Source organism: Panicum virgatum, chromosome 2K (genome assembly GCF_016808335.1).
Source record: "Panicum virgatum strain AP13 chromosome 2K, P.virgatum_v5, whole genome shotgun sequence".
NCBI classification, from domain to species: Eukaryota; Viridiplantae; Streptophyta; class Magnoliopsida; order Poales; family Poaceae; genus Panicum; species Panicum virgatum.
In genome coordinates this window covers 40591670-40723827 of record NC_053137.1, presented here as the reverse complement: position 1 = coordinate 40723827, position 132158 = coordinate 40591670, and the positions used below count along the sequence as shown (strand labels likewise).

The 132158-nt window shown below is 46.3% G+C and overlaps 5 protein-coding genes and 1 long non-coding RNA gene across 15 annotated transcripts in view; 2 read left to right on the top strand and 4 right to left on the bottom strand.

Moving 5' to 3' along the window:
* Positions 1–37647: 37647 nt before the first annotated feature.
* On the top strand, positions 37648–48101 carry LOC120676547 (delta(8)-fatty-acid desaturase 2-like). Of its 2 annotated transcripts, none has more exons than XM_039957880.1 (2): positions 37648–38681; positions 46323–48101. In XM_039957880.1, exons 1-2 carry the CDS (start codon positions 38608–38610, stop codon positions 47641–47643), a joined length of 1395 nt encoding a protein of 464 aa, XP_039813814.1. In that variant the 5' UTR covers positions 37648–38607; the 3' UTR covers positions 47644–48101. The 2 variants fall into 2 exon arrangements, with proteins under 2 accessions (XP_039813814.1, XP_039813822.1); XM_039957888.1 differs by having other exon boundaries at positions 37648–38691; positions 46333–48101.
* Positions 48102–55004: 6903 nt separating this feature from the next.
* Positions 55005–57208, bottom strand: LOC120676539 (L-type lectin-domain containing receptor kinase IX.1-like). The gene is made up of 2 exons (XM_039957870.1): positions 55820–57208; positions 55005–55699 (listed from the first exon to the last, which is right to left on the bottom strand). Exons 1-2 carry the CDS (start codon positions 57184–57186, stop codon positions 55033–55035), a joined length of 2034 nt encoding a protein of 677 aa, XP_039813804.1. The 5' UTR covers positions 57187–57208; the 3' UTR covers positions 55005–55032.
* Positions 57209–88499: 31291 nt separating this feature from the next.
* On the bottom strand, positions 88500–91500 carry LOC120676518. 3 transcript variants are annotated; one of them, XR_005675855.1, is made up of 6 exons: positions 91084–91500; positions 90974–90992; positions 90509–90818; positions 90128–90428; positions 89962–90041; positions 88500–88948 (listed from the first exon to the last, which is right to left on the bottom strand). XR_005675855.1 is itself a non-coding variant. In XM_039957845.1 (5 exons), exons 2-4 carry the CDS (start codon positions 90989–90991, stop codon positions 89982–89984), a joined length of 765 nt encoding a protein of 254 aa, XP_039813779.1. In that variant the 5' UTR covers position 90992; positions 91084–91498; the 3' UTR covers positions 88500–88948; positions 89962–89981. The 3 variants fall into 3 exon arrangements, 1 of the variants encoding a protein (XP_039813779.1); XR_005675854.1 differs by having other exon boundaries at positions 90509–90992; XM_039957845.1 differs by having other exon boundaries at positions 90128–90429; positions 90589–90992; positions 91084–91498.
* Positions 91501–94460: 2960 nt separating this feature from the next.
* On the bottom strand, positions 94461–112647 carry LOC120676484 (putative protease Do-like 14). 7 transcript variants are annotated; one of them, XR_005675853.1, is made up of 14 exons: positions 112273–112647; positions 110768–110906; positions 110530–110595; positions 110279–110410; positions 110058–110185; positions 109686–109970; positions 109361–109491; positions 101031–101148; positions 98460–98552; positions 96427–96750; positions 95892–95957; positions 95716–95798; positions 95532–95641; positions 94461–94789 (listed from the first exon to the last, which is right to left on the bottom strand). XR_005675853.1 is itself a non-coding variant. In XM_039957801.1 (13 exons), the coding sequence occupies exons 1-13, from the start codon at positions 112423–112425 to the stop codon at positions 94749–94751; spliced, it is 1545 nt and encodes a 514-aa protein (XP_039813735.1). In that variant the 5' UTR covers positions 112426–112647; the 3' UTR covers positions 94461–94748. The 7 variants fall into 7 exon arrangements, 6 of the variants coding, with proteins under 6 accessions (XP_039813735.1, XP_039813728.1, XP_039813764.1 ...); XM_039957801.1 differs by lacking the exon at positions 96427–96750; XM_039957794.1 differs by lacking the exons at positions 94461–94789; positions 96427–96750 and adding an exon at positions 94841–95312.
* On the top strand, positions 112425–113723 carry LOC120676532. Its single transcript, XR_005675856.1, has 2 exons — positions 112425–112508; positions 112639–113723. It is a non-coding gene; the product is annotated as an uncharacterized LOC120676532 (long non-coding RNA).
* Positions 113724–129850: 16127 nt separating this feature from the next.
* The window catches only part of LOC120695298, a 2876-nt gene continuing 568 nt past the window's right edge, over positions 129851–132158 (bottom strand). Inside the window, exons 2-5 of the mRNA XM_039978584.1 lie at positions 131923–132115; positions 131501–131859; positions 131099–131429; positions 129851–130654 (exon numbers count right to left, since the gene is read on the bottom strand). Coding sequence (XP_039834518.1) covers positions 129851–130654; positions 131099–131429; positions 131501–131859; positions 131923–132115 — 1687 coding nt within the window. The remainder of the gene's footprint in view (positions 130655–131098; positions 131430–131500; positions 131860–131922; positions 132116–132158) is intronic.

Genomic DNA, 132158 nt, shown 5'->3' with positions numbered 1-132158 from the left:
ATGGAAGTTAAAACCTAGACTCATAAAAATCACAAAACGGCTGCAACAAAAGATTGTATAATAATACTCAAACTACCGTACTGTTTGAACACAACATACTATATACCTGTGGATTTTAAAGTAGAAAACTATCAATATGAATGAAAACTATCAATATACTGTATACCGTTACACACAATGGTAGTGTGATTCAAAGCGGAAAACTATCAATATGGATGAAAAGCATACTATATACTTATGGATTCTAAATTTATTCATAAATTCTAGTATTTATGCCTCCCTATTTTAGACCATGCAAATACCACGGGTTGGTGGACAACATACTAAACTTGCAAACAACAATAATAGAGCATGTGATGCTGTTAATAATCAAACTAGCTAACTAATACCAAAACTCACTTAGATCTAAATATACTATATAACAAGGCTGGTCATAATCCCAGTCTTCATGATACTCGTGGTCTCTTGAACCAATTCTGCACTTGGGTTAGTAAAGTCAGGTCATCCACTACTAGAAAAACAGCCGTAGGCACCGGTTGAAAGGAGGCATAGGTACCGGTTTTCGAACCGGTACCCCGAAACCGCAACCAATGGCCTCCCTCTTCGTCACCAGGTAAATCAACCGGTGCCTAAAGTATTCTTTGGCACCGGTTGAAAATAACAACCGGTACCAAAGACGGTCACCCCGTTCCATCGCATCCTCTCCTGTCCCCTCGTATCCTCTTCCGTTCTCTTCCCACCATCCACCAATCATTCAAGAATCAACCACAAAATATTGGATCGACATATACAAAATCCATATATAGATTTATCATTCAAAGAATCGATCACAGGATAATACAATCAATACCCATCTCTATTTCATAAAAATAAGAAAAAAATCACCAACGGCTGGGTGGAGCCGCTCGCCGCCGCGGAGACCCTCGCCGGCCGGGAGTTGCTCGCCTGCAAATTTCCGGTGTGGATGCCGCTGCGCAGACGGAGGAGGCTGGCAAGGGAGGGAGCGGGGGAAGGGGCAGGGCAGCCGCCGGGATCCGACCCGCCGGCGGCCCCTGCTCGCCTTGCCGCCCAACGTCGCCGTGCCGAGGGAGCTGAAGGCCGCAGCCGAGCAGGACCCCCGCCGGGCAGGGCCACCGTCGAGCTTGAGGTCTGCAATGGAGGAGGGCGAGCACCCGGCCGGAGGGAGGAGGGAGGGGCTGCCGCCGTGGAGGGAGGAGGGATGGGCCGTCGCTGCCACGAAGCTCGAGGCCGCCGCGTGCCATGGACTCTGCCGCGGAGCTCGAGGCCGCCCGTGCGAGCTCCGCTGGCTGGCGTTGGAGGCCCTTGTCGTCGCGCGCGCCCACCGCCGCCGCCGCAGGCCCTGCGTAGATCCGGCGGCAGCCGTTGTGGCCCCGCGCGGAGGAGGCCGGCCGGAGATCGGCCGCCGCGACGGAGCTCGAGCCGGGCCGCCGCGCCCCGCGAGGGAGAAGCCGGACCGCCCGTCGCTCGAGTAGGGGAGGACCTCGGGCCGGAGAGCCGAGGCAACGGCGCACGCCCGCACGCGCGGCACTCGCCCGCCCACACGCGGCGGCGCGGTGCACAGGGAGAGCCGTGGCGGCGGCGCACGCCCGCACGCGGCGGCGCGGAGCACGGGGAGAGCCGAGGCGGCGGCGCGGTGCTCGCCCGCCCGCACGCGGCGGCGCGGCGCACGCGCGGCGCTAGCCCGGGGTGAGGGGGAGACGGAGAGAGAGAGGGGTAGAGTAGATGAGAGCTAGAGAAATGAGAGGGGTAGAGAGACGAGAGAGAGGACGCGGCCAGCACTTACAAATATCCAGACACGAGAGGCATTGGTACCAGGTGGTTTCTTCCACTGGTGCTATTGTCTGATTCATAGGCACTGGTTCATGCCACCACCCGGTGCCATTGATGCATGGCCAATTTGGTACCGGCTGATGGATTTAATCGGTGTCTTTGTCAGTGCATTGGCACCGGTTTGTGCCGTGGCGCGCCTTGCCAGCGCTCGGCGCAGGCCAAGAGTACCGGCTATTGATGCAGCCGGTGCGGATGTCTCATATTAGTACCGGTTCAAGCAACAAGTGGTTCTTTTGACCTAGATCTTTGGTCTGTTTTCTAGTAGTGATCCTTCATTATTTCTACGTACTCGGTTACGCCCACCTCCTTGAAGTTTCCCTCAACTGCAAGGAACTCAAGGCACCTGGACCTGAGCTTATGGCACTTGCCACACGTCCGCTCTTGGGCGAACACCAGGTTCGACAACACCGTGGACACCGAGACGGTGGCACACAGCACCTCCTCGCACATCTCCTCGAGGGTGTCCAGGCCGTACCTGTCGGCAGCTACGTATAGATGCTGGACCTCCATCTTCAGGGCAGCTTCGTCCATGTCGGCAGCAGCGGCGGGCAGCAACCCATGGGCCATGGTACTTGTACTCGAGCATGGACTTGAAGGTGGGCGCCCTCATGTCATGGATGGCGATCGAGCTTGCCTTGCTCTCGGCCATCTGGCCGTAGAGCTCCGCCTTGAAGACCGGCGAGCGAGCGGCGAGCACGAGGCGGTGCGCCCGGAAAGTTTGCCCGGAAAATAACCGGATATTGTGTTTATCGGCAAGGTTTTCCAGCAGCTATAAAGGATATAGCTAGATATATCGGCCAGCTAAATGATTTAGCGGTTTTCAGTAAACACTAAACTCACGCCATGAATCAGTGATGTATACATAATTACATATGCTAATAAACAAGGGATTAGGATCATGAATATGGTATACCTTCATACAGAGTTTCCAAGCAAACACAATGTTCAGTAGTGCAATAGCATAGATGAGACGAAACTAAAAGTTCTAGTGTTCAAATAAGTTCAGCACAGAAGTAGTTGCAACTTGCAATGCATTCAGCATTCAGCCAATGCCTCACAGGCACAAACATGTAGGGAAACGGGTAGGCTACGCTAGCATCACTACCGCATAAACCCAAGATACTTGCGAGTAGAAGATCATAGATCGTTACCACTAGACGCGCAGCGCAGCGGAAGAAGTCGCGCGTCGATGTAGAGGAAGTAGTCGATCACGTCCCACGAACTGAGCTCCTCGTACTTGATCCCAGCAGCCGATCAGCGCAGCAGTCGCAGCAGCGCCTCCACGGAGTCCACACGTACGGGGATGAAACGCCGGGCGTCGGTGTGCTAGCACCGCACGCACGGCAAGGGCGGCGGCCGAGAGAGAGGGAGGGGCGGCGGCTAGGGAGGTGGCGCGGCTCAGGTCATCGCCCCCCTAGCCCCTCCCTCATATATATAGGGCGTAGTAATGGGCTTCTATCTCATAGGCCCATTAGTAACCCTAATCCCTTTTAGATCAATATCCACTTGGGCCTTTAAACCGTATTATGATGATGGGCTCTTGGGCATATCACCAACAATACATTGAGACGCAAAATAAAATGGCAAACCATGAAGGCATAAACTGGTAATGTGTCTACTTCTACTCATCATCTCCAGGAGCCGAATCAGAAGATTCAATCTGCATGGAATCATCAGAATCTGAAGATGAAGCAGAGACTGTAGGCTCTAAATTTCCAGATATAATAGAATGAAGGCTCCTGAGTTTCTTTTTTTCTTGCCTGCTACTTGATTTGGCTGGGATTGAGACATGGCTTTCAAGCTTCAAGTGCTAGACTGCTAGGTCGTCGAGGTCGCCGTCAAGCAGGTGGAGGGAGCCGTGGAGTACTTGCCGGTTGCTGCAGCAGCAGCTGGCCTAATGGAGGAAGAGGCGGAGAGTACAAGATCCACTGCCGCACTGCTTGCCACTGGTCTACTCGAGGGAGAGGAGCAGAGGACGCCAAGAACAGGGCGTCGGCGCGGTCGCCGCCGCTGCCATTTCTCTCGGAGACTTGGAGTAGAAGAGGGGATAGGGTTTCTAGAAGAGACTGCGGTTCCTGGTTTATATATGTGTCGTTGTAATCTGCCTGTTGGGCCTCCCAATTTCGGCCCAGGAGGAGAAACAAAGCTGAGTTTAGCGCTATTGGCAGTCATTTGGCCAATTTATCGGGCTAATAGCGGATATTAGTGGTTCTTTTCGTTTAGCGCTAAATGGGGAATATCTTATCCCTAGCACTTCCCAGCAGATATATCCAAATATATCGGTGGATATAGCCGGTTATTTTAAACCTTGGGAAGGAGACATCGGCGAGGCCCGGGACCATGGAGATGATGTCGCGGTCTAGTCTGGCCGGAGTGGGCAGCGGCAGCGGCAGCGGCAGCGGCGGCCAGCCTCGCGAAACGGCCACTGTGAAGACCACGGTGAAGTGGCCGTCGACGACACAGTTCGCCTCGACGTCGACCCTCTTGGCGAGCAGCGAGATGCCTCCCTCGCACTCGCCGGTGGCAGGGACGGGCTCCCGTTTGTGCACCACTTGAGGAACGGGCAGGCCGGTCTTGGACGGGATGTCGATGTGCCCGGTCACGACCTTGAACCTCTGGTTGTGCGTGCGGGTGATCACGACGGAGATCCTGATAATCGAGATCGTCGTCGAGGCCCTCGAGTCCCAGTGCGGCCAGTACTTGGTGGTGATCCTGAAACCAGCAGCGGCAGGGACGGGGACGTCGGTCTCGACGCACTGGTCGCCGCGGAGATGCCTGGTGGCCCAGTTGTTCACTCTGAGATTGAAGGACTTGGCCTCCCGGGCATGGAAGACGACATTGGTGGATGCCTTCTGTTCGGCCATGGTGGTGCTTTGTTCGGCGAGAGCTGGCACGAATATATCGGCGGCTTCACGAGATGCCTTTTAATCGGTTTGGTGCCGCGTGTGTATGGAAATTCAGCTGCATTGAGAAAAGGACAAGATCTCTCTTTCTTTGTAGATCCTCTCTTTCTGATTATTTATATAGAAGCAAATCGTTGGAGCCAGGGACACTGGCCCTGTTTGGTTCTCCTAGCTCACACAAGTCGAGAAAGGAATCTTGCATGCATAGAGTGCTAAATGAAATCTATTTGCAAAATTTTTTTAGGGATGGATATAACTTTTCGCGACGAATCTAATGACGGTAATTAATCGATTATTAGCTACAATGATGCTACAGTAATCATCCTATAATCGCGCAGTCAAAGGCTTCATTAGATTCTTCAGGGTTACTAGCGCAGGGGTTCTGAGGTTGGTTTGTAAACTGACTTTATTTAACACTGTAATTAGCGGTCAAAATTTTCTAGCACTCACTAGCGTAGAGAACCAAACAGGGCCACTGGCTGCCATGACTGTTTTTGTCAAAGAGCAGCAGCTTATTCTATCATGCTACAGTTGTAGTCAACAATGTGACTTTTATTTCAATCTCTAGTTATTTCTAGAGAGCAGATCGTTTCCTTATCCATCATTGATTTTGATCCATTAAGATTCCTATTGGATGTGGAATCAGAGGCAGACATAATTAATTAGATTGGAATTGGAGTTCTCCGTCCCCTACTAGGAATCGAGGTCTCATTCCTTTCTTTTTCCTATTTTCTATTTGTATAGATGCACATGCGACACGCGCGTAATTTAGTTTGGATACCCCAGCTAGGACTTCTGGTTCTTCACGAGAGCATTTTTTTTTGTAAGGACATGTTAACATTTGAGGTGGTTATGAGCACATGTACAATAAGTTCCTAATTCGTACATTTCTTAGCGTGCAATGTGGGTAATGAGTACAAAAAGTATGAAACAATCTTTGTGCAGTAATATCTCACAATAATTGAAAGAGTGTGATACTTATGCACAAGAAATAGATCAACAGAGGTATCACCATAAGAACAGCATGAATGGAAGCAGGAACTGATCAATTTACCTATGCTTGATTAATCAACAAAATATTGTACCTAGAAGAGTAATTTTATAGTTTACCTCGGTGTGACTTTGGGCCTCTAATTGCTGGCCCATTGTGAGAAAATTGCGGCAGCCGCGTCCACCGCCCAAGGCCCAAACCGCCGAGTCATCGCCGCGCACCGCCCAAGGCCGACGACATGCCGCCGCCGAGCATGCAGCACTGCTGGTGGCTAGTTGAGATCGATGGGACCATAAGATTCTTGGACTTCGTGGTGGGGTTGCACGTAATCTGGTGGCGTCTCAATTCATCGGGAGCAGGCAACGCCGGCCTTAGCAGGAGGAAGACGAACGAGAGAGAGAGACTCGATCGGGAGACAGAAAGGCAACATGCGTATTTGTGTACGATACGTGGGTATAGAAAGGTGTGGTGAGAAAAAGAAATATTTTTTTAGCAAAAACGCTCTTCATCGCGATTTATATTGGTCTACTTATCGTCCCACCTTCCTCAACCCCGACAGATGAATCCAGCGTGAGGGGTAAGACGGATCCGATATTGATGAGAAATATTTTCAATTGCGTTCGATCTTTATAGTATAGATAGATAAATAGTATGAAGCGAGCTGAAGAGATGCATAGCGAGAGCATCTCCAAAAAACTCTGTAAAGGGAGTTGGATAGCTAAAAATAGCCAAATCGGGGTAAAAACTAAATCCAAAATAGCATCTCTATTTTTCAATCCTCGCTGTCTCGCTAGCCATCCACAGTGCCCCGCTAGCGATTTTTGCTGAGCCCGTCGCCTCGCCATCTCCTCCTCCCACGTGGTCTGTGCTTTCTCCCTGCCGGCACTGCCGTCCCCGCCGCTCCCTCTCCTGCCGTCGCGGCCCGTCCCAGCCGACTCCTCTCCCACTCTTCCTTTTTCCCTTTTCTACCTCTAGCTTGGGCTGAACTAAGCTCCAAGCAGACCATTGCCGCCGGCGCTCCGGCAGCCACACCTCGATTACTCAAGCGAGCACCTTCCCTAAACTCCGGCCGCGCTCCTTCCCAACCGAATTGACTAGAATCCATCCCGCTCTGATTGGCCACCATTACAGCCAGGGACGGAGCTAGGCACAAGGTTCTAGGTACGGCCGCACCCACAAAAATTTTATAATACTTTATCACTTCTAAATTTTAACCATATTTGCTTCACTATCATGCATATACTATGAAGTGTCGCACCCCCACTATTTTTCTCTAGCTCCGCCCCTGATTACATGATTACAGTCTGCCCGAAGCTCTCAGCCGCCAGTCGACCCCTCTCCTTCGGAATCAGATCGTCTGACGTCGCCCGCTACTCCGCAGTCACCCAGATCCGAGCCGCATGCTGCCGATCCACCCATGATCCTCGGCAAATGAATTAGGCAGGCCGCACACCGAGTAGTAGGGATGAAAACGGATTGGATACAAACTGATATCCCTGATATCGTATTTGTTTTTATATTTGTGTTCGAATACGGAGTCGGATACGTATACTGTTAGTTTTTGTCGGATAAGATTGTAATGAATATCGACATTATAAAAATGTAACTTTTAAACATTCGGATACGGATCGGTTACGAATATTGGATACTCGGAATCGGATACGGACGAATAAAAACCTTTCCAATCCGAATCGCATTCGAATACGGTCAGAAAATATGTATACTATTTACATTCTTACCGAGCAGCTCATCTCAGCCTCCGAACAAGAGCCAGCAGCGTGGGCGGCAGACTCTGTTTTTTTTTACTGCGAAAGCTGCATCGTTTCGCGGCACCGCGCGGGTTTTTGGCGCGAAGACGAGCTGTGGGAGGCGGCGATCATCTTGGCCTATGCCCATGCGGCAACAGAGCCTGGCGATTCACGTGCCCGGATATGACTTTGCTGTTGCTGGCTGCCGCCGCGCCCGGAGTGCCGGAGGTGCTACCCCTGAAACTGCTCCAAGCAGGAGAAGGTAGGAACTTAATTACTGCAAATGATAATTTTCAGCACTCCGTACACAGGTGGGCTAATCTGAACATGCCTTGAGTAAAATCTGCATATTTGAGATGGAAGAAAATAGGTCTGTAAGGCCATAGCTGTTAACTTTTCACTATGAGATCAGATATCTATATCTATATAACTTATATAGATACACCACACTAAGAGTCATTAACTTTATTTTTCTCAACATACAAACTATCCACATCATATAGCAATCGACTACATCAGAACACTACTACGAAAAGCATCATGAAATTTGTAGGAATAGACGCTAGGTCCGTTGCTACTTCTCGCAGCTAAAAATCATATTCGCAGGGTGACCACCCCTAAAAATCAATTTCTAAAGACAGGTTATCCCCTCACCCGTCCCTACAAATCTATTTTCAGGGGTGAATGATGTCCTTTCCCGCCTCTATAATTTGTAGAGGAGTGTAAGGAGATCACCCGCCCCTACAAAACTGAATTAAAAAAATATAGCGCTCCACCGGCTGCTACTCGCCAACCGTCGCGCCGCGCTGCGCTGGCCACAGGAAGCCACGCCTGGTTTGTCGCCGTGCCCGCGTCTCGCCCCAGCGGTTGCGGCGCTGGAGCCTCGCCCTGCACGCCGCAGGTGGCCGGAGCTGGTTGGCAGCCGCACCCACAACCCGCTCCGCTGGCCGCAGCCACCGCGCCTCGCCCCGCCGGCCGCCGGAAGCCACGCCCGGCCTGCCGTCGCGCCCGCGTCTCGCCCCAACGGTCGCCGCGCTCGCGCCGCCCTGCTGGTCGCTGCGCTCGAGCCTCGCCCCGCCGACCGCAGGCGCAACCGCCACACCACCTACCAGTCGCCACGCACGATGAGCTATTTGCCGTAACAGTAGCTCCGGCCGATGAGCCGCACCCAACTGGCGTGATCCCGGCCGCCTGCCACATCGAGCTCCTCGATTGGGACACGCAGGCCACCGGAGTAAGGTAACTGGCCGCCTCTGCCGATGCTAGTGCCATGGCAGCGTTAGGTGTGTGTGTCTGTGCAAGCGAATTGCAAGTTGCTAGTGTCAAATTTTCCGCGCAGCAATCTCTTGTTGCTCCCCGGCCGCCACCGCTAGTACCGTAACTGATTGGAGTTATGTATGCGATGGGATCGCCAGGCGGACGCGCTGGAGGTGTCCCGCGCTCCGCCGCACGTCGCCGCGGAGGCCGCTCCCCGCCGGCCTAGCGCCCCGGCGGAGGACGCACCCGCCGCATGAAGCGCCCCGTCGGAGACCGCACGCTGCCCAAAGAGGCCGCGCCCCGCCAGTAGTCGCGTGCTGCCGCGGAGGCCGCGCCCCGCCCGTGCGTGGAGGCCTCCCTTGCGCTACTGCGGCCGCCTTGTGCCGCTGCCCCTCACGGCTGCTGTGGAGGAGAGGGGGAGAGCATAGGAGAGATGAGATGAGGCATCAAAAATGCGGTAAGGGTGGGTCAGTTAATCCTGCTACAGCCAATGACTTCGCAGCCTTGCAAGCACACGGATCGCCACATTTTTTAAGGGAAAGTGGGGCATCACCTGCCCCTTTAAATAAATTTGTAGGGGTGGGGGTGAGGCCCCCACCCGTCCCTACAAATAATTTTTAAATTTATTTTAAAAAATTATTTAATTCATTAAAAATAACAAAACACTTTAAAAAATATAAAATTTTTATTAGAAGCTTATTGCAATATATATAATTTAAGAAAAATATAAAAATTCTAATTTGAGTGTCTATATTAGTTCAAAGTGTGGAAACCACAATGAATAGCTCCCACACTAACTTATCTCGTACAAGTTAAGGCTGACTTTATGTTTTCAAACATTTAATTATTAGGTACAATGAAATACATTTGTTATAATTTTTTCCTAGTTTTGTAGATCAGAATAGACTTATTTTACAAATTTCACAATTTTTCAAAGTTGTTTGCTATTTATTATGAATTAAATGATTTTTTAGAATAAATTGGTAAAATATTTGTAGGGCGGGTAACACTATCACCCACCTCTACAAATGCATTGCCATCGCCCACCCCTAAAATATTCTTCTATTTTATCTAAAAATTTATTTAATTATTTATATATAGCAATCAAATTAAAAAATATGAAACTTCTACACTATGATTATTGTGAACTATAGAAATATTAAAAAATGTCAAATATATTTCAGTGTATATAAAGATTAAGATTGTGGAAACTTCAATGTATGACTTAAGTTATATGAGATACTATATAGTTGTAGCTATTAGAGAATTTATAATAATTTTTTGGACAATTAGATGACCTTCAATGAAAAAGTCATCAACTGCAAAGTTTTAGATCTCGTCATTCTCTATAAGTTTGATATAATGTTTGACTTTATCACAGATCATATAAAGTTATGAATTTTTTTTGCGTGAAACCATTTGTAGGGTTGGGTGAGACCCCCACCCGGCCCTAAAAATATTTTTCCAAATTGCGCAGATAATTCCTTTATTTCAAAAAAAAATATTAAAACACATCAAAAAATTATGAAATTTTGAACGTCCGGATACTCCGGGTCTTAGTTTGGATACTCCGAGCTAAATGTTCAGATGTCCGATCATTTTCCCAGATACTCCGGATCCTTGACCGGATACTCCGGGATAGATTCCTTTAATTTAAAAGAAATAGTAAAACACAACGAAAAATTGTGAAACTTTTGGCATAGATATATTGTGATATGTGTAATATAAAAAAATAAAAATCACATTTCAGTGTAAATAATAATGAATAGAATTGTTGAAACTAGAACGAGTCTTGGGGAGCTCCTATCCCGAGCAAACAATGGAGAGTCGGGAAGAGGAAAAAGCCCAGATTTTTATATACATTTTCAGGGGCGGATGGTGGATGAGCCGGCCCCTACAAATGCTATTTTTAGGAGCGGCTTATTCAGGGGCGGCTGGGGTGTAAGCCGCTCCTAAAAATAGCATTTGTAGGGTCTGTGTGTGTGGGTGGAGGGGGGGTTTGAGCCACCCCTGAACACTCGCCCTTAAAAATTGCACCCATTTTCAGGGGCGGCTGAGGGGGTGAGCCGCTTCTACAAATGGTATTTTTAGGGGCAACTTAGTTGCTGCAGTACCTGCGGTCTATTTATAGGAACATGTAACTTTTTGTTCCGCCTCTAAAAAAATTCGAGGCGTTGCTACAAATTATTTTTGTAGTAGTGGACACCATGCCACTCTCTACTAAGAGCATCTATTATTTCTTACATCGATTTTCTATGACTAATAACATCCATGCATGCAACTTATTAGTCTTTGCAAGTACCACGCTACAAAATTTCCACACGGAGAATCCATCATTTAAGAGTCATTCTCAACAAAATGAACATGTTTTCATATATAATATCATTAGCAAAAAAATGTTACCATACAATCAACTTAATATTTCTATTTTCGAATTTCAACTGGAAATTCTGTTTAAATCCCCCAGCAATGCTAGTAGAAGCGCCCAAAAAAGCGCGCAAGAATAAGCACTTGTCGAGTTTGAGTCGCCTCCGCGGGCCCAGTTCGAGTTTGAGTCACAGCCGCCGGCCTCTCCTCCCCTTTTCAGATCCCTCCCAATACACCGAAAAATTCCAATGCGACGGAGAGCAATAGATCCATCCATGGCGTTCAGCAAACACCTGGTGAAATTGAACGAAGCGAGCTTGCATCCGCCTTCCCTCGTCTCCCCCGAGGCCGACGATGCTGCACTACTATAGAAAACCCTATCCCAAAAGCCTCATCACCGCCGGTTCTATTCTAACCGGCGGTGATGTGCTATCACCGCCGGCTCAAAATGGAGCCGGCAGTGATAGCCGTCATCACCGCCAGGTCTTATTACGACCTGGCAGTGATAGATATAACAGGCATCACCGCCGGTTCGTAACACGACCTGGCGGTGATAGACGTTACGAACTGGCGGTGATGCGAACACCACCCCATATTATCCTCTCCCTCTCATTTTATTTTTTTCCCAATCTTATCCTCTCACTCACCTCCTTCTCTAGTCCACCTCCCCACCGCTAACTCCTAGACCGCCTTTGGTCGCTGCCGCCGCCGCCTCCGCCCCCAGGCCGCCTCCAGTGGCCACCGCCGCCGCCGGCGACGATGCAGGCAGCGGCGGCCTCCTGTTCGCCCCTCCCACACCCCCCACCTCTCTCTTCCCCCAGCCTCCCACCTCCTCCAGGCGGGAAATCTTGTCGCCCCTTCACTGCCGCCGGCCACCGGGGCTGGATCCGGCCTTCTCCTTGCCGGATCCGAGGTATGCTTAGCCGGATATCAGGCGTCGCCACTGTCACTTGCCCCGGGGCGTGTGCTCCTGGTGGTCCCGGTGGCCGCAGGTCCGTGGCCGCCGCCGCCGCCACTCACCCCGGGCGCTGTGTCTCCGGTGGCCGGGGACCTTGGGCCACCGCTCCCCTCGGGGCGCCGTGCCTCCGATGGCTCGGATGGTCGAGGTGCTTTGGCCGCCACTGCTTGTCATGTGAACTAATCTGAGATGCCGCTTGTCTCATTCATGTCAGTTTCATGTTATTGTTTGACTTTCCTTGTGCCCTCTTTCAGTGTTCTCAGCTTGCAAACCAGAATTGTCAAGAGGATCTGTTCATCACAACCAAGGTTATCTAAATTGCAAAGCCCTACTCTTTGTACTAGGAAACCACCACTTTCCTAATTGTGCATGATGACAACTAATGCTTCTTTTTTCATTCTACTGAAACATCTCTGTTTGTTATGACTGTAGCTATGGAATTCAGATCACGGTCATGTGATTGAAGCCTGTAAGAACAGCTTGAAGAAGCTGTAGTTAGGTTATCTTGATCCCTATCTTGTTCACTTCCCAGTAGCTACTAGACATACTGGTAAATTCTAACTCTTAATTTTGCATAGTATTTAGGAAGATTTAATATGTATGTGTCTCACTGAATAGAGCATTTTGATTTCCTTTAGGAGTTGGTACAACTTCTAGTGCTCTTGGTGATGATAGTGTGCTTGACATTGATACCAGTGTCTCATTGGAAACAACATGCCATGCGATGGAAGAACTTGTTTCTATAGGACTGGTCCGCAGCATTGGAATCAGGTAAATTGAAATGACATTTTTTCTTGTTGCAGTTGTAGTTTTGTCTACATAGAAAGTATGCTTGATCATGTGCCTTTTATATGCAGCATCTCTAACAAGGTATGGTTATTCCAAATCTTTCCAAATTTGCTGTTGCATTGCATATGTAATAGACAGGCACTTAGATAGATAGAAGTAGCATTATAGATATCGTAAAAAAAATGTATGCAAGACTTCAATGTAATTCTTTCTAGACTTGAGTGTGTGGCACTCCTGGGACATGATAATGGTGGTAAAAGACTAGTGTTTACTGAATTTCAGTTTGTAATATGCATTCTCTGTCCTAAGTTGAATGGTCTTTTGGTTCAGAACTAGATATGGGCAGCAGGATGAATTGCTAGTTCTATCATTACTAGTTCTTTTCAATTTTGACAACTTCAACATGGCTGTCGTCTGATGTATGAGCTCATATGGTTGAATTCTGCTGCTATAATTATATATTATATATGTTGTACAAATGATGCAATATTATTATATGAAAATATTTTTTTGATGGGAAAAAGGTCTTCACCACCAGTTCCAGATACGAACGCTGCGGTGATGGGTGCACATCACCTACGATTGGCGCACGCATGAACCCCCTCCATCACCGTCGGTTTAAATCCAACGGTACCCAAAACCGTTGGTGATGTACTTTTACAACCGGCGGTGATAGAGGTGGCTGTAGTAGTGGTGAGATCCCTTGCGTTCTCCTCGACCACAAAGCCTACGTCTCCGACCGCTGCAACGACACAACTGCCGTTTCATATTCCAGGTGCGGCAAGCAGATTCAGGTCAGCTTCTTCACCGCCCGCCCGCCGCGCGTCTCCTATCTGTGCGTCTTTTCCCGCAAAGGTGATGAGGAGGAGGAGATGATCACCATCGAGCCCCAGGTCATCGCCACGGACGGCAACCTCGTCCTTGTTCGCATCATCGTCTGCCCTGAAGAGAGCTTGTTCGACGGAGCTGACCTCTACATCTACCGACCCGCCGGCGATGGGGGGCCGTTGCTCAGGCGTCTCGAGCGCCCCCCTGGTGACTATTTCTTCAATTCCTACCAGGTTGGCATCCTGAGCTGCCCCACCGACCGCCTCGATGGAAGCAGCAACCTCTCCTTCCTACGTCGTCCCCACCGTGCCCCTGAAGATGAACAGTACATGGTCGTTGCTCTCAGTGATGACGAGTCCCGATTAGTAGTAGGAGGAGGGCGGTTCGTCCTCTACCTCTACAACTCCAAGCTCAGAACTTGGACTACCTCCGCCGTCGCAGTAGAGGATCAACATTTCAATAAATATCAACAAGAAGGCTACTTTGTTCATGACAACTGCAAGGTTATCTCCGTGGGAGGAGAACATGGCACCATTAGGCTTTGTTGACCTCTGGCGAGGCATTCTCCTTTGTGATGTGTTTAACGTCCAAGCCAAGCCTGTGCTTCGCTACGTCCCTGTTCCGCAGCCACTTCAGACGGGTGAACCACTCATGTATGACGCACGCCTTTGTCGGGACATTGCTGTCATCAAAGGTAACTTCAAGTACGTTCAGCAGAAACTTCACTGGGAGTCTTGCCCAGCCTCGATAGATCGAGGCATTAGAAATGGTTGGATGTCCGCCATATGGACCAGACCAGTGGATGCTTGCTCTCTGCTGGATGATACTTGGCGAACTGACTGCGACATGGAGCCCTTCAGGATGGATGTCAAAAGCAACCCAGATTTTCAGCTCCTCCAGAAGTTTCAGGACGATGAAGGCAAACCCTTCAAGAGGCTTGTCGTATGCGGTATGTCAACACACACTCAGCTTGCACAGCGACGATCATACTGTATGCTTCATGGTCAAGATTAACAATTATGATCACAAGGCTTGGGTGATTGTTGTAGACATGAAGAACAACAATCTACAAGGAGTGGTTGAGTTCGCCGCACAAAGATACACTGCCGTGGGTTTCGCCTACCTGCACAGTAGGATATCCAAATATCTCAGGAGGACTCCAGGTAATTTGATCTTACGTCTCATCCAATTCTATTTTTTTTATTCCATAGACAAAACTGTTGATTGGCCTACCCTACAAATTAAAGTGATCATCCATGACTCTAAATATATATATGATAATATTGATAATCAGCATTATGGGTGGTTACCAACATTTTAGTTGCAACTTGCAAGTGGGAAACCATCATAAATAGGAGGGAGGCTTACCTGATCACTATTTGAAGCACATGACGATCAATATTTTGTTTTTGAAGAGGTGGGTAGTTGCTCCCAGACTCATTATTTGAGGTTGCTATAGAGCATGATAATATTATTGCTATAATGCTAGCTAGGTGCGGCTGGCTTTGCCACACACACTAAGCAAGCTGGACTAGCAATTGACATACCCTGGAAAGCTGATAAAAATATTGCTTGTAAATTAAACGTGTAGGACTTTGAGCTGTTGTTCGACCAATTTTTTTTAGAACATGTTCTGTATTGTATGATTTGTTGCGCAAATGTTTTACACATGCACATTAGTTATCATTTAACCAATGAATCCATTCTGTAGTTGTGTCAAGCATCAGAACACACCGTGCTATGGAACGCCATCTTTGAACATGATGTGATCATGTGATTTACATTATCATATTTTTCAAAATACTGGACTTAATTTAAAAGACTTGGAGCTTAAACTGAGAAGACAGTGTTCATGCAAATAAGCAATTCAACCTTCAAATCTTGACATGAATTCTGCTGTCTTAAACTTATGTCAAGTACCCACTACTGATAATACTGTAGAAGAGGAGAATCATGCATCTTAATTTCTGTAATCTAAATTTCATTTGGTGAACACGCTAAAGCTTCATGCTTTCATTTGAAATTTAGATAAGGTAGATCTATTGCAACAGATATAATCATGCTTGCTGTCCCACAATGTTTAATAAAATGTTAAGTCTAGATTATTACTGCTTTATAGCGTCCAAGCAACTAAATACAGATCTTGTATACTCGCTGCCCTGATTAACATATGTCAGTGAGCTTGCTAACAAGTCAATAAAGATTATTGGCAGAAAGAAATAGAGTAAGAGAGGTTCAACTGGCAACACAATTTGAGTAGTATTGGCATCAGTTATTTATGTTTAGAGCAGCAATCTTCTAAAATATTACACTACTACAGAAACGCTGATTTGTCCTGGTTGGGAAATCTCTGTTGTCCCGGTTTCCCAACCGGGAATGCCAGGCCGGGACAAAAGGGGGTGCCATTTTGTCCCGGGTCTGGCAACCGGGACAAAAGTGCCTGGCGCACCCTTTTGTCCCGGTTGGTGTTACCAACCGTGACAAAAGGTCCATTTTTTGTTCCTCTTTTCTCAATTGTTTTTCTATTTCAATTATACTTTTACATTTCAATTAAACTTATGTATTGGAATTCAGTGTGTAAGATCTCCACTAATATATACATATATATAGTTACTTATATAATATTTGTCCTAGATAGTTTCCTTATATAAACATATATATATACACATATATATTATTGGAGGGCTTAAATATATAATACATACATACTCATAAATAGAAATATAATACATACACACATATATATTTACATAGGTATATTCGTTCTTAATTATATATATACACGTATATTATCATATTTGCTGCGATTGTCAATATTAGATAGTCCATCATAGTAGAATTCGCCTTTTGGATCGAGGACTTGCTCAACAATAAATCCGGACAATTGTTCTTGAATCGCCATAATCTTTTCCTCCGGTATGAGTTTATCGCGCATCTCCTCGACCTTTGGAAAAAAGGGGATAATTAATTTCGACTAATTAAAATACGAGTTCAAATATTAACAAGTTTTTTACTTACTTCCTCCTCCCAATCTGTCCAGGCCCTTGGAGGACCTACCAGACCATGGATGTTCTTGCATACATAGTATGCACATAAATTAGTGCCTTGTTTCTGCCTCATACACTTTAAGAGAGAAGAAATTATCATGTATTTACATGAATATATAATAAAACTAATGAATCGTGCAATGAATCATCCAAGTGCATACCGCAAAATCTGTCTTGATCTTCAATTCCTTGTCAAACTTGCCTGGATGATTTTTAGCGAATTGTTTCCAAATCCTGTGCATGATTACAGCAATTATAGTCAAGTAACAAAATGATTCAAATTATCAGTCATGAACGGAGTAGTGATAGAATTACTTTTTCATCATGTTAAGAAGATTTTCGTATTGTTCTGGATTTCTCCTCAATGAGTCCATAACCACGAGTAGGCTCTTCTCGGGAATTATGACAATTAGGACCCAGTGTTCACTGCAAGATTATACGGAGGCAGTTCTTGGTAGTTAAGGTTTAAATAATTCGATTACAGAATATAAAGAGTTAGACGGAAGGAATCATGCACGCAAAGTTGTAAGGAAACAATATCATTTGCTTGTTATGATGAACGCTTATGTACTTGAACAAGTTTTGGAATAGCTCATCGGAAGTGTCGCGTAGAATCCTCCAATTACAAGTAATTGGGTCGATGAAGCCGAGGTGAGGGTATCCCTTTCTCCTGCAAGTTTGTATCTCCATTCTACATGATACCGAATAAATCAAGGGATCAGTATGTTGAGATCATGCAAAACAATACGTAAGGAGAGTAAAATACTTACAGAACCCACAAGCCGACCATAGAGATGTCGAGGTCCTCCTGATGGAATAGTTGGTAAATTTCTTCCCAGTTTATCCATATAATGGCCTCCCCCCATAAGAAATCATCATCTCTAATCTTTGCGCCCTGCATGAAGATGCAATCGGCCATCGCACGCATGTAGTGCTGGTGCAGCTTATACATTTGCGTTGAAAGCACGGACACTTCTTCGGGGGGTACAAGAGATTTGCCCAGCTCATACGTCCATTTGACGACCACATCGGCCTTTGGAATATCTTCTTCCCTTGCAATCTGAGCTGCCGTCAGGTTTGATTCTTTCAAAAATATAACAAAGTCTTCTTGTTGCGTCGTCTGTCCCACTACGAGAGGCTCTATTGATTGTTTCTTTTGGGCTCCGAGCTGTGGAACGTCGGACGACGACGAATTTGATTGTCTCTTATTTTTCTCAGTAGTTTTGATAATTGTGTGTTCGTAGTCTGAAGGGGGATCTCTCAGAATGAATTTTCTCTTATTTGCTTCGCACATTCCCTTAAAAAATTTCAAATCTACCGGATTTATCACTTTCTCGGGCTCCGGCTTCGGCTTCGGCTTGAAGTGCTCTTTAACTCTTTCTGGAGTTATCCGATCGCATTCTTCAAGGCTCATGTTCCAGGGTTTAATATGAGCCTCCTTGGTTTTCTTCTTCTTTTCCTTCTTCTTTGGAGGCTCCTTAGCCGGTGCAGCTACCTTCTTTGCCGGCAGCTGTTTCTGCTTCTTTGCCGGCGGCGGAGGGGGTGACCATGGAGGCGACGGTGATGCTTGAGTGTTCATCGGCGCATGAGATGATGGTGATGGAGAATGTGCCAGTGAACCTTGCTGAGACAGTGCTGCTCTTGGGGGGTTTTGCGGAGATGATGGCCTTGGAGAGGCATGCTGAGATGCCGGTCTTGGTGTTCGATCATCCGACTTTACGACAATGTAGCGCTTATGCCATAGGATGTAGCCATGAATGGCTTCTGCTAGTGTCCTCTCCCCATCGGCTCCAGGAATATCAAGCTCGAGCGTCTCCCAACCCTGGCACACCTGCTCCACGCCAACTCTTGTATATCCTGCCAGAATTTGCTGCCCGTGGTACACATCGCCTGGTTGGGTTGGCATGGCGGTACCGTACGCAATAGTGAACATTAAGTTCTTAATGGCAGTCTGCAGGTCACAAGGTGTCCGCTTTGTGATCTCATCCACTGGAAATCGCTGCGGGGCCGTCGCTTCAACTGCGGCCTGGATCCCCGTTGGCTCGACGGTGATGTCTGTGGAAGCGCAGCTGCTTTTCCGCTGAGACATATGATCGGCTGCGACATTAGGCTCTGGAGGCACCGTTTGCGCTTGCTGTTGCTGGCTCATTGCTATGGCCGGCTCATTACTATGGCCACTTGGCGTTGAACATCTTCCTCCAGTCTTTGATCGTGTGACATTAGCTGTTCCTCTAGCCTTCGCAAATGCTCCCGCTCATCATTCTTTCTTCATTGCCGGCTTCTATATGATTCAATGTAATCCCTGAACCCATACTTCCACGGAACCACGCCTTTGCCTCTTGTGCGGCCCAGATGCTCTGGATTCCCAAGGGCGTAAGTCAGCTCGTCCCTCTCTCTATCCAGCTGGAATGTTCCCTCGGCCGCTGCTTGTATGACCTCCTGTAGTCTCTGGGATGCTAGCTGGATCTTTTGCCCATAGATGCAGTCCCCAGTCAATGGGTCCAAGCTTCCCCCGTGACCATAAAACCAGGTCCTTGACCTTTCAGGCCAGTTCATGGTCGCAGGTTGGATGCCTCTGTCAAGCACATCCTGCTCCATCTTCTCCAATTTGGGTATTGCAAGCTTGTAGCCTCCTTGGCCTAGAGTGTGATGGTACACTTTCTTCGAGGCATTGTCTTTGTCCTCCTGCACCTTCTGAAGCCCAAGCTCTGAAGACTTGTATTCCACAAATGCATCCCAGTGACCCCTGAGCTTTTCGAGCTCGCCGGTAAATACGGGTGTGGTCCCGGTCTTGATATATTTATTCGTCAAAATTTTCTTGAATGATTGCAGCTGTTCGGCCATCTTACTCAGGGTCCAGCGCTTGCATATCTCTTCGGATTCAGCTGGAACCGTGAAGTTTTTCTTAAGCTTCCGCCAGCACCATTCTTTTTCTCTTTCGGGTACCGCATCCCGTTCCTCGCTTGGATTGGAAGCTTTCCAGAGCCTGAAGCTGATCGAGATGTGGTCCCTGACAATACATCTGGATTGTCTTATGAATTTTTTGGCGGCAGCTTCTGGAGCGATCAGTTCGCCATCTGGACCAACTTCCGTTATAATGAACCGCCCTTCCAGTTTTTTTTGTCGGGCCTCACTTCGTCTTTTTCTGCTCCGACGATGATCCAGACGGCTATAAAAAAACATTCATAGTATTCATATAGATTCAGATGAAAATATGATTTTCACTAAAAATAAGTATAGTTGTGATATGTACATTAGCACTTTGTTCACCAGCAGCGTCATCCTGAATAGATGGTGGCTCAATTCCATCACCGGACATATTCAAATATATGTTGGTATTGCTGCCATCATCAGCTTGTTCAGGGACATCTCCTTGACCTTCGGCAATCATATTCAACAGGAACTGTTCGTCTTCCGCGTATGTGTGTCGCAGGTCCATCGTAACTAAAATATGAATACAAATAAAACCCTTAAAAAAGTTTTCTAAATAATCCACATATTTAGATCGGTAATGATAGGAAACTATCGGAAACGATTCGGTCGGTATTGGTAACGATCGGAAACTATCGGAAACGATTCGGTCGGTATCGGTAACGATCGGAAACTATCGGAAACAATTCGGTAGGTATCGGTAACGATAGGAAACTATCGGAAACGATTTGGTCGGGATCGGTAACGATCGGAAACTATCGGAAACGATTGTGTGTTAGCGTGAGTTTGCGAGCTCGAGAAGTAATATAAATGACATAATTAAATAATAAATACATGATAAATTAAAGGCTTCGAATGATATAATTAAATAATAAATACATGATAAATTAAAGGCTTCGAATGACATAATTAAATAATAAATACATGATAAATTAAAGTCTTTGATTCACATAATTAAATAATGCATATATGATAATTAAAGTCTTTGAATGACATAATTAAATAATAAATACATCATAAAAGAAATTCTCTATAATTCTCTATTTCCTTCTCTATTTCTCTATAAATTCTCTCTAATTCTCACTATATCTCTATAAATAAAGAAAACACTATATCCATAATTGCATTCTAATAATGTCTCTATAAATCAATTCTACTTAATATATAATAAATAAAACACTATATCCATAATATAATTCTAAAAATATCTATATGCATAATTGAATTCTAGTTAATATAAAATAGAATTACATAAACATAAAATTTTAAAAGAAAAAAAATGCCGGCGGCCACACTCACACAGGGCGGGGGAAGCTAGAGCGGCGGTCCTGGACGACGAGACGGAGCTGGCGGCACGGTGGCGTGCAGCGGAGAGGGTGGCGGCGCGGCGGCTTGCAGTGGAGGCCGCCGGGGGCGGCGAAGACGAGGTGGCACGGGGGAAGGACAGCGGCGCACCGGTGAGCGGCCTGGCGGGGTCGTCGTCCAAGGCGGTCGGGGCGTGGAGGCGGCGGAGCTCGAGCGGCGCTCGGGGATGGTGGGGGACGTCGACGGCGCTCGGGGACGGCTGCGGAGCAGGAGGCGCGATGGGAGCAGGGGAGACGACGGCGGCGCGGCGCAGATCAAGAACTGTGCCCAAGTGTTGGAGGAAGGCGGAGGAAGAAGGGACATATATAGGGGGCCCCCTTTTGTCCCGGTGAAGCCACCACCCGGGACAAAAAGGTCTTTTGTCCCGGGTCGTGGCTCCACCTGGGACAAAAGGTGTATTTGGGCGGGCCGGGAAAATTTCCAGCCCGCGGCCCACCTTTAGTCCCGGGTGGATCTACCACCCGGGACAAAAGGGGCCCGTTTTCCCTCATTCCTGTCAAATCTTATGTTTGTTTTTGTTTCTTTTTGCTTCTCTTTTAATATAGGCTTTCATTTGTTAATTCAGTTAATAAAATTATGATTCCAAAAATTGTGGAACAAAATTTCTTATCTCTATATAAACTTGATACACGCAACAAAAATAATTAATTTTCATTCAAGTGATTGGGTCAACGAAATATCTAACTTTTTTTGAAATCATATTTGTTATTTTGACCATGCAAAAATATATTATGTGAACATATTTTTTCAAACTGTTGCTTTTCGACAGAAAGTTGATTCTATCACGATATTAACGTTTAAAAAGTGAAATTTATATAAAATTAAGCAATTTCATGATATTAATGAGTAGTGTGTGAGTTTGAGAGATAGTGTGTGTGTTAGTGAGAGAGTATAGTGTGTTAATGTGAATGTAATTTCGTGAAATAAATAAAATTAGTTGAGTAATCCATTATGGAATGAAAATTATAATTGAGTCAGATAATTAAGTGAAAAATATAAAAATGATATATATAACACATAAAGTATAATTGTACAGTACATATATAATAAAAGTATTCGAATTGCGATTACTCATTTATACAATAATATAAAATGATTCAAGTGCATGAAGGATTAGTGGTAGCAGACTTTCTTTTTACAAATGTCCCTTGATTATGATCACGGCTCAAGTATGGAGCATCATCATTGGCTAACAGAATGCATGGATCAGCATTTACTTCGAAAGGTGGAATGACAACAAAATTATTATATTCTTCTGACAAGTCTGTCTTGTCCTCCACTCCAACGATGTTTCTCTTTCCTGATAGAACTATGTGTCGCTTAGACTCATCCTTTTGCTTGTTTATCCCCTTCTTTGGCTTGCTGGACATGTCCTTATGTAGAAAACCTGAGCGACTTCCTGGGCTAGGACAAATGGCTCGTCTCTATACCCAAGATTGTTGATATCAACTATTGTCATCCCATACTCATCTTTTGTTACCCCTCCTCCAGATAGCTTAACCCATTGGCAACGAAATAGAGGCACCTTGAAATTGGGACCATAATCCAGCTCCCATATCTCTTCAATGTAGCCGTAATATGTGTCCTTTTTCCATTATTGTTAACCGGACGTTATCAGGCAGAATCCCCCGCAGCACTACCGGAAGAAGTTCGGTCATAAGCACATGGCAGTCATGGGACTTGAGATTTGTAGATTTCTTCTCTGCCAAATTTAAGATTCCTTTTATATTGGATGAGTATCCAGATGGAACCTTTATACTGCTCAAGCAGTCAAACATGGTTTCTTTCTCTTCCTTGCTAAGAGTATAGCTGGCAGGACTTAAGTATTGTCGTCCATTATCTCGCTGTTGTGGATGTAAGGCATCTCGTTCTTCCATACGTTGCAATTCTTGACGTGCTTCTACTGTATCTTTTGTTTTTCCGTACACTCCCAAGAATGCAATCAGGTTGACGCAAAAATTCTTCGTGAGGTGCATCACATCAATTGCATGACGAACATCTAAGACTTCTCAATATGGTAGCTCCCGAAATATAGATTTCTTCTTCCACAAGGGCGCCATTCATTTTTCATACGGAACATGTTGGCTACCAGATCCCTTTCCAAAAATAACTTCAAGATCTTTTACCATGTTAAAGACGTCTTTACCATTACGGTGCATCGGTTTTGTTCGGTGGTCCGCTTGGCCTTTGAAATGCTTGCCCATCTTTCGTACCGCATGCCTGATGGGAAGAAACCGACGATGACTCACGTATACAACCTTCTTATAGTGAGTCAACCATATATTATTGGTATAATCTAAATAGTGTGTGCATGCTCGTAGGTTGAAGTTTTCCTGTTTGTATTCATCCCACATCCGTACACCTTCATCGCCCCAGAGCAATAAGAGTTCTTCGACTAATGGTCTTAGGTACACATCAATGTCATTTCCGGGCTGCTTTGGATCCGGGATAAGCACTGGCATCATGATGAATTTTCGTTTCATGCAGAGCCATGGTGGAAGATTGTACATACAAAGAGTCACAGGCCAAGTGCTATGACCACTACTCATCTCACCAAAAGGATTCATGCCATCCGTACTCAAACCGAACCTTATGTTTCTCGCATCCAAATCAAATTCAGGGTACGTTCTATCTATTTTTCTCCACTGCGACCCATCAGCGGGGCGTCTCAACATCGAGTCTTTCTTGCGTTCCTCTTTGTGCCATCGCATCAACTTAGCATTATCTTTATTTCTAAACAGACGCTTCAAACGTGGTATTATAGGAGAATACCACATGACCTTCGCAGTAACTCTCTTCCTGGGAGGCTCCCCCTCGACATCTCCAGGATCATCTTTTCTAATCTTGTATCGCAATGCACTGCATACGGGACATGCATCCAAATTCTCGTACTCGTCTCGGTAGAGGATGTAGTCGTTGGGGGCATGCATGTATCTTTTGCACGTCCAATCCTAAAGGGCAAACAAGTTGTTTGACTTCATACGTTGTGGTATGCAATTCATTGTACTTAGGAAGCAAATTTTTAACAAGTTTGAGTAATTCGCCAAATCCCTTGTCGGATACACCATTTGTCGCCTTCAATTGCAGCAACTCCAAGGTGGTGTCAAGTTTCTTCAATCCATTTTGACAATTTGGGTACAACAACTTACGGTGGTTCTCTAACAACTTCTGGAACTTCAACCTCTCCGTTTCACTCTCACAGTCTGCCTGCACATTGTGCAATGCCTGCCCCAGATCGTCGCTGGGATCATTTTCTGTTACATCTACTTCGGGCTCTTCCATGGGAATATCGTCATCGAATGCACCGATTCCAGCATTCCCGGGAAAGTGGTCGTCAAAATCTTCTTCTTCATTGTCTTCCATGGTAACCCCCTGTTCTCCGTGCTTCGTCCAACAAACATACTTCTCCATGAAACCATTTGCGAAAATGTGACTGTGTAGGATTCTTGAAGATGAGTAATCCTTGTTATTGTTGCAATGAACATACGGGCAGCACATAAAACCATTCTACTTGTTTGCCTCAGCCATAGACAAAAAAAAAATACAGGCCATCAATGAATTCTTTCGAACGTCGGTCAGCATTGTACATCCATTGCCGGTCCATCTGCAGTTTAAAGAAATCGATTTGAATTCTTTACACGTATCGAATAAATAAAATATATCAAACCTAAATTAAACTAAATGTAACATAACATGAATAATTAAAAGATCTGCTTAATCCATTAATAAAAATGAATATATGATCTGCTTAACATAACATGAATAACTAAATGTAACATTACATCTTAATTAATTAAAAGGAGTACTTAATCCATTACAGAACTTAACAAAGGAGTACTCAACATGAAACTTAAAAATTCGAACAACAACACATAGGTTTTCAACCGTCCTTGCGTTGGAATGCAGAATGCTCTAAGGGATTTCTTGCTAGCGCAGAAGAAGATGGCGGAGCTGAAACCTCCGAGTTTGGTGGTGACGAACCGTAATGCCACAATAAATCCTCAAGATCAAACGGAGGTTCCTCGCCCCTTGCCATGCATTCTCTATATTCTTTTTCCAAATAACGGAGCGCTGCCCTATGAAAAGCACTAGGTTTTTTGGACCGACGACCTACTCGAGTTGTGCCCTTCTCTCCAGAAGGACAACAATCACCCCCACCGGCGCCACTCCCTCCAGCTGCTTAAGCCATATTTTACTGAAAAATACCATTATTTTCCACAAAATTATAAATTCTTACCATTACAATGCAAATATTATTTACTATTACAATTACAATGATCAGATTAATAACTCTTGCAAATAACAATGAAATCATATAAAAAATATACAAATAATCCATCACTAGAGTGTGAGCATGAACGAATGCAACACTAGAGTGTCAAAATAATCCATTCATAATACAAAAAATTCTAATATACTCATTTCATTAATTCATTCATGAATACAAAAATCAACTATCTACAATATGGTCATATATACAAGTACATCGCATGAAGTGTCTACACTCATTCTAAAAATTTCTACTATCCACATACTCATCTAAATCTAAAAGAAAATCACACCTACATATGCAATCTAAATGTCCAAGAAATGAGCTAGCTACACATTTTCTCTATTTCTAAAGTATGAAATGAGCTATACAAGCCAAGGAAGAAGAGAAAAACAAGCACCAAACCTTTAGCGCCGATGGATGGACGGGAGAATCAAAGATTTTCACAAATGTGGTGAAGAAATGAGCAAGAACTCCCCTCTCCCGAGCCAAGAACAGCAACAACAAGTGTGCTGAATGGCTCGGGCGGGGGGAGAGGGAAGGGGATAAGGGGGCCAAGGAGTTTTGTCCCAGTTGGAGACACCAACCGGGACAAAAGGGGGGGGGCTTTTATCCCGATTGGTGGCTCCAACCGGGACAAAAGGCCCATGCCCCCCTCCCCCCCCCCCCCCCCGCCCGCTGGCCCGGCTAGCCGTTGGACCCGGGACAAAAGCCACCTATTGTCCCGGGCCCAAAGGCTGTCGGGACAAATGGCCTGGAACAAAAGCTTGTTTTGTAGTAGTGTTAGGGTTAATGAAGAGACGGCTCTTTTTGAACGTGAACAACTTACCTAGTTACCTGTTTAGGTTGCAATATAAGTCCAAAATATGCTCCAAACTGCAATGTTAAGTGGCTGGCTTTGCACGAGTGTATGGGCCAGAAAAATTAGAGCAGAGAATTGAGAACCATGGACATATGTATCTTAATATGAGACTCTTTTTTAGGGAAGGTGTAACAGTAAAGATCGAGATGACATTACCGAAGAAAGTTGCATTTATCTGTTTGGTGTACTGAGTGGCAGTGGGGAGGGTGTATCCAGCATGCTCTTTAATTTTGCAGCTAGCTAAGACTGCGAGGCTGAGGAGCAGAGGGTGAAGCAGGGATAGCGCAGGTGTTAGGTAAGGGGTCAGTAGGAGGTTGTGGTTTTGGATGGCTTTAGGAAGGAACAAGTCCTGAATTTACTGTTTCACCCATAGTCACAAAGTTCCCGGGTCGATTGGGTCGAGGAGTGGGGTCGAGGAACGAGGGTCGGTACTTTGTAGAATTGTGGTACGAAGGGGGTATACCCGTTCGGAACGAGAATCCCAAATTTGGTACGTGACCCATCGTTTATGGGTCGATGACCCTGGGACGGTGCTTGGGGTCGAGGGTTGCGTCCCCAGACTGGAAATACAAATATAGGGTACTCCCATAAAAAGGCTAGGCATTTGATAGAAAAGGCCCATGAAAGCAGCCCAACAGTGCAAGCCCAAGTCTGAACAGTCAACACCACCTATCTTATCCAATCTGTTCTTCCCTACACGGCACACCGCCGCCAGACCAGACTCGTCGCCACCCCCGATGTCCCCTCCTCTGCCCCCGCCCCTGCTCCGCCTGATGTCCCTCCTTCACCATCGCCCCGCCGCCACGGCCTGGCGTCGCCTCCTCTCTAGCCGCTACCCGACGCCCCCTCCTCTCACCTCCTCCGCCGCCACTTCTGCTCGATGTCGTTGGGACTGGCCACCGCTGGGACAACACCAGGGAGCGCCGCCGACTCTCCGCTGCTTGCGTTGTCGTCTTTGACGGAGTTGGAGGAGGTGATGCCGCGATGCCATGTCCGTAAGCATCTGCATCTCATCCCCTCTCGAATCGTCCCTGCAGCAATGGGACGGCGACCCGTCCTGAATCGGGACATCGATCCCTGTCGTCCCCGACCCCCGATTTGGGACGGCATTCCGGGGTCATGGATCGAGGCCTCGACCCCGAATTCTGTGACTATGGTTTCATCTCCTGATAGCGGTGTGTGAGGGTGGATTATGAGTGCTTCCAAGTAAAGACTATTACATTATTGATGGCTTGTATCTGTAAGATAAGAGGTAACCATCCAATGGTGTTTAAACTGTTAAATGATGTGGCTTGCGCAGGAAGCAATATGATATGTGTCGGTACCCCGCAACTGGGGTACCCACTCCTACTGTGCCAAGACTCGCGTAGTTATCCGTAACTACGCCCTAAGGAGCTGAGCAGCCGGACCCCTGGGGTCCGACTCCATCTCACCGGACCAACGGTCCCGGACCCGCTTCCCGCTCGGGGACAGGTCCGGTGTCACCACGTGTCCCAGAGGTGGAAATGCTCAGTACCTGTGGCCGCGTACCCGAACCCCCGCAGGTGGGTCCGGGACCTCCACGTGCCATCCGGACTCCCGTAGATGGGTCCGGGACCTCCACGTGCCTATCCGGATCCCTGTGAGCTCTCGGCTCAGCTAGCTGCTCGGGAGGGGTCCGGAGCCGCCACGTGTCACGCAGACGCGGGCGCGGACGCAAGCCTTCCGCTGGAAGCTCCCTCACCCACCCGCATTAAGTGCGAGTGGTTGAGGCATGCTTTGCTGCCGCTGGGCACGGGGCAGCTTTTGTCAGTCCACACTGTGGATCGCCAGTTTCCAAGGCGGCTCGTCAGTTACCAAGGCAAGCATTAAAGACTCAGCGCCGCGCGGATGGGCAACAAGTCATGATGACCAGCTACTAACTGGAGCAACAGTGCACGCTGCAACAGCGGACTGAGTCAGTAGTTCGGCGCTTCATCATGACCTCGACGCGCGGCTCCAGAGGCTAGACTCTACTCTGACAGGACAGCTCAAGATCATCCCTGGTCAGAAGCTACGCACGAAAGCCGACGACAAGATCTCCGGATCTGAGGCATTGAAGGCCAAAGTGTAGTTTATAATACATCGCCGGGCCCACCTGTCGGGGCCCCGCTCAGTGTACGTGCTCCCCTTGGACATATAAAAGGGAGAGCACGCCCGCTAGAACACGGGCACAAGGACACGAGGTTCGCACAGATACGGAGTTACACAAGTTTTCACACATGCAGAGACAGGCATAGCTCCTCCCCCAGCTTGCACACAAGCTCAGGTAATACATCACACAGTGGACGTAGGGTATTATGCTCCGGTAGTCCGAACCACTCTAAATCCTTGTGTGCTTCCGTGTTCTTAGGCCTCTAGATCAAGCATTCCTTGACTGCCCCCAAGCACATCCTACACTTAGGATTAGGCGGGTGCATTCCACCACCCGGCTGTGGTTTTCCACACCACGACAGTATGCATCAGAGTGGTGATACAAAAAGGGTTGTTTGAATAGTCTCCAGAGCACATTATTTTGAGTTGCTAGTAGTTACCAGGGATTTATTTGGGCCTTCTGTTATTTTTGTCCCCCCCCCCCACCTCCTAACACATGCTGTTTTGCTGGGTGCAGTTTCAAAGGGAAACCTGAAACGATCAGGCTTGCAGTTGCTGGGATCCTCTAACAAGAAGCAGCCTATAATCTTGAAGTCAGTGCTGCCCAGGGATTGTGAACAAAACCAACAGGATGTGGAAATGGAATACGTCGGCTGAAGATGGACGATGGTGGACCAGGAGCCTTTAAATAAAATGGTCACCAGTTGATGATTGTCCATGTCTAACTTATATGGTTCTACCGTTTGTTTAAGAATACCAGATTTGCCTCTGGTTGATTTGTCCCTTTTTTATTTGTGTATGATTCCCTAGTCAGGATAGGAGACAACTTTGTCTATCTATTGATCCTTGTGCTTCTTTCCGTTTTCTTATTCAGTAGTCATGTGAGTTTTGCAAACATATTGGTGTCAGTTGTTGATACTCTCGCGTTCAGTTTCTTCGACGCATCTGGATCAGTTCTACTTGTATTTTTACTGTTAACGCCACCTCTTGTTTATTTTTTTTTGAGAATGGGATCGGATTTCATTAAAAAATAATTCCTTTTACATCTGAGACCTCAACATAAAATAAAACTACATTGAAGCACGCCACTGGGTCTCTACCCTTCGTCTTCCTTGCAACCGACGCTGTCCATTGCTTCAGGAAACTCCATCGCCGTCGAACAGCACCAGATCCGAACAAAACCGCAGTCCCCACCAACAGAAGACTCCACAGATGTGGAGGCCGCAAAAGAGGCGCTGTATGCTCAACCACTGTAGGGAGTAAAAGGCGCTGAAAGCACATCGACCGTATTTTCTGAAGGTTGAACCGAACATAAGATCCGACACCGCCATTAGCCATTACCAATGGCGGCCGGAAGAACAGATCCGCCGCCGCCAGTAGTAGCACCAGCGACCGGAAAGACGATTCCACCAGAGGGGAAAACAGATCCAATCCCTTCTCAAAGAGGATTAGGCCAACGTACCTCGATCCCTCATTGAAGAATGCGACGTCTCCAAAGAAAACGACACATCCACCGGAGAAGATCCAATACGACATAGAAAGCCAGATCGAAAATATCGAAAGGATAATCTAAGGTCTAACCTAATTATTCTGGAGGAAAGGAAAATTATTGGAAAAAAAAACTAACGATGAAGTAGATCTTCAAAAGAATGGACCCCCGCCCGCCTTGCCACCGGCTGGGAGGCCGGAGACGAGAGGAGACGGGGGCCACATGCGGTGGCGGCGGCGAGTGCAAGCACGGCGCGCAGGCGGTCCGCCCGAGTCGCCCTGTGGCGACGCGGGGGACGAGGCGTAGGTGCCATCCCTCTTGCTTGTTTGTTGGTACTTGTATTGGTCGCCGCTGTTCTCTTGTGGTCTTGTTTGCCCAGCAGATGTGCCACTGTTTATAGGAAGCCACCAAAGCATCGTGGACAAAGCAAGCAGTGTGCAGCTGCGAGAGCATCTTCAAGAGTTCTTGTATCCATTAATAGTTAAAATCATAATTTAGTATGTATAAAATGGCTAGCAAAAAAATGATAAAATCTAACAGCTTCACTAAATCCAACCGCGAGCACAGCTCATCTTCCTCCTCTGCCTCCCAGCGCAAGGATCAAAATCGGCTGGCCGCCAGTTTGACCGGCCGATTCCTCGCCGGCGGCAAGGTTCTGGTGAGCGAGAAGAGGCCGGCGAGCATCCTTGGCGTGAGGGGAACCCATTCCTCACCTAGGCTCGGCAGATGGGCGATCGGAGGCGGCTGCCAGCGTGTGCGGAGGGAGGAGGCGCCGGCGGGAAAGGTCCAGCGGAGGGAGAAGGTTCCTAAGCAGTGGCACCCGCAAAGCTAAGGTGGGTATTTAGTATGTCATGAATAAATCTGCACCCGCACGGAATGCCATTGTAGCATTTTACCTAGAAGTATATCAGAGTTGTCATTTATATTTCCGCAGGAAAGGCGGTGGTGTAAAGAGTTTATTAAGTTATAGAAGATATCATGAGTTAATATCCAACATCTGAGCAGGGATAATTGATGATTCGATAGAGGTAGTGTGACGCAAGATGTATCTATTCAAATATAAGTATTTTAGGATAGCAGAAAGTTGAAAATATAAATAAGGGCAGATAGAGATATATTTATTATTTAGCAAGTATGACTTATACTTGGATGAGTTCATACACATGCATAGATTTTAGTTCTAGATTCCATGGCACCATCGAGAGACCGTTCATGACTGGCAGCTGAACTAACCAGGTCATCATGGTTCTTTATGAACCTTTTACCACTCTATCCGAACGTGGAGGGTTTTGATGGCACTAACAGGGTTGTCACCACCTGCAGGCTACCTCTACAAATTGTGGGATAGAGCCCCATTCAAATATAAGCTTTAACCCAGAAACCACGTCTGCATTAACGATTACCATTCTAGTCTTGAGCAAAGACATCCATCTTTATCAAAAGCCTTAGTTCTAGAGCGCCCGGTTAAAGGGGATAAACCGATGGCATGGCACTAGATACTCAACTAAGCATGCCAGACAAACAACTCAAGCACAAACCATAAAAAGATCACACACAATGCCACTCGCATATGAACCAACATGCTAAGATAAATAAATAACTCTAGTGCAAACTTAAGACATTACATAGAAGAGTACCGATCTCTTCATGAAGTCCCTAAGATCTTTACAACTCCACACCTGAACTCTACTAGCCTAAGACCTCTACAAATAAAAGTTGAAGCTACATTTTGCTGTACTCAATTTGGAGCCCTCATATTTATAGAGGGGAGCCACCAGCTTCTCGGCCGAGTTCAATAGCTCATTCACTCCAAACCAACATGGAGTACTAATGAGGAGCTGCCACGTCGAAGTTTAAAGGTGGTTGGGCCCATGGGCCGTCGGCCGACCGGGTTGGTCGGCCGAGCTGGGCCCGGCTCCAACAGCCTTCCCCTTTGGTTGAGACAGTGACATGTGGACCCTTTCTGCCTCTGGTTGATGACTCGACTCAAGATAGATTGGTTTGTATCACTAGTGGACCCTCCAATCCATGTGATGCTTGTGTGGCGGCGTACGATTGGACGACGTCTTGCTCCTTGCTTTGAAGGGTATGATTTCGCTTCATTTTTTAGCTAGAATCCTGCACTCATAAATTTCTACATGGACATGTGGAATTTGATGATTTATTAGCATCATAAGCATAAGAACAGCTAGTTCGTCCATTTATTTTGACCAAATTGATGCTCAAAAATGATCTGTAACGAGCGTCAATAGATGGCGAGCTAGATGAAGTTTCTGTTGGATGCGTTTTTTTGTCCCGTTTTACTTCTTTAGCTAAGGAAAAGCAAATACAAGAGCTCTGGGAGATGCTCTGAGATTGGATTGGAATTTGAAACACAGAAAAGATACCTAATGATTCATCACTACGAACACTACTAGAAAACAGGGCACCGGCTGAAAAGGGCCAAAGGAACCGGTTTCCCAACCGGTGCCCCGCAACCGCGACCAATAGCCTCGCCTTAAGACACCGGATTTTTCAACCGGTGCCTTAGGCTTCCATTGGTACCGGTTGGAAACACCAACCGGTACCAAAGAGGCTGCCATGCTGACGCAAGGTGGCAGCCCCTTTGGCACCGGTTGGTCTTTCCAACCGGTACCAATGACATTTTCCCTTTTTTCCCAAATTCAGTTTTGTTTGTTATATTTATTATTATTTATTCTTTTTATAATTGCTAAACGCACTCAAGCTCTACAGTACTATACGTTCATTGGTCATTCGTGTTCGTTTTCAGAGAATATTTGAAACTAACTAAAAGTAAAATGCGAGCATATAATTAAGTTAATTAGATGAACTAATATATTTACAAATTTACAAACATCAAGACATAATGTTTAAAAATATTTACAAATGTACAAATCATGTTTGTAGTCCAACTACTGGTCCCCTCAGGAGGTCGATGGAAGTCCTCTATGGATGTGACCGTCGTGGTAGAACTCGCCTCTAGGATCCAAGGTCTCATTTAAAATGAATCCGGCGAGCTGCTCGCACACGGCGTTGATCCGATCAATAGAGTAACATTCATCCCCCATTTGAGACATCTATCATTTAGAAAAAAAGGATTAACATAATGTGCGTTAGTACAATTATGAAAATATACTAGTAAATGGTTTGGACGTACTCTCGTGTCTTCATCAGTAACCTTCCCGCATGGAGTCATGATGTGCAAGTAGTCGCATACGTAGTACCCGCACCAATCAGTTCCTTGTTGTTGTCTCGCACACTTAAGGAGAAACAAATAAATTACTCAATTTAGAACAATTTGGGATTATATACTTAACTAGACAAATCTTTATGAATCAACATATCGGATAATCCATGTTAACGTTCAGTTCGGGCCTCCATTGACCACGCCCTTTGTTATTTTTCACAAATTTTTTCCAAACCCTGCGCTCAAAGTTAAGTTTGATATTCAGGAATTGTTATTAACAAAAAAAAAGATTTGATTGTGCAAACTGAACTTATCTGTTCAAGGGGTCTATGATATGTTGGATTGCGGACTTTGGATTTCTCATTGAGTCAAAGACTATAAGATTGCCGGTCTCTACGAAAAGTATGAGTAAAATCCAATGATAACTGTGGATATAGATAGGATATATACATACATGCATTACACGACTTAGTATTTATTTAGTAATATAACAGAGGATTGAGTCGACCAAGGCTTACCCAAAGTTGTACGGTATGAATATATAGGATTTGTAATTTTGCCTAGTCAACGAATCGTACATGTTTTGGCACGTTTCCTTGTAATTTTCGTTGAGCACTTTCTGGTTGACTAGCAAAGGAGACATGAAGCCGATCTGATGGTGCCATCCATGTTTTCGGCTTCTTTAGGTCTCCTGTCTAAACGATACAATAGAAATTTTATAATGCACACATATAATTATGTTCTTGTTAACAAAAAGTATTAATGTAGAGGTAAGTGATACTTACAAAACCCAAATGGTGATGATAGAGGCGTCGAGGGCTTGTCGATGGTAAATGTGATATAAATTTTCGAAGTACACCCAGAAGTCCTCCTCCCCACGGAAGAAATCATGGTCACAATACTTGACTCCAAACATTTTCCCTTGGTCCTTCGACATTCGCAGGTACCATCTATGCAAATTGAACATCTGCGTGCCTAGACTTTTCTCCTCTTCCTCAGTGACAAAAGGTTTTCCATGCTGGAATGGAGTAAGAACGGGAGCGACAGGGATTTCCTCCTCCACTTGCCCCGTTGCCTCCTCTAGCGTTAATCCAGTTTCAGAAAGAAATATCGCGGCATGTAGGTCCGCCTGGAGTTGTACGTCCGTCGGGTGTAGGAGTGGCAACCCTGGCACCCGGAGGGGCTCGAGTTCTTTTTGTTGTGTGCCAAGCTGAGGAATGGTCTTGCCACATTTTTTCTTCAGATTTCTCACCTTGTGTGCTTTTGTCAGAGTACGATCATAGTCCGAGGGTAACCTTTTCGGTTTTGGTGGGTTGTCTAGGTTTGTGAGAAGCTTTTTCCCTAGTTCTAGAGGTACCTTTTCCCTCGGCGGGGGGATTTTAGGCTTCAATTGTTCTTTTATATATCGAGCAGTCTCCTCTTCCAACTCCTCAGCAGTTTTCTCGTAGGTTAATTTTCTTTCAACTGTTTTCTGCTTCTTCTTTGAGGGTCCAGCCGTTGGGAGGGATGCTGTCTTTTTCTTTCCTTTTTCTGGGTCAGGAGGAGTTGGAGTACTCGTGGCCCTTTGCGCCGGCGGAGACTGTGGTGAAGGAGGTGGTTGTGGGGACGGCGGTGAGGGAGACCGCGGAGACGGGCGATCAGTCTGCACGGGAGCCGTTGTGCTTGCAGTAAGTTTGATGTCGGCCTTGCGCCATAGAACGACCCCGTGCAGTGCGTCTCCCAATGTCTTCTCTCCATCCTCTCCAACGAAGTCGAGCTCAAGATCCTCATTGTTTCTAACTATCTGCTCGACTGTGACAGAAGTGTAGCCAGGGGGTATCGGCCTTCCATGAATTGTAGTAGAAGGATTCAGGGGCAGGGCTGACCCGTATGCGACATGAATGGATATATTTCTTGCTCGCACATGAAACTCGTACGGTGTCGGCATGGTGACATCGTCCACTGGATACCTCTGGTCATCTACCGCCGTTGGCTCAATCTGGGGTTGTTGTTCCGCTTGTACGTCGGGCGCCGCTGTGGATGCACAGCTGCTGCGTCGCTGAGAGACCGGGCTTATCACAACATCCGGGTGCGACCCAGCAGTGCCCCTTTGGCTCAGAGCTAGCTGCACTGCCTTATTGACCCTGGCGTCCATCTGAGATTCCAAGGATGCAACCTTCTGAGGACTTATTTGTAAGAAAAATCTATAAAGGGCCTCTTTGGAATTTCTTTTGAACTAGGAAGGACTGCGGGTAAATTTTGAAGAAACTCAGGGTCTCTTTAGCAAAAAGCCGGGGCGGCTCTGGTTCGGCTCGAATCTAACAGATTCGATCCGTTGGATCTCGATCTAATGGCTGAAACAGGGTGGGGGCGGCTTGAGACGCGGCTGCTGGCTCAGCTGCGGCTCGGCTCTGCTCGGGCGACGGCGCGGCTTGGCACTAGGGTTGTTGGTCAAAATTGGTGGTCATCACCTCCCTGAGCTTGTTTAGTCTCAAAGGGTTCGATTCCCTTGCATGTCATACTACTAACTTATTTATAGCCTCCTCTCGAGCCGATGAAGCCTTCTGCCGCTAGTGTGAACGTGGCGTGCGTTGAGTGGGCGTCGCCCTACAAATGACGGCTGTGGACCTGCCAGAGGCAGCCCGGTGGGTCCGGCCTAAGACCTCTCGGGGTGCCACTCGAGGCGTCATATAGACAGATGTGGCGTCGGCATGAATGATGTGGACTTCGAGCTCGAAGCTTGCAGGCTGGCAGCTTATAGGACAGTGACAGCACGACACGATGCTCGGCGAGTGACGGCCACGACGCGACGCTCGGCAAGGGATGGCCGCTTGGTGACGACAGCTACTCGGTGAGGACGGAGAGGTGCTCGGCGAGAACGGCGCATCGTCGCTCTTGCGTGAATGGCGACAGGGGATGGCAAGGATGGCGCAACGCGGCTCTCGAAGAGGGCAGCAACGGGACGGCGAGGATGATGAGGGCACGACTCTTGGCGAGGACGGCGATGGCTTGGCCCTCCGCCCTCAACTGGAACTTCAGAAGACGACAGCTGCGAGGAGATGCTGGTGCTCTTGTTCGTGGGCTGAGATTAGCCATGGGGTGAGCGGCCTGCCTAATCCGTTTGCTGAGTATCATGGTTGGATCAGCATCATGCGGCTCGGATGGGTGACTGCAGAGTAGCGTCGAAACAGGCGACGTCGGACGATCTAATTCCTCCCCTTTAGCCTTCCTCCGCCAACACCGAGCCCCCGTGAGTCAAGCCGCAGGATCCTTGTCCTCCCCAAGTTGCCAGGCAGCCATCCGGCCCCAACCTCGTCGTAGCGATGGCACACCTCGTCGCCACTACCGTCCCGACTTGCTTCGTCGCCCCTACCGTCCCGACTTGCTGCACCGCCGGCAGACCCCTCCCAACCACCTTCGGCTGGCTCTTGCATCAAACCGGTCGCAACTGAGCCCCTATGCTCTCATGCCACCCCTCGTCGCCGGCCAAGCCCTCCATCACTCGGGATTTCATCCACCCCGCCGCAGCCATGCCTAGGACAGATGTGTAAAATGATAAAAGAAAAGAAAAAAAATCCAATTTAGATCCTCGAACTATCGCAAAAATTTAATTTTCAACTTTCAATTACAAAATTAGATATAGGCCATCTAACTGTCGAAATTGAACAAATTTGGCCCTTGAGGTGGTTTTGAAGGTGGTTTGTATTTTTTAAAAAAAATATATTTATATTTAAAAAATCAAAATAATTCATTTTAAATTAGAAAAATATGAAACTAGTACCAATTTTTTTCTAAAAACATAAGCTATCAATTATTGCTCCATTTGAATCTTAGTTATTCAAAACTAATAGCTATAACTAGAAGCAACCAAATATTATGAACATAAAAAGAGCTGAATCTGAATAACTATCAAGTATTATGCCATTAGATAGGTTCCATTTTTAGAAAACTTTTGATACTTATTTCATAATTTTTTTTGACTTAAAAATGAATTACTCATGAATTTGTTAGTTTAAAATAGAATACTTTTAATTCTCACAAAATTGAAACCTCCTTCAAAACTATCTAAGGGTTGAATTTGCTCGGTTTCAACAGTTCAGTGACCTCAATTATCCGATTTCGTAGTTGAAGATTGAAAATCATATTTTTGTGATGGACCGGGATAACGCGCGACCTATCGCGAGATAGGCCAGTGCGCGACCTCTCCCCTCCCTTCCAGATTTAGCCACACGCCTCCCACTCGCACTGATGAATGTCACTTTCAAGCAACAGTATGTGAGGGATCCATCCAGATTCCATTTTTAACATGTAGCTTATTCAAGAATATTTTATCTGTTTCATAAAATATCCGTTTTGAATACCGATTACACCGTTGTATTCTACGTGATGAGACGAACAAAACTAGATCTCACTTGCATAAATTTTAAACACGCTTTGCACTGGTAGCAAGTTGCTATTTGTTATACATATAAGTTGCCACAAAAACAAAATGTATCACATATAAGTTGCCGTAAGAAATATTTATAAATTATTATAGAAGAAAGTTGTCACAAAGTATAATCTGTTATACACATGAGTTGCCACACATATAAGATTTAAGTTACTGTAAGCAAAAACTAGCATACACTCATACACATAAAGTTAACACAAAATAAAAATTGTTCTACACATAAAGTTATCACCACAGCAAGTCGATACATATAAATTGCAGGAGAAAAAAAGCAAGTCGTTACATAAATTGCCACATAAAAGAAGTGCGGGCCATAAGAGCGAGTTCGGGTCAAATCAAGGCCACTTATAGATATGAGATTGATCTCGAAATGGAAGGCCATAAGGAATGAAGGGCCGTTGGAGTGAGGTTGCGGTCACGTGGGGTTGTATCAAGGCCACATAACTTGCCATTGTATACATCCTAGCAACTTATATATGTATATTGTAGTAACCTGTTCAATAATCTTCGAATTTAAATTTACCCATAAGTTGCTATTAGTACAAAACATCGTCAAAATATATACAAGTGGGGTCTAGTTTTGTTCGTCTTGTCGTCTAGAACACAACGGTGCAATCGGTTGCCAAAACAGAGATTGTATGGAGGAGATAAAATATTTTTTTAGCCTAGAAAGGCTTTGGAGCCCACTGTATTATGGTGAAGAATATGCGGATGGAGGTCTTATTAGGAGGATAGATGGAGGTATTATACAGCGACCAGTTGGCGGTTAGACTTTTTTAAAAGTGTAAATTGAACTTTATCTTAAAATAAAATTAAAAAAATATATGGCCCAAGATTGTCGCACGGCCCGACACCGTACCGGGCCAGGCTGGGCCAGCCAAACCGAACCATTAGAACCCAATAGTTGCAGCTCTAAAAATTCGTCAGGAACGTTAGGAAAGGAATTTATTAGGGAAGAAAGAGGTTCTCGCGTCCACCATGAAAACAGCCCATCAGAGTAGACAGCGAGACGACAGAGACCTTCACCACCGCTTCACGCGCGCGCACGGATATTTTCCCTTTTCCCTTGCACACAACAGATATTTTCCGCTTCAAGAGGGGCGCTGTGGATTTTGCTGACTTCGCTTCAGCAAGTCAGAGAAGCAAGAGGGGAAGCGAAGATCCGATCTCCCCCCGCCTTTCCCCTCCCCCCAAATCCACACCATCCGGGCCGCGGCCGCGCCATGCCGCCCTCCGCCGACGCCATGTCGGCCCCCGGGGACGCCGCCGCCGCCGCCGCCGCCGACGTGCGCATGATCTCCTCCAAGGAGCTCCGCGCGCACGCGTCCCCCGACGACCTCTGGATCTCCATCTCCGGCGACGTCTACGACGTCACGCCGTGGCTGCCCCACCACCCCGGCGGGGACCTCCCGCTCGTCACCCTCGCGGGGCAGGACGCCACCGACGCCTTCGCCGCCTACCACCCGCCCTCCGCGCGCCCGCTCCTCCGCCGCTTCCTCGTCGGCCGCCTCTCCGACTACACCGTCTCCCCGGCCTCCGCCGACTTCCGCCGCCTCCTCGCGCAGCTCTCCTCCGCGGGCCTCTTCGACCGCGTCGGCCCCACCCCCAAGGTCCAGCTCGCCATCATGGCCACGCTCTTCTGCGCCGCGCTCTACCTCGTCCTCGCCTGCGCCGCCGCCTCCGCGCACCTCCTCGCCGGCGGCCTCATCGGCTTCATCTGGATCCAGTCCAGCTATATGGGCCACGACTCGGGCCACCACCGCATCACAGGCCACCCGCTCCTCGACCGCGTCCTCCAGGTCCTCTCCGGCAACTGCCTCACCGGCCTCAGCATCGCCTGGTGGAAATACAACCACAACACGCACCACATCGCCTGCAACAGCCTCGACCACGACCCGGACCTCCAGCACATGCCGCTCTTCGCCGTCTCCCCAAAGCTCTTCGGCAACATCTGGTCCTACTTCTACCGCCGCACTCTCGCCTTCGACGCCGCATCCAAATTCTTCATCAGCTACCAGCACTGGACCTTCTACCCCGTCATGTGCGTCGCCAGGATAAATCTTCTCACCCAGTCCGCCCTCTTCGTCCTCACCGAGAAGAGGGTGCTGCAGCGGTTCGTCGAGATTGCCGGGGTAGCCGCATTCTGGGCCTGGTACCCGTTGCTGGTGTCCTGCCTGCCCAATTGGTGGGAGAGAGTAGCGTTCGTACTTTCCAGCTTCGCAATCTGCGGGATTCAGCACGTCCAATTCTGCCTCAACCATTTCTCGTCGGAGGTGTATGTCGGACCGCCAAAGGGGAATGACTGGTTCGAGAAGCAGACGGCGGGCACGCTCGACATCCTGTGCTCCCCGTGGATGGATTGGTTCCATGGCGGCCTGCAATTTCAGATTGAGCACCATCTCTTTCCCCGCCTACCTCGGTGCCAACTTCGGAAGGTCGCGCCCGCTGTGCGTGATCTTTGCAAGAAGCATGGGCTGCCGTATTCTGCAGCCTCATTCTGGGACGCAAATGTGCTTACATGGAAGACACTGAGGGCTGCTGCATTGCAGGCTAGGAACACCACAAGTGGTGCCACGCCGAAGAATTTGGTCTGGGAGGCTGTGAACACCCATGGATAAGTGGGAGGAGGATTGGAGTTTGAGGCAACTGGTGGTGTTGACTCTTGTATGCATGCAAGTATTTGATTATTTCTCAGTTGTTTAGAGAGATTAATCATTACCCGCTGGAGTCGGGTCGGAATTTTTCGTGTTGGCCAGTGACTGTCTGTCAATCCAGTGGAAGGGTGAGTTCATCCTTCAATTGTCTGGTTGTTCACCAGTTGTTCTGTTCTCCCTATCATGGTAACTATATTATATTCCTTGCATTAGATTATGAAGCTCCTTTTAAGATCATGCCCATTCGATTTTGCTTGCACTGTCAAGATTGTGGGTAGCTTACCACAACTCGTTTGGGACAAAAGGCTATGTTGTTGTTGTCGTTGTCAAGATTGTGGGTGTTTGATGTTCATGAATCTGTAAGCTTATTGAACGGCGGGTAACATTGTGTGGTACTCCTGTATTTTCTCGGTTGCTATGGCAGCTTGAAACTAGTATGTATATGGCAAAAATCGATTCATCCATATTCCTACAGCATTCCCATGTACTGTACTTGCTTATACTTTTGCCTCTAGGATGGCAGTCTGAAGTAACTTATAGTAATACCTCTTTTTCTGAAGATTTGTTGGGTGCTTGTTGCCAGAATAAGTTTCTCTGATCAATGAATGACTCAATCTTTCTCTCTCTCTCTCTATATATATATATATATGCATAAACAAGCCACTATATTTGATATGTTTATCAGAGTATACTCAGTTAACCACTGAACCTTTCTATATGCTATGCATAAAGAATCAGCTATAGTTTCAGCATGCCCAGCCACTGCTATGGTGACTACCATTAGACATAATCATAACCTGGACATGATCGACAGATCTACCATTGCCTGTCAACGTGCATTGTGCTTCTTCACCATCATGCACCTGCCCTGTGTCCGGACCAGCTTGCAGTGCGCTCTTGTGTTTGTTGTCCGGTTTCCGGGATAAGCCCCCTGGGTTTCTGGATCTTGGACCATCCCCTGTCTGTCTGTTTGATTCTTCAATTCTCAATTGTGGTTCAGAGCTGCGGCACATGTGAGATGTACCGGCGTGCTCGCGGCTCCTGTCTTTTTGCGTAACAGAAAGGGCTGTCTGACATGTACGTCGGAGGTCCACGTCTGGCTGTCATGGTAAAATTAGTCCTTCGCCAGACAGGCATACAATGTTTCCGAGAGGGAGGGATGGAGGTAGTGGTAGCCATGTTTTAGTCCTTCGCCAGACAGGCATACAATGTTTCCGAGAGGGAGGGATGGAGGTAGTGGTAGCCATGTTGATCTAGCAAGGCTGTGTTTAGTTCGCAAAAAAGTTTTAGTTTTGGTATCGTAGCACATTTCGTTGTTACTTGACAAATAATGTCTAATCATGGACTAATTAGGCTAAAAAAATTCATCTCGTGCTAATCAGTTAGACTGTATAATTAGTTATTTTTTAACTGCATTTAATGTTACATGCATGTGTCGAAAAATTCGATGTGAGGCGTATAAAATTTTTTGGGGACTAAACAGGGCCCAAGGAGGATCTTCACATGAATACTGCCACAAAAACCTTATAGCATCTTTCAGAATTGCGGCAACAACAATGTGCCCTAACAGGCGAGCTAGGAAATGGAAGATCTGCTCGGACTGAATGGTAGTGGCCTATGCTTAACCTGGTAAGGAAATATTGCTCGGGGTTCCATCAAACAGGAGTAGGGGAGTGCATGATTATGTTCATCAGATGGTGATATGATATATACCATGCCACGCTCTGCTGTTGCACGTCGCAATCCGCAAATCTGCATTCCTTTTCTGTTGCACAAACAACAAAATGGTTTGTTAGCATACATCATGATATGGAACATACATTATAATTAAACATAAGTCATTATAATACTATTAGTGTGAACAGGTCTCTACCTTTGTTTTGCCTCTATACCATGGACCACCAGCAGTAAGCAAGTTGAAGCCAGGAATCATCGGGTTGATTCGTGCAGCTGCCAAGACCAAGAGCATCAGCACTATCGTTTGTCGACGCCTCTGCTAAAGAAGTTTGAGGCTGCGAAGAGGCATCCATTCCTTACATTATTCTGAACCAATCTTGGAGCGATCACGTCCACTTCTCCCTCTTATTCTTAGCGAGAATCTTTCGTCTTTTTTCCTCGTGCCCTTGGAGTAGCAGGCAGAGGGCATCCTATCCGCGGCCCCCAACGAGGCAGTGGCTGTACTTGCAAGATTCCCATGTGACTCAGCTCTCCGCTCGTGATATCTCAAAAACGAATCCTGAGCCAAGCTCAGGCACATCATTGGGCCACGTCGCCACTAAAACCTTGACCGTCGGATCTTGCACGTAGGGTTAAGATGCTGGAACGGCCCACTGCCGCCGCCCCGATCCGTTGCCCCCTGAAATCCCCCCAGGCCTGCTAATGGGTCCAAATCCGCCCCTAACTCACCTCAACCCGCAACTAGATAGTTAATTAAACCAACCCAACTCGACCTAGATATGTAAATATAAATTTAGTACCCGCCCCGCTCCGCCCCAAAATGCGGGTCATGCCATGGGTCCAATGAAGCTAGGGATCAGCGGCTCCACCAGACAGGTCAAGGCAGGCCAGCGGCCTTGACCCGGGGCGAGTGCGCGCCCAGAACGCGCGTGCCAACCCAACTCAACCCAGATATGTAAATATAAATTTAGTACCCGCCCCGCCCCGCCCCAAAATGCGGGTCATGCCATGGGTCCAATGAAACTTGGGATCAGCGGCTCCACCAGACTGGTCAAGCCAGGCCAGCGACCTTGACCTGGGGCGAGTGCGCGCCCAGAACGCGCGTGGGCGCCCACGGCGCAGCTGGCGCGCGCACGGTGCAACGCCCACGACACGGCAGCGACGGCGGACGGCGGCACGGCGAAGCAGAGCGGGCAGGGCTGGGAGAGCGCGTGCACTGCGTGGTCCAAGGTGAAGCAAAGCTCACCCGAGGCTTTAGAGAGGAAAACGACGGCGAGGTGGCGACACGACGAGCTGAGGCGGCGGCGGATGGCGAGCTCTGCTGTGACATCCCGAAAAATTACCAAATCAAATCACGCGCTAAATTATTTCAAAATCTCTTTTTAATCGTTGAGCTCAATCCATTCAAAATCGTTTCCCCGCCCGATCTCCCGAAAAACCGGTCCCGACACCCGAATCCAACAGCTGTCCCGTCTCTCTGTTCCTCCTCGTCCCGTGTGCCACGCCCGATCGGCGTGTGTGCGCGACCGGCCGCGGTCACCGCCGCGAAATCCGCCGAGCGATCTCTCTTCTCTCTCTCTCTTTCCCCTTTTTCTTTTTCTTTTTCTCCATTTCTTCTTTTTCTTTTTCTTTTCCTTTTTCCAATTTTCTTTCCCCTCCCTATCTCTCCCCTTCTCCCCTCTCCTCTGCCGCGCGCTCCCGAGCGCCGCACCGCTCGCCGACCACCGCCCCCACCCCGGCCTGCGCCACCGCCACGACCCGCTCCCGTCCACGCGCACACGCGCACCCCTACTCCCGGCCGTCCCCACGCGCGACACGCGCACGCGCGCGGCCCTGCCCACGCGTGCCTCACGCGGCCACGCCGCTCGCCGCTCGCAGCTCGACGCCGGTCGCCCCCTGCCACCCCGCCTCGCCGTGCCGCTCGCCTACCTCGACGCCCGGACTCCCACGACCGCCAGCGAGCAGGGCCACGTGCGTGCCCCGTCCTCGCCGCCGGCCGCTCCTGTGCGCGCCCACGCGCAGCACGCGCGACACTGCTCGTCGCGTCGTCCGCCGTCAAGCACAGCGCCGCCTGCCCCGCTCGCCGCGCCTGCCCGAGCTGTCCCATTGCCCTACGACCGCCTCGCCGCCCATGCGCCGCTCCGCGACACTCGCAAGCGGCCGAACGCCATTAAGGCGCCCCGTTGAGCTCGCCGGCCGCCGCCACCGCCTCGCTCCTCCTCCACCGACCTACTCCGCCTATAAAGAGGCTCCCCGCGCAGCTCATCTCCCCCATGACCTCCGCCGCCGCTCCTAGCTCCCTCCCCAAGCTCCCACCGCCGCCATCGCCATTGCCGCCGCCTCCAGGATGCCGGCCACCGCGGAGCCCCCTTCCTCGCCGCGCCCCAGCCCGAGCCAAGGTAGGGGATAGAACCGCCTTGGCTCCCTCTCCCCTTTTCCCTCTAGCTCCGGCCGCCGCCAGGCCCTACAGCGCCGCCACCACACCGGCCAGAGACGGCCTCCGCCTGCCGCCATGGCTCCCCTCCCTGCGGACCTCCTCCCTCGAAATCGAGGTGGGGGGGTTCGAACCCCCGCGCCTCCATGCCCCTTTTCCCCCTCCTCCCATCCGCCACCATGGCCCAGGGCCGCCGGCCAGGCGCCGCCGGCGACCACCCCTCCCCTCCTCTATTTCCGTGGAGGGAGGAGGGAGCAGGTGGCTTTTTGCCACAAAACCCCCTGCCTTTTTCTCTATTTGTTTAAGAGCCCTCCCACCCATTAGCATTTTTACAAATTAAACCCTTCCCTTTATTATATTCAAAAAATTAAATCCTTCCCTCATATAAATATATTTCTAAATAAACCCCTGACCTTTTTCAGAATAACCCTGATAATTTCTAAAATACCAATCAAGCCCCTGCCTTCTCAAAAATAGTTACAAACAGGTCCCTGACTCTTTATTTAACTCCTAAACCTTTATATAACCTATCATTTCATGCGCCAAACAATCTCCGATCGACCTGAAACTTTACCACGCCAATCCTAACATAGTCTTGGCCATGCCATTAGGAAACCGCCCAAAAATATTACTCCTATATCCATATCTTAATTGTTCCCGATTCGAGCTCAACGATAAAACTTTTATTTCTTTTTCTTAATTGTGTGTTTGTTTGTATGCGTCATAGATCTCGGTGTGAACGAGGGAGAACCCATCGATGAGCAGTACTGCGAGCAAGCGAACGAGGACCAGTTCCACGACCCCGAACCTGAAGGACAGTACCTCGATCAGGACTTCCCGGAAGGCTTTGAAGACGGCAAGTTCAATCCCGCCCTTTGATGCATGTTTTGTCCTAGTTTTTATAAACACAATCCATTGGCCTATTTTATAAAATTGCATGTGTTTTGCCTACAAAAAACATGGTTGGATAGCCACCCCTTGATTTGTTATAACCATTCCTTGACCACCTAGATTAATGTCTGAATATGATTTGTTTGGACATTAATCGCTGCTAGAGTGCTTAGGACCTTAAACACCATTTGTTTTATAAAAGGAAAATGTGTGAGTGTGTGGGAAGGGAAAAATGTGGAATTTCGAAAGATGAGAGTAGACGAGATGGATGGCACTTCTGTGTGATTTGCCAAATGGTGTGCTCTAATCTGTGTGGTAGAGCAAGGAAGGGAGATATCCATCTTGTCAAAATTAAGAACCGAGTTGGTGTGTCATCTCGTGGGTGGGGAGGCGCCGGTGAGGGAGGAGGATGGAGGACGCGCGTGTCGTCGGGCTCGTCCCCTGCCGCCGCCGCCGGGCTTGTCCCACGCCGCCGCCGCAAGCAGAGGTGGGCGGGGCCGGCGAAGAGGGGGCCCTGCAGAACGGGTAGGACAAGGAGCTCGCGGCCGGCCCAGCTCGCCACGCCGCCGCGGCCGCCCGTCCCAGCTCGCCATGGCCGGCGCGAGCGGAGGGAGGGAGGGAGGGAGGAGGGGCGCTGCGAGCTTGGGGGAGGGAGGGAGGGAGGACGTGAGGAGGGAGAGGCCATCCCGCGTGCTGCCCTGCGCCCTCGCCCTTGGATCCGGTGCCGGGGGCGCTCTCGGCCTCCGCGCCTGCCGCCATGGCCATTGTTGGCGCGTCTTTGGTGCTGAGTGGCTTTGGTGCTAGAGGTAGGGGACAGAGCTGACGTGTGAGGCCCACATGGAAGTGAGATGAGCTGCGGGACCCAGCTGTCGGAGAGAGGGGAGAGAGGAGCAGATCAGGGGCAGGAAGGACATTGCACTTGAGCCTGCTGACCGGGTGCCAGCGCGTGCAGCTGGCGTGGCGTGCCACATCAGCAAATGTGGTAAAAATGAAATTCAAACTTCTCTCCGCTGATATAGTTGTAGGTGTCATTCTAAGAGTGATAATCTGATAAGTGACATTCGTTATAATGGTAAAATTGTAAAAGCCCCGGCACACCAGTACCTCTCCTTCGAGAGGGGAAGGGAAGATCTGATCTCCCCCCACCACCCCTCCCCGCCTCTCCTCCTCCTCCCCCCAAATCCACACCACCGCCGGCCCATCCGGGCCGCGGCCGCTCAATGCAGCCCTCCGCCGATGCAATGCCGGCCCCCGGGGACGCCGCCGCCGACGGGCGCATGATCTCCTCCAAGGAGCTCCGCGCGCACGCGTCCCCCGACGACCTCTGGATCTCCATCTCCGGCGACGTCTACGACGTCACGCCGTGGCTGCCCCACCACCCCGGCGGGGACCTCCCGCTCGTCACCCTCGCGGGGCAGGACGCCACCGACGCCTTCGCCGCCTACCACCCGCCCTCCGCGCGCCCGCTCCTCCGCCGCTTCCTCGTCGGCCGCCTCTCCGACTACACCGTCTCCCCGGCCTCCGCCGACTACCGCCGCCTCCTCGCGCAGCTCTCCTCCGCGGGCCTCTTCGACCGCGTCGGCCCCACACCCAAGGTCCAGCTCGCCATCATGGCCACGCTCCTCTGCGCCGCGCTCTACCTCGTCCTCGCCTGCGCCGCCGCCTCCGCGCACCTCCTCGCCGGCGGCCTCTTCGGCTTCATCTGGATCCAGTCCGGCTGGATGGGCCACGACTCGGGCCACCACCGCGTCACGGGCCACCCGCTCCTCGACCGCGTCCTCCAGATCCTCTCCGGCAACTGCCTCACCGGCCTCAGCATCGCCTGGTGGAAATGCAACCACAACACGCACCACATCGCCTGCAACAGCCTCGACCACGACCCGGACCTCCAGCACATGCCGCTCTTCGCCGTCTCCCCAAAGCTCTTCAGCAACATCTGGTCCTACTTCTACCGCCGCACTCTCGCCTTCGACGCCGCATCCAAATTCCTCATCAGCTACCAGCACTGGACCTTCTACCCCGTCATGTGCGTCGCCAGGATAAATCTTCTCACCCAGTCTGCCCTCTTCGTCCTCACCGAGAAGAGGGTGCCGCAGCGGTTGCTCGAGATCGCCGGGGTAGCTGCATTCTGGGCCTGGTACCCGTTGCTGGTGTCCTGCCTGCCCAATTGGTGGGAGAGGGTAGCGTTCGTACTTTCCAGCTTCACAATCTGCGGGATTCAGCACGTCCAATTCTGCCTCAACCATTTCTCGTCGGAGGTGTATGTCGGACCGCCAAAGGGGAATGACTGGTTCGAGAAACAGACGGCGGGCACGCTCGACATCCTGTGCTCCCCGTGGATGGATTGGTTCCATGGCGGCCTGCAATTTCAGATTGAGCACCATCTCTTTCCCCGCCTACCTCAGTGCCACCTTCGGAAGGTCGCGCCCGCTGTGCATGATCTTTGCAAGAAGCATGGGCTGCCGTATTCTGCGGCCTCATTCTGGGACGCAAATGTGCTTACATGGAAGACACTGAGGGCTGCTGCATTGCAGGCTAGGAACGCCACAAGTGGTGCCGCGCCAAAGAATTTGGTCTGGGAGGCTGTGAACACCCATGGATAAGTGGGAGAAGGAATGGAGTTTGAGGCAACTGGTGGTGTTGACCCTTGTATGCATGCAACTATCTGATTATTTCTCAGTTGTTCAGAGAGATTGATCATTACCCGCCAGAGTCGGGTTGGAATTTTTCGTGTTGGCCAGTGACTGTCTGTCTATCCAGTGGAAGGGTGAGTTCATCCTTCAATTGTCTGGTTGTTCACCAATTGTTCTGTTCTCCCTATCATGGTAACTATATTATATTCCTTGCATTAGATTATGAAGCTTTGTTTAAGATCATGCCCATTCGATTTTGCTTGATCTGTCAAGATTGTGGGTGTTTGATGTTCATGAATCTTTGAACGGCTGGTAAAATTGCGTGGTACTTCTGTATTTTCTTGGTTGCTATGGCAGCTTGAAACTAGTATGTATATGGCAAAAATCGTTTCATCCATATTCATACAGCATTCCCATGTACTGTAATTGCTTATACTTTTGCCTCTAGGATGGCAGTCTGAAGTAATTTATAGTAATATATCTTTTTTCTGAAGATTTGTTGGGTGCCTGTTGCTAGAATCAGTTTCTCTGATCAATGAATGGCACAACCTTTCTATATATGCATAAAAAATCCACTATATTTGATATGTTTATCAGAGTATTTCTATATGCATAAAGAAGCCACTATAGTTTCAGCATGTCCAGCCACTGCTATGGTGACTACCATTAGACATAATCATAACCTGGACATGATCTACAGATCTAACATTGCCTGGCAACGTGCATTGTGCTTCTTCACCATCATGCACCTGCCCTGTGTCCGGACCAGCTTGCAGTGCATTGCTCTGGTGTTTGTTGTCCGGTTTCTGGGATAGGCCCCCCTGGGTTTCTGGATCTTGGACCATCTCCTGTCTGTCTGTTTGATTCTTCAATTCTCAATTGTGGTTCAGAGCTGCGGCACATGTGAGATGTACCGGCGTGCTCGCGGCCCCTGTCTTTTTGCGTAACAGAAAGGGCTGCCTGACATGTACGTCGGAGGTCCACGTCTGGCTGTCATGCTAAAATTAGTCCTTTGCCAGACAGGCATACAATGTTTCCGAGAGGGAGGGATGGAGGTAGTGGTAGCCATGTTGATCTACCAAGGAGGATCTTCACATGAATACTGCAACAAAAACTACAAAAACCTTATAACATCTTTCAGAATTGTGGCAACAACAATGTGCCCTAACATGTGAGCTAGGAAATGGAAGATCTGCTCGGACTGAATGGTAGTAGCCTATGCTTAACCGGGTAAGGAAACATTGCTCAGGGTTCCATCAAACAGGAGTAGGGGAGGGCATGATTATGTTCATCATCAGATGGTGATATGATAGATACCTTGCCGCACTCTGTTGTTGCACGTCGCAATCCGCAAATCTGCATTCCTTTTCTGTTGCACAAACAACAAAATGGTTTGCTAGCAATACATCATGATATGGTACATACATCCATAAAACCTATATAGTTGGCCCTCACTACAAAGCATTGATATCTATTTCTCTCAAACCTCAGCGAGCCACATCATCAACATTATTTTGACCATTCGATTGTTACCGGTGAGCTCATACATCCGTTGGATCAGACTGTATCTATATGTTCTTTCTACCTTCTAACATTGATACACTCACTTATGATAACAATTAAGGATAAGCGCAGCCAATGATCTCATGATAACAATTAAGGATAAGCACAACCTTAATTGTTAATCATGAGATTAGAAACCCACTCATGCGCTGCGCTGATCATGAGATCAGAAACCCACTCATACATCTTTTGTTAATTGTTATTATGAGATCATAATCGAGTCCTCTTCATCTTCCAAATATTATTGATGCACCCACTCATTGGCTAATGCAGTAAGATTCAGTTCATCATTCTTCTTCACTTTGTTTGTTGGGTTATCTAATCGAGTTTTATTTTTCTATGTGTTCGATTTAGTTTTTACAAAATATTATTGTTTGAGAATTCATTAGAAATATTTTTTTTAATCTCGCAGCAACGCGTAGGGAAGTTATCTAGTTATAATTAAACATAAGCCATTAGAATACTATTAGTGTGAACAGGTCTCTACCTTTGTTTTGCCTCTATACCATGGACCACCAGCAGCAAGCAAGTTGAAGCCAGGAACCATCGGGTCGATATGTGCAGCTGCCAAGACCAAGAGCATACGCACTGTCGTTTGTCGACGCCTCTGCTAATGAAGTTTGAGGCTGCGAAGAGGCATCCATTCCTTACATTATTCTGATGCGCCCGGATGCCCAAAATATCTTCTCGCCGGAGCTTGAGAACCAATCTTGGAGCGATCACGTCCACTTGCTCCCTCCCTCTTATTCTTAGCGAGAATCTTTCGTCTTTTTCCTCGTGCCCTTGGAGTAGTAGGCAGAGGGCATCCTATCTGCGGCCCTCAACGAGGCAGTGCTGTACTAGCGAATTCCCAGGTGACTCAGCTCCGCTAGTGATGTACTATCTCGTGGCGCATGCATAAGTATTAAATCTAAACAAAATAAAAAAACTAATTGTATTGTTTGATTGTAAATTACAAGACGAATCTAATAGGTCTAATTAGGTCATAATTAGACAATAAATTGTTACAGTAAAGTTATAATAAACATGTGCAATGATGAATTAATTAGACTTAATAAATTCATCATGTAGTTTATAGATGAGTTCTGTAATTAGTCTATATTTAATACTTTAAATGTGTAAAAATTTTATTTTAAAAACTTTATACGGTGCATCTAAAAAAGGCCTGAATTGCTAATTCTGGTTTCCCAAATTTAGCTCTGATCTGCAGTCATCTTTTCTCGCCCCCCTTGTTGACCAATGTCTTGGGCATAAAAATTTCTAAAATCCTTCGGTACATGAAAAAAAGACGAAGCAAAGCAGACAAAATGCTGTACTCCTTTGATAGTTTGGCCTACGTATACGCCTCGAAAAGAAAAACAAGCTCTGCGACAGTACGGTTTGGAGCAACATGCGATGGGAGTTGGAACCATGGCCGTACTATAGGTGCCGCTGAGTTCCCACCGGGCTGTACTCTCCTCACGTGATGGCATCAACCAACAGTGAAGCGTCAGTACATAATAATAAGAGTTTATAAAAAACTACAAAAACCATCTCTCATTTCGCGACCGTGAAGTGAAGGAAATGAGGCATCTGGTTTTTGCGTACGACACGGTCCGGTGGGCTTTTTGTCGGGTCCTGGCTGGATTTTTTTACATCTAAATCTAGTTCCATAGTGTTTTTAAGAATAATATTATGAAAATACACCATATAGTTTCGATTATTCTAACGTTCTAGAGGACAATGACATTGGTATGCTGCTCTACTGAAGTACTGAAGCACTTGCGGAAGTTTGTAAATCAAGTTGCATTGGACAAATGTTTTAGCATCAACGCCGTCGTTGTACCGTAATGGACTAGTGCATAGGCCCTAGTGGTGGGCGGGAAGCGACGTGTCTCCGGTCTGTCACCTGAAAGCAGCCCAGCACAGTTGAAGTAGAGAGGGAGCAAGAGCACGCGAGGAGGCCGTGAACTAAGGAGCTTGTGAGGAATTCTAAAAAAAAAAAAAACTAAGGAGCTTGTGAGTATCAATGGTCCAATAGGAATAATAGTTCTCATCTAACGTTTTACATGAACACATGAAAATGATATTTATGTAATTAAAGTAGCATCTGCCAGCAAAAAAAATATTATGTCGTATATTTATGCAATATTCGAATAAACATATAATAATATCAAGTTCCATTAAAATAAGAAACATTAAAAATATAGGAAAACCTAAAATATTATTTACATCACAATTGACAATAATTTTACTTCAATGAAATGATTGTATAAAAAATGAAAAAATTTAACATTGCGAACAAATTAGTCTTCGAAGTGAAGATAATAGTTCCCATGCAAATAAATTTTTCTACACAGATAATAAATATGAATAAATCACGACCAAATTATTCTTATTAGCGAACAATTTAACCTACAATGAAAATAAATAATTTAATATCACAAAAGTGTTAATATACAAATGGCTCCACATACGAACAAAATTTTCAATACAACGAACAACACATCCACATCACCAATAAATTATGTCCACACCATGAACTAGTTAGCTTAAAAATAAATAAAGCTATTTACTTCATCAACTATTAAAAAATTATACAAAGATAAAACTAAGGGTATCATCACCAAAATAAAAAGGAAAATTGATAAAAGAAGGGAAATATTAAGGGGAAAAACAGGAATAAAATGAAAAGAAAAGGAGACAATAATACCTAAAAATGGAATATGAATAAAAGAAGAAGATATTAGAAATAAAATAAATAGAAATAAAGTAAAATAAAAGAGAAGAAAAAGAAATAAAATAGAGAGAAAAAAAGAAAGCACAACTCATTCTTTATTGTTGTCATGTAAGAGCAGCACTCGCAGTAGCGAACAACAATCAGCCCGCTACTAATGGGCAAGCCGGCTTGCATGGGCTGAAATCATCATGTTGGTCTATGCGATACCATCCAGGTGATGCTCGCAGAATTATCATGCAAGTGATATATAGGGGCTGATTGGTTAAACGGATGGTTTGAGCCTGCATCGCAGTAGCGAGCTATGCTGTGAGCATACAACTTCTCTCTGATTGGCTGCACGCATCTATGCAGCATGGTCTCGGTGAGCAGTTGATTGGTTCGCAAGTCAGCAACCTGCTCCAGCCACTCCTACGAAAAGGGTTGTCAGGGACGGTTGAAAAGCTATTTTCAAGGGCGGGTGTGGTACCCGCTTCTACTTCTCATAGCTAGAAATGTTATTTGCAGAGGCGGATAACGCGGCCATCCCTACAAATGCATTTTCAAGGACGGTTGACCCCCTCACTTGTCCCGGAAAATAAATTTAAAAACCAAGAAAAGAGGAGCCACAACCCTTCGCATGCTCGGCCTCCAAGGAACCACCGCAGGCTCCGCCTCCCCACATTGGTGGCTGTGGTGCATCTTGGCCTTCCCACACCGGTGGTGAGCACGCGCAGGCGGACGGAAGGGTCGACCTTGAGGATGTGCGAGTCGCCCTTCGAGCCGGGTGTGAGAGTAAGAGGTGCACATGTAGATGGCGGACAGTGTCCCTGCTGTTGTGGGTGAGGAGGCAGATGCTAGAGACGTTGATGGCAATGGAGGCGACGGTGTGGCTGGAGTCCTTGAGGTGTTGGGATCGGAGGAGACAACCTAGTAGGTGAGGAAGGTTGTCGCCTTCGATGTCGGCGAGGTGGTGGCCAACGAGAAGAGCACATCTTTCGGGGGATCATTGCATCGTTGGTGGTCCACTAACCACGGTGATGCCATCGTCGGCTCCCACGGGACGAGGTCATACACCTCCTTCCAGCCCCTAACATTCTTGGTGTGCTCCGATTTTTAGTACCCGAGCAGCTCCGCCTCACTCCTCCACACGAAGAACTTTTGCTCGGCCGGGAGCGCGAAGAACGTGTGTGTTGTGTCTTCATTGCGTGCACCATAGATTCCGCCGGCACACCGTGGCTCACCACAACGAAGAAAGCCCCACTCCTGGCTCACCGCGTCCACCTTGGCGGCTAGTGCATTCACGGCAGTCGCGTTTCTGGCACCGGTGGTGAGCGATGAGAGATCGATGAGCCGGTTGCCTCAGTGACGGTAGGCTTAGGCCGGTGCTTGAGGCCCTATACGAAGGCCCGGCCCATGGAGAGTGACAGAGAGGTTGAGAGAGAGAGAGAGAGAGAGAGAGAGAGAGAGAGAGTTGAGGATAAGGATCGGATGGAGGACCGGAGATGGAGGAGATATGATAAGGAGGAGATGGGGTGGATGCGTCCTGCTTGCTGTGTTCAAAATTTGTAGGGATAGGTGATGTCATCACCCACGTTTTGACACTACTACAATAGCTATTAACCGAGAAGGGCAAAAGATATTAATCAAGGCATTTTTTGCAACCGCCTCGAAACCAAGGCCATGGTAAATGATCTATTTTCCGAGACGGTTGCCCGCCCACCTCGGTTAATCGAATAGAAAAAATAAAAAAAATAGAAAGCCCGTGAACAGGCCCGCCGAGCCTATCCGCGGGTGGCCTCTACCGGGGCACATCCTTCCATCAAGCTCGCTTGATCCGTGATCCTGTGGCCAAATCCACTAGATCTGTGAGCCGAGTGGCCAGATCCGCGAGCCCATGGATGGATTTGGTGCTGGAGGTGGTGGAGATAGTGGAGAACACCGTGGGGGAGGAGAGTCGAGGCCGGCCTCCGTGCTGAAGGTCCACTGCGCCCGTGCCATGGGGCGAGGCCGGGCTTCCCTCTCACTGGCCTCCTGCGGCTGCCCCTGCTCTCATGCGGCCGCCTCCATGCCCACGCCCATCACTACCGCACGCCATGAGGGCCGCTGCCGTAGGGAGCACAGGGCCGCCGCCGCCGCCCCTACTGCTTTCCCACTGGGCCGCCCCCGCCGCTCTCCCACCGGGCCGCCTCCGCTGGCTCCCGCACGCATGCCGCGAGGGCCGCCGCACGTCATAAGGGCTGTCGCCGCAGCGAGCACAGGGCTGCCGTAGCCGTTCTCGCACTGGGCCACCCTGGGCTACCGCTGCTCGGGCGCCGGGATGCTGCCGCCTCTCGCCGCCCCCCATGCTGCGTGCAGGATAAAAGAGAGAGAAAAGAGAGTCTGCGTGGGGATATAGAAGAGAGAAGAGTGATGGTTTCTGAGCCTCAGAATTTCTGAGGTGGGCCTTATAGTGTGCCCGCCTCGATTAATCAATTAACCGAGGTGTTTGATTTAAATCAACTGCCTCAGTTAATCTATATTAACCGAGATAGGCATTTTAAGATTCACTGCCTCGGTTAATCGATTTTGCGAGGTAGTTTTCTTAACCGCCTCGATTAATAAAAAATGACCATCTCAGTTAATATATATTATTAATCGAGGCGGTTGAAATTTCTGACCGCCTTGGAGGTGTTTAAAAAAAAGATCGCGGTAAATTATTTTTTGTAGTAGTGTGAAAATGGCATATCCATTGCTTACTACAAGGACAAATTAAGTTGTGCTAGAAGAGTAAAATAGCGCCCTGTTTCTAGTGGGAATATATCAGATGCAAAACAACCTTTCATGCAAACCGTGCAAACTTCAACATGAGCCACCGGATCAATATCCAAGGGGCATGGGTGATTAGATAATTTTACAATTATCTGCTCGCCTGTAATCATACTTTTGCAAATTCCTCCTTCCACTCCCCCTGCGCATCCCATTGGATGTTGATTTGGTGGCTCTGATAGAAGTTTGTACAGTTTGCATAAAGGGGTTGGTTTGCACCTGATATGTTACTATTTCTAGTAGAGTAATTTTTTTAAACAACTTTATAAGCTAGATGGGCGTGCTAGCTGTGGCTAGGCACGGCTGCTAGCGGGGGAGATAACACTATCTGAGGTCTCACATGACATGTCATCAAGTACAAGATTTGATGGACGAGCCACAAACCCTGGCGGTGGTAAACGAGGGATCGCCACATCCCTCGACTCCAAGGCCCTCATGGCCTCATTGATGGACGGCCGCTGTGTCGGTTCGGTGTGCGCGCACCAGAGCGCGACCTGCAGCACACGCTCCATCTGGTCTTGCTGATCACTCGTGCACTCGTCTCTGAGCCTTGGATCCGCTGCATCAAGGATCGTACTGCTGCGCTGAATGCCCCATGCCCACTTTAGCAAGGGGGACACAAGGTCTCCGGCAGCAGCAGCAGCAGCAGCAGCAGGGCTTCGGCCAGTGACTGTCTCCAGAAGAACAATGCCGAAGCCGTAGACATCCGACTCCCTGCTCCGCTTCCCGATGTTCACAAAATCCGGGTCGATGTAGCCTGGCGTTCCAGCCAAATTGCAGGTCGTTTTCAGCTCCATGGCATGGTCCATCAACCTTGCCAACCCGAAGTCGGCCAATTTCGTTCCATGCTTTTCATCGAGCAGTATGTTAGATGCTGATATGTCACCATGTAAGATGCACTCCGTGCACTCTCCATGAAGATACCGCAGGGCACACCCTAGATCGAGGATAATCTGATGCCTATGCAACAATAAAAAAGCACTGGTGGTAAAAAACAAGATGGGGATATGAAGTAGTAGAAATAGAAGGGTGGGGATTTTTCTGATGAATAATAATTATAACAAAACTACTCTTACATACCTGCTGGGCCATGACAACCAACTCCTTCCCTTGTGCAAATGTTCATGGAGGCTACCTTCTGACACAAGCTCGTAAACAAGTGAGACGATATCCTTTTCTTCATCAATGCACCAGCCTACTAACTCAACCAGGTGCCTTTGCCTGACTTTAATAATAACCTTGATTTCATCCTCGAACGCCTTCCTCCTTTCAGTAGCTGATTGCCTTACGAGTTTGAAGTTTTTTATGGCCACGAGTCGGTTTGGATTCTTCAGTTGGCCCTTGTAAACGACGGCATAGCCCCCTTCCCCGAGCTTACTTTGCGCTGCAAAATTGTTTGTCGCCTTGGCCAGCTCACGGTAGCTGAAAGGTCTCGGGACGTTGGCAGGTGAGTCTTTCAAGATTGGTTCTTGTCTCTCATCTCGTTCCTGACTTGAAGCTGGCTTCTTTCTTGTCCATGGCTTCCGTAGACATACGAACAAAGCAGCTACCACAGTTAGTACTCCGATTATTGGCCCTACTATCCTCCACGGAACCTTGGACATGAAATTTCGACTACCATGACCATTTTCAGGTGCAGGTGTAGGGGACCTAACGAGTGTTGAGTTAAATGACCAGGACAGTACCCGGTGAAGCTCTTGAGCTATGCCAGTAGCCCCCGAGAAGCCAATGGCCACCTGGCTTGGCAAGAGTTGCCTCAGATCGGCACTTGCTTCCACGTGGTAGCTCGTATCGCCAATCTGAAGATCAGCAGCAAGAAGCTCCTTGCTGCTGTCGTAAGCGATCCGGCAGGTCATCAAGAGGCCGGAGGTAAGGTTCTTGCCTGGCACGTTGGTGTCCGTCGAGTTCTTGGAGATGAGGGAGTTGACGTCGATGCCGATGTGATTGTTGCTGTTGTCCATGTACTCCGCGTTCATGTACGTGTCGAATTCCACCGCCACCACCCGATTATCCCCCGTAGCGCCCGTGCTGGTTGCGCCCGTGCTGAACAGGGCCAGGTTGGCGCCAGCGCTTGCGCTAGGGATGCTCGACGGGTAGTGCCCCAGGAAGAAAGCCATCCCGTCGCCATTGTTGCCGTTGTTTATGTTCTTAGTCTCGATACGGAAGGAGAAGGTAGTGGTGAAAGTTGCGACCTCACCAGTGACGTCGTTCCAGATGGTCACCGGTTGTGCATAGGACGCCCGGCCTATGCTGTTGTCTAGGCCAGCGCTCCTGTTACTCTTCGTCAGCTCAATCAACGGGTTGCTGGTATTGAAGGAGGCGTCGCCCAGGAAATTTATGTTTTGTATGTGGCCAGGTTGGGAGAAGTCGAAGTTGAAGGAAAGAGAGCTAGTTTGAAGTAGGTATTGGGTAGAAAGCAGCAGGTAGCAGAGCCAAAAAGACTTCATAAAGATCAGTACTTGGTGAGGAAAGAAGACAGTAAACATGCCCATTGTGTTGGGACTTTGGACTGCGGAGCTCACAAACACATGTATTAGCATGTGTGTGTGTGTCTATATATTCATGACATGAAGCTGCATACTCTAATTTATTCTAAACTTAATTATGTGAATGTCTAGGTTATTAATAGAATCAAAACAAAGCTAAGCCAATTGTATTGTTGTTCTTAAATCTTAACCCGAGCCAGTTGCCACCTATAAAAAAATAAGTTAACATATATACCAGTTGTCTAAATCTAGACATTATTAACATACTACTTGCCTAAAAATAAGCTAGCTTCCAATTTCTAAACATTCTTTCATTTTAATGATTATTAATCTTTCCTAAAGTTTACAGGATGCAAAGCAGCAGAAGCCAAAACAACACAGCTCCCCGTATCCACAAAACAGGAAAAAGAACAATATTATTATATAATTTATAACATCCTGGGCACATCAGTTGTAGCCAATCGTGCTCTTTCAGCACACTTCAGCTTCGAGGTCTCCGGAGACTGATTTGGAGAAGTCGAAAGCATCCCTTTTCCATTGTTGGCACACAGGATATTGTCGTCAGAGATAATGAAACGGACGTCCATCATGACGTACGGGAACTCAGTCTAATGCTGCTATCATATCTCCTTCGGCATCTCCAAGTTTGAATGTTTAATTCATCTTGGTTCCAGCATTTTGACTTTTAGATTCCTGTATCCATATATGGATACGCTTCAGCTCATGTACAATTCAGATAATATTTAATTTCATACATATAGTGATATATAACATGGCATAAATATTCATATGTCATTAATATCACAATTCACAACACGTAGAAGAACTAAGGTAGTTTGCCTTTTTTTTTCTTAAAAATTAGAAGAATTTTAAAGTAGATCTCCATCTCCACATGCATCTTAAGGATAGAACAAACAACACAGCTTAGTCCTCCCCACCATCATTGAGATCATAGTCGGGGGCCATAATTAAGCCTAAAATCAATAACAAGAGAAGTGCTGGTACGCCAATGCATACTCGCAATGCTCCACCCAAGAGCATCAATTCCAAAGGAGTATGCTCGAATATTTTCATGGAAACTAACTAACTATATTAGCTTTGTATCTCTAGCAGCGCAATTCAAGTAAAATCTGGAATCATATAGCCAAATCATAAGTATGAATTTTTAATAACCATGCACTACTACAAAAACGTTGATTTGTCCCGGTTGGGAAACCGCTGTTGTCCCGGTTTCCCAACCGGGAACGCCTGTCCGGGACAAAAGGGGGTGCCCTTTTGTCCCGGGTGTGGCAACCGGGACAAAAGAGGACCTTTTGTCCCGGTTGGTAACACCAACCGGGACAAAAGGTGCAGCCAGCACCCACGTGGCTGGCGCACCCTTTTGTCCCGGTTGGTGTTACCAACCGGGACAAAAGGTCTTTTTTTTCATGTTTTTCTTTTCTCAATTCGTTTTCTATTTCAATTATACTTTTGCATTTCAATTAAACTTATGTATTGGAATTCAGTGTGTATGATCTCCACTAATATATACATATATATATAGTTACTTATATAATATTTGTTCTAGATAGTTTTCATATATAAATTAATTCACTTATATATATATATGTATACACATATCTATACATGTGAATTCCTTTACATATGAAAATGTCTAGGACCAATATTATATAAATATATATATACACATATATATTATTGGAGTGCTTATATATATAATACATACATACTCCATCATATTTGCATAGGTATATTCGTTCTTAATTACATAGTAGAATTCGCCTTTTGGAAATTTAATACATACATACATACTCATAAATAGAAATTTAATACATAGACACACATATATATTTACATAGTTATATTCGTTCTTAATTACATATATACGCGTATATTGTCATATTTACTGTGATTGTCAATATTAGATATTCCATCATAGTAGAATTCGCCTTTTGGATCGAGGACTTGCTCAACAATAAATCCGGAGAATTGTTCTTGAATCGCCATAATCTTTTCCTCCGGTATGAGTTTATCGCGCATCTCCCCGACCTATGGAAAAAGGGGATAATTAATTTCGACTAATTAAAATACGAGTTCAAATATTAACAAGTTTTTTTACTTACTTCCTCCTCCCAATCTGTCCAGCCCTTTGGAGGACCTACCAGACCATGGATGTTCTCGCATACATAGTATGCACACAATACAGTGCCTGGTTTCTGCCTCATACACTTTAAGAGAGAAGAAATTATCAGGTATTTACATGAATATATAATAAAACTAATGAATCGTGCAACGAATCATCCAAGCGCGTACCGGAAAATCTGTCTTGATCTTCAATTCCTTGTCAAATTTGCCTGGATGATTTTTAGCGAATTCTTTCCAAACCCTGTGCATGATTAGAACAATTATAGTCAAGTAACAAAGTGATTCAAATTATCGGTCATGGACGGAGTAGTGGTAGAATTACTTTTTCATCATGTTAAGAAGATTTTCGTATTGTTCTGGAGGTCTCCTCAATGAGTCCATAACCACGAGTAGGCTCTTCTCGGGAATTATGACAATTAGGACAAAGTGTTCACTGCAAGATTATACGGAGGCAGTTCTTGGTAGTTAAGGTTTAAACAATTCGATTATAGAATAGAAAGAGTTAGACGGAAGGAATCACTCACGCAAAGTTGTAAGGAAACAATATCATTTGCTTGTTGTGATGAACGCTTATGTACTTGAACAAGTTTTGGAATATGTCATCGGGATTGTCCCGTAGAAGCCTCCAATTACAAGTAATTGGGTCGATGAAGCCGAGGTGAGAGTATCCCTTTCTTCTGCAAGTATGTATCTCCATTCTACATGATACCGAATAAATCAAGAGATCAGTATGTTGAGATCATGCAAAACAATACGTAAGGAGAGTAAAATACTTACAGAACCCACAAGAAAAATACTTACAGAACCCACAAGCCGACCATAGAGATGTCGAGGGCCTCCTGATGGAATAGTTGGTAAATTTCTTCCCAGTTTATCCATATAATGGCCTCCCCCCGTAAGAAGTCATCATCTTTAATCTTTGCGCCCTGCATGAAGATGCAATCGGCCATCGCACGCATGTAGTGCTGGTGCAGCTTATACATTTGCGTTGGAAGCACAGACACTACTTCGGGGGGTACAAGAGTTTTGCCGATCTCAAACGTCCATTTGACGACCACATCGGCCTTTGGAATATCTTCTCCCCCTGCAATCTGAGCGGCCGTCAGGTTTGATTCTTTCAGAAATGTAACAAAGTCTTGTTCTTGCGTCGTCTGTCCCACTACGAGAGGCTCTATTGATTGTTTCTTTTGGGCTCCGAGCTGTGGAACGTCGGACGACGACGACTTTGATTGTCTCTTCTTTTTCTCAGTAGTTTTGATAATTGTGCGTTCGTAGTCTGAAGGGGGGGTCTCTCGAAATGAATTTTCTCTTATTTGCTTCGCACATTCCCTTAAAAAATTTCAAATCTATCGGATTTATGACTTTCTCGGGCTCCGGCTTCGGCTTCGGCTTGAAGTGCTCTTTAACTCTTTCTTGAGTTATCCGATCGCATTCTTCAAGGCTCATGTCCCAGGGTTTAATAGGAGCCTCCTTGGTTTTCTTCTTCTTTTCCTTCTTCTTTGGAGGCTCCCTAGCCGGTGCAGCTACCTTCTTTGCCGGCGGCCGTTTCTGCTTCTTTGCCGTTTCTGTCTTGTCCTCCACTCCAACGATGTTTCTCTTTCCTGATAGAACTATGTGTCGCTTAGGCTCATCCTTTTGCTTGTTGATCCCCTTCTTTGGCTTGCTGGACATGTCCTTAATGTAGAAAACCTGAGCGACATCCTGGGCTAGGACAAATGGCTCGTCTCTATACCCAAGATTGTTGAGATCAACTATTGTCATCCCATACTCATCTTTTGTTACCCCTCCTCCAGATAGCTTAACCCATTGGCAACGAAATAGAGGCACCTTGAAATTGGGACCGTAATCCAGCTCCCATATCTCTTCAATGTAGCCGTAATATGTGTCTTTTTTTCCATTATTGTCCGTGGCATCCATACGAACACCGCTATTTTGGTTGGTACTCTTTTTATCTTGGGCTATCGTATAAAATGTGTTTCCATTTATCTCGTACCCTTGGTATGTTAAGATATTCCAAGATGGTCCCCTAGCCAATAAGAACAGTTGTTCACTTATATCCGTGTTATGCATTAGATGCTTCCGCAACCAGCTGCAGAAAGTGTTCATGTGCTCACGTGTAATCCATGCCTTAGACTTTTCCGGGAAATTGGAGGGCAGAATTTTCTTGTGTTCCTCGATATATGGGTCAACCAAGAATGATTGTTGAAGAACCGTATAATGCGCTTTCTTGAATGAGAAATCATCTGTGCAGACATAAGATTTCTTTCCTAATGTACCCTTTCCAGTTAGTCTCCCCTCATATCGCGATTCAGGGACTCCAATCGGTTTAAGGTCATCAATAAAGTCAACACAAAAGTCAATGACCTCCTCAGTTCCGTAGGCACTGGCGATGCTTCCTTCTGGACGAGCTCTATTACGAACACATTTCTTGAGTACCCCCATGAACCTTTCGAATGGGAACATATTGTGTAGAAATACTGGTCCGAGAATATCAATCTCTTTGACAAGGTGCACTAGAAGATGTGTCATGATGTTGAAGAAAGATGGTGGAAATATCAGCTCAAAGCCAACAAGACATTGCACCACATCATTTTGCAGCTTTATCAAATTCTCCGGGTCAATTATCTTCTGAGAAACTGCGTTGAGGAAGGCACATATCTTCACGATGGTTAACCGGACGTTATCAGGCAGAATCCCCCGCAGCACAACCGGAAGAAGTTCGGTCATAAGCACATGGCAGTCATGGGACTTGAGATTTGTAAATTTCTTCTCTGCCAAATTTAAGATTCCTTTTATATTGGATGAGTATCCAGATGGAACCTTTATACTGCTCAAGCAGTCAAACATGGTTTCTTTCTCTTCCTTGCTAAGAGTATAGCTGGCAGGACTTAAGTATTGTCGTCCATTATCTCGCTGTTGTGGATGTAAGGCATCTCGTTCTTCCATACGTTGCAATTCTTGACGTGCTTCTACTGTATCTTTTGTCTTTCCGTACACTCCCAAGAATGCTATCAGGTTGACGCAAAAATTCTTCGTGAGGTGCATCACATCAATTGCATGACGAACATCTAAGACTTCCCAATATGGTAGCTCCCAAAATATAGATTTCTTCTTCCACATGGGCGCCATTCCGTTTTCGTTCGGAACAAGTTGGCTACCAGATCCCTTTCCAAAAACAACTTCTAGATCTTTTACCATGTTGAAGACGTCTTTACCACTACGGTGCATCGGTTTTGTTCGGTGGTCCGCTTGGCCTTTGAAATGCTTGCCCTTCTTTCATACCGCATGCCTGATGGGAAGAAACCGACGATGACCCATGTATACAACCTTCTTGCAGTGAGTCAACCATATACATCTAAACAGTGTGTGCATGCTTTGTATCCCTTGTTCGAATGTCCTGACAAGTTACTAAGAGCAGGCCAGTCATTGATCGTTACGAACAGCAATGCTCGTAGGTTGAAGTTTTCCTGTTTGTATTCATCCCACATCCGTACACCTTCATCGCCCCAGAGCAATAAGAGTTCTTCGACCAATGGTCTTAGGTACACATCAATGTCATTTCCGGGCTGCTTTGGACCCGGGATAAGCACTGGCATCATGATGAACTTTCGTTTCATGCAGAGCCATGGTGGAAGATTGTACAGACAAAGAGTCACAGGCCAAGTGCTATGACCACTGCTCATCTCACCAAAAGGATTCATGCCATCCGTACTCAAACCAAACCTTATGTTTCTCGCATCCAAATCAAATTTAGGGTACGTTCTATCTATTTTTCTCCACTGCGACCCATCAGCGGGGTGTCTCAACATCGAGTCTTTCTTGCGTTCCTCTTTGTGCCATCGCATCAACTTAGCATTATCTTTATTTCTAAACAGACGCTTCAAACGTGGTATTATAGGCAAATACCACATGACCTTCGCAGAAACTCTCTTCCGGGGAGGCTCCCCCTCGACATCTCCAGGATCATCTTTTCTAATCTTGTAACGCAATGCACTGCATACGGGACATGCATCCAAATTCTCGTACTCGCCTCGGTAGAGGATGCAGTCGTTGGGGCATGCATGTATCTTTTGCACTTCCAGTCCCAAAGGGCAAACAAGTTGTTTGGCTTCATACGTTGTGGCAGGCAATTCATTGTCCTTAGGAAGCATTTTTTTAACAAGTTTGAGTAATTCACCAAATCCCTTGTCAGATACACCATTTGTCGCCTTCCATTGTAGCAACTCCAAGGTGGTGCCAAGTTTCTTAAATCCATTTTGACAATCTGGGTACAACAACTTATGGTGGTCCTCTAACAACTTCTGGAACTTCAACATCTCCGTTTCACTCTCACAGTCTGCCTGCACATTGTGCAATGCTTGCCCCAGATCGTCGCTGGGATCATTTTCTGCTACATCTACTTCGGGCTCTTCCATGGGAATATCGTCATCGAATGCACCGATTCCAGCATTCCCGGGAAAGTGGTCGTCAAAATCTTCTTCTTCATTGTCTTCCATGGTAACCCCCTGTTCTCCGTGCTTCGTCCAACAAACATACTTTTTCATGAAACCATTTGCGAAAATGTGGCTGTGTAGGATTCTTGAAGATGAGTAATCCTTGTTATTGTTGCAATGAACACACGGGCAGCACATAAAACCATTCTGCTTGTTTGCCTCAGCCACAGACAAAAAATAATGCAGGCCATCAATGAATTCTTTCGAACGTCGGTCAGCATTGTACATCCATTGCCGGTCCATCTGCATTTTAAATAAATCGATTTGAATTCTTTACACGTATCGAATAAATAAAATATATCAAACCTAAATTAAACTAAATGTAACATAACATGAATAATTAAAAGATATGCAATATCCATCATACATCTTGATTAATTAAAAGGGGTACTTAATCCATTACAAAACTTAACAAAGGAGTACTATACATGAAATTTAAAAATTCGGTCAACAACACATAGGTTTTCAACCGTCCTTGCTTTGGAACGCAGAATGTTCTAACGGATTTCTTGCTGGCGCAGAATAAGATGGCGGAGCTGAAACCTCCGAGTTTGGTGGTGACGAACCGTAACGCCGCAATAAATCCTCAAGATCAAACGGAGGTTCCTCGCCCCTTGCCATGCATTCTCTATATTCTTTTTCCAAATAACGGAGCGCTGCCCTATGAAAAGCACTAGGTTTTTTGGACCGACGACCTACTCGAGTTGTGCCCTTCTCTCCAGAAGGACAACGATCACCCCCACTGGCGCCACTCCCTCCAGCTGCTGAAGCCATATTTTACTGAAAAATACCTTTATTTTCCACAAAATTATAAATTCTTACCATTACAAAGCAAAAATTATTTCTTACGTGGGATGAGTCGGTTAAGAGAGACCTTAAGGATTGGAACATCTCTAAAGAGATAGCTTTGGATAGGAGCGCTTGGAGACTAGCTATCAATGTGCCTGAACCTTGAACTTATTTCTTTCGGGTTTCATCTCTAGCCTACCACAACTTGCTTGGGAAAAAAGGCTATGTTGTTGTTTTTGTACAAAGCAAAAATTATTTACTATTACAATTACAATGATCAGATTAATAACTCTTGCAAATAACAATGAAATTATATAAAAAAGACGAAATGTATCATTAATCCTCAAGAAATCTCTAATTAATTGAAAGAAATCTCTATAACTTCTAATTACTTTGACACCCTTCAGTTCCAGGAGTACACTCTTTTCAATATCCAGAAACCCTCTAGAAGAAAAATAAACCTTTATTTCTGAAAATGTATATGTCAGTAACCTCAACCCTGCGGTGATGACACTGCCTTTCGGGGGGACACGGTGCGGTACAAGGATGTCACCAATCGGCTAGTCGTAGCACCAACATTTACGATTAATAGGCACAACACTTGGCACAGGCAGCATGCTCGTTCATATGCTCTCAGTACAACAACGGCATGCTGACTGCGTCAAATGCGGTCTTCTTATCAATCGGAAGTGCTGGTGATGCGACCAACCGATTTGCGACGTCCTTATAGCGCATCGTGTATCCCTGAAAGGTAGTGCCATCACCGTTGGATGGAGATTAACGACGTATACTTGTTTCTAAATAAAGATTTTTTTAGCTTCTAGATGGTTTCAATGTGAGCCTGATTAAATACATCACTAGAGTGTCAAAATAATCCATTCATAATACAAAAAATTCTATAATATACTCATTTCATTAATTCATTCACGAATAAAAAAATCAACTATCCACAATATGGTCATATATACAAGTTCATCACATGAAGTATCTACACCCATTCTAAAAATTTCTACTATCCATATACTCATCTAAATCTAAAAGAAAATTACACCTACATATGCAATCTAGCTAGCTAAATGTCCAAGAAATGAGCTAGCTACACATTTTCTCTATTTCTAAAGTATGAAATGAGCTATACAAGCCAAGGAAGAAGAGAAAAACAAGCCCCAAACCTTTAGAGCAGATGGATGGACGGGGAATCAAAGATCTTCACAAATGTGGTGAAGAAATGAGCAAGAACTCCTCTATCCCGAGCCAAGAACAGCAAGAAAACAAGTGAGCTGAATGGCTCGGGCGGGGGGAGAGGGAAGGGGATAAGGGGCGCAAGGCCTTTTGTCCCGGTTGGAGGCATGAACCGGGACAAAAGGGGACAAAAGGGGGGACTTTTGTCCCGGTTGGTGGTTCCAACCGGGACAAAAGGCTACGCGGGCCTTTTGTCCCGGTTGGAACCACCAACCGGGACAAAATGCTCCCATTTTGTCCCGGTTGGTGCCTCCAACCGGGACAAAAGGCCCCCGTCCCCCCCGCTGGCCCGGCTAGCCGTTGGACCCGGGACAAAAGCCACCTATTGTCCCGGGCCCAAAGGCTGCCGGGACAAATGGCCAGGAACAAAGGCCTGTTTTGTATTAGTGATGGTTTCATCTTTGAACTCCATTGCGCCCTCTCTAGACAAGAATAAGGCGCTATACGACATGTCCAATCGTCCCTTCATCATCTGACCATCTACTGCGTTCATTCTTCAACTTAACTAGGGGTGCAAAGAGGTGATTCCTAGGTGCACCTCCAACACTTTTTAGTTCAAAGTTTTGTACTATTTTTTTAAAATAGAATTCCACTTTGAAGAAGTAGTAAAAAATATTGAACTAAGAAGGATTGGAGGGCACCTAAAAACACCAATTTGCACCCCTAACCTTAACATTGTTCAATGCTCGCTCCAATTAAAGTTCACCAATTGTTTTCACATCATCTTCTTTGACCGAAACTCGAGTGAAGGATATTATATATGCTCATTTCTTCCACCAACGGAACATGATGTCATACTTGCAATATTCGCTTACTGCTGGTCGACCACAATATATACTTTCGATGTGTACAATTTTGACACCGTCAATTCATTTGGTGTCAGAAAGGTTTATGAGACTTCTCTAAATTAAATCTAAATTTCCTGGCCTATGTGACTCCTATGCATTGAGACCTTTGGAACCTAGTAAACTCTGCTAATTAAAGAATATTCTTGATAAACATGTTAGTCCCAATAATGTTTCCCAAACTAGCTAGAGCCATATTTGCTACACCTTCCATCAAATCCCGGGCCATACCTGATAAAGAGTACAGTTCCCTTGTCTTCTCTAAGGAATCTTTATCATCAACAACCACAGCACAGTGCAACCCTTCCTACCACCAGCCATGCATATGGTGCCATGTATAGTCACCACACCAACACTGAAAAATTCGAAGCAACACAGCTGTTACACCGGACGGATAGGATTGTCACCACCTGTCGTCTACCCCAGTCACACCGTGGAGTACGGTCATATCCGAAGGATCCCGCATACCCGAGCACCACGCTCGTGCATGAAGTCACTACCCTAGCGTCCCCGGGTCTCCCACCTTTCGGATGGACAAGTAAAACGCTAGAGCAAGCTCGAAAGCACAAAGAACCTCTATCCGTACCCGGATCATCTGGCCTAACCAAGACCTTAGCATAACTCATGAATGAACTAAGCATGGATTGATAAACTATCGAGATAGTAAAGCAACTATGGCATAACTCTATATTATGAATAGAAGTCTGACAAGTTGAATACAAAGCCATAATGGGAGCCGAGGATTGCTCAATGACCCCGAGGACGACTTGCTTCACTAAAGAGAACTAGCCTAGCTCCACTACCTAGCTAAGAGAGCAAGAGAGAGGAGAGCCTTCTTGGAATGGTGGAATGAGAGGGGGGTGGAGGAGAGGCCTATTTATACTAGTGGAGGTCGGTTTCCCGCCAACGCACATAGGTGGAGGCCTATTTATACTAGTGGAGCCTTCTTGGCAGCTACTCCTCCTCGAGATGCACCTGGACGACGGGTGGCAGGGTAGGTTCGGCCGAACCTGGGGTTCAGCCAACCCCCCCTGGCGCCCCTCGTCGTTATCCTCCTCTGGCAGGCTGACAGGTGGGCCCTTGTGTCTTTCCTTGTGTGCATTATGCGTGGCGCGCCCGTTTGCTCTGCCAGGTGGGCCCTCTTTGTAAGTGGGTGACGCCGGATGCGATCTTCTTCGTAGTTGTGTGGCGTCTACTGCGTGTTTTCTACTTATTTTGCTCTTCCTCATCTGAAATGTACAAGACTCAAAAACAACTGTGGAGCAAGGTTAGTGATACAAATATATAAGTAAGGCATATAGTTTTCCTTTATTATTGAGTCTAGTTGACGGTCGGATTTGGCACTTAAGGACCGTCAACAGACCTCTCCATGGATTTCATTGAAGGCCTACCAAAGTCTGACTCTTATGTAGCGATTCTGGTAGTAGTTAATAGATTCACGAAGTATGCACACTTTTATCCTTTGAAACACCCTTATTCTGCAAAGACTGTGGCTCAACTATTCTTTGACAATGTGGTCAAGTTGCATGGAGTTCCACAAACTATAGTGTCTGATCGAGATAAAGTTTTCACTGCATCATTTTGGCAAGAGCTGTTCAACTTTTTGGGTACCAAATTGCTTATGAGCTCGGCATACCACTCTCAAACAGATGGACAAACTGAAAGGATCAATAGTGTCTTGAAATATTTCTTTGCTGTGTTGTTCCTGACTCACCCGCTAAATGGCTATTGACGCTCACTAATGACCATTTCCAGGCATCAACTTGATCAGAAAATCATGAGAGTTTGCATTTCTTACACGCATCTTTATCCAAATAAATTTCTAAACCACAATTCACCTTTAGAATATGCAAGACGTGTTTTTGAGCTAATATGCAGGTTAGCCCGACATAATATCACAGAAAATATCAGAGCACAGATTCAGGCTCAATTCGAACAAGTGTAGCCCAAGAACCGAAGCAAATCTACTTAAGACAAGTCCATACCTCGATGTTCAGACAAGGGAAGGCCCAAGATAGCCCAGCCCCGGCAGTTGGGGGCGGTGGGAGCCACTGGCCGGTTGGCCGATCACCCTGGTCGGTCGACCAGCATGTTGACGCTCACTAATGACCATTTCTAGGCGTCAACTTGATCAGAAAATCTTGAGAGTTTGCATTTCTTACACGCATCTTTATCCAATAAAGTCTCTAAATTACACTTCACCTTCTAGAAAATGCAAGTTGTGTTTTTGAGCTAATATGCAGGTTGCAAGCACACTTTAGCCCGACATAAAATCACAGAAATTATCAGAGCACCGATTCAGACTCAGATGGACCAAAAGTGGCTCAAGAACTCAGCTCAGACAAGCCAAGACAGACCAAGACCAACATAGGCCAGACAAGGAGGCCCAGGACAGCTTGCTGGATGAAGCTGGGGGCGGTTGGCGCCACTGGCAGGCCGGCCGACCAGCCTGGTCGGCCGACCTTGCCCGTGGGCCCCACTGCCTTAGCCAAGCCATGTGTCGTCTCCTGGTTGGTCCCTTAGGTCGGTTTAAAGAGTTTCACCCCGTGGCTCCCTGCTATAAATAGAAGGGGGTGGGTGGGTAGAGAATAGGACACACACACACACACCTCACAACACTCACCTCTTGCATAGTCTTTAGGCTTAATGGAGTTTAGGAAAAGTCTAGGAGTCTTCGAGTCACCGGAGTTGCTCGAGAGTTCTGGTATGGGTTCATCTCTAGCTCTCTCTTGTAATATTCGGTTATTTGTAATAGAATTAGACTATGGTTACCGATATGTGCTCGAAGTATGTTCTGAGTTATCGGATATATGCTTCTTGATCTGGTTGTGTTATTGTTCAATGCTTGCATTGCATGATAGCCCTGTGCTTGCGATGATTAACATATCGGCCTTAGAACTCTATCAACTGCTCCAGTATTGGTATGTTTGCTCTAGTGTGATGTCTGTCCATCCGGAGGGTGGGGGCTCCGCGCGGGACACTATAGTATCGCTTACTAGTGTAGACATGCTGTCTAGATTAGCTAAGATTTGCTGGATGTCAACTATACCCACAGTTTGTAGAGGTAGCCGACAGGTGGTGACAGCCCTGTTCGAGCCCTAGTAATCCTCCACGTTCAGTGTGGGGGCTAGGAGGTGCATAAAGCCGCCGGGGTGTACAGACTTCTCTCGTTACTTCGATAGCGGTCTCCCTGTTGTGTAATTTAATCTCTGACGATCTAACCATAAGATAGCATAGATATAGCTAGCCTAGCACAATTGACTCGAGCTCTAACTTCTACCTTGCTCCCGGCCTATAGCATCTTCTTTTTCTTTTATTTATCATGAGGGTAGTTGTGTGTGTGTGTGTCACACTACCTCCTTCCATGTTATCTATCTTACCCCTGTTTATGCATTTGAATACCCAATCTAGATAAAGTTCATCAACTAGTCTATATCTCTTCATTCACCGCCTTCCCTGCGGAAAGATAAATGACACCACGAAATACTCCCTTGTAAAATGCTACAGCGGTAATCTGTGTGCTTGCAGATTTATTCGTGGTTCATGAAATACCTGCCACCTCAATTGGCGTCTGCGGGCGTCATCGCTGTTTCCCGGTGGTGACGCTGGTAGGAGCCAACACAGCCCATGGGCCCCACCACATTAACTCTTCTACGTGGCAGCTTGTCAATGGTTTACAAGGTCGGTTCTACAAGGAATGGCTACATCTCACCCGTGGCTGCCTACAATAAATATGAGGTGAGGGGTAGAGATTAGAACACACACACGCCCCTCACCTCACTTACCTCAAGTGCATTCTTGCTTAGTCTATAGGCTTAGTAGAGTTTAGGAGAAGTCTAGGAGTTGTCAAGTCCCCGGAGTTGCTCGGGAGTTCTGGTATGGGTTCATCTCTAGCTCTCTCTTGTAATTCTTGGTCGTTTGTAATAGAATTAGACTATGGTTACCGATATCTGCTTGAAATATGTCCTGAGTTATCGGATATATGCTTTGTGATCTGGTTGCATTATCATTCAATGCTTGCATTGCATGATTGCCCTGTGCTTGCGATGGTTAACATATTGGCCTTAGAACTCTATTACCTGTTCTTGTATTCGTATGTTTGCTCTAGTGTGATGTCTGTCCATCCGGAGGGTGGGATCTCCGCGCGGGATGCTAGAGTATCGCTTACTAATGTAGACATGGAGTCTAGAGTAGATAAGTGTTGTTTGATGTCACCCTTTCACATGGATTGAGAGGTAGCTGGCAGGTGGTGACAGCCCTGTCTGAGACCTAGTAACCCTCCACGTTCGGATTGGGGGGTAGGAGGTACATAAAGCCGCCTAGGTGAACGGGCTTCTCCCATCAGCTAGAGGAGCCTTCTCCCTGTTGTATTAGTTTAATCTTTGACAATTTAACCATAAGATTGCATAGATATAGCTAGCCTAACACATCTGACCTGAGTTCTAGCTTCTGCCTTTCTCCCTGCCTATAGCATCTTTTGTTTATTTATCTCTGAGGGTAGTTTTTGTGTGTGTCACACTACATCCTACCATGTTATTTATCTTACTCATGTTTACGCAATTGAATATCCAATTTAAATAAAGTTCATCAACTAGTCTATATCTCTTCATTCACCGCCTTCCCTGCGAAAATATAAATGACACCCCGGTATACTCCTGAGTAAAATGCTACAGTGGTATTCCGTGCGCTTGCAGATTTATTCGTGGTTCATGAAATACCTGCCACCCCAATTGGCGTCTGTGGGCGTCATCGTTGTCCCCCTAGTGGTGGCGTTGGTAGGCGCCAACAAGCATTTTTTGCGCCGTTGCCGGGGAAGGCACAGATTGAAGTATATAGACAAAGTTATGAACAAAATCAAAATTGGTATTCGCTTGCTAAACAGGCTAACTTGGCTTTGTTTTCTGTCTTCGTTGATGTGAAAATAGGGTAGTGTATGACTGGTTTCAACTTTCCGCAAAACTTTCATTCCGATCCAGAGTCACTTTTGAGGAAGACTCGAGCTCGTCTCATATCTCCTCGAAGACCCCTCTTGGCAGCCGAACCAGTCATCGCATCGTCATCAGCTTCTCAAGCTATGGCCCAAAAGACACTCCGCGATTACTCTGCCCCATCTGCTAACCAGGTCCCCACCGGGCCCGATGTTAACACCGAAGGGGAGAATTTCAAGATCAAGACGGGTCTCATTATGATCGTGCAGACCAGCCCTTTCTGTGGCAAGGCCAATGAGGATGCCAGCGCTCATCTCCATCAGTTCTTGGAACTTTGCACCACTTTTGTTGTCAAGGGAGTATCTCAGGATGCGATCCGGCTCCGTTTGTTCCCGTTCTCTCTCTTGGGAGAGCGAAGCAATGGTTCTATGCTAACAAGACCGTTGTGGACACCTGGGACAAATGTGCTAAGACATTCCTCGTGAAGTTCTTCCCGACAGGCAAAGCCAATGCTCTTTACGGAAGGATTTTGAACTTCCAGCAGGCATCAAATGAGTCAATTCCTAAAGCTTGGGAGAGACTTCAGGAGTACATTCTTGTGTGTCCGCACCACAGAATGGACAATTGGCTCATTCTCCAAAACTTCTACAACGGGTTGACTCAATCTTCCTGTGATCATGTGGATGCCGTTGCAGGTGGAGCTTTCTTCTCGCTGACCATTGAAAGAGCTACAGCATTCATTGAGAAGATGGTGTCCAACCAAGGTTGGAGCAATGATCGTCTCCAACCACGCCAGTGAGGCATGCACACCGTCAAGGAGGCCAACTTGCTCGCTATGAAGATCGATCTGCTCCTCAAGAAATTCGAGGATTATTCCCAAGAAAGGCTCAAATCCATACTCTTCAAGACTTAGAAACTCGCATGACATGTGAGTTCTGCGGGAATGTTGGACATTCGGGTGATGTTGACGCTCCTTAGCGCCCCAATTTATATACCGCAAGCGCACGGGATCGTGTAGCTTTTCCCTTAGAGTATTCACCCAAGGTTTATCAATCCACGGAACCAAAGATACAAGAAACAATCTACTAACATAGAGAATCCTTTGTGTTGAGGTGGTGTAAAACGAATCTAATCTACTAAAAACAGCAAACACCGAAGGTAGCATGAGAAAGTTAGAGATAACCAATCTAGATCACCTAGATCATGCATATGTTGTAGTTCCAGCTAGATGTAGTGAAGCAAGACAGATGTGAATCTCAATGAAAAGCATCTTTAAACCCAAAATCTCCAATCCGATCCTTCGATACCCCATCTACTAAAGCAACGCCCTGTCACAACGCCCCCCCCTTGGACGAAAGCACCCTGAAGCAAGTCAAACCCCCTTTGGTAGTTCCACCATGAACCTCTAGCCACCATGACTACAAGATCATGTTAAGCGATCTATCTCGATAATAGATCTAGGATGAAGCAAACCCAAAGAAAAGAACAAAATCGAAAGAGAGAACATGGTCGCTAAAAATTCGGAATCACAAGTAACTTCACCATGAATGATTGTACATCACAAGATCACAACCGGGGCCCTACCTTGATCTTGATGATCCTAGCTCCAGCACTCCGACGTGGTCTTCCTTGCAAGGTTCCCACGTCGGCTAGGGAAGCCCCTAGACAACTAGCACGACCCTCGGCTCTCCAAGAGGTGTCCCTCTATCTTCTCTGCTCCTTGGCGTCGTCTCCCGAATTGATCTCCTGCGTGAGCCTGGGGGAGGGGTCTTTAAATAGCCTCAGGAAACCCTAGGTCGATGGGGAGGCCGAGACTCCCTGAAAAGGGCCTGGGCCGGCTGGCTCAATGGGCCCAGGCCGGCCGGCCTATCCCATTTTCTCGCCGCCTCGCGTTCTCCTTTCTCCCCAAGTCTTCTGGAGTTTATACCTTTCACGATTGCACCCCATTGGACGTCGTTATCTTCGAGATTTCTTTGAGGGAAAGGATAGGACAGAGAATCCTTCCTTAAATCTCTATTTGTTATGCTTAGCCCTGAAGTATCTCGATCTCATCTTGTGGGCTTTGTCCTTTGGGCTTCATTGGAGGGTGGATGTGCATGAACGGGCTTCTAGTCGTCATGGCCTTTGGTCCTTTGTTTGGGCTTTGGCCTTCATCTTTCTTCGTGTTATTGCATGATCATGGGCCTCGTCATTTCATGCTCCAAAATTGGTCAAAAACCTGCAAAAACGAAGTACCTCCAAAATATATGTGCAAATGCGAAAACGACCAATAATCGGGCCGAGGTTAGGATGGTTAGTGATTTTGATATTAAATTCATGCCATTATCAAAGTTAAACAGGGGATGAAATGGATACTTAAGGAGCGCCAATAGGTGACAACTGCCTGGAAACCCAAGAAGAAACACTATATCTCAATGGTAACAACAATGGGTTTCGTCCACAAGGAGGTCAGGGGTGGAATCAACCACACCTATATTATCAAGGAGGTAATGGCAATTCAAATTCTTTCAATCCTAACCAACCTACCTTGAGAGATCTTTTCTACGGCCAAGCGAATATCAATGAGTCCCTTCAGAAGAAGTTGGCCGCTACAGACAAATCCATGGAGACCATCCATGCCAAGATGGACGGATTCTCCACTGCCATCAAGAACCAGCTGAGTTTCAACAAGATGATTGAGACTCAACTAGCTCAAGTGGCTGCCGCCATGCCCCCTGCTATGGCAAATGTTAAGGCGATAACGACACGAGGAGGTAAAACTACTCAAGATTTGCCTTATCCTAACCATATTAACAGGAAGAAGGCAAGCCCGATGGCAGAAGAACCATCTCGAGAGGAAGAACCCGAGAAGGTTAATGAAGGGAAAACGGCTCCGCACAAATTCTATGACACCCAAGTACTGTCGTTCCCTATGAGGGCAAAGAAACCAAGTACACAGATGAGCAATTCAACCAATTTGTTGAGGTGATTCAGCAAGTGAACATCAATGTGCCCTTGATGGATGCAATGAGGGTCCCAACCTACGCATGCTACCTCAAGGACATAATTAACAACAAGCAGCCTCTGCCAACTACTGAAGTGATCAAGCTCACTAAGGCATGCAGTGCAGCTATACTTCAACAATTGCCCGAAAAGAAAAAGGATCCAGGGTGCCCCACTATCAGTTGTTAATAGGGGCACAGAGCTTCGACAAGGCCCTATGTGATCTGGGTGCCAGTGTCAGTATGCCTAAGCCAGTATTTGATCAACTCAGCTACTCAATGTTGACTCCAACACCTCTGCAGCTGCAGTTGGCCGATTCTTCGGTACGACACCCAGAGGGAATCATTGAGGATGTCCCAGTAAGGGCACGAGATTGTTTCGTTCCGGTTGACTTTGTGGTGTTCGATATGGATAATCAGAAGGAAACCACTCTTATCCTGGGATGGCCATTCCTCAATACCACAGATGTACATATTGATGTTGGGGCCGGAGAAATTTGACTTCCGACCTAGGAAGGAGCAATGCTTAATGATCCGGGTCAAATTTGGGCCAAATCCTCAGAAAATCAAAGAAGTCGAAGTCACACCTTCTCAGAAAGACAGTCTCATATCTTTCATGAGGATGTTCATGAAGGATAAACAGGAAAACTCGAAAAGGTCTAAGAAGAAGGGTAAATCAAAGGTCGCAGAGACCGAGGGTCCTGCTCCTGCGCCATCTATGCCACTAAAGAAGACCAAGAAAGCATGGCGCAAGAAGAAGACGACGTCATCGCCCGCTACTACTTCTCCAGGTACGAACGAAACGACCTCAACCTGATCAGGTATGGAGAAAGGTCCTGCTTTTCAGACTCTAAACCAAGAGCTATCTTGGGGGAGGTCCCCTCCCCTAAGTCAACAGTATCTTTTACTCGTTTTTAAATAAATTTGATAAAAACTTCCAAAACAAAATAAATATTTACTGCTTTATTTCCTTTTATCATGTGCGGTAATAATGTTTTAACTTCTTATGAAAAGTTGAAAGGATGAGTTTTGCTTTGCTATACCTTATCTGTTATATTTAGTTTGGCAATAAAATTTTCTCTTAAGTTTAAGTCTGTTGGCTATGTAAACGCTTTTCCAATGAACCTGAAAGTTCCGTGGGTTGCATATGTTTGATCCAAGTCTAAGTTGTTGTGAGTATAGATATGGTAAATAAAGTTGTACAAATTTTTTCTAGTGATGCTTGAAGTCTGGAGTTTTTTATTTTTGAAAAGCTAAAAAGGCAAGTTCCTCAGTGATAAGCAAGTCCTACCAGAGCCATATGTTTTATTCCATGAGAAAACCTTACACATATGCGGCTTGACATTCTGTTGAGTTTTATCAAATTGTGTGACCCTAGTGAGATCTTTTTCATGCTTTCTCGATCACAAGCACGTACACGTCCCATCCATGTGCGACATTCCTATACCAGAAATTAGCACCACCATTCTCCATCAATAAATACTCCATGCTTTGGTAAACTCTCTCTTAGAACATCCCTGAAATAAAATGAGATGTTAGATTATGGTTGCCCCAAAAAGAGAAAATATGGCATGCCAAAGAAGCATGACCCAAAAAAAAAGAGCGAAAGAGAAAGAAAGAAAGAAAGAAAGAGAGGGGTAGCCATGTCTCAAAAAAGAGAGAGAGAGAAAGGGATGATACAAGAGAGAGAACCAATGCCTTAAGGAGTAAGCCATACCTCCATCCATCCATCCATTCATACACTTGCACCTTTCGATCGAGATTGCATGACTTGTTTCTCCATGGATCCTCTCTTTGACTTTACAATATATGAAATGCAAGTATGCCCTGTTCTTATCCTACCCTGAGCTCCACAAAAGCTTTACATAGTAGTAGGAAAGACTGAAGGCAGATACTTCCCTGGTGAGGATAGTTAAAGTTGAGTGCTTCGAGAGAATCATCTTGGGAACTTTGCCATGTTTTCAAAAAATTTCTTCAAAAATGTCTCCAGATGGATTGCAGACCTATGAACAAGTAAGTATTACTTTGTGCACCGTTCTAACTCTCAATAGCCCAAGACGAGGAGACAGCCAAAAGGCCCCGTGAAGGAGTAAGGTACTTGTGCAAAGGTAAGAGAGCCAACACATTTAAACTTATAGATGAATATCTTTGCTTCAGACTATGACATGACAGGTAGATATGAGTCAAGGTGATTTTCTGATCAACAACCTGATTTGTCCTACTTTGCTTGGGACGAGCCAAGGACAACTTGGGGGATCTTGTTGATGCTCACTAACGATCATTTCCAGGCGTCAACTTGATAAGAAAATCATGAGAGTTTGCATTTCTTGCACGCATATTTATCCAAATAAGTCCCTAAAACACACTTAACCTTCTAGAAAATGCAAGATGTGTTTTTGAGCTAAAATGCAGGTTGCAAGCACACTTTGGAATGACATAAAATCACAAAAAATATCAGAGCACCGATTCAGGCTTAAATGAACCAAATGTGGCTCAAGAACCTAGTTCAGACAAGTCAAGATAGACCAAGATCAACGTGGATCAGACAAGGCCCAGGACAGCCTGCTGGACAAAGCTGGGGGCAGTTGGCGCTCCTGGGCTGTCGCCCGACGAGGCCCGTGGGCCCTATCACCTCAACTTCGCCACGTGTCGCCCCCTCATAGGTCCCTTAGGTCCGTTATGTGAGTCTCACTCCGTGGCTCCCTGCTATAAATACAAGGGGGTAGAGATTAGAACACACACACCACACTCAACTCTCTTCTCAAGTTCATCTGGCTTAGTCTATAGGTCTGGTGGAGTTTAGGAGAAGTATAGGAGTCATCGAGTCGTTGGAGTTGCTCGAGAGTTCTGGTATGGGTTCGTCTCTAGTTCTCTCTTGTAATATTCAGTTGTTTGTAATAGAATTAGACTATGGTTACCGATATCTGCTCGAAGTATGTTCTGAGTTATCGGATATATGCTTCTTAATCTGATTATGTTATCATACGATGCTTGCATTGCATGATCGTCCTGTGCTTGCGATGGTTAACATATTGGCCTTAGAACTCTATCAACTGCTCAAGTATTTGTATGTTTGCTCTAATATGATGTATGTCCATCTGGAGGGTGGGGGATCCGCGTGGGATACTAGAGTATCGCTTACGAGTGTAGACATGGTGTCTAGATTAGCTAAGAGTTGCTGGATGTCAACCTGTTTTTTGACAGTCACTAACGACCTATTTTGATCGTCAACTCTTGCACAAAATTGAACCATAATGTGGAATAAATGCTAGGATAGACTTATTTACTAACGAATTCCACAGATGATGTTCTAGAATGTGTGCAGGTGATTTTTAGCTAATTTTGCAGCATAATGGTGTGGCATGATCCAAGACACGACGTTCCAGCAAATCAAAACAGGACACGTGTCAAAACATAGATTAAAGGGCCCACCAGAGCAAGAAACCGATGTACCAGAAGCAGGGACCAGTGTCAATGACAAGTGGGCCCAGTGTGCAGCCCAACAGAAGAAGACAGATGTCGGTTGGCCCCACTGGGTGGCCGGCCGACCACCCTGGTCGGCAGACGGCCCAATGGGCCCCACCACCTTAGGTCTTTCACATGGAACTCTCTCATTGGATGCTTAGGTCGGTTTAATGAGGCTCAGCTATAGAACACACTCCCCTTGGCCGTGGCTTCCTCCTATAAATACAAGGGGGGGTGAAGGAATGAACACACCACACAACACAACTCAACTCACCTTTCTCCCTTGAAGCTTGAGGCCTTCATCCTAGATGCTTAGGTAGTCTAGGAGGTGTAGAAGAAGAGGAGGAGAGTGAGGAGGAATCGGGGGAAGTGCCGGGTTTGTCGGCACACTTCTCTGCTTGTGCCTCGACGGATGCTTATTCGGTTGTAAGTGTTCGAGACTTTCTTATTTAGAATTAGAGTTTAGATTGCAAGTTATCATCTCTGCCTTATATAAGTTGATGTGTATACTTAGAGAGTAGCATTTGATCTTAGCTTAAGACCCCGGATAGAAAAGGCAAGTCTTGGCCAGGGCTAAGGTTAGTAGGGAATAGCGTAGACATGGTGTCTAGGCTGGACTATACCACTCAGTTGTCTGATAGTCCCACGATTTGTAGAGGTAGCCGGTAGGTGGTGACAGCCCTGTTCGAGCCCTAGTAATCCTCCACGTTCGGATATTGGATAGAGCACGTATTATTGGAGCTATCGGCTTTTATAAGCCGATCGAAACTAGTAGCTCGAAGTATAACGGCGACAAGATCTCTTCTTTCAAACATAGATTCTAGATCTAAGAAAACCCTCTCTTTTCTGTCCTTCCTACACCGGCGTGTGTGTCCTTGGATGAGCCTGAACCCGTAGATAGCGTACTCATGTTCCCCAGTGGATACGATACCCTGGAATACTCTTGGGTGAAAACTACAGCGGTATCCGTGCGCTTGCGGATTTATTCGTGATGTTACAATGTACCAATACTTTCCCATGATTTGTAGAGGTAGCCAGCATGTGGTGACAGCCCTGTTCGAGCCCTAGTAATCCTCCACGTTCAGATTGGGGGGTAGGATGTACATAAAGCCGCCGGGGTGTACGGGCACCTCTCGTTACTTCGATAGCGGTCTCCCGGTTGTGTAGTTTAATCTATGACAATCTAACCATAAGATAGCATAGATATAGCTAGCCTAGCACGGTTGACTCGAGCTCTAACTTCTGGCTTGCTTCCGGCCTATAGCATCTTCTTTTATTGTATTTATCCTGAGGGTAGTTGTGTGTGTGTCACACTAACTCCTACCATGTTATTTATCTTACCCTTGTTTACGCAATTGAATATTCAATCTAGGAGGTAACGGTTGGAATCAACCACGCCCATACTATCAAGGAGGTAACGGAAATTCGAATTCTTCCAAACCTAACAAGCCTACCTTGAGGAATCTTGTCTACGAACAAGTGAATATCAATGAGTCTCTTCAAAAGAAGTTGGCCGCCAATGACAAATTGATGGAGACCATGCATGCTAAGATGGACGGCTTCTCCACTGCCATCAAGAACCAGCTAAGTTTTAACAAGATGATTGAAACTCAACTCGCTCAAGTGGCTGCCACCATGCTCCCTACTATGGAGAACATTAAGGCGATAACGACAAGAGGAGGTAAAACTACTCAAGATCCGCTGTAAGGATCACCGGGGTGTCCGACCCTAGAGGAGGAGGGGGTGAATAGGGTCGCTAATCGCTTTTTAACCTAGGGCTCAAACTACTTGCATAAGATAAACCTAACACGCCCTATACATGCTAGTTATGACTAAGGTTTATCTTTGCTACTCTCTACTTACCCCAAAATACTTGCAACCTATAGCCAATCCTAAACAAACTAACTAGAAAAGTAAAGGCATGCAAGGTAAAGTAAATGCGGAAACGTAAAATGGTGAGTAAAGAGGTAAGTGCAAGAGGGATGCAAACTCCCGAGTAGACACAGTCATGTAACGTGGTTTCGGCACAAACGCCTACGTCCACGGGACACCGAGGCTCTTCCGATCACCGTCTTGCACTACACCACCAAGGCGTTGCCGGCAAGTAAAGGCGAGTGCCCACAAGACACCGAGTCTCGTGCACCGCCACTGTCTCTCTCGGTCACCCAGCCGAAATCCACTACGGAGCTTCTCCACCAAGGAAGGGGTCTCCTCTTCCCCCGCACAAAGTGTCGTTGCCACTTCACACCAAGTCGGAGGGTCACACGACGGATCACAAGGATTGCCTGCCACAGCAAGACTTCTCTCAAGGGAGCTCTCGCAAGAACTAATCCCTATTACAAGCACTAAGCACTCTCACAAGTGTGCTTAAGCCTATATGATGTACAATGAAGCTCTATGATGGTTGGAGATGATATTTTGAACTTGTATACTTCCTTGGTCTCCAGCAACCTCAAATGAGCCGTGGGGTGGCATATATATAGCCCACACACCCCAAACTAGCCGTTGGAAAAGGCTGACAAAAAGTGCTATCACCTGTTAAACCAATGCTCCCATTTTTGTCATCACCAGTTTAACCGGTGAGTGCATTTTCCAACTAGCCGTTATACTTCAACGGCTACCTCAATCGACCGACGTAATCAACCGATGCAGCGTCGGTTTAACCGGTGAGTGTAGTTGCTGAAAAACTAACTCTCTGGACAACTGCACCGACGTTCACCAATACCTAGCGTCGGTTCATCCGGTGTATAGATTTTGCTTCAACTGCTGAGTTCATTGCACCGACGTATTCAATTTTCCTGGCGTCGGTTCAACCGGTGTTACCAAAATTCCAGACGTGCTCCAAGTCAATGCACCGACGTATGTAATTCTTAGCGTCGGTTCAACTGGTGTACTCTGCTGATTTGGCCTTCTCTGAGTCCCTTGCACCGGTGAGTACAATTTCCCTATCGTCGGTTTAACCGGTGATAGTAAATTGTCTCTGTCTTAATTTCTTTGACTTGGTTTTCTTCACGGTCTCTTCGATTCTTATCCTTTGGACCGAAGAGCTTTCAGGGCGGCCCTTCGGGCCTAGCTACGCCTATCTTCTCTTTGTCATCACTTGAACCTAAAAGCTTGGGAATGTTCATCTTAACAATCATATTAGTCCAAGTGTTGTGTGTGTCATCAATCGCCAAAACATTATATTGAAATATGGCATGAGAGGCCATTTTCGCTACATCCGCCTTATTCTAACCACGACAACAGAAAGAAGGCAAGCCCGGTGGCAGAAGAACCATCTCGGGAGGTTGAACCCATGAAGGTTCATGAAGAAAAAATGGCTCCACATGAATTCTATGATACCCAAGTATTGTTGTTCCCTATGAGGGCAAAGAAACCAACCACAGATAAGCAGTTCAACCACTTTGTTGAAATTATCCAGCAAGTGAACATCAATGTGCCCTTGATGGATGCAATGAAGGTCCCAACCTACGATCGCTACCTCAAGGACATAATCAACAACAAGCGGTCATTGCCAACTACTGAAGTAATCAAGCTCACTGAGGCATGCAGTGCAGCCATACTTCATCAATTGCCCGAGAAAAAAAAGGATCCAGGGTTCCCCACTATCAAATGCTCGATAGGGGCATAGAGCTTCGATAAATGACTATGTGATCTGGGTGCCACTGTCAGCGTGATGCCAAGGGCAGTCTTTGACTAGCTCAACTACTCAGCGTTGACCCCAACACCTATGCAGTTGCAGTTGGCTGAATCCTCGGTGCGACATCCAGAGGGGATTGCTGAGGATGTTCCAGTAAGGGTGCGTGATTGTTTCGTCCCTATTGACTTCGTGGTACTCGATATGGATAACCAGAAGGAAACCACACTCATTCTGGGACAACCATTCCTCAATATAGCAGATGCACACATCTATGTTGGAGCTGGAGAAATCTGACTCCATATCAATGGTAAAGTGGAGAAATTTGACTTCAGGCCTAAGAAGGAGCAGTGCTTAATGATCCGGGTCAAATTTGGGCCAAATCCTCAGAAGATCAAAGAAGTCGAAGTTACACCTTCTCAGAAAGATAGCCTTATCACCTTCATAGAGACGTTCATAAAGGATGATCAGACAAGATCAAAAAGGTCTAAGAAGATGGGAAATTCAAAGGTCGCGAAGACCGAGGACCCTACTCCTGCGCCATCTACGCCGCCGAAGAAGACCAAGAAGGTGTGGCGCAAAAAGAAGAATATGTCATTGCCCGCTACTACTTCTCCAGGTACGGATGAAATAACCTCAACCTGATCAGGTATGGAGAAAGGTCCTACTTTTCGGATCCTAAACCAAGAGCTAGCTTTGGAGAGGTTCCCTCCTCTAAGCCAACTATATCTCTTTAGTTGCTTTTGAATAAATTTGATAGAAAAATTTTGAAACAAAATAAATATTTACTGCTTTATTTCTCTTTTATCATGCGCGGTAAGAATGTTTTAACTTCTCATGAAAGTTGAAAGGATGAGTTTTTCTTTACTCTACCTTGTCTGTTATGTCTAGTTTTTGGCTAAAGTGTTCTCTTAAGTTTAAGTCTGTTGGCTATGTAAACGCTTTGCCATGAACCTGAAAGTTTTGTGGGTCGCGCATGCTTGATCCAAGTCTAAGTTGTTGTGAGTATAGATATGGTAAATAAAGTCGTGTAACCTTTTTCTAGTGATGCTTGAATTCTGGAGTTTTTGTTTTTGGAAAGTTCAAAAAGGCAAGTTCCTCAATGATAAGCAAGTCCTACCAGAGCCATATGTCATACACCATGAGAAATTTTATACATATACTGCTTGACATTTTGTTGAGTTTTGTCAAATTTTGTGACCCTAGTGAGAATTTGTTCATGCTTTCTCGATCTCAAGCACGTACACATCCACATCCCTTTGTGATATTCCTACACTGGGAATTAGATTTATCACCATCCATCAATAAATGTGCCATGTTTTGGCAATCTTTCTCTTAGAACATCCCTGAAATCAATATAGTGTTAGATTATGGTTGCCCCAAAAAGAGAAAAGATGGCATACCAAGGAAGCATAGCCCAAGAGAGAGAGAGAGGGGGGGGGGGTAGCCATGTCTGAAAAAATATATACAATGATATCAAGGGATGATAAAAGAGAGAGAAATGCTTTAAGGTGTAAGTCATACCTTATTCATTTATCCATCCATCCACACACTTGCACCTTTTAATCGAGATTGCATAACTTGTTTCTCCATGGATCTGCTCTTTGACTCTACAATATATGGAATACAAATATGCCCTGTTTTTACCCTACGTTGAGCTCCACAAAAGCTTTAACCATAGTAGGGAAGACTGAAGGCAATTAATGCCCTGTGAGGATAATAAAAGTTGAGTGCTTCGAGGGAATCATTTTGGGGGAACTTAGCCATCTTTTCAAAAAATCTTCAAAAATATCTCCAGATGAATTGCAGATCTATAAACAAGTGAGTGTTGCTTTATGAGCCGTTCTAACTTTCAACAGCCCAAGACAAGGAGATAGCTAAAAAGCCCCATGAATGAGTAAGGTACTAGAGCAAAGGTATGAGAGCCAACTCATTTAAGCATACAGATGAATATCTTTACTATAAACTATGACAAGACAGGTATGTAAGAGTTAAAGTGATTTTCTGATCAACAACCTGATTTGTCCTATTTTGCTCGGGACGAGCAAAGGACAGCTTGGGGGGATTTTGTTGACGCTCACTAATGACCATTTCTAGGTGTCAACTTGATCAGAAAATCATGAGAGTTTGCATTTCTTACATGCATCTTATCCAAATAAATCCCTAAATCATACTTCACCTTTAGAATATGCAAGATGTGTTTTTGAGCTAATATGTAGGTCAGCCCGACATAAAATCATAAAAAAAATATCAGAGCACAAATTCAGGCTCAATTCGACCAAGTGTAGCCCAAGAACCGAAGCAAATCTACTTAAGACAAGTCCATACCTCGATGTTCAGACAAGGGAAGGCCCAAGACAGCCCAACCCCAGCAGTAGGGGGCGGGGGGAGCCACTGGCAAGCCGGCCGACCACCCTGGTCGGCCGACCAGCCCATAGGCCCCACCGCCATAACTCTTCTAAGTGGCAGCTTGTCATTGGTTCACAAGGTCGGTTCTGCGATGAATGGCTGCATCTCACCCGTGGCTCCCTGCTATAAATATGAGGGGAGGGGTAGAGATTAGAACACACACACACCCCTCTCAGCTCACTTACCTCAAGTGCATTTCTTGCTTAGTCTATAGGCTTAGTGGAGTTTAGGAGAAGTCTAGGAGTCGTCGAGTCCCCGCAGTTGCTCGGGAGTTTTGGTATGGGTTCATCTCTAGCTTTCTCTTGTAATTTCGGTCGTTTAGAATTAGACTATAGTTACCGATATCTTCTTGAAGTATGTTCTTAGTTATCGGATATATACTTTGTGATCTGGTTGCATTATCATTCAATGCTTGCACTGCATGATCGCCCTGTGCTTGCGATGGTTAACATATTGGCCTTAGAACTCTATCAACTGTTCCAGTATTCGTATGTTTGCTCTAGTGTGATGTCTGTCCATCCGGAGAGTAGGGGCTCCGCGCGGGATGCTAGAGTGTCGCTTACTAATGTAGACTTGGTGTCTAGAGTAGATAAGTATTGCTGGATGTCACCTTTTCCCATGGATTCAGAGGTAGCCGACAGGTAGTGACTGCCCTGTCCGAGCCCTAGTAACCATCCACGTTCGGATTGGTGGTAGGAGGTACATAAAGCTGTCTAGGTGAACGGGCTTCTCCCGTCAGCTAGAGGAGCGGTCTCCCTGTTGTATTAGTTTAATCTTTGACAGTCTAACCATAAGATAGCATAGATATAGCTAGTCTAGCACATCTGACACGAGTTCTAGCTTCTTCCTTTCTCCTTGCCTATAGCATCTTTTGTTTATTTATCTCCGAGGGTACTTTGTGTGTGTGTCACACTACCTCCTACCATGTTATTTATCTTACCCGTGTTCATGCAATTGAATATCCAATCTAGATCAGTTCATTAAGTAGCTTATGTACTTCCATTCGCCGCCTTCCCTGCGAAAATATAAACGACACTCCGGTATACTCCTAGGTAAAATGCTACAGCTGTATTCCATACGCTTGCGGATTTATTCGTGGTTCATGAAATATCTGCCACCCTCTTGGCGTCTGTGAGTGTCATCGCTGCTCGCTCAGTGGTGATGTTGGTAGGCGCCAACAATGGCATAAGTGGCTTTCCTCTGCAGAGTTGTGGTACAATTCTAACTATCATTCTGCCCTCAACTGCTCCCCATTCAAAGCTTTATATGGGGTCGATCCTGACCCTGGAACCTCGCCTGCACCTCCCACAAATTCTCAAGATGACCCATCTGAGGCTTCTATTTTGTTGCAAGATCGACAACTTCTGCCAGCCACACTTAAGGAGAACCTGCACAGGGCACAACAGAAGATGAAATCATTTGTTGACAAGAACAGATCACCAAGGCAATTTCAGTTGGGTGACTCAATTTATCTCAAGCTGCAGCATTATGCCCAGTCCTCAATGGCTAACAGGACCTTCCCAAAACTTGCATTCAAATATTTCGGCCCCTAGAAGATTCTGGAGAAGATTGGCAACACCGCTTACAAATTAGAGCTGCCTGCTCATGCTCAAGTCCACCCAGTATTCCATGTCTCACAACTGAAACAGTCTGTTCCTGACCATACTCCTGTGTTTTCAGATATTCCTACAATTCCATCTCTGGACACAATTGATGTGGTGCCTACACACATCTTGGACCGACGTCTAGTGAAGAAAGGAGCTATTGCCATTACTTAGGTTAAATCACAGTGGAGTGGTCTGCCTTTTGAGATGTCTACATGGGAAGATTACTACGGTTTGAAGGCTCGGTGACCAGCTGCTACTTGGGGGGGGGGGTTATGTCGGACATGAGTAGTATTTATCTATTCCGGGTTATCGGGCCTTGGGCCGTTTCTGGTGTGTGTCGCTGTATTTGCGGCCCATGAACCATCTATATGTAATGAGACAGCTGGATGGCTTGTTAGGCAAGAAGAAAACAAATGCACTTCTCCTTTCTGAATCTCTCACTTCTTCCTCCCTTGTTCTTCCCCTCTCTCTGTGATTCTCCTTCTAAATTCTCTCTGATTTCCCTCTTATTCTCAAATCCGGCTATCGTGGTGCTCTGATCATCTTCGTTGGGGATCAGGACATAACAACGTGGCGGAGGGGAACTCGCCGGCATCGATGAGGCGGCGTGGCGAGGTTGAGTCGGCGGCCCAGAACCCTGCAGATTCAAGTGGCGTGGGAGTGGCGCCCCTCTTCCTCATTGCTGCGGCGCCGCAAATCCAATTTTACACGCGAGCGCTAGCGAGCGTTCCAGCGCTCGATTTCCCGACCAACCTCCACGTGCGCGGACCGTACTAGCTTTTATTTTTTTTTCTTTCCCGGCCCCTTCTGCATGTGGCGGTGCGACCCCGCCACATGTGGCCACGTACTCCTTCGCACCGCCCAGAAAACCTACAGCTTGCAGCAGCGTGTAGGGCTGCAGGCCTATGTGAGTGTTTATTTTTTTTCCTTTTCCTATGTTTTCTTCAAAAAAAAATTAATGCAACAGATACATAACTTCATATTGGGGAAGTTATGTATATAACTTTTCTTTTCTATATAAGTTTTGGCTTCTTTTTCTTTGCCCAAGTTATATACATTACTTTTATATAATTTTTTTTGCTTCGTTTGCATAAGTTATACAAATATTACTTCTTCCCGAGAATTATTATTTTGCATAACTTTTTTCTTTCAGATTGGTTTGCGACAAAGTTTTGCGGAAAATGTTGATTATATATTTTTTACAAAAAGTTATATGTATAAATTTAGCATATAAACATGATTTCCATATTTTTAGTTATATAAGTTTGTTGTATAAATATCTTGCTTCTTTTGTACTATATACTTCTGTTTTTAATTTTTTTTATATAATTCCTTTTGCTTTATATAATTTTATGCACATAATTTATGTATATAATTATATATACCGGTGGGATTGAGGAAAAAGAGGAAAAGGAATAGGGAGGCGGGGACAACACCTGAGCGCATGCGGACACTCGCTGGGCGGGAGCCCATACGTTCAGTCAGCAGATGGCGGCGGCAAGGGTTGCACTGCGGGTGGGAAGTTACCGGAAAGGGAATGGGTAATTATACTTCAAAGGGAAAGTAAATCCTGTCCGAAATCGATCGCTGCGCTCCATTTTGGCGCATGCTCGCTTATTAGCAAGGCCCCTGCGGCGCGGCGCTGTAGGATCGGCGGCATCCGGTACGACGAGATCTAGGGTTTCGACGAGGGAGGAGTGGGCGGCAGAGCGCAGCGATGGAAGGGACCGTCGGGGGAGTAGAGGATGGGCGGAGGGCCGTCGCCTGGGAGGGAGGACCACCAGGAGGGAGGTAGAAGAAGGCACGGGAGGAGCGCCATCGTGAGATGACGAGATGGAGAAGCACCATGGCCGTGGGAGAAAAAAAATGAAGTTGCCGAGATCCCCACCCACCCGTGGGAGAAGGGCTGGGAGGACTGAATCTAGAAGCCTCTACTGGAGTTGAGTAGGGACCTGCTGGAGTAAAAAAAAAAATTACTCTCGGTCCCTATTTTCTAAGTAGAGGTTAGAATAGGAGTCTTGTTGGAGTTGCTCTCAGATGGTACTTAAATTAAATTAAGGTCTTGTTTAGTTGCAAAATTCAAATTCCAAATCTATCATATCGAACGAAAATCTTACATGCATGGAGTATTAAATCTAAACAAAATAAACTAATTGCATAATTTGCTTGTAAATTACGAGACGAATCTAATGAACCTAATTAGGCAATGATTAGACACTAAGTTGCTACAATAACCATGCACTAATGATGGATTAATTAGGCTCATTAAATTCGTCACCTAGTTTACAGACTAGTTCTGTAATTAATTTTGTGATTAGTATATATTTAATACTTCAAATGTGAAAAGATTTCATTTCAAAAACTTTACACCTTGCAACTAAACGAGGCCTAAACATTGCATGAATACAACTCTATCTCAAATAATCCATCTTCACATAATGTTGTTGCAGGTCATCAAATGTTACTTTCTTACGTTAGTTAGCATGTTGTGATGTATTCTTTTTTCCAAACATATGTACCGGGTTGTGTTTTTTTCCATAAATATAAGTATCATATCACCCTAGGGTTGTCCAAAAAAACAGAAATATCAGTTTATGGCTCTCCCATGCGGAAAAATGGTTCTAAACAGTAGTAGGGAGATTCTCCCGTTCGGGGACGCCTCACTGTGGAGTGGAGAATAGATGATCCATAAAATTTTTCCCGTTGGCTAATCCGCTGCTGCCAAACTAACCCTTGACCTGCAAATTGTCATCTTCCTTAGCTTTGACTCAGAAGTCACAACCACCAGCATTATGCAGTACCAAATTTAACAGAAAAATGCGAGGATGGATACAAGAATTTTCGTAAATATCCATTGGGTTGATGGTGAATACTCTAACCATCTCTAACATATAATATCAGGCAGTCTGCCTCTGCCAAATCGAAAGGCATTCCTCACACACTTCTGTTGCAGCAAGCCTCCGTTTAGTCAGCAACAAGTCTCATTAATCATGACCAACATATGAATGAATGTCCTGCACACCATGGGGTTAACGACAAAAATGAACTGCTCACACACTTGACAAAGTGGAAGCAAGAATAACAGGCTGTAGCTCAGTTATGAACTCCCACATCTATAACCTTCATCTGGTACTCCTGACATGCACGACTTCAGTCTCATACATTTTCCGAATTGGATAACACTGCCGAATGTAACAAGATGTTAGTAAAGCCCATCCGATAATTTGTATAATAACTGGATGGTGTGTGGGTTCAACCAACAAAAAAAATGCCATATTATTGATTAAGTTGATAAATAATTGAGGTCTGAGGTAGCAAGGTACACCATTCAGGATCCTAGGTTAGCACTTAAGGCCACAAATGGAAGCGCAATGTATAGAAAAGTGAAATGCTACAGATAATTTATATAGCCGCTTATTCATGCCAATTCAGAGAGTGGGAGGGAGGGAGGAATGAAAGGCAATCGAAAAAATTAGGTGCGTCACATGATATCAATATGTCTGGACAAATGCATCAAGGCTATCATATTATTTATGAATTGAAATTGATAAGTCATTAGCCAGCAGTATAATGGATCAAAGAACAGTGAGTAGGAATTTGACATGCAATGCTACTGTAGCAAACGAATTTAGCAAAGGAGCATGCAATGAAACAACTAATCAGTGCCAACATTTCATAGATTCGACTCAACCGAAGCAGGTGCAGTATCTGAACATCTGCAACATTATACTCATCTATATTCAAGCAAAACAATGATCTCTACCTTTCTTTAAAATTGAGCATGCATAGAATGTGGTACAAGTGTACAACGGAAGCAATTCAGTGGCATGCCTCAAAGTAGCAAAGCTTTAACTTCACAACTTAGGAAATGGAAATGAGTTTCAGATTAATGGTGACCGTTGTGCAGTGTGCACTGGAACATAATTCAAGATGATGAAAAGGAATGCTGTCATATGAAAAAAAGAATGATAAAAACTGCACATAGCATGCAGAGATATTTATATTTATAGTAAGCTGTATGAGATTTCAGACCAAGTGTTGCAATTTTAGGAATATACCATGGACCATAATTAGGGACTGTCATGCTATTTTTGACCTTATATGCTGTCCGTATTGATCATCGGTATAGTTACTTTTCCCAGAACTTCAAATAAACAAATCTATATGAGCAAATAAAATCATATTGAATGCTTACCTTCTAACAAAGGTTGAAGATCAACTGGCCTCAGACAATTTAAGGACATCTTGTAAATACTGCAAGGTTTCTTGGAGATTCTAGTAACCAAAAAAAGCATGCAAAATAAGACATAAGCAAAGTAGAAAATAGATACACACGCTTGTTTAAAATTAAGAGATTCTACCTTTCCTGTTGCTTTAGGGAGAAACAACTGAAGTGTGTGTCTTATTGTGTGCAAGTCAATGGCAGATACCAGGCCACCTGGGGAAGATTTCTCTTTCTGATCTTGTTGATTCTCCTTTTGTTCTTGTTGGTGTTTCTTAGAGTCGACGCAATAATCTACACCTTTAGATCTTGTATAGAAGAAATTCATGCCAACAAGTTGGTTTGCTTCATTAAAAACAGCCGATCCTAGATGGCCCTTCACACCAGTTGAGCATCCATGAACAAATTGAATACTATCATTGTTTGCTATCCCTGCCCCACTGTATTATTATTTTTTCAATATTAGGCAACAATACAAAGTAAAGGATACAATATGGTTAGGAAGAGCTTAGATACTAACCAAACAAGATTTCCTGATATGTATCTTCTTGTTGGTGGAGTTGAGTTATAGCCATAAGTGAAGACCCTTTGGCCTTCTACAAACAAGATTTCCTGATATGTATCTTCTTGTTGGTGGAGTTGAGTTATAGCCATAAGTGAAGACCCTTTGGCCTTCTACAGCTTCATTCTTACTGAAGTTCACGGTTGCCCAATGCTTCATATCACTTTCGATAAGAATGAGCGACGCTTCCCTTTGACATCTAACCTTCTTCCGGTCAATTTGTTGCACAGTACCGTCAGAAAATTCAACTTCGACTACTCCCTCATTCCTGACAAGACCACGAGCAGTAATAACGAAACATGTTCTGTCTCCGGAGGCAACAACTATGCCAGTCCCGACTGACATTGGAAGGATTATCTGGACGGATTCGTATGCAAACAATATATTGCCTACAGATAGCATCCATGTTTCTGATGAACTCACCATAATAAGCAATACCATCCTAAGGTTTTAAAAGGAAACAAGTCAATAAAGCTGTAAATTTAGGGTTAGGCTTGATTTTTATGACCCAGAACTCGAGTGATGCTAATTACCATGGGCAAGTGGTGGTCGAGGGAAACTGGGAGCGAGCAGCCGGCGGAGGCGCCCCAGAGAAACTGGCGGACTCTTCCGGTGAGGATCCAATGTGAGATGACAAGGGGGCACGGAGCTTGAATGGCAATGCCGAGGATGAGTCGAAGTAGCCTGAAGGGGAGGAACCGCAGCTAGATGTCGAGGAGGATGGACATAAGAGCAGCGCGGATCGGCGGACTGGCGGTGGGGCGAGAGATGGCGGCGGCGGCGGTGGCGGCGGGGATACTAGGTTTTGGCCCGGAGGGGGATGGAATGATTGGAGTCGGCCGTGGATAGAACGAGTATACGCAGGCCCTTTTTTTCGTTCTTGCGCTGGGAATAGTAATATTGTGACGGCTAATTACGATATCAAACGAAGCCGGTTTATAAAATCAACTTCAAAACCCTAAAAAATTTAATGATATCTTTAATCGCATGATTAGAGGATGATTACTGTAACATCACTATAGCTAATCATCGATTAATTACCGTCATTAGATTCATCGCGAAAAGTTACACACATCTCTAAAAAAATTTCGCAAATAGACTTTATTTAGTAATTCATGTATACGAGATTTTTTTTTCGAAAAACACGTAGCGCTAGGTAACAGTTCCCAATTGTGTGGTCGGACCAGACCAACCTAGAACACGGGTGGCGGGCGCTCACCCAAGTCGGTGTGGGAGCTAGCCTAGCCTTACATGCAATTTGTAAAAATTTTGAAAGAGAATTTTTTCACATTTAAAATATTAAATATAGACTAATTATGAAATTAATTACAGAACTCGTCTCTGAATTATGAGACGAAATTATTAATGCTAATTAATTCATCATTAACACATGTTTACTGTAGCAATTATTGTAGCAATTTATTGTCTAATCAAAGTCTAATTAGGCTCATTAGATTCGTCTCGTAATCTACAAACAAATTATACAATTAGTTTTTTGTTATGTCTAGATTTAATACTTCATGCATGTAAGATTCTTATTTGATGTGATAGTTTTGAAATTTTAAAATTTGCATTTAAACAAGACCTAGGTCACGCCGCTCGGCAGCCACCCGCGCACGTAACCTACATGGAATTTAGGACTTTAGTTGCTTCGTGTAAAATTTTTGTAAAAGATTTTTTTATAATTAAAGTATTAAATATAGGCAAATCACAAAATTAATTACAGAGTTCGTCTGTAAACTACGAGACGAATTTATTAAGACTAGTTAATTCGTCATTAGCACATATTTATTATACCAATTTATTGTATAATCATGGCCTAATTACCCTCATTAGATCCGCCTCGTAATTTACAAGCAAACTATGCGATTAGTTTTTTATTTCATTTAGATTTAATACTTCATGCATGTGCCGCACACATTCGATGTGATAGTTTTATGGCTTTATATAAATCGGATTCGGATAATATTATATTATATTTTAACTCGAATACGAATGTAAAAAGATAACTCAGATACAGATTCGCGGTTGGATATTTACTCGATATATCAAATATTATTTATCTATTTTATTTACCAGAGTTTGAGAAAACAAAATTGTCAGACCAATTTTATTTACTCTATACATAAAATTGAAACAATTGAAACCCTTTCTCAAGATTAGGACCACTATATCCATCACGGAGATCCCACTTATCATATCAAAAGATTTGACGAAAGGGGTGGAGATCTATTTTTTTCATAGAAGAAAAAATATTTCTATCGAAATACTAATACTTTTTACATCAGCAATTTTCTATATCCACCTCTTATACCCTTGTATTACTTTCTTTGTCACACACCTTTGCACATGCATTCACCTATAATTTGCGTCATTATTTATTTTGGGAGGATAATAATTGACATTATTATTTTATGGAATAAAAAAAGACATGTATTACTTTTGAAAGGAAAATAAATGACATCTTTGCTTCATGGAAGGAAAAATTAAATGCGTGCCGGTTTGTATAATTTAATTACACCATGTGTGATTTGGATAGTTGCCTACTTAGAATGGATAATTGAACTAAAACTTGATGCTAAAACTTGAAAGTAAGCACTCACTTTTAGATGCTTTTCGGTAAAGCAACCCTTCAAGCCAAAAGCCTTACATGTCTAGAAATCGGCTAAGTATATTTCACTAGTCGGGTAAGTCTTGCTGAGTGTTGGAAAAATACTTAGCCTTGGTTGTGGTTATGTTTTCAGGTGATACCTTTGAGGATGATTGCTAGTTTGACTTGGTTGTGTACTCTTCCTGCTGGTCGGTGGAATGAGATCCGTCCACGGCCAATGATGATAATGTCAAGTTATGTCATGTACGTGTTTCATCATGATATCTTGTATCATTGTTTAGATGATCATTTATTTCCACTCTAGTTGAACTTGGAACTACCTTTATGATTCTAAACTTGAAGTACTTTTATGAATTCAAACTTGGTTATAATAATATTTCAATGTCAGACTCTATTATGTAAAAGATATAGAATGTTGTAAACTCTGGGCTCGCCTTCGTGCAGGTTTATATATGCTTTGTTTTAATCGAAATTCTAGTGGTTGCATCGGGATGTACCCGACAAACTGTCGAATCAGTCTGCTTGAAGTGCATTTTATCCCAAATTGTCTTTATAGTGATGGTTAGCGCACTTGAGCCAAATTAATTCAGACAGTTCTGCCACACAAAGACCATTCTCCAACCCCGAGGATGACTTGGATTCGCTAAAAAGTTCTAGCCTATTTGGAGACTAGTGCTAATGCACAAAAATACTAAACTTTAGCATTAGCACCTCGAAACAGGAATGCTAATGAGAGCAAAAGTTCAGCAAAACTTCAAAAATATAGGAAAACCATTAGATGGGGACAAAGCTAATAGGTTCCATTAGCATGTGATTACATATGGCTCCAAACAGCAGTATTAACGTTTAGCTTTTAGCCAGCTAAACTTACACTTGAAATTAGCTGCTCCAAACAGGGCCTAAGTATGGGCGGTGCAGGACTATTCCAAGCGATCGGTTGAGATGTTTGGTAGCTGTAGTATATGTCTAGACGCAACCGAACTGGCTGTCCCCTTTCCTTTTTCCACTTTTTCTCAATATAGGAGATTGATGTTGAAAAAATCTACTCCAGCAGATTGATTTTCCATCTCCCTTTCCCTTTTATTTTTTCTCAATCCCCAATAATTTCTCTCCAATCCCCAATAGAAAAGGGAGACATCGCATCTCCCTTTCCATATAGAAAGGGAGAAAATCAATCATGTTGAAATTGAGAATGGAGATTTCCCTATACGGTGAGAAAGATATACGGTGAGAAAGAGAAAAAGGAAAGATCAATCTGTTGGATGCTCTGAAATAGACTACCGCCAGTGCATTTGTTTCTACGTTCAATACACTTTGTATATCCATGTGTTTTGATCATGATAAACGTTCTAGTACATAAACAAATCCGATGCTAGCAAGTTCAATAATAAGCAAGACAAAAACAGTAGTCTTGCATAATATCTTCTAAGATTTTCCTGCTTTGCATTATCTTACATCTAGCAACGGTCGAGACATTATAAGGGTACAAATACGCTTTCTAACTCACCTGCAAAATATGAATCTGACAACAAATATTGTAAACTATATCTAATAACAGTGGCCTGGAAACAGAAACAAGACTGCTCCTCATTCATAGTGGAGTCCATACCCGCTAGGGTTTTTCACATCTGAAACAAAGCAGTAGCATATTTATTAAACACAAGTGGGAAAAGGATTGTTGTTTGAATAAAACAGGGAACATACTATTAACAGCATCCGGTGTTTTCCTTCACTTTTAGACCTTACAGTTCCAGTTCAATTAGGCAAACAAAATATAGTATGCTAATTGTCAAAGTCCAAAATTGTCCATCAGCATACAATGCTTTGTTGCATGGAACGTTTTGAACAGGCAAATACTGAAATACAACCGCTGGAGGCCTGGTCAAACCTACCTTCCTTAATAAAGCTTCGATGCAGACTGACCTTAAACAGGAAAAAGTAGCTTTGTATCAAGGCCATCACTTCTACACCCTCTACTAGTCAAACTTCTTTTACTTTGACCAAGTCATCAGTTTCACCATATATGTATTGATAGTGCATTTATTTGGTATTGTAAACTTGGTCAGAGACAAGTTTGACTTAAGACTACAATAAAATGTCCTATATTTTTGGACGAAGTCATAAAAATCCCTCCTCCAGATGCGAATCTTGCTGCAAGCAAGGGTATATCAGAACTGTCCAAACTGGGTGGGCGAGTGGTGCTGAGATCAGTAGAATAAAACCAGCCCAGCATCCAAGGACAATCTAGATCGCAAAAGGGATAATGCAAATTGATGAAGGTCCGGAATTTTTTATCCACTCTCACCCATGCACTTACAAATATACTATGCGCTTTTTAATCTAAAAAGTAAGAGCAAATGAGATACTCACATAATTCAGAGAGAGGCACAGATCTGTAAGTCACAAGATCTTGCCACATAGTAAAATCTGAATTGTCATTTTTGCTTGGATACATCCACTCGACCTCAGGTACAGGCCATCTGTAATTGGAGAAACTTACTGAAAACATCCACACAAAAATTCAATGAAGTAGTTATGGTGTGTCAGGAAGAACCTGTTTTGCTTGATCATAGCAACCTCCTCACCATTAATTGTTGCAATAAAACCAGAACAATCACTTGGCCTGAGAACATTCACCTATTCCAGAGCGCAACAGTATAGATATAAATGGCCAATTAATGCATGAATATTGAAGCATCCCAACTGCATAACGAAAGTACTGCAACGTACCTTGAAAACGATTCCTTCAGAACGTTTTAAAGCACACTCTGCCTTGTCGAAAATTAACTCATGGAACTGGCAGGATAAAATTAGATCCATCAAGCACTAATTTAGTCAAAATATGCCATTCTTACAAATGGTTGTGTTGGAATAGTGATTCTACACACACACACACACACACACGCACACACACACACACAGATACAACACCATATACAGGATGCTTCCTTTTTCTACCTTACACTACCAAACACAGATCGCCAAATTTAGGATATTTATATAATTCCTAAGAAATATAGCAAACTTTGAGTTACTGGCATCCTGAAATCTGAACTGTATATTTCGGAGATGCTGTCCCACACCTTTATTAAAGAAAATTGCTTTCAGAGCATTTAATGACACAAACAAGTAACTTAAATATGGTTCTACTTCTACAATAGCAATTTGTGCTCCAGATATTGGCATCATCTCATCCACGTGCTAGTCATTGTAAATCACTCGTATTTCAAGAGAAAGAAATCTGAATTCGGAGTTTCAGACTAACATTCAGAAAAGTAATGTCCTGCGTCCTCCAAATCCAATGTTCTGCAGGTGATCTGGCTGTGGTACAAGCACATCTACCATGTCAGCTCCAAGACTTCCCATGCAAATACCTTGGACTTCCCCTCTCGATCAACAAATTGACAAGAACACAATGGCAATCTTTTATTAGCAAGGTATCAGATTAGCTACCAGGTTGAAAAGCAGACTTGCTAAATCGAGCAGATCCAGCCACTTTGGTACAGCATGTCCTCACCTCCATAAGGATCTACACTGCCACTGCCATGGACCTTCATCTATGTCCATAATTGATATACTTTAGCCAAGTCTGGATCAATTGGATTGAATAGTTGGTTAAGGGTGGCTCTGTGGGGGTCAATCTGAATGGTGAGGAAAGTAGCTTTTTCAAACCAGGAAAAGGTCTGAGACAGGGAGATCCCATCTCCCCCTTACTCTTCAATTTGGTAGGAGACGTCCTAACTAGAATGCTAAGTAAAGTTGTAGAGAATAATTTGATTGGAGGGCTGCTCACTGACTTTAAGGATGGGGGAGTTGTGTCACTCCAATATGCTGATGATACAATCCTCTTTTCAGATTGAAATGGGACCCATCTTAGAAACCTCAAGTGTTGTCTAGCTTGGTTTGAACATCTTTCAGGGATGAGGATCAACTTTCATAAAAGTGAGCTCATTCCAATGAACCTAGAGGATGATTAGATTCATAGGATTTCACATATATTTTGCTGTCCTATTGGCTCTTTTCCTATCAGATACTTAGGTGTTCCTCTACACTTTGAAAACTTGAGAAGAGAAGATATAAAACCTTTAGTGGAAAAAATCTTGAAAAAAAAATTGCTAGTTGGAAAGGGAGGCTTCTCTCTCCAGCTGCAAGATTGCTTTTGATTAAAACTTGCATAGCTAGCATTCCTGTTTATCTCCTTTCTTTTATCAAATTCCCAAAGTGGGCCATTAAACTGATCAACACCCAGATGGCCAACTGTCTCTGGGATGACTCAGATGATCATCATAGGTATCACTTGGTGAACTGGGACACAGTTTCCATGTGTAGAGACTTTGGGGGCTTAGGTATCCCGAATTTAAGAGATCTGAATTTAAGTCTCCTAGGATCCTAGGTTAAGAGATACCATTCTGATGGTGGTAAACTATGGAAGGAAATTATAGATTTTAAGTATGACACAAGGAACCCTAATTTGTTTGCTTCTAGAACAATAGGTGCCTCCAACTTTTTTAAAGGTGTGATGTGGGCAGTTCAAGCTGCCAAGCTGGGTTTCAGGTGGCATATAGGTAATGGGGAAAAAAAATCAAGTTTTGGGAGGATAACTGGCTGGGTTCCTCTAGTTTGGCCATTCAGTTTTGGGATCTCTATGTGATAGTCAATGAAAAAAATGGGACGATTCATGATCTCTGGGATGGAGAAAACCTCAAGTGTACTTTTAGAAGAACTGCGGACCAAAGGTTGATGAATGATTGGCTGGAGTTGAAACAGCTAGCTGAAACTATTAGTTTTTCTAATGAAGAAGATTCTCCTGTCTGGATGTTCTCTTCTAAAGGAATTTACTCCTCTCAATCCCTTTATAGGATCATCAATTTCAGAGGATTTGTCCCTGTCCATGTCCAAGCGGTGTGGAACCTTAAGATTCCACCAAGGGTCCACTTCTTTTTGTGGCTTCTTACTAGGAAAAAGAATCTAACTAGAGATGTTATAGAAAGTAGAGGTAAGAAGCTGGATGATAACACTTGTCTCTTTTGTTCCGAGAGAGAAACATCTCACCACCTCTTTTTTTATTGTGTTGTCGCTTTTACACTTATAACATGAAAAAAGAGGTATTCCTAATAGTGAAAGCATGGGTAAACATAGCAACTTTGAAAACAAAGATCTGTGGTCTGCCTTATATATTTTTGTTTCGTATGAAATATTGAAATGCCCTAGTTTAGCCATAAATCAAAATTAGTGAAGCCTGATTTTCCAGGATAAATTTTAAAAAAATCATAAAAAACTGCAGAAAATCAACCAAACCTGTTGTGCATTGGACAGAGCAATTCCATCAAGTGTTGAAATAAGATCACCAACTTTGATTCCAGAACATGCTGCTGGGGATCCCTCAGAAACCTACAAAGAAAATTATTGGTCTAAACAATAATAGAAACAATATAAATCATAGTATTGTGGCACCTAATTAATTAAGTAATAACTATGATTTATAATTTAGTACCAAGTCAGCACAAAAAAAAAACTATGAGCCACCTAAATTAATGGGCGTGATACTTCCCATTAGGAGTAGCCTTATACATTCATATCAAACGTATTAAAAATCTTTTAGCTTGTTGTCATGTTTATACATCTATGATGGATTGATGGTAAGAGCTAATGATAGTGATAGGAAGGCCTCAGCATCCATAAGATTGATTTATCTTTTGCCTTACATGCATTACTGAATGGCGATTAACACAAGTATAAAAGATTCACAACAGTTGCCCTGGGAATATAGTTACTTGTCCCAAATTTATTTACTTATGCATCACATCCTCAGCCAGAACTTTCCTTTTATCTCCAGCTCAAGCACACGAATAAATTGCAACAGTAAATGAGACTACAAGTAATCCTAACAAATGGGCACAATCACTTTTGTGGACTGTCTAGCTTTTGAAACAGGTTAGATAGTTTAGGTGTCTTAAGGTACTCTTTTCTGTAACAAACTTCATGCATGCCTCATCTAAAAAAAAAGCATGATCACCCTTCATCAGGCCTGAATGCAGGTGTGCCTATTCTTCTATCCAAAGTCATGGGAATCAAATTTGGAGAATACAAGAAGAAACATTAGTGCAGGTTTTGGGAAATAGTCATTAGACATTTTATCATATATATCTAAATTTGTTCTAAATTTCTGATTGTCTATCAAGAAATTGACCCAGTCTCAGCTCCAACCAATTATTGACAGAGTTGCGGATCAGCTCCCAGGATGGAAAGCTGACCTGTTAAATCGGGCGGGAAGAGCTATATTGGTTCAACATGTTCTCACGGCAATGCTAATCTATGTGGCCTCTGCCTTGGACCTGCCTCCTTGGTGCTTAAAGGCCATTGACAAGATTCGTCGGAATTTTCTATGGCGGGGTAGGAAGAAGGCTAATGGAGGGCATTGCTTAATAGCTTGGCCTAAAGTCGCTAGGTCCAAAGAGCTTGGAGGACTGGGCATTTTAGACCTGCAGCGATTTGGTTGGGCTCTTAGAGTGCGTTGGTTGCGGCTTGGCAAAACTGAGCCGGAGAGGCCATGGAGCGCCTTCCCAATTCCAGTGCACAACTGCGCCAAGTCTCTCTGTTTGCTACTGCTGTACATTCAGAAGTTGGCAATGAAGCAAACACAAAGTTCTGGACAGACAGGTGGCTGGATGGACGTTCCATTGAGATGTTGGCTCCTAATTTATTTGCTTGTGTTCCAAGGAGAGTCAACAAACGAACTGTACAGGAAGCTTTGACAAACGACAAGTGGCTGGAGGACATCCAAGGCCACTATTCAGTGGCGGTTTTATCTGAATATCTTGATATTTGGGCACTAGTTCAGGAGGTGGTGTTACAATCTGATGTGGAAGACACTCACAAATGGCGTTTTGAGGCTTCAGGGCAGTTCTCTACTAAATCAGCATATGAGGCCTTTTTCAATGGGTCGGTTTTCTTTCAGCCTTGCAAACTGATCTGGGGATCATGGGCGCCAAGGAAGTGCAAGTTTTTCTTATGGCTAATTGCCCACAATCGTTGCTGGACGGCGGATAGACTTGCTCGCAGGGGGACTACCTCACCCGGAGCACTGCCCCCTCTGTGAGCAGGAAGATGAGACGATCAATCATCTCCTCTTAGCTTGTGTGTTTGCCCGCCAGTTTTGGAATGAGTGGTTTTCTGGTTTTGGTCTGCAAGAACTCACCCCACAAGCTGACAATGTGGATTTCTACGCTTGGTGGCAGCAGAGTAGCGACCGATTGCACACAAGTTTACAGCAAGGGTTCAACACCTTGGTTGTGCTTGGAACATGGAGTATTTGGAAGACTAGGAATGATGTGGTGTTCAATGGGGCTGCTCCTAGAATTAATAGAGCTCTCCTCCTTGCACAGGAGGAAGCTGAATTTTGGATGCTTGCAGGTGCTAAAGATCTTAGTGCCATGGTCGCTACTAGGCTCCCCAACTAGCTGTTGGTTGTGAGCTTGGTTGGTCTCGTTGTTTTTTGGAGCGTGTGTGTGTGTTTGTGTGAGTGAGTGTGGTGTAAGGCTATTTTGGCCAAAACTCTCCTATTAATGCAATGATATGCAGCTCTCCTGCATATTCGAGAAAAAAAACTGATTGTGATTCTTAGTAGCTCTGATTTTACTCATAATGTTTTTCCTAGTGAGACGGGCTTAGATTTAAGAATTATCATACATAAAAACTGAATACAATCAATATAGTTAAGCACAACCAGGGGAGCCTGTAACTATTCCTGGCTTGGAAATTGTCAACAATCACCGTATGAGCAGAAAACAAATGCACAACAAAATGGAATAGAAACAGAAGAATGGAGCAGAATGGGAAAAGAAATCAAATGTATGTAAAAATATTCACCATCTCCACATAAATGCCATGTGCTTGTGGAAAGCTCTTGCGTATTTCTTCACAAATACTCAGTTTTTCAGCCCGAAGTGATCCAACCCTGAGGCCAAGCCATGGTTGTACAACTCTCCTGCATAAAATACAAAAGTTTGACACATGGTTAAAAATATGTAAAATTAGTTCACTCAACTACATTTACTAATAACAAAACCAGTTAGCTGAATAAAACAATGTAAAATACTAAAATTGTACAGTACAACAACCAATCAGGAATTTGGGGCAGCTAGCTACTTTATGGAAATGAAGCGACAACCAAGGCTAGCCAATTAGTCTTGGAAACTACTTCCCAGGGAGCAGTGAACCAGCTTAGTACAATTGAAGGGAATGAAGCTATGCTTTCTGGCAACTAGTGGCTTGGACAGCAGGTTTCTAGTACTGGTCAGATCAATAGGATGTAGTTGAAGTGATTGTGTCTACCATCAGCCCTTTTCCCAGTAAGTTGGAAGCTTGACGAAACCAACTGTGGTTGTTGCTGTTTAGCTAAACAGCTTGGGAGTTGGCAGCTTGCTTTGTCTTACTGATATATAATAATCATATATCAATGGAGAACAAACTAAAGCAGATACATTTTTATTTTTGTACGTCCACCAGCTCAGGTGGTGCATCAAGAAGCCATCCTAATCTGGATTGACAGTCATAATGCTAATTTAAGAACTTGTTACGTGTTTTTATTTCTTTTTTCTTGTTTTTCACTTATTGTTTTAGTATTTAGCTACTTCATGACAATTCAGAAGTATGCAAGTTTCACATACTTTGAATCTACAAATTCATTCTCAAGTACTTTAAGCTTAATGATGCTTCTTGAGCTGATATATACAATGAGATCACAGAAGTAAACTTCATGGCCCTTTTAATGTATAAATTGATGTTTTATTACACAAGGAATTTTGAGCTATCCATTGACTTGAGTGAGAAATTTCGATATTTGACATCGAATTTGCACGCCTCACGTATTTTGACATTCAATTCGCGAGCTTTTCGAAATATAACTCTCCTCACACGAATTGTTTTGATTTGAGGGATTTCTTCTCCTTTTCTTGATTTCGCAATTATCTTTTTTGTTTTCATTTTTCAGTGCACCTGAACTCCCTATTTTACCCCTGACCCAATCCATTGGAATCGATTGGATGATCCAGCCGGCCTTCTCCTCTCTCGTGCTCCTCTGTCTGTTGCGCGCTCTCTCTGCTCCAGGCGGAACAGGAGCTCCGCCGCCCGCCTGCCCAAGGTGCTCCCGCTGTTCCCCCTCCCTGAAGCCTCCGGCGCGGCCCTCGGCCGCCGGCTGCCGCTACTCCCCGTCCCGCGCGGCCCTCGCCTGCCAGCTGCCGGTGCTGCCCCTTCCGCTGGCCCTCGGCAGCATTGGAGGTCGCGCCCATGACGCTGGGTCACTGGAGGCCCCTCCCATTCCCCCTTCCTGGCATTCTGTTCTCACTTGTCACTGAATTTTCGTCGTGGCACTTTGTTGCAGTGAGATGGACTCATTGTTCAGGAAGACTGGAGTTATGGATGATAAAAACTCTTGTCGGCCTTGCTGTTTTCCCCCTATTCTCTTGCATTCTGGGTGTTACTTTGTACTCTGCTGCTAGGCATGGATACTAGTATTGTCTTTGTCCCAGCAGGTAACGCCCGCCTGGTCGTGCTCTGCCCTGCTGAAGCCGAGTAACCTGCAGCTGTGCCTGCGCAGCACTTGGTTCTGTCATTGCCGAATGCTGAAGCTGAGAAGCCTGTAGCATTTGATGCTGACATGGAAGAACAGCTCGCGCGCAAAGCAAGGCCGCGGCATGGGTACCACGGAGCTCAGGGCATCGATGCTGGTCCGGCCACCGTGGCAGCACCAGCAGCTAGGTGGCCTCGGGAGGGGGAGCAGCGGGAACACCTTGGGCCGGCGGGCGGCGGAGCTCATGTTCCCTTGAGCAATGGCGACCGAGAGAGAGAGAGAGAGAGAGAGAGAGAGAGAGAGAGAGAGAGAGAGAGAGAGAGAGAGAGAGAGAGAGAGAGAGAGAGCGAGCGATGGACAGAGGAGCACGAGAGAGGGCCGGCTAGATCCATTCTAATGGATTAGATCAAGTGCTCTGAATAACGAAAACGAAAAAGTAAATTGTGAAATCAAGAAGGAGGAGAAATCCCCCAGATTGAAGCAATTCGCGTGTGGAGTTATATTCCGAAAGGCTTGCGAATTGGATGTCAAAAGAGGTGAGGTGTGCGAATTCGATGTCAAATATCAAAATTTCTCAACTTGAGTCATGTACTCTCATATATACCGGTCGAGGCCTCAATGCAATACATCCACAACATTACAACAATTCTATTCCTCCTACATGGTATCACGAGATTAGGGTTTCAGATCCTAACCTAAAACTTCCGCTGCCTCTCCTCGCACCCCTGCCTTCTGCGCGCCGCCGGTCGTCGCCCACGGCACCCATCAAGCCCCCTCGACGGCCTCCTAGCGCGGCCCTGGGGAGGTCGCCCATGACCTCCGCCCGGGGCAGCGCCCTCCTCCGCGGCGGACCCATCAAGTCCGCCGTTGTACCGCGTCAAGCAGCAGTAGATCGAGCGTACCTCACCATCCACCACGGAACCCGACGATGATGACGCATCCCGCACTGCCGTGGTGGCAGCCGCAGCCTCCCTGCGATCTTCCCCTTGCTGCAGTGGCGGCGGCAAGGGCTTTGGCATGGTGCGCCCAGTCATCGCCGACGGATTACCTGGCGGCTTCGTCACTCCACCCCGTCGCCTCTCCTCCACGGTTGGATCGTCGCCCACCCCTCCGTCGTCTCGGCGGGATCCGCCGTCCCCAGGGGTCGCGCCGCCCGTCCAGGCGTAACCCCCTTCCGCTCGGCGGGATCCGCCTGCGGGAGCCCTCCGCCGCCGTCGATCCCAGCTCGCCGCTCGATCCGGTGGGATCCGGGGCTCCGCCCCATCTCCCATCCTAGCCGCCCGCCCCGACGGGATCTGCAGCTGCCCTAGGGGGAGCCGCCGCCGCCGCTCCTGGCGGGAGCCGCTGTCCCTGCTGGCTGGAAGCCGCCGCCCCGGCGGGATTCACCACCTCCTGATGGGGATCAGGCCTCCCTGGCAGGCTCCTCCCCGCCCTACTCCTCATCGCCGTCGCCTGGGCCGCTCGAATCTATCTGTTTCTCCCTCACTCGCCGCTTTAACCGTGGTGTCTGGTGAGAGCGAAGAGATAAGATAAGGATGAGGGCCTGTGCTACGCGCACCCTGGAGGTTCACACGAGATCTGCTGCTGATTTCTTTTTGGTTAATTTCTCTGATTTTTACTCGATCACCGATCGAGATTGAGTCGCCCACCGCCTGTCGACCTCGCGCCTCTACTTCGATGTTGGCGTCAACTTCACCGGCCTCTTCTTCCTCTCCGATCCTGCGGCATGGCGAGATGGCCGGCACCCTAGGGGGCGCTCGTTTGCGCCGCCGCCTACATCGCCGCCTCGTCCGCACGTCGACCTTCGCCGGCTCGTCGTCGCCTCCACCGATCGGGACACCTTCACCGACTTCGCCCACCGTCGTCTCGTCTCACGCTACTCGGTCTGATCAGCCGACGTGTGTGATCCACCCGGCTCCCGTGACGTCCGTCCTCGTCGAGCATGCCCCTTCACAAGTACGGAGGGCTGCCGTTTCGTCGACTCTTCGGCAGCAGTGGCGTCCCGCCCCCCTGGTCTTCTCCGCTGTTGATTCCTCATCACCGCCGACCACGTCCACGACCTCGTCGTCGATTACGCGTCGCTGCGCGCCCTGCGCGTATGGTCTTCATCAAGCTGTTCGAGTTCTTCGTCGTATCCTTCGAGCATCGCCACCGCGTCGCCTGGATCACCCGGCCTTGCGCTGGAATATCCGGGCTCTCCTCCTCGCTTCGTCTAGCACAACCGTCGCCAGCGTCGCCATCACCTCTACTCCAAGCAACAACAGGCGTCGACATCTTCTACCCCACCGTTCTTCTGCACCTGCGACCGCCATGGAGGCCGCCTCTACTGGTCCCCCCCCCTCGGCGACGGCGTCTGGTTGTGCATCCTCCCTTGCATGTCCGGTATTGGCAACACCGGTGCGTGCTCATCGTCTCCGACGCATTCCCGAGCCTGGCAAACCCGGGCATGTGTCGCCCGATGGCCTGAATGCATCGACTTCGGCAGCGCTCCCTCTACGACTGCCTCGACGCATCGCCATCTTCGTCTTCGGCGTCTTCTCCGTCAGACCGTCACGCCACCATCATGGCGCCTCCTCGTGCGCCCGCGGCTTCATGTGCGACTACCTCGTCTTCGGCAACCTCGACAGGTCTACATCAACCACGGCTATCCTATGCACGGCATCTTCGACCATGGCTCCTCGCCCTCCAGCTTGGCTACCTCAATATCGGCACAAAGGGCTACCATCCGCATGAGTTACTCGCCGGTTTTCTCTCCAATCACAGCATCCGCTCCACACCGACGTTATGACCGCGGGGGGATGTTAGTCCGTTAGTTCCTACTTTCGGTTTCTTCTCCAGTCTCACCGCCTGCGGTGCTCCCGCTGTGACTGCGGGGGAGTGTTAGGGTATATTTGGTAGTTGTAGATATACGTATCGTAGACTGCCATATGTATCCCGGGGAGCCTTGCCCCCCAAGTCATGTACTCTCATATATACCGGCCAAGGCCTCAATGCAATACATCCACAACATTACAACAATTCTATTCCTCCTACATTCAGTCTTTCAGATAATGATGGTAAACAAGCTCGGGGAAGGGATGCATACAACTTACAAGATCTGAGTCTGCTGAATCAAATAGGGAAGCCCCAAGAAAAAAATGGTATAAAAAAAGTGCCACATATCAAAGAGACTATATGCATACCTTAGTTTAAAAAGAGAATATGCAAGTGCGGACAAACAAACTAAAAATCAAGTAAAAGAATATTGAGTATCAAGATGTTTAGAATTACTGCATGCTATGGAATCCGATGTTTTCAAGGATATTCTGAAAACCTGATGTTTAGAATTATTGCATGCCATGGAATACGATGTTTTCAAGGATATTATGAAAATCCGATGTTTAGAATTATTGGATGTTATGAAATCCGATATTTTTCAAGGATATTTAAAAAGAAAATATGCTAGCGCAAATGAACAAACTAAAAATCAACTAAAAGAATATTCACATGAAATCCTTATCTCCAATGTTTTCAAGGATGCGATGAATAAAGAGATGGATGGTTATGGGCTACAAAATCAAGACTCTGTGATGCGGATTCAAGATGTTAACAAGAATGGAACTTAACTCAACATGAGAAATTGAGAACTATGTTATATTTGCCCTCTACTTTGCACTTGTTCAAGTTTCAGTATCTCATCTCAGTTTCAGGATTGCTTGCTTTCAGTAAAAGTGTTGCAAAGTTCAACTGTTTCTGCAGTCTCAGACTCTCAGTCACTAATTTGAAATAACAGATCTGTATGCTCATTGATGCCCTGATAATGAACTTTTTGTAAGAACATTGATCCATGTCCTTTGTGTTTTGGTGCTTAGTCAAAACAGGAAGCAGAGGCTCAATTCAGCACATTTATTTGCAGACCTCAAAGTTATATGTAACTACTGAAATTTCAGAGAGCCCAATCCAATTCTGATTTCTCCCAGAATTTACAATCATGTGCAATTTAGAAAGAATTTGTAGACTACTGAAATCATGTGCAGTATACTTATAACATGTGGTACATATGTCATGTGTACCTACCGCATTCATCTCAGTTACTTGCCTATCCAAACATTAAGTCAATACACGTAGGATTTCTCATGTCCAACAAATTACAGGCCTCAAGTGTATCTCCATACAACAACAACAACAACAACATAGCCTTTTTTCCCAGGCAAGTTGGGGTAGGCTAGAGATGAAACCCGAAATAAATAAGTTCAAGGTTCAAGCACATTGATAGCTAGTCTCCAAGCGCTCCTATCCAAAGCTATCTCTTTAGAGATATTCCAATCCTTAAGGTCTCTCTTAACCGACTCATCACACGTCAGTTTAAGTCTACCTCTACCCCTCTTTACATTATCGACCCGCTCAAGAACCCCATTACGCACCGGCGCCTCAGGAGGCCTTCGTTGGACATGTCCAAACCATCTCAGTCGATGCTGGGTAAGTTTCTCCTCAATTGGTGCCACCCCGGCCCTATCCCGAATAACTTCGTTCCGGACTCTATCCCTCCTTGTGTGCCCGCAAAACCACCGCAACATCCGCATCTTTGCTACACTCAGTTGCTGGACATGTCGCCTTTTTGTAGGCCAACATTCAGCACCGTATAACATCGCCGGACGAATTGTTGTCCTATAGAATTTGCCTTTTAGCTTTTGTGGCACCCTCTTGTCACACAGGATGCCAAAAGTTTGCCGCCATTTCAACTAGCCAGCTGAAATTCTATGCCTAACATCTTCATCAATGTCGTCATCCTTTTGTAGCACCGATCCTAAATACCGAAAAGTATCCTTCTGGACCACCACTTGCCCATCTAGACTAACGTCTCCCCCCTTATGCCTAGTCGCGCTGAAATCACACATCATGTACTCGGTCTTGGTCCTACTAAGTCTGAACCCTTTCGACTCTAACGTGCGTCTCCACAGCTCACTTCCTATTAACCCCTGCCCTACTCTCCCCCCTCAAGTGTATCTCCATACAGAGGGAAAATTAAATTTCTTCCAAGTAGACCACAAATTCATGCACACTGCTTGGATACAGACCAGGGCACAAAAATGCAGGGGAACTGGATCTAGTTCACCGCTTTGAAGCATTTTTTTTTTCAAAATTGAAGTTTGGGAGATAAGCTAGGTCCATTTATAAGGCTGTTGGTTGTTTAACCAATCGAATGCACAGAAACAGAGGTTCCAGCCACTGCTAGATTATGAAAAAATGGATGGGAGCTAAGGAGCTCACATGTTGAAAAGATAACTAGCAAGGAAAAAAGGATATTGAAGGACAAATTCATGATCCTAATGGAGTAATAGGCAGAAATGAACTGAAACTGAGCAGGTCACAAACCTGCACAACCATCTAGTGCACAAGGTTAATGGTCTAATCAGTGGTCCCTCAATCCATCTGGCGATTTGAAGATAACAATTTAGTGACACATGTTTTTAACATCATTGCAAAAATAGCGTTTATAGATTCCTCACGTAAGAACCTTGGACACTCAGCTGGGTTATTATCCACTGCAGCAAGGAAGCTTTGCATTCTGCATCCCACCTTAACCTGACCCCTCAAGAAGAAAAAGTGCCGAGATTTTTTAAGATGGCAGTCCACCCATGACTTGTTGAATGTTGATTGATTGAACAAGGGTAGTTTAATGCAAGTCAGTCAATCATCATTCCACCATTTCACCAGTCCAGAATATCCTTATTCTTCACAGCATGTCGGGTCCCTCAATGAAAGCAATATGGCTTGGGGAAAATTAGTAGATTGATTATGGGGTGAAAAGCACCCAAACATCTATAGTAGGCAAGGAACCCCAGGATATGGCTTATGGAAAGAGAATTAATCCGGGAGTCCTTGCCTACCACAATCAGCACCTGCTAAAACCCTTGGGGGGTGGGGGGGGGGGTGCTAAGGCTTGTGAGGCCGGCCACCCATGACCAACCAGCCTAATACATGTACCACGCTGACACTCAGATAGGGTCAACTTGACCAGTATTTTGCTTCCAATGTTTTTAGATGAACCACTGGTCTGGTTAGGGGCCGTTTGTAGGGGTGCCAATGGGTGACCCTTAGGGGCACCTCCAAACCTCTTTAGTTCAAAATATTGTTCTAGTTTTTCAAAATGGAATATCATTTTGGAGTAGTACAAAATTTTAAACTAAAGAGGGTTGGAGGTGCCCCTAAGGGTCACCCATTGACACCCCTAGCCGTTTGGCAGGGCTTCACCCAAAACAGCTTCACCAGTGAAGCCAAAAAAATACTGGCTTCACCCAGCTTCTAGTTCATTTTAGCATGGGCTCATAAAACGGCTTCACACTAAAATGTTTTGATTTGCGTGAAAACCGAAGCCGAAATAAGCCCTACCAAACAGGCCCTTGCGGGAACCCTATCAGACTATGGGCAAAACTGGTCCTTAAACATGAAGCACCTAAGCATGCTAATTTTAGCTTCTTTCAATCATTCGAACAATAGAGTTAGCAATTTAAGAACCGGCTAAACAGGTCACCAGCACATCATCCTTCAATAATTAAGAGTGCTGACCCAATCTCTAACAAGCTCATGTTGAAATATGCAATCGCAAGTGAATCATACCACAAGTGTATAAAGGAAACAAACGTACCCAAATATCTCAAAGTGCTTCAAACATTTCAGAAGTATACTGACTGGTAAGAAAGGTGTTTCATCCTTAGCATAAAAGTTCATGCCAATGAAGTTCCCACTAGAATCAATTAAGGGACCACCAATCCCAGCCTATCACAAAATTGAAGTATTAGTGAACAAGTATGCTTTAAACAATCCTCTATACCACAGTATGAATACAGCTCCATACAAACATGTGAATCAAAGTTTTCATTCAAATTAACCACATCCCAATCTTGTCAGATTCCTAGTTCTACTTTATTAGTGCTTCCACCTAGTACTGAAAGATGAGACAAGAGAAATACCTTTGTGATCTTACAAGTGGAGATCATAAGTTCTTGGCAATCAAGCCTGCTAGTTTTATACAGCACCCTCCCACTTGAAGCCATTAGTTCTCCAGATTCATAGCAACGTCCAATAGCTACCAGATTAGCTTGAAATAGCTCAGAATTAAATTTAACACCATTATGAACGTGAGCTGCATGAAATTCCGGGAAAGATTTGGTCTTGACAACAGCAATATTATATTTATAATCATATTTCCATAACTTTCCTACAACTAACTTGTCATTGGGCAGGCGCACCTTAATCTGCAACAAAATGACAATAATATAACACTCATCAAGCAAAACTCCTAAAGAAACAATGTTAGAAGACAAATGACTAGCAGAACTAACCTTCAATTTATCAACAAACTTAGCTTCATCTCCAAGGCATCTGACCAAGCTAGCAGAAGTTAGGATATTCATTTCAGATGGCATGTATCCAAAAATAATACCTGTGCATGTAAAAAGCCTCACACTCCCTGCATAACACAAGGATTTTAAATATTGATTAGGGTCAACTTACATAAGTATGGAATTCTCGTAAAGATATTTGCATTATTATAGTTCATTACCCTTAAATGAAGCAAGAGAGACAACTGAATTAGAAATGCTTGAAGCAAGTAATTTGATCCCAGCATGCTCTTCATTGTAGCCATCCAAGTCATCAAAATGCTCTTCAAACGTATTCACCAAATGCATGCCCTCTACATAAAAACAGATAACAGTATGACATACCAACATGATAGAATAAATCTTAGTAAACATGTCAAAATAAAGAGGAAGGGAGTGCCATCAGGTCATAAAATGGAAGGTAGAAACTTGCCAGAAAGTTCAGATGGCATAGGATAGCCACGGGGAAGGTAAAACTTGCGTAATTCACTTGTGAGGTCTGGATAAAAAGATTAAATGATTAGAATGGATGCTATATGCAGGAATGATGATAAAAAATGTGTCATGACCACAATATGATGAACTGTAATTGTGAATAGTGAATAATATTAACACAATATTACATACTATGTGGACTGTGAAACCTTGGCAAGTGATTACACTATGTTAACCTTCGTGCTTGAAGTTAAATTGAGACAAAGTCCTCCGCCTGTTACACATTGTAGATAGTGACGATGTCTTCTCCCTCTTGCGCATGCATGTTTTTTCCCTTCCTCCTATCATTTCACAGCCTTGATCCTTTCTCGGCATCTTCCAAACCACATCATTAAGCTATGTTAAAAGAAGGCATAGAGACAAAAGCTATCTGAAAATAATTGGCTAGTACTTGCTTCAACCCAGACACAATGATTTACAGTATCCTAATACCTAATTTCAACTTGCCATTCAATACTCAAATAATATGTTTCAGCAAACAGAAGCTCCAATGGGATAATATTACCAAATAATTAGAATAAACCATGTGCATTTCAATAGTACACTTGCCATAGTGAACGGTCGGTAGATGCACTGTTCAATTTTATTATGTAGAATTGCCTTCACTTTATAAATAGTATCTAAAGGATAGTTCTCTAAATGTTGTTATGATGGGCATATATTCAAAATTGTAGGATGTATCTTCTGCCCATTCATTCAATGATTTCTGAATATCATAAAGCAGTAGAGATGATGATGTAGCGCTTTTGTAAGATTGTTGAACTTCATTTTAGCAGAATATAAAGATATGCTTTTACAAGACAGCAAGCATGAAAAATAAGTCAAATTGTAATTGCATACAAATATAGGATGCATTATGGTGACCAACGTACACCACTGAGATTTAAGTTCACAATACGTCTCATCACAAATTCTCTAAACAAGTGCCACTTGCTCACTTTGATATAAAGAAAAAAAACTCCCTATAGTAGTTTTGGGAGTAGCACCAACGGTGCACCCTAGCACGCCAAAGGCACGAGAATCTTGCAAAAGGCCCCTGTTACAAGCTATATAGATGAAGAGAAAGCAGAAAAGTAAGCAAGCATAAGCAAGTGTACCGGCGGATCCGACATGAAAAACTACCTCGGAGGGTTTTTTAGTCTCCCAAGTGGCCAAGTGGATTATGCCGGTTTGCCGCGCTCATGCCAAGCCCAGCCTGCCGCCGGCACCGCGGAAGCCCCTGGGTGGCGCGCAGGGGGCGGGGCTGTGCCGCTGGGGGCACTAGCCTGGCCGCCTGGGGGGATCGGCTCCGCGCTGCGCGGATCCGCACGACGCTGCACCAGCAGGCGCTCCGCGCTCGCTCGCTCGCCGCTGGCCTGGCGGCGCCGGCGCTCGCTGCCTAGGGTTCGGTGGGTGGGGTTGGGGAAAGAGAATTCCTTTCAAGCCATTAGAGCAGGGCTAGGCTAATAACCCCGCCCGGCAGCCGCCTGCATGTCCGGCTGTCCCCTGCGCCCGCTGCTGGCTGTATGTTCACCGCAGTTCTTGTTTGTCTGGTTGGTTCTGGTGCTAGAAATAGTAATATTTTGATAGTTAATTATAGTATCAAATAAAATTAGTTTATAAAACCAATTTCAAAACCCTTGCGCTAAGAATTTTGAAAAATCTAATGAGATATTTGACCGCATGATGTGAGAATAATTACTATAGTTAATCGTCGATCCCTTCCCTGCGAGTGCGGCCTCCCTTCCCTGCAGCAGGCGGCTCCCTTTCCCTCCCCTGCACCAGATCCAAGCCATCCGCCGGCCGGGCCGCGCTCGCTACTGGCTGGATTTGTGAGGACACTGTAGGTGCTCATCGACGAGCAACTGGACACGCACGCACCCTCCCTTCCCTACAGTAGGAAGTGCCTCTCCCTTCCCCGTTTCCTGCAATTTGGAGGTGAATCCCACTCTCTGCCCCGTTCCTTGCATTTCATGCTGCGCTAGCAGCTGGGAAATAGTAGTATTTGTTCATGTATATATGTTTGTTACTACAATTGAACAAAGTATATCATTTTTCATGATTCAAGAATGAGTGATAAGGCGGATTAGTGTGATGCCAATGTGAGGCATTTCATTGATATTTGTGGAGAGATAGAAGCCGGGAATATGCCTTCGGGAATGTCCATCAAGAATGGATGGAAAAATCTGAGATCTAAGTATGAAGAAAAAATAGGGCTGAAGCAAACAAAGAAATAATTGAAGAACAAATTGGACAATATGAAAAAGAAATATACTTGGTTTATGGAGTTTAAGAGTGCCACCGGTCTTGAATGAACGAGGCAAAGTAAACTGTTGATTGCTCTAAGGAATGGTGGGATGAACACCTTGCTGTAAGATCCCTCATTGTCCATTATTCATGTTAATATTTATATGGGTTGACTTGCTATTTTCTTATGTAATTTCAGAGATGCAACAATGCTGAGAAAGGTATCAAAAGCAACCATGTGAGGTTCATAAAACAAGGACCGAAGAACTTTGATGACCTGGACATATTGTTTGACAAGTTTCATGTTAGTGGTGCGACTACAACATGTCCAGATGATGTTTCCTCTGGTGAGTCAAGTGATGAGGATGTGGATGAGGTAAAGTTGGATGCTTTGAAGAAATCAAAATTAGGAAGAAAAAAAAAGAGGAAGCATAAAGAAATCTCTGCCACTACTTAAAAGAAGGATGAGAATAGTCCATTCTTTCAATTGTACAAGAGCACATGTTCGAAGATAGAAACTGCAGCAGAGAAGATCTCCACAAGTATTGAAGCATCATTGGCGCCTCCACCCAACCCAGTCTCAAGCATTAAAGAGGCCATGTAGATGGTTAAAGATTGTGGGGTGCAAGAAAAAATTGCTCTAATGTACACATCTACTTTGCTAATCGTCAAGCCTGATTTAAGAGAGGTTTTTAGTTCCCTGGAAATGAATGAAGGAAGGTTCAATTTGTTTGAGAGGGAACATGAAATGGAGATGAATAGGTGCCAGTAGTACCTTTTGCTTATTTCCATATTTGGAGAACCATTACTTCATGTAAAACTCTATTTTCTTATGTTATCTGTGAACCATTATTTGCTTATTTCCTTCTGTCGAGAACCATTAGTTCATATAAAACTCTTTGCTTATGTTCTTGTGAACCATTGTTTGCTTATTTCCATATCTTGTGCATCTTTTACATAACTAGTAGGGTTCGGCGCGTGTTTTTCAAAAATCAGGTGAAATAAAATTTATGTTTATAGAAAATAACATATATGCATGAAAAGGACGTGTTTTTTCAAAAAATCAATTAAGAAACTATAATTAGTATCACACGCATTAAAATTATTATTTTTTATTTCCACATTAAAATTATTCAACAAAAAAAGAAAAGTCAAGCCCCAATAATCACATAAATATAGAAGTTCAATTTCTGTAACCTCAAGACTCAACTACCTTCAAAAACAAAAATAGTATTCGATATTAATACTTTAGCTGAATTCATTTATGAAGTGCAGCATTTTGATGGCACATCTTTTATGAGATCATTTTCACATATGCTTGTTCATATATGACACTGTACTATACAACCATCTAATGGCTTGTTCGGTTGGCTGGGCTGGCTGGCTGGCAACACTGTTCCGCGAGCGAGCGCGGCGGGGAGCACAAGGCCTGCGAGATCATCCACCTGCCTAGCTGATCAGCAACCAGCCTAGCAGATCAGCCATCCAAACAGACCTGGTTTTTCTGTAACTTCTAAATAATGTTAATGGAAATGTCTATAAACTGACCTGGTTTTCTTGTAACTTCTAAATAATGTTAATCGTCATATAAATGGACAGCACGTATAAGAAATAACATCGTGATCCTATCTGCATTAACCACCATGAGTAATTATATCATCCTAGTTTTAGGAATATAGCATTAAACAAAATGATAGGGGCAACAAATGAACTTGCGGAAGTTATACTCCAGTCTGCATGGGCAAATTCAAAGGTCAAACGTTTAAAGTCTTCATGTTTGTTTCTACATCCATTCATTCAACCAGCCACTCGGACACAAGAAAGTAGTCTGCCAACCTGCAATCCAATGAACAGTAGAGAACAAAGCAAAGTACTAGCTCATGTTGCAAGCAAAATTTCTGCAAAGAATCTTACAAATTTTGCAAAATAGCTTTTGTACCCTAAAATACCCTCATGAAAATGGCAGGAGTTATCTATAATTATATATGCTAAAAAAGACAGTGCTAATAAATTTATGGAAAATTCAGGTAAACATCCTTATTGGATCCCAGTGAGCAAGAATCCAATTGTGGTATTAGGGGTTGCATTGTGTCGTGGTGTGTAGGAAATTCACTCTGAAAAACAAATTGATGAGTAGATCATATCGATATGGTGCGTGTGTGCTGTAACTGATCCCAGAAGCTAGCTATTTCACGGACTTCTGTATCCTATACCTATTCTACCAGATGTACCAGATGTTCTCTTTTGTTCAACACATATTGTAAAGATGGCATGAGAGGGACTACAGATAAGCAGCCCCATTCAAATAAAAGTTATCAGAACCTAATATGGTGAACAAACATAATAGAAATGTACTCCACACTAATGGTTCCGACAGAAAGAGACTTCATGTATGCACATCGTACCTTGACTGCCTATTCATATTTGTGCTAGTTGCAGCCCATCGAAGTTAACAGCTGGTAATTTAGTATAATAACAATTAAGAATCACACTGATATTCAGAAGTCGGCATGTCCCAAGTAAGCTCAATATACGTACCACAATAGGCTTTCAAAAAAGATCATATTAAATAATACTATGGTTCACCCAAACAAATTCACATAGCTCGGTTGAAGACATGATTTCTGCAAAGAGCTGTTACCTGCATGCAACAACCTTCAAGTATGCCCTGTTATTTCCAATGCAAACGCTACGGGTAAAAAAATTGACACATGAAGTAGATACCTAAATTTTGCATATGCAAGACGTAGGGGAATGAAAATCATATATATACACGAAGTAGGAACCTAAAAGATAGCACAAAAAGCTTCAGAGGATTTAATCAAATGATGCATTACTTACAAAGAAGGCTAACTGCAGCAACAATTTCATCGAACGCGAGTAAGATATGGCCCAGGATGTCTAGGCCGAAAGTTTGTCCAGTCAGCAGTTTGCCTTGGAGGCATTCCGTCGAGCAGGTACTGGGCGTCATCCATATCAACAGCCGCGAGACCGTTTCCCGGCAGCAGTTTGCCTTGGAGGCATTCTGTCGAGCAGGTACTGGGCGTCGTCCATATCAACAGCCGCGAGACCGTTTCCCGGCCATCGGCTCCGACTCTGAGCCGGACCCCTCACCGCCATCCTCGCCGGGCTCCGTGCGGGGCCTGATCGAGGCCTACTCGAGGCCCCGCCTCCTCACCATCCTAGTGGAGGCGGCCGCGGCCGACCCCACATTGCGCGCCCTCCTTGGCACCGCCGCCGATGCGTCGCCCTCCCACCGACGGCTCTTCACAAAGCCAACCTGACTGTCACATGACCTACATGTAAATACCTATGCTCCTTTCATTCTAAAAAGATGCCCATGCTAACGTTACGGTAGTATTTGACAATTCAAATTAAACAATCAAAAGAGTCAACGACACGATAAAAGAACATATCTTCTCGAAGTCCTTCAGGATCCTTACCGGACAACCATTTATCTCCTCTCCCAATACTTAGTAGCCAATACATGCTAACACAAAATAGCAAACTTTATATCCAAGAGCCGGATTTTACAAAGTGAGTAAACAAAACCCCTCTAAAATCTGACTATAACAAATAACAAATTTAGGATACACTTATGGAGGGAATAAAAGGAGGAAAAGGATAAGTAAAGATATCCTTGCAAGTGACTCATGCAATCTCTCATCTTAACAAGACGTAGAAGCCTGGCTCTCGTCCTAAAGCAACTACAGCTTAATTTTTAGTATTAATATATATTAAACAAATTCTGCAAGTTTAACAACGGAGTGCTGTTTTTTTAATGTACATGCATGCACACAAGGAAATTTGTCACAAATAATTATAAAAGTGAGGCTAGGGTTGAATACAGAATGGCAATTTTTAGAATACTGAACTTTTGGACACCTATGCAGGCCCAGCGCCCTGGCATTCTCCAGCAACCCATTCACCTGTGCGGCAGTCCCTTTAGCTCTCTGCTTCACTGTGATGGAGAAATGCATGAAACCATAAAATAAAAACAATTAGACAATGCAATCTTTCAAATCAATTCTACCACAACAAAAATATAAACATATCTCACATCATGATTAAACTTTTAGTGGATAATAATATCATTGATCAACGAAAAGCAAATAGGTCTGCATCCAGATATGTTTAAGCCTGTTTCTTTCTTGATGAGCTGAAGTAATAGTTCATTTGCCAAACTTCGAATGAAAACTACAAGAAAACCATTTCTTCATATTAGAAGCAATGTAAATTATCAGGGATTAAATTAGTAGAGGGAGAGAAACTGTACCCAGACCTGATCATATATGGCCTGAAACTATCACAACAATTTTTATCCTAGTGCATGCTCCTTTAGATTCAGGTTCCCGATTTCCCTAAGCAATCACTGAGTTGCTCAACACATTAGGAAACCAGATGATTGTTTTACCTCCCAAAATTGCAAATTCCTAGACCAAGCTGACAGGGAGAACAACTATATGTGATCAAGAATAAGATCTTTTATTAACCATGAATGATGAATAACATCTAGGCAAGAACTAATGAAATATTTAGGAATGATGAAATATAGCGTTACCTCTGGCAGGTGGGTCTCCCCAATCATGCTCTGCTCAACCAGCTGCAGTGGCGCGTCCTCCTTTAGCAAAGAGTACTGATGAAATATTGGCCGCCAAGTATAATTTAATTGCAACACAAAGAGCTGGAATTCTAAGATAAACACATATGCAGTTAGTCATCTGTACCTAAAGCACAAGCTTGGATATAGATGTTGGAGTCCCATGAGCTCTGCACACATGTTTATCTGCTTTAACAATTTATGAAGCTTATTTGAACTCTGTTATAGGATTGTAACCAATCAACAACATTTGAGCTCAAATTAACCTACCAGCTCAAGAGACACATTGACTTGTCCCTGACATCATGTAGCACAAATATCAAATTCCTGCAGCGTCGCGCCCATATCCACCTCTCTGTCACCTGTGAGCAAAGAAGTGCAGCAGTGGCTAATTATCTTTGCCCCTCTTAACTTTTGAGCATATTGCGTCTGCTCAAAAGTTTTACAAAAAGTTAAGACAGGACTTTATAAGCAAGTCAACCTGACAATATAAATAGGGGAAAACATAATTAACTTAACATAGATTATGGTCTAGGGAGGTGAGTTATTAGTACCTGTGACCAAACCATGGCACCAGCTAAGAATGCAAGGGTGTGTATTGTCTCATTCTCACTTTCTTAGCATTGAAACCAACCTTTGTAACTAATTCACCAGATCTCTGCAAAAAGAAATAATCAGCTAAAATACTTGCTTAAGGATATTGATGGAAGCAAGGGATTCATTCAATCTTCCAAAACCAGGGAAGAACTTTATAGTACTGTGTTGTGGTATCCTTTAATATAGTCACAGCCTCATGAACAGAATGGAAGTAGCTGTCAGATAAAGCAGAAATTTCAGAATCAACAATCTAGATAGATAAGTCAGCTAATGAATTTGGGCATCAGAAATTATTTCAAAATGCAAAAGGTACAGCAACATTGTATGAAGTTAAAACAACACAACCTAACTTATTCCTTGTGCCAAACGCGCCAGATCAAATGGATATGCCAGATTAGGAATGAAGTTAAAATAAAGTACTTACAGGATAGTTGTTTTCGTAACAGCCAGAACTCTGATTATCATTATTTTTTCAAATAAACTGTAAAGGTTTGTCCTCCAAACTTGATAAATTATAAAGAGGATTGATCCTCACCTGTAAATGTAAATAAAATAATGTCTGCCAGCACAAATTAGCAATTTTGATATCGTCTATATGTCATATATAGAACTATTTGGTTATTTACAAGAAGGTGATCCTTCCAAGTTATGCAGAATGACTGTATCTTGCCGTCCTTGTATGGTAGCCCAAAAAGTTCCTTCTTGATGTTCTCCACCACTGCCTCGATGGATGTCAACAGAACATATCTGCTAATTCAAGACTAAATAAACAAACAGAAAAATTAAATGTGGATGAGTACAGAGCACCTCAATAATTGCAGACATGGACTGGGAAGGAGAGAAAATTGCAGACCTCAGTGTTCAGTGCAGATCGACCTTAGCAACACAGCCACGGCCTTCGGGTCCATCCGAAACTGGAACCAGCCGCGCTCGTGTACAACCAAGCGCAACAGCCGCTCGCCTTGGCCACAAACGGCGAGCATCGCGAGCACTGGAGTCCACGGCGAGCGCGGATCCCGTGCCCCAACCACCACCGTCGTCGAGGACTGGAACACGTCGCCCCTGCAATGAACGATGAGTATGCGATGGGGACGTGCCGCCTCGGCTAAGAACAAGGAGGACGCTAGCCCAAGCCATCGTCGCCAACGAGGAAGAGGAGGATCCGGGACGGCAACGCCGTTGGCAAGGAGGCTGGCGATGCAGCGCGACGTGGAGCCCGGCGACGCCGCCGGGGCGCAGTGTGCGCTCGATCTCGGCGGCAAAGCGGTCCGGCCGCCGGGGTGAGGTCGATGCCGACGACGTCGGCGACCCTGACCTAGCGCAGCGAGAACCCGGCCACGAGGCGCAGAGGCGGCTGGGTGTCGCGGCGCAGCACTTGAGGCGGCGGCGGCCGATCCCGGCCACGAGGCGCAGGGGCGGATGGGCGACAGGCGGCGGCGTGCGAACCCGATTAATAAACATGGGAAGATCCCGACAATCAACGAGAAGTGGGGCGGCGTGGTGAGGTGGAATGGTGGATATGGGGGTTAATTTTGATGGAAAAGGTTCCAATTTTCATAGATTCTTATAGTATAGATAGATAGATATTAGTGACGTATTGTTGCTAACCATATGTATTAATAATTGGTTTTGCTAATCTTTCTTTTATAGGGAAATATTATCTTGTGGATTCTGGTTACCCAAACATAACAGGATATCTGGCCTGTTTCAAAGGAAGCACATACCATATTTTAGAATTTTGCCATCGTTCTTGGTGTCCTCCGCAAGGGAAGTACGAGATGTTCAATTTCTTGCATTCGCCCCTTTGAAATGTCATTGAACGGTCTTTTGGAGTCTTGAAGTAGAAGTGGCATATTTTGGAAGACATCTCTAGTTTCAGTACACGTACTCAGAAGCACATTGTTCTTGCTTGTATGATATTGCATAATTTTATTTGTGTGAATTTTATTACTTTTACCCCTAGAGTTCAATTAGACATTTAGTAGGACCCTACTAAATATGGGCTGCAAAGTAGGAATTATTGTTGGGGTTAAGAGCAAAATTCAAAGCCTCAAAAAGTTGGGGGCAACCCCTACTCAAAAGATAGAAATATTAAGTAGGGCTATTGCTGGAGTTGCCATTAGTCGCGTGTTTGGGAGAGCTCCACTCCAAAAGCTCCACCAACTCCACTAACATGTCATGCCAAACACGTCCTGCTCCAGCAACTCCAACTCCAGAAAAAACCTAGAGTTGGGGGCCAACTCCATGTTTTTCTTGGAGCTCCTCAAGGGGTGCTCAAAAAACATCAGTTTCATACCAATTCTTGGAGTTAGGGGTTATTTACCCACCATTGCCACTGATTACATAACATAGCCCATCGCTTCTATTTTTGCTAGCCCTCACTCCAACCTTCTTCCTCACAGCCTGCAGCCCCTCCCTGCCGCCGCCGCCATCACCCCTACCTCCAACCGCCACTGCCGCCCTGCCTGGTTGCCTCCTGCAGCCGCTGCGCCTGCCTCCCACCGCCGCCGCCCCTGCATGCGTGCCACGTCCGCCGTTCCTACATGCCTACCGTGCCCGCCGCCTTGGCCATTGCTGTAACATCCTGTAATTTTACGGAATGTTCTTCAAAAATACATGTTTTCAAAAACTTTTTGTGTGGAAGTGTTTATAGCTAGGATCACTTAAGGATTAATGCTGACCTTCCCCAAATTCTTATAACTTAATTTATAATTCTAAACACAAGAACCTAAATGCTAGTGTGAAATATTTGGATTTCATTTGGAGTTCATTGCCTCTCTTTGTTTCAATTTGGATTTGATTGGTTTTTGTTTGAAATTGAGTGGTTTTTAATTTGAATCAGCCATTCAAATTAAAAACAAAAGCTAACCTAACCTCTAACTCACCCAGGACTAAACCTACCCGCCTAGCCGGCCCAAACCGCGCCGCAGCCCAACCCGTGCAGCCTGTCCGGCCTGCTGCGCATCCCGGCCCAAACCACCCTGTGCCGGCCTGACCAGCCCAGTTGGCCCGCTACCCCCTTTCCCCTCACCCGTTCGCCGCCCTAAGCCACTGATAGGCGGGTCCCGCCTATCAGCTTTATTCGTCACCTCACACCGCCCCGCGCCTCCTCTGCTTTTCCCTTCACGCGCCATTCCGCGTCGCGACAGCGCGTGGAGCGTCTCTTTGCGAGGCGCGCTAACGCCCTGACGCCACCGCCTACCGCCGTGGTCGGCCTTGACCACCCGCGCGCCAAGCTTATCCCAATCGCGCCCCCAAAAACCCTAGCTGCGGAGCCCCTTGATGCCGTCACGTACCCCCAATCCGCAACCATCACTCGTCGCCGTCCCTTTTCGGCATCCGGGCCAAAACCCTAGCACCCCGCCTATATAAACCCCGCGGCCGCGCCCTTGGAAACTCTAGCCACCTAGGGGATTCCCCTTCCACCGCCGCCACCGAGAGAAGAGAAGGAGGAGGAACAGAGGAGGAGGAGGAACAGAGGAGAAGGAGGAGAAGAAGGAAGGAGGAAGCCACCGCCGATGGAACTTCCCCACACCGGCGACCCGTACCTCTACACCGACGCTGCAGCGCTACACGGCACTACCTCAAGCCTCCTGCACCGCCTCTCTGCTGCACCGAGCACCGACGACCTCGAGCCCACCGGTGAGCGCCACCACTCGCTCCCATCTTGAGCCGGCGAGCCTCTGGCCATCGATGAACCAACCCTAGGAAGCCTAGAATCCCTTCCCTTTTGTGTGGACGCTGTCGAATTGCTTATCCGGCAAGTCCACTAGGGGTATGCCCGGCGGTAGATTTGTAGGTGAAGAGGGGATTCCAGAGCCATTAACTAGATGGTTGCGAGATGATGCTAGGGTTTAGACAGGTTCGGGCCGCCCGGGAGCGTAATACCCTACGTCCTGTGTTGTGTGTATTGTATGAGATGCGGTGATGAGAGAAGCATTCTATGGATCCCCTCACGGCACCTTTATAGGCCAGGTGCCGTGGGTTACAAGTAAGGGAAGATATCTACTCGGGTTGTTACATGGAATTAGGTCGGTTGAGATCCCTAGATATCCGGAAGTCATATCCGCGCCTTGATTCTGATCCTCGGAGGAACCTTCTGACGTCCAGTCGAGTGCCTGTTCGCCGAGTAGTCGTGCAGAGTGGTCCTGGTCGAGTAGGTACCCAGTCGGGAGATAACTACTCGGCTAGGAGGTACCCGATTGTACCTCCGTCAAGCCCCCGAGTGCTGAAGAGCTTGAGCTGAATCTTGATGGTTGACTTGTGCGAAGTTTTTCGGGACTCATGATAATGTCTAACTCCCTTCAGTCTTCAACGGGATGCGCCCCTGGGCGCACCCGTTAGGAGCAGCCCCCGAGCCTCAGAAGGTTTCGAACAAGCTTTTCGACGGTTAATAAAGAAGCCTTGTTTGCCTGAATTCCCGAGTTGCCTGAGCACTTAGTATGTCATGCTGCCTTGTCATTTTCCCAGTCATTCGATTTTCCCAGTCATTCGTCAAACTGGGTCCACCTGACTCTGAAGTCACGGCGTTCAGCCCCCGAGCAGGGTCGCTGGCGGAGTCGCGGAGACACGCCGAGTGGTAGCGGTACCCAGCCCCAGAGCTGGGTCGCTGGCGAGTCGCGGAGACACGCCGAGTGGTAGCGGTGCCCAGCCCTCGAACAGGGTCGCTGGCGGAGTCACGGAGACACGCCTAGTGGTAGCGGCACCCGGGTAGTTTGTATTTTTACCGTTGGTCTTTACTGCAACGGGCAGAAAGTTACCGTTTGGGGCCCGCTCCTTGCCGAGTAGGACTCAGGCAGTTTCTGGAAAGTCGATTCGAATTCTGCGCGATCTTCGTGGTTGCCGTTGCACACGCGTCTGATCCTCTTTAAAAGGGGAAGGGCCCGGCCCACGGAGGGCTACCCGTTCCCTTTCCTTCTTGCTCTCGCCTTCTTGCCTACCTGCCGCCAATCGCCCTCTTCGAATTCCTGCAGATCCGATCCGCTCGCCGCCACCCGGAATGGCCAGCGAGTCATCGAAGTCTTCCTCCTCCGCGTCGGGGAGCACCGTCGACATGCCGCTGTCCTCGGAGGCGTGGGCGCCGAGCACCCTTTGGGAGAAGGACATCTAAGATTTGGTGGAGCGCGGGCTCCTCCCCGAGAAGGCGATCTCGGGGTGGAAGTGCTGCTTCGGGGAGGACTTCCCGACGGAGGACCGGACGGAGACGGTGGTCTTCCGGTCCTTCTACGAGAAGGGCTTCGCCTTGCCTGCGGGGACCTTCTTCTGCGGGCTCCTTTTCTTCTACGGGCTTGATGTAACGCATCTCAAGCCAACCTCCATCGCACAGATCGCGATCTTTATTCACTTGTACGAGGCGTTCCTGGGAATCGCCCCACACTTCAACTTGTGGTGGGCGCTGTACCACCTGAAGGGGTACTCGTCCGCCACCCGCCGCAATGTGGTGGGCGGCGCCGCCTTTTCGCTGCGCCAGGGCCGATCGTACCCGGCCCTGGAGCTCCACGACAGCAACAAGGGGTGGCACAAAGAGTGGTTCATGGTGTCGAACCCGGCTCCCTGTCTGCTCGCCCGCACTGGCCGCGCACCTGAGTCTCGCGTGTGTTGGGAAGAGCTACCGACCGAGGAGGAGATGGTCCAGGTGAATCTCCTTCTCAACGAGATCGCCGGCCGGTCAGCCCAGGGGCTGACGTGTGCTGTGGTGGCCCTGTCCTTCAGTAAGCGGCTGGTGCAGCCGATTCGGGACAGGGTACACCCTGGCTTTGAGTACTGGGGTCGCCAGGACCCGACCCGGGGGCAGAACTGGAAGGTCCCCCGGGACAAAGTTTCGAACCGGGTCGCCCGCATGATGCAGGGGGCGATCCGCGACAGAGGGTGCCCGAAGGCACATTGCTTGAAGCGGCCGACTAGAGCCGTAAGTCTTCTTTTTCCTATGTTGTTCTGCTTTTCTGTTCCGAGTTGTTCTGTCTTCGCCTTGGAGTCATTTTTGCCCTGCTTTCCGTATGCCGCGCACCCGTTGGGTTGTAACCAACTTGAAATGTCTTTTTGTTTGCAGGCCAAAGTTCTGGAATTCTGGTCTCCCGCTCCCCTGCCAGAGGGGCATGTAGGGAAGGATGCCGCCGCCCTGGCCAATCTAAAGGAGACGGAGGCGGCCGATATGGAGGCGTCGTCCGACTCGTCCGTTGCGGGTGACTCGGACGTTGAAGTCGTAGGGGGCACTGCCCCTCCGTCCGCGCTGAAGCGGCGAAGGCGTGCCATTCGGAAGATCTCGGCCTCCAAGGCCGGCATGAGGGGCGTCCTGCCGAAGGGATGCCCCCGAACTGTTTGGAGAAGACGCCGGCGCTGGCGCCGGTCGTGCGGAAGGGGAAGCGGCGCTGGGGCTGACGCGCATGGGAGGCATCATGTCTCCTTTGCTCGTGCCCCGGTCGTAGCCGCCTGCCGTGCCATTGGAGCTGTCCTTTACCGCTCGCCGTAGTGGAGGGTGAGTGAATGTTACACTTGTGATCCCTTTTGTACTGTTTTTGGGTCTTGATTTGTATCTTGACGCTGCGGAATTTTGACTTCGCAGGAAGAGAAAGGCGGAGGAGTCCACTGATGAGGCCCGCCGGGTCGAGGCAGCTAGATCTCCTCCGTCGGTGGGGAGCCCGCCACGGTCCCGCGTTCGCCGGGAGGTGGCGCTGGGTGAGGAGGCGGAGGACGCCGGGCGGTCCGCGGCCGAGAGGGCCGCACCGATGGAGGTGGCGCGGACGCCGCCCGCGTCGCCGCCGAGTTCGCCGCAGGAGAACCCGAGCTGGGAGTTGTTTCCCGCTCGCCAGGACCCTGTCCTGCTTGGAGCCGTCCGTGCGGAGCAGCATGAGGCCGAGGGGGACGAGTCGGCCAGGCTGGTGGAGGAGCTCCATGCCGCCGCGCGCCGCGCAGAGGAGTCGGCCGAGGAGAGATGACACCCCTTGCATGTGTAGTTGTTCATGTTGTACTGGCTTTGTTACTGATTGCCTTGTTCTTGTTAGGCGCTAGCCGGCCTGAGCCAGCGGGCCGCCGAGAGGATACGTGGGGTGCCAGCCGCGGACGGCCGGCTCGAGCAGCTCGAGTCTCTGTTGGCCGAGCTGGAGGCGCAGAATCACCAGCTGGAGAAGCTGTCACAGAACAGTCCAAATAATACCGATCAAGTGCACTAATCAACCATTTAACTTAATCCACCGCTAATGCACTTCACCAGTACACCCAGACTGCCTGCTATAACCAGGATCGATTACACGGGAACTCTCGCCAAAAGACGAGCACAGGTGATTACAAGCAACAAAAGTTTTCAAACTTAACTTACAACCAGAGTTAAACAAAAGTCTCCAGATTAATTTACAATAAAGTTTTACAAGCCAGGGTTACATTTCGAATACAGAGTTCAAACGCAGCGGAAAGTACAAACAGGTTTGAAACAAGTTTCAAAATACAGTACGATAAATAATGTCGATGACCAAAAGACGAACTTCACATCTTGCCCACTGATGTGAGGCTCACCTGCCTTCACTTCACGGAGAAGACGGAACCCACTCGACCGTCCAACCTGGAGGAAGAGGCTGACCACTCCAGGACGCACTGATTTCCTCGAAGTCTTCCGGAATACAGCCTGCTCAGAAGGGTTACAACCAAACCCTGAGTATTCTAATACTCAGCAAGACTTACCCGTCCGTGGGTATACTTAGCCCATTAACTAGACATGAAAGGCTTTTTGGCTCTGGAGTTATTTTGCTGAAAAGCAGCTAGTACTGAATCCTTACTTTCAATATTTTAGCGCCAATTGAGTTGACCGCTATAACTTAGGTTTGCCTAGTACTCTAGAGCATACATGGTTGATCACATTATCTTTTCAGAGTACCACAGCCATAACTCATATTCTCAACTTTTCATTCCCAATTCCATTATTTACTACGATGTGACAGAGAGATCAAGGTTCTCATATCCGCGAGTCACGGCGAATCGATTCGATTTAACCTTGCAAGGTGGACCTAACCAACACGGCACGTATATGCCCCGTCGGGCTATACACACCAACCCTTCACATATGCACGCCGAATAGGCGAACTGCCATGCGACCCGGGACTGCTAGCCCCACCGATACCAACGAAGGGTCAGCCATGAGTTTGTATACTAGCTCCACTGGTGAAGACAGTATCAAGTCCGCCTACCGGTGCACCTATGGTACTGAGCTTACCGGTTTCAACTACCTCCTACTCCCGGCATGCGGTTAGTACTGTTCAATCCTCGATCAGTAGTGCCAACAACGGTACAGTCCTCAATCGACACAGGCGGAGGCTCACTTTCCATAACTTCCATATCCATAACCAATCCATCTCCGCCCGGTCTCCATTTTTTCCTTTCTTCTTCTCAAAGATTCAATCTCCAACAACTTTTCATAAGTAACAAGACCTATATCTCGCGAGTGACAGGAATCACTCGTCTTCTACCGAATCCTAATTAAGCATTGCAGTACTAACGACCTGTATACTAGTAGAGTGACTGAGGAAACCTAGGGATCATGCATCTAAGGTTCCAATCAACTCCTAGAAACTTAAATGCACAATAATTATATAACAAATATTGAATACTAAAATTAAGGGTTATGCACCGGGGCTTGCCTTGCCAGTCAGCGGGGTTAGCGACTTCTGGACCTGGCTCGACGGCTGCTTCAACTCGCGGTTCCCCTGCTTGCGGCTCCGGGATCGGCTCAGCGACCAACTCGTAGACGGCTTCGCTCGTGATGTCTACACGTATGAAAAAGGATGCCATGCAAGACTTAAAATGGTGCAATGAAATGATACAAGCGATCATGATGCAAGGATAACACCGAAAGGAAGGTTTTATGGCAGCGCAAAAAGGAACACTGCGGCTAGGAGCGAAATACGTGCAGGAACTCAACTTGCCGACATGAATAAAGTAGTAACATTTAAATAGCAGGAAAAGGCATTGACAACACATGCAAGAAAAATTTATTAACTTTTATTGCGAAAAGGAAAACATTTACTTTGCTACTAGCTACAATAAATCGAGCATAAATGGATTTGCAACACACGCAAAGCTTTTACCCATGGAAATTTTTCAGTGAACTACACATACAAAAAGTAATTTACTGAATAAATTTCATAATTTTTAGACAACCAAAACAACCGATACAAAAATAAACTAGCTTAAACACAACCGCATTTTTAGCAGGGGCAAAAGTAACATTTCACATGCACGAGTATTTTTCCTCTGAAGATTTTAACTTAAGAAACCCAACAAAATTTGGTTTGCATTTTTCGCATTTTTCCTTGATTTTATACGAATTTTGCAAATCTCACTCAAATCAAATAAATAAAAAAACAAAACCCACCCCTACCCCCACTGACCCGCGGGCCCCACCCGCAGAGCAACAGAGGGAGCAGGGGCTCCTCTGCTCTGCCCCGGCGGCGCGCGGAGCGCGCGCACGGCGGCCGTGGGGGCCGGCCGGCCAGCTGGGCCGCGCGGCGGCTCGCGCGCAGGGGGGGGGGGCGTGCGCCTGCGGCCGAGCAGGGGCGCGCGCGGGGCAGCGCACAGGGGCGCGCGCGGTATGGGCGGCGGCACGGCGTCGGCAGATGCGGCTTGCGGTGGCGCGTAGCGTACCGGCGGCGGGGAAGCAGGGCGTCCGCGGGATACGGCGGCGCGACGTCGAGGGAAGCTCTGCGGCCCCGGGGCACGCGGCGGTGGCGAGCAGGCTCGCGCGGGGCGGCGCAGAGGCGCGCGCACGGCCTGGCGGCGGCGCCCCCAGGGTGGAGGCGGCGGCGGCGCGTTCCCCGGCGACGTGGAGCGGGACAGCGGCCGGGAAAGGCGGGAATGGGTCCAGCAAGGGTAGGCGGCCCCCGTGTGCGCAGCAGCAGCTCGAGCGCATGCTCCAGGGCGGCGGGCGACAAGCAAGCGGCAGTAAGCGGCGGCGCACGGCGGCGAGGCGGGTTCCCGGCAACGGTAGCGCACAAACTCAAAGGGAAAAGGGTCAGGGAGATGGAGGAGCTTGCGGGGGAGCTCACCGAGGGGTCGAATCGACCGAGGACGACCGGAGGAGTGGGCTCAACGGAGAGGGGCGGAGCTCGGGAAGAACGGCAATGGCGGCCGCGGCGGAAACGCTCGATTGGGCCAGGAAAACGGCACGGCTGAGCTCGAGGAGAGGTGGGGAAGGTTCAGGGCAAGGCTGGGGAGGTCGGGACGCGAGGAATCGAGCGGAGCGGCAAGGGGGGTGGTCGGAGCGGCGAACGGCGACGAGCTCCGGTCGTGCTCGGCTCGGCTTGGCGAGGACGAAGGGGGTAGAACTGGATAGGGATGGCGCTGGGAGCGGATAAGGCACGCAGCGCGGAGAGCGAGGATCGCCGACGCGCGCGACGCGTCGAGTCGCCGGCGGTCGGTCGCGGCAAGCACAGTAACGAACAGCGCAGCACAGTGATCGCTTTGACTAAATTTTGACCGAACTTTGACCAATTGAAACTCAAATTTCCGTATAGGAACTTGAAATTTGGCCAAAATAAAAGTTGTAAAGAACGATAAGAGCTACAACTTTTGTTTTGGACGAAAGTTGATTTGAAGCTCGAATCATGGAGAAAAACGAGATCGAACGCGGCTAAACAATGTTTTACCACACGAACTCGATTAACGCCAACGATGAGCTTAAGTCAGGAATTAGCGAGTTAACCACAAGATTAGCATCGCGATTAACACTGGGGTGTTACAGAAGCAGCGGGCGGAAACCATGAAGGCCCTCACGGACGAGAAGCAGGGTAAGGAACGTGCATCGCTTTATGCCGACTCGTTTGCATTCAGGCTAATCGGTACCCTCTCAGGGCTGGAGAAGGAGGTCCGCGCTCTGAAGCGCGACTTGGCGGCCTGCGAGAAGGCCAATACCGAGCTGCAGAAGGCTCCGGAGGCCACGTAGGCTAGGGAGGACGCCACAGAAGGCAAACTCCGCCTGGAGCGCCAGGCACGCGAAGGTATGGTTTAGGAACCACTCTGTGTTTCCTTTGGAATGAACTCGTGGGGAGTTGAAGTGGAACCTTGTTGACAGGTGCGGAGGCCCAGCTGGCTGAGGCGGTCGCGGCCCTGGGGCGGCTCACCGGCAAGGTGAACGCCGTCCTCGCCACCTTTGAACCGGAAGGCACGGCCGCGGCGGAGGAGCTGGAGGCGCAGCAGGAGGCGGCGTTGGTGGCTCGAGGGCTTCGCCAAGGGGGTCGCCGAGGATACGTCCCGGTACACCCTGGGACTTGTGAAGTCCCACTACCCGGAGGCCCACTTCGAGCCGGTGGGTGATGGGATGGCGCCGGATACCTTGGACCTTGCCTGGTCCGACTACCTTGCCGATGCGGATGGCAACTGTAACTGTAGAAACTTGGGAAATGGTCAGCTGATGGCCAATGAAAAATATTTATTTTATATGTAAATAAATTTACATGTTCTTGTGTTTGATTCCGTAATCCGAGTCGCTGCTGAGTTGGCCGAGTAGTTAGGAAGAGACGACCCTGCGATGTGCCTTTACTTGCCGGGTTGAGAGCTGAACATCAAGCACGCGGGTGGTAAGAGGTGACGCAGGGTGGTTCCAGGACTAGCAGGGTTGTGCTCGCAACAGCTGGTTACGTTGGGGGTGTCTGCGCTAGACAGACTTGGGCGACTCGGATTGGCCGAGCCCTGCCCCGAGTGTGAAAGACGAGTCGGGCTGACCGACACACAGCCCCCGAGTGTGCTGAACAAGTCGGGGAGAAGGAAAAACGAGTACAAGTAACTGAAAACTTTGAAATTTATTAATAACTGATGGGTTGAGTACATAGCTTTCTTCACCATTCTTCTACGGCTAGAAGCGACGAAGGTGCTCGATGTTCCATAGGTTGCCCACATCTGTTCCATCTTTGCGTTGCAGTCTATAGGTTCCTGGGACAACTACGCTGCTCACAATGAAGGGTCCTTCCCATGGGGAAGTTAGCTTGCCTCCGGGGGACTGGACCCGTCGGAGTACCAGGTCGCCGACGTTGAAGTCGCGCTGCTGGACGTTTTTGTCGTGATTACGACGTAGCTGCTGCTCGTACCGGGCGTGCTGGAGGGCTGCCGTTAGACGGTGCTCCTCGGCCGAGTCGAGATCTATTCGCCGAGTTGTTTCGGCTTCGCCTTCATCGTAGTTCTGGGTGTGCGGAGCACCAAAGGCGATATCCATCGGGAGGATAGCCTCAGAACCGTAGACCATGAAGAAGGGGGAGTAGCCGGTGGCCCGATTTCTCTCCGTGCACAGCCCCCATACTACTCTGGGTAGTTCTTGGATCCATTTGGAGCTGGATTTTTCGATCGGGTCGAAAATTCTGGCTTTGAGCCCCTGAAGGATCAAGCCGTTGGCGCGCTCTACCTGGCCGTTGCACCTAGGGTGGGCCACAGAGGCGTAGTAGACATCGATGCAGCTCTCCTGGCAGAAGTCCCGGAATTCTGATCCGGTGAAGGAGGAGCCCAAGTCTGTGATGATCCGGTTGGGCACTCCAAACCGGTGCATTATTTCTTTGATGAACTCGGCTGCCTTGGCTGTTGACGTGGATGAGACCGGCTTGACCTCGATCCACTTGGTGAACTTGTCGATGGCGACGAATATGTGAGTGTAGCCTCCTTGCGCCGCCTTGAGTGGTCCCACTGAGTTGAGTCCCCAACAGGCGAATGGCCAGGATGGAGGAATCGTCCGCAGAGCCTGAGCCGGGACGTGTTGCTGCTTTGAGACGAACTGGCATCCTGGGCATCGTCTAACGATGACCTAGGCATCGGCCAGGGCCGTCGGCCAGTAGAAGCCTGATCTGAAGGCTTTGCCAACTAGTGTTGACGCACCCGCGTGGTTTCCGCAGATTCCCGAGTGGATCTCGCTGAGGAGTCGGGCTCCGTCTTGCTGGGAGATGCACTTGGAAAGGGTTCCTGAGGAGGCTGAGTGCCTGAACAGCTCGGTTCCGATAACAACGTAGTTTGCGGCTCGCCGGGCGAGTCGTTCGTGCTCCTTGTCCTTCGGGTAGGACTTGTTGTTGATAATGAAGTCGAGTATCAGAGTTCGGCAATCTGGATCGGCGACCAATACTTCCTGGCCTAGGGCTGGCGATAGGTCTGGCTTGGTGGGAGGTTCCTCCTCGATCTTGATAGTGGGGGAGTTGAGAGCCTGCACGAAGACTCTGGCCGGGACGAGTGCCCGCTTGGAGCCCAGCTTGGAGAGTACATCGACTTTCATGTTGTAATCCCAGAGGACGTGGTGGAACTCCAGGCCGTAGGAGTGGGCTTCGAGCCTGCGTATCTCCTTGCAGTAGGCGTCCATCTTCTCTTGAGTGCAGTCCCAATCCTTATTGACTTTCTGAATGATGACTTTGGAGTCGCCATAGGCGAGTAGCCTCTTGATGCCGAGGGAGGCCGTGATCCTGAGACCGTGGATGAGGGCGTCGTACTCGGCCGTGTTGTTTGTGGCCTTGAAGAGTAGCTGAGGACATACTTTAGCTGCTCACCTCTCGGGGAGATGAATAGGATGCCTGCACCGGCGCCGTCGAGGTTAAGTGCGCCGTCGAAGTACATGACCCAGTGCTCGGGTCGTTCGTCAGGTGGAGGATCCTGGATATCTGTCCACTTGGCAATGAAGTCAGCCGGGGCTTGTGACTTGATGGAGGAGCGAGGGAGGAACTCGATGGATAGAGCCCCTAGTTCCACTGACCACTTGACGACCCAGCCATTGGCGTCTCTGTTGTGAAGTATATTGCCGAGTGGGAAGGAGGAGACCACCTTGACTTTGTGCGCCTGGAAGTAGTGGCGCAGCTTCCTTGACGTGATGAGAATCGCGTAGACGAGTTTCTGCACCTGTGGGTAGCGCAGCTTGGACTCGCCGAGTACTTCACTGATGAAGTAGACGAGTCATTGTACCTTGTAGACATGGCCTGACTCGTCTCGTTCAATGACCAGGGCGGTGCTGACCACGTGCGTGGTTGCCGCGATGTAGAGGAGTAGCGTCTCCCCATCTTCTGGAGCTGTGAGGACGGGCGGAGTTGTGAGGAAGTCTTTGAGCTGTTGAAAGGTTGCGGCAGCTTCCTCGTCCCACTCGAACTTGTCTGACTTCCTGAGAAGTTTGAAGAAGGGTAGGCCCTTATCACCGAGTCAGC

Coding starts and splice junctions, on each gene's coding strand:
- LOC120676484 (XM_039957794.1), bottom strand. CDS start 112,425: ATGAGCACCTACAGTGTCCTCACAAATCCAGCCAGTAGCGAGCGCGGC. Junction 101,149..109,360: donor AAGCACTTTGAGATATTTGG/GTACGTTTGTTT, acceptor TATTTTATGCAG/GAGAGTTGTACAACCATGGC. Junction 95,958..98,459: donor CTCTGTCCAATGCACAACAG/GTTTGGTTGATT, acceptor TTATCCTGCCAG/TTCCATGAGTTAATTTTCGA.
- LOC120676547 (XM_039957880.1), top strand. CDS start 38,608: ATGCCGCCCTCCGCCGACGCCATGTCGGCCCCCGGGGACGCCGCCGCC. Junction 38,682..46,322: donor GCCGCCGACGTGCGCATGAT/CTCCTCCAAGGA, acceptor CGGGCGCATGAT/CTCCTCCAAGGAGCTCCGCG.
- LOC120676518 (XM_039957845.1), bottom strand. CDS start 90,991: ATGGTATTGCTTATTATGGTGAGTTCATCAGAAACATGGATGCTATCT. Junction 90,430..90,588: donor CATATCAGGAAATCTTGTTT/GTAGAAGGCCAA, acceptor AATAATAATACA/GTGGGGCAGGGATAGCAAAC. Junction 90,042..90,127: donor TCCCTAAAGCAACAGGAAAG/GTAGAATCTCTT, acceptor TTTGGTTACTAG/AATCTCCAAGAAACCTTGCA.
- LOC120676539 (XM_039957870.1), bottom strand. CDS start 57,186: ATGAAGTCTTTTTGGCTCTGCTACCTGCTGCTTTCTACCCAATACCTA. Junction 55,700..55,819: donor TGGTTGTCATGGCCCAGCAG/GTATGTAAGAGT, acceptor ATTGTTGCATAG/GCATCAGATTATCCTCGATC.